This window comes from Musa acuminata, chromosome BXJ3-1, assembly GCF_036884655.1.
Source record: "Musa acuminata AAA Group cultivar baxijiao chromosome BXJ3-1, Cavendish_Baxijiao_AAA, whole genome shotgun sequence".
NCBI classification, from domain to species: Eukaryota; Viridiplantae; Streptophyta; class Magnoliopsida; order Zingiberales; family Musaceae; genus Musa; species Musa acuminata.
The window spans coordinates 43,734,535-43,857,500 of record NC_088349.1 but is presented as its reverse complement, the minus strand read 5'-3'; the positions used below and the strand labels follow the sequence as shown (position 1 = coordinate 43,857,500).

Below are 122,966 nucleotides of genomic sequence, written 5' to 3'. Positions count from 1 at the left end.
AGAAGAAACATGTCAAAAATGAGATATGATCTTTTGACATTCATTTTTGTTGTTTACCTTTGTCATGATTTGGAAATTGATATAAAAGGAAAAGAATTACAACATTGTATTATTCCCTTCTATTTGATAATGACAAAGGGGGAACAAAACTTGCTAGAAAGAAAAATTGATAAGCTTGCACTTCTCAAAAGAGAAGAATGAATGATGCTATCTTGTGAATTTTGCTAAGTTACACATTGCAAGAAAATGCAAAAATGATGCTATCTTGTGAATTTTGCTAAGTTACACATTGCAAGAAAATGCAAAAATGATGCTATCTTGTGCATTTCAAAAATTTGCTAGAAAAGCAAATATGCCAACTTGCATATCTTTAAATTTTTCTAGCTTGTATGTTGTAAACTTGCTATCTTACTACCTTGCATATCTACAACATGATAGCTTGCATGATGTAGCACTTGTTAAATTTGCTAGCTTACAAATTGCATGATGATAAAACTTGATATTATGTTTTTTATGCAATGATTTGAATTTGTATTTCCAAACACTAGAAAGTTATACTTCTTTTTATTGATGATAAAGGGAAAGAAGTATGATCATGTTATGCATGATGACGTGTTGCAAATATTCATGATAAAATTTACAATGACTTGAATTCAGCTTGAATTCAATGTTCTATCAATATGACATATTGATAGGGCGAGTTTGTTTAAACTCCGGGAGTTAAGGTTAACTTCGTCATCAATTGGTTGTCATCATAAAAAAGGGAGAGATTGTTGAATCTCGTATTTTGATGATGAAACCAATTGATAAGTGTTTATGATTTGATCTACGTTTTTAGTGATGCAGGATGCTTCGATCAGGATGAGACAATTAAAGTAGGAAGAATCATGTTGTGCCGGAGGAAAACATATCAGAAGATTGGACGTCTAGCCAGAGGATCGGATGATATATCGATAGAATGCTTCGGGCCATGGATTTGGGCATCGGGCCAAGAAGAGCAAAAATTCTGCCAAGTATATCGGAGTTGCGGAGGTCAATTGGCCGATTAGGCAATAGGTCGCAAGAGAGGACGATGTGCCGAAGAATCGGACGAAGCATCGATGGACCAATGACATGCCGGACAACATGATTCATGCTTAGTAATAATTGTCTAGATCGAAGTGTGTTTTACATGTACAGGATTAACTACGATAGCAAGACATGAAGCAAAATGAAGTCCTGGAGTCAAGGACACGATTTCGTTGGGAGTTCGAGAGTTCGTCAGAAGTCCAGACGTTCGTCGGAAATTCTGCAGGAACTAGCCGAGAAGTCTAGGAGCTTGCCGGAAGAAGCTCGTTGGAACTCACTAAGAAGATCGTCGTGAAGTTTAGGAGCTTGCCGGGAGTCCGTTGGAACATTGCTGAGAGATCATCGGAAGTTCACTAGAAGATCGCCGAAAGCTCGTGGAAGAAACTAGACTTACAGACTTGTTTAGCTTAGGAAATGTCTTAGAATTTGTAGTTAGCATGTAATTGGGATTGGATTTGGGCCAACCCAATTAGGGGCTAGTTGGGCCCATGTAAGGACTATGTTGGGCCCAATGAAAGGCCCAAACAATGACCCAAGAGATGGCACCGTCGTGGCATAGTCTATGAGACTATGTTAGGCGGTGGTACAGCCCAGACACATCATCCGAGAGGCTGCAGGTAGTGGTACCGCTAGTCTAGGCAGTGGTACCGCCCAGCACATCCTCCTAGGTGGTGGTACTACCAGACTGGGCGATGGTACCGCCCAGTGCAGTGTCAGTGTCAAACTGACACTAGCGGTGGTACCGCTTGGACCTAGGAAATCTGGGATGAGATGTTTTTAAGCTTCAAATTTGAATCAACTTGAGGCCTATAAATACCCCTCTCATCCCTTGTTAATATACACAAGCACAGAGAATTTAAAAAGGGAAAAACGCTATTATAATCTCTTGTGAGAATCCTCCTCTTCAAAGTTCTAAGTGTTAGAATAGTTTGAGAGAGGAGTGAGTGCTTGTAAGGGTTGTCTCCTAAACCCGGTAAAAGGAGAAGAGGGGTGTAAGAAGGAGGTTGATCTTTGCCTATTAAAGGAAGACCGATAGTGGATGTCGGTAGCCTCGACGGAAGAGGAATCGGTGAAGTGGATGTAGGTCACGACGATAGAACCACTCTAAAATTTGGTTTGCATTTCTTTGAGCAATTTACTTTAACTGTAAACCTCCTTACTTACTCTTTACATCTACTACTCTCTTACGTACGCTTTCAAAGTTATTACCTTTACGAAATGATTTTTTGTCGGAAACGGATTTTATCGTATGAAAGTTTTTTGAACCGACGTAATCTTTCCGCTACACTAATTCACCCCCCCCCCCCTCTTAGTGCCGACTCTGTTCCTAACACCTACGATCACCATCGCTCTTGTGGGCAGTTCTGCTCGCAGGCTACCAGTAGCAGTCTGTCGCTCGCCGACTGCTTGCACGCAGATGGCGGCCAATGCTGCCATCTGCAAGGGTCCTCCTCTTTGTGGGAGAGGATGAAGGAGGTCAAGCATCCTCCTCTTTAGCGGTGATCCATATGGTAGGGGCTGCAAAGTCACTCCTAAAATTGCTAGTCAAATCTCCACACCTATTGGCTAAAGAGATGGGGAGAGGAGAATATAAGGTGATAACCAAGAAATCTAGCATGTGGCCCTTTAGTTCTCTCTTATTTATAGAGGCTCCTTATCAACTTAACCCTAATGGATCCTACCCTATTAGGTATTGGATTTCCGTCCAACTATCCAAGCCTTTTAGATTAGTGGATCTCTATCTAATAATCTCTCATTGGCTCTTATTGGATCTCATCCATAGGATCCAATAATTCAGGGGCTTATTGGATATCCAATAAGATATGAGCTCTAACGGATATCTCATATCCAAACTTGTACTCGTCAAAACACCTATCATATATGCATGACCCTTAGGCTCAATATCAAGTTGGGCGTGAGTCATACCTGTTAGAACTTCTTCTAGCTCTGTGAATTATTATCTCCATAATAATTCACTTGTCTCATCGACTATGAACGTACTATGCTACTATGCCGTAATCCCCAAATGATATAGGGGAATCTAATCCTTTAGACCTATATATCCTTAGTTATCGTATACTTATAGTCCCTCATCCATCTAATTTTCAAGAGACCGTATACTAGGCATGGTGTTGTCAGGCCCATACGGTTTCACCTCGAGTTTCACTCTAATCGGATTCTCTCGGAGAACTATTTCTCTCAATCCGAATGACCTTAGCCAATGATTTGTTTTAGCAAGAACATATAGGATATTCCTCTCATAATACCGAGAGTGGATGATCCTCTATCGATAGTTAATAGTCCTCGTAAGGTTGGCTGCCACTCCCAATGATCGACTGTATTAGATCTAGAACTTCTATACCTATAAGTTTGATATCAAAGAGTGGAGTACTCACATAGGACATCCTTGGTATCTCAAGTCTAAGGACCAGGTACACCACTAGGATAACGGAATCATTGTTTGACAATGAGGTATTATCAACCATCTAGCATTCCATGAGCACTATAACCTATATGGACGGGTTGATTCGCTATAACACATCAGCGAATCAATCATGCAAGTGTGGGGACAACGAGGTATCATCAACCATCCAGTATTCCGTGAGTGTTATAACTATAGTACAAGTACTCACTGTAGTCCTAGTGTCCCCATACGAGCAGCTATGAGACCAGCCACCTCCATTATATGGAAGGGTATACAACACACCAATTTGTCCAGTTATCTCGATGTCCATCTCAAATAACCTATAACCAGGATTATTTAGGATCTATGTTTAAAGGTAAATCGATCTCATTATCGTGATCTCGTCATGATCCGATTTCTATTGCACAGATCCATGGACATCATAATATATTTATGCATCAAACAATATAAAGTGAGAAATGTCATAATAATAATAAGCAAAAAAACTACGTGTCATGTCACATGTGATTGGCTTTATGACACGAACGAGAACTTTCGAGTGATTAATTTGCTTTAGTTTTTTTTTTTTAGGTGTTTTTAAGTTCATAGCAAGAGTGCATTAATTTTTCATTCTAAGTTATTTTTATTGCAAAATAAGTTTAACTTCTCTGTCTAAAATTTTCATTGGTATGAATCATCGAACCTAAACTCCATATGAATTAATGAAGATAACTTCAGCTTTTCCCTGTTACTGCTACCTGTTGATGTTAATTAGGGCTACTTAGTCCATCTATGATCGTTAATTATGACAAGATAGTGAGAGGAAACTAAGAAGCTAACATGATTCAGGGCATGTTTCATGTAATATTATAGAAACCATTGTGACCTACTTTTCTAGTCTCTAGGGGTTTCTTATCACCACTCTTCATCTAACAATATGTTGAACATATTATATTTTAATTTCTTTTTGGCTCGAAAGATTAAGTTTGAGGTGCTACAAAACTACAATCACTAGCTAATTAAGTTCACCAGGATTTCTGCCAGGAACTAGACGATGCTTAGATAAATTTCAAGCTTGAGAAGGCACTACCTTGGAAGCCGATTTGAACTTAAAAAGCTTCTAAGCACTTTTGAGTGAATCAAGCAAAGCAATTTTTACGTGTAAATCAAATATTTATGCCCATAAGTCACAAGCATGCTTTGAAAACTGAATTAAAAGTGCTGTAGCTTGACAGTGCCCATGACAATTCTGGTAAGTTTGGTCTATGTCGGTTCAGGTGTCAGGAAACTCAAAAGAAATTAAAATTATTGCAGTAGTCAACAATAGCATTTATCATAAAAAATGATTAACTTCTTGTTTGGTACTAAAAGTTCCCATTAATATATTTTGAAATGTCCATAGTCCATAAACAGTGAGAACACCAAACATATTAAGTGCTCATAAGTACTAAGTTGACTCTGGTGTTACAGAGTAATAAGAAACTCAAATTGTGGCAAATTGACATATCATTGCCTAGACAATGCCTTCTCGACAAATAGATTAGGAATCCATTATGGAACAAACAACTCATAACATAATTGCTTTGATAAAAAAAGCAAGGCAATAAGATTCTTTTGAACTTTGGGAACGAAATTATCATCAGGAGATTGTGTGTCAAACATAAAAGATCACAAAATTAGCAGCTTCATCATAGTTTGAACCCATATAAAGTGATTGCAAGTTATCAGTACATAAATACTTGTCATATAGCCATCGAGATATATTTAGAGCATCATCAGAAGCTTTCACTGGAAACAAATTTCTACTGCTTTGCCACTTGTTGGTAAGGCCTATCCAGTCCCTCCTCCAGTCTTCTAATGGGAAACTCTCCCCCTTCACCAAGCTGTCTATCATGTACTTGAAATATATAGATGCTCTTGGCCCATAGTAGTCTAGTAGAAGACCACTCTAGTACTTGTTTCCTGCACAAATGAGATTGTCGCAAGAGTATTACATTAAAACAGATTGATGACACCAAAGTAAAGGGTATAAAGAAAATTGTTTCTGCATTTGTATGTACCATAATCACGAAGCAAACTAGCTTCAGTCTCAGTGTTATCAAACCACATGGTTACTTGAGTCCTTGCATTCCATTCAAACTGCACCATAGAAGCATGACAATGGCAGAATCCTACTTAAATAGGCATACAAGTATTCAAATTTGAGGAGGGCAAACAGGTGACAACAAGAATCTTACCTGTTGCTCCTGTTCTGGGTCTCTTGCAAGGCGTTTGGCACTTTCCAACCAGGGTCCAAGCAGAAATCCATCATGACATGACAAAAGCATGTCCAGCTCTTTCATAAGGTCAAGAAAGTGCTGGCTATATATGGTCACTTGTTTTAAATTACTGAGTTGGTATCCTTCTATAATCTTCAAGAATACTTTGTTTACATACTTTGCTAATGCCTGACGGGTGAGATCCACGAGATCATATATGGAATAATAGGAAACTAAAATTCATATAAGATCCATTATCAAAATATAGTTGCATGTTAAAAGCTCCTAATATTGACATGATTTACAAAAATTTATTATTGATGGGAATAAATATTTGAACTGTATAATATTGTTTGTAGCTGACTTTATGATAATATTGAACTGTATAATATTTTTATGTGGAAGAAAGGGAGAAAAAATGGATAAGGATACAGATAATTTACAATATTTATCATTTTATATAATTATCCGTTAAGTTTATCACATGAGAACAACAAGAATTGATAGAAAGAGTCATACCCATTGAAGCAGCAAAAATTTACATGTATCATAACAAACACAAGCCAATTCTAGTCATGGAGCTGTAGTCTAGACTGCTTTATATGGGTTATAACTTGATAAGCTTTCATTGTCATAAAATAATGTACAACTGGATAAAGAACTTGCAATCATGGACATTGAGAGCAATATGAAGTATGAACTATGAACAATGTAAATTTACATGAGAAAGGAAGTATCTTTAACCATAAAAGAAAATTGGTTATTGGACAATGATTTAGTAAGTGGTTGGGATGATCTAAGCCTCAATGTTGCATATCATGCCAGTTTCACACCTGCTAAGGACCAAAGACCAAATTCACATGCAAAACCTCATTTTCTAGCAACATGTACAAGATCTTGTTTTAGAAACAAAGACATCTTAGTCACCTAGTAATTGGAAAAATAGAACAAATAAGAGATAAAAAGACAAAAAGAGGGGGAATAAGAAGGAAAGGAAAATATACTGACTTCATCCAAAAGTATCACTGAGCAATTGACTCATCATAATTTTGCAGTTACAGAACCACAACCGTCTACCAATGTACATTGCTTAAACCTGTCAAATCAGAACTCTACTTGGATTTTGCCACTACCATCAGTCAAATTTCAGCTGCTTTTGAAACTAATATTAAGATGCAAATATGCTGATTTAGATGGAAGAGATGAATACCAGCAATATGCAAGTCTAACATATAAGCAAATAACTAACACAGTGTGTTTGAATTCCTTGCTCTAGTCATGGCAAGCTTTATGCAAGTCTAGCATATAAATACCAGTAATATGTCAGAGATGTGGATGGAAGAGAGATACCAGCATTATGCAAGTCTAACATATAAGCAGATAACTATCAGAGTGTGTTTCAATTCCTTGCTCTAGTCATGGCAAGCTTTACGCTAAAACAAATGAATCGCAAATCACCTGAAAGTCTGGCTATCTGATACATCATACCCATTTTCTAGGAAAAGAACTAATGCGCGTGTGACATCAGCAGTTGAATACCATAAATGTGGTTGATCATAAGAATTAGCTGTTTCCTTCAGTGGCTCTCTTTCTGATAATTGTCGACTAAAATGCACAAGCTTTCTCTCTTCAAATATCTCTGGTATCAATATGACAGATGGATCAACATCTGGAAATGCAACAATTACATCTCGATTTTTGTCCTGTTGTTGAGCGGTTGAGACATATAGATACATCAAAAAGCATTAGAACTAATAACTGGTAAGTAAATGCACGAAAGCACCAAAAGTGATGCACTTAATTATTGATAATAATCTCAAAGAGGTAAAACTGTAATTTCATGTGGTAATTTAAACCAATTCAAGCAATGGTTTACCCATTAGAATCTGGAAGAAAGCTTAGCTTGAACCACTTCAATTTGGACTATGGTCTAGTTGCGCAATCCAATCACAAGCAAACTTTAAGTTTCTAATGCCCTTGATCATGAAATTCTCTCTCTTTGGTCTTTTAGCTCTCAGCACCTCTTTCTTTGCCTCTGCTTATAAAAGCGGCCAAAGATTTCTAATGCTCTGCTGGGACATTAACCATCATGACCAATAGTAAAGATAAAGGCCGTAACAAAGAAGATAAGGAAGAAAAGTAAAATGATAATAAAGAGAATAAGAAAACAGATGAAAAGATGTAGAAGCAAATGACGTGTTTCACTTAGACTGATACGAAACAGGCAGTATGTACTGGTTCAGATATCAACTGGTATGTGGTATGCAGACCGCCCCTGTTTAGGGCGATTCAGTTCATCCATATATAAGGAAACTACCCTAATTGTTTCTCACGCACAGCGCAACCTTTGCTTCTCAATGTGACCTCCACTTCTCAGGCACACCATGGCCTCACTGCACACCACCACCAAACACCACCTTTGGCCTAATTGCTTCTCATAGGAATGCCCATTTTCCTCTTCCTCTTCCTCCTCTTCACCATCTCCTCTTCTTCTTTCCTCCTACCTCCTTCCTCCTCCCTCCTCTTCCTCTACCACCCCTTCTTCTTCTCCTTTTTCTTCTTCTCCAGAACACCGATACACACAGTACACCAGTACTGATTGATATGTACTAGTCTGAGCAGATTACCAAAATGGGTCCAGTACCCAAAACGGTGATCCTTGAGTAGAAGTAATTCAAAGATTATCAAATGAGACAACTACGATTAGGAAAATAGGATTTTATGTTTCTTTTATTTTGTTCTTCAATAAGAAAATTCTAGAGTCTTAAGTTTTGTACAAATCAAGAAATAATTTCGTAAATGAAAGCTACCATTGGCTCAAAAACTGTATAACCTTCGCATAATTATATAAAACATCCAAAAGCTGATTTTTTTTTTTCATGCCTTTGATATTTGCTTTCCAAATGAAAATAGTTTTTGTTATAATTTGCTCATCAACCTTTATCTAGAAAGTAATTAATCTAAAGCCAGGTTTGTAAGTACCATCATTGATGTATTATCAACATCAATGGTAAAATCTCTTTGATTCCTCGGACTTAAGTTGAAGCACTCTTTCTGTTGTTGTCAGAGAGGAAGAGTGTAGATCTCCATTTTTACTAAAATCCAAGTGTTTCTCTGAATACCAAACCCAATAAGGATAGAAAACATTGAAGTTACCAGTAGTGATGCTGCAACTAAAGCAGCTTAAAACATCATGATCTTTTGAACTAAAAAGTCAATATAGGGCAATATCTAATTGTGCTATTATTGAACCAATTGACAAAGTAATGATTAATTCAAGTGATCAAATATTAAACGATTTTTCTTACTGGTACCTTTATGGTTCTTGATCACTTCAATGTGATCACCACCGATGGTGGCAAGCTTTCATAATATCTTCGTCTTTTGACTTATTTGGTGTTATTGTGTCAACTGTCAAGTTTCTTATTATCAAAAGAAGACAATTGGATTTGCTTTTCCTGATCCTAATTTTAAAGAAAGTAAAAGAAATATGGAGTCCTTATGGACATTTACTTTCTTGGTTGCATGCATACAAATGATCTTTGGCATTCATAGACTGTGACTTCTATTGGCAATTGACAAAATTATGGAAGAAGAATTATTTGTATTTGAACTCTCTTTTTGCAATCCTAGATTGTAACCTCCTGTGAACAATTATATCCCTCCCAAAGCCGTCAACTTTGGTCACGAAGACTTAACTAAACCCTATGTTTGGTATATCCAAGTAGAGCAATGACAAAAAATGACCTCAAGTTTGCTTGATTCAAAAGTGGTACATAATTTTATCAAAAACCATAATTTACAAAAAAAGGAATCATCTTTTGTAGTGAACACTCAGAATGGTTAGTTTTCTAAAGCCACAATGCACCACATTTCAAGCAAGAAGATTCGACTCTGAAAACCTTTAGATGAATATGAAGTTTATATGTGGATAATAAGGATCTACTATGAGTCATAAATTAGCCTACAATAGAGAAAACAAAGATTAAACTCACATAGGCACCACCTGTGCAATTATATAGAGTATGATATAGTATCTGCCAGGCGTCTTGTAGTGCTGGAACAGACCTTCCATATCTCCTTGTTGCATATAAGTCAACCCAGATCTGAAAAGAAAATGATAAAAGAAAAGCCAAAACATTTCTTGATGGGTCTGATCTAAATTTTGAAATAATCAGTCAGTAAATCAAGCTTTCATATGTTTATCACTTAACAATGTATATAATGAATTCTACATCATTAAAATTCCACCAAATTTACTTCTCAACTAAAATTGTTCATTGACAAAGAACAAAAGAGAATGTTAGTTGTAGGAAATTTAGGCAACAATCAAACTAGATGATCTAATTATTTCTACCAAATAAATCTGCTAAAAGTGAAATATGGATCTTTTTTCACATTGTGATTCTTCCTCATTGAGCTTCTAGTTCCATTATTCTTTTTCCACAAGTAAAAATAGGCATGCTTTTAACTATTATCAGATTCTGAAATCCAATTACTAAGCTGTCCTGAATTGATGGAACAAACTATTTTGCTGAGTTTGCATGATGACTAAGAAACTATATCTTGCTACATAATTGGAAGAATGGCAATAAGCGGATTATATATCCTAGAACAGAAAGAAAATGCTACATTTTGTTCTACCAAAAAATGACCACCTAAGCTCCTCAATATTAAAAATGATGCATAAAAACCCAGAAATAGGTCAAGTACCTTGCCAGCTGGACATATTTAAATGTATCCGACCTAACAAAGGTTAAATGAAGGATCAAAAAGAAAGTAGGCAAAGTGAAGAAGTGAAAACCCATAAACAGATACGCAAATCACATTTGTACAATCAAAACACATGCACAAAGAAAAGAAACATGCTCCATCTGAGATCACATTTGGCCAAAATTTTGTTCACAAGGCAAGGTTTAATCTACAGCTAATGCAATTTGACCTACAATAAATAAATCAAAATTAAATTCCTATTTGCCCAATACAACAAAAATGCATTTAACTTGATATTGTCCTTCACAAAGTTCCAAATTTTAATTAAATTTCTTTTCTAGTGATACTATTCTAGTTTATAGATTACTAGACTTAATTTGCCATTGAAGCAGGAACTACTTAACTGCTGAACCGAAAAAAGAATCTTAAATTATATATGTACCTGTTTGGGAAAACTATTTGAACTTATTCTATGTAACTAACCTATAGGATATCTTCAATTTATACATTACACCATATAGGAGGCAAGAAAGGAAAATTATAGCTTAAAACATGTGGGTGGTATTCAATAAGGTTAAGAGATGGGTACACAAAAGTAAATATTACCTTGACATCTACTGGTTTATGATGAAATGCCATTTCAGACATCAGATCATAAACAACAGGATTTTGCTCAATGCCTTCCATAGACATTCCAACGCCAACCTTTAGACCAGCGAAATATTAGACAAACATAAAACATACCAATGATATTCCTCAAGGATATATATGGATTAAGAGATGATATTAATATATAGCTCCTTCTAAATTCCATAACTTATAATAGAAATCACAACAAATTTTGCTACAACTTTTACTTGTTGAAAGAGACAGGGAACATTTTTTTAGCTAAAACAAACTTTACTTTATCCAAGTAGTCAAAGTCATATCCTTTGATGCTCACAAAAAGGCTTCAGCACCGAAAAATATATTTTTTGAATAATAAAGATATGTTTGAGAAAAAGATTGACACTACCAGTTTATAAGAGTTCCTTTAACAGATAGCACAGATTTTGTTCGTGCTTCACCAATCATTTTCATAGTGAAAACATGAGATGTGATTCACTACAGATTTTACAAAATTAAAATTGTGAACACTGTCATAAAATGGTGTTTATATATTCAAACATTTCCCAGTAATTTTCTAGAGATGCAAGAAATAATATAATAAACTATATAAATAAATTATGGCTACCACACCTAGATTAAGGAATAATTTTAACTCACTAGTGAACTAAAATAACAAATTCCAACAATCCTATATCACTGGTCAGAAGCACAACACTAACCACTGTAATGGCATGTTTTAAGCTGTTGAACCTTGATAACATTTGGCATAATCAGCAAATTCACAATGTGGAACTAGCCCAAATAATGGTTAGAAAGGAAAAAAAATGTAGGTAACGGTCGAAATCAACCGTTACCGTGCTATGTCGAGCGGTAACTGTGCTGGGCGATAATGATCGAAATTTCAATTGTTACTATTCGATATGCCCCTGTATCATCCGATACGGGTCGATATTGAGTGTTCCGCCCAATAGCGAGCAGTCCATGTACCGGTATGCTGTCAGACCGGTACGTATCGCTCGTACCAGACAGTATTATTTGAAATTAAAAACCCTGGGACTAGGTACCATGTATCACAAAATAAGCTGCACATAATAAATTATATTTTAAGTACCACAAAAGGGCAACTAACCATGGTTGAATTTTCACTTGTACGAGCTTCAATAGGTCCAAGTGCAATTGCATCGAGAATACCATACATCTCAATATTTCCAGCAAAATTGTGTAGCATGCACCTGCAGAAAATTAATATAAGTTGCTGTTGATCAAGATTATGGAAAAAAGGAATCTTTACATATTGCTACAAGAAAATTAACGAAAACCAACATTTTGAGAAACAGAGAACTTTCCAGATGTATGGAACACCATAAAACTGTTTTGATTTAACCCATATTGGTTTTACTTCAGCGAATAGATCAAGAACTACCATCCGCCCAATTGGAACTGAATGCAAGAGAGCCTAACAATAAAAGAAAAATTAAATTGCAGGTTCTGAACCAAATTGTGGCAACAATTTGTAAGTTTAACATCTTATGATGGTATAAGCCTAACAATGATAACAACTTAGAAGTAACTAGTTCTGATGATAGCATAAGTTTAACATCACTTCTACTGTCAAAACATGGTGTAGATAACTATAAAAAATTGTGCCAATATCGAGAAAAAAAAGTTTTGATGCACCAGAAACAATAGCGTTGATGTAGTTCAAGAAAACTCTATATAGTCAAGTGACAGGAAATGATCGACAAATTCAATCCCAAATAGTTATTCAATATTACATTGTGTGATGCAGTTTTGCAGTTGATAGGACCATATGCTTTCTTTTCTTGTTTGCCTTCAATTAAATCAATCCAGAGATACTTGATAAGCATTCTTCAATGCCGATCTCTCACTTCTTGAGAACATCTTATTTACAATCTCATCCTAGTTATAAACCTATAAATCAGTTCAAAAGATGGCCTACTAAAATTTATACAAATGATCATCATAAAACAAATTCTCAAATCATATGCCATTTTATTCGTTGTCATAGTATATTAAATAAGCACACATGATATTTCTAAATTGATCCCATGATTTTGCCAACCTCCATATACAAGAACATTTGCAACATAATTGCAAATCAAGGAAAACTTTATTATAAGGATTAACATAGGTATCAAACGTATTTGGTATAAAATGGACATGAACACAGAATTTCAAGTAAATAATAAGATAATGACGGAGATAAGTATTAATAAAATCTAAACTAGCAGGTCAACAAAAACACTACCTTCATCTGAGGTGGTTTCCAGAATGGGTCATATGAAAATAACCAACCCTGTAGAAGTTTAGAACCCAAAAAGATTATTTGATGTTACTTTGAAACCAAGAGCATCACGCTTGACCATGAAAGAAGCCTAAAATCTATTAATTCATGGAAAAAAAAATTAAAGGAACTGGCATATTGTATATGTTGGCTAATGCAAAGTAGCATGTATCACCCCAACAAGGTGCCCACACATGATAATGAGGGTATCATGCCTCATAAAATGTTGATATCTGTTTATTATAAAACCACAAGAAACTCAAATAATCACTAGGCATCATCTAACTGAAATAGGAAAAGCTTCCTACTCCAGGATTGTTTAATGCTTAATATTCATTGACAACCAATATGGTACAATAGCATGCATCTTCAGCAATAACCTTGAAATTATTTCTAATGACAAAATATCTATTACATGATACATAAGTTCTTAGTGTTCAAATTGGATCAATAGAAACAGGGATAAAAATTAACAAACTATCTATTTGTTCTGAAACCCAGCTTTAGCTAACATGTATTAAATCTAAAACCAAGTTTCCAAGTTTGCCAAACTAATCAATTGTTAAATTGTAAAAATTGACCACCAATATCTACACTTAAAAAGAACCCTCTTCAAGATGTCAACTCCTCATTCATGTGTTGGAGTAATTAAAGGATGAATAATATCAACCTATGGTGCCTATGAAATAACTAATTTATGATACCTGCATGAGCCATATTGCATCATCATCACCACTTTGCATTCCTTTATATATTGCAGAACCCAAGGAAGATATATACTTTGGATCATCTACAGGTGGAGTGTTCTCATCAAATGTATCACTGTAGAGACTAAAAAGAAACAGAAGGTAATTAAGATCAGAACTTCTTTTGAAGTAAAAAAAAAAAGTATATTGATATCTTTGAAACTAATACATTTTTGCACAATTTATAAATTATCTATCAACAATAAGAGCACATAACTAGGTGTGCATACTTTTTTATTTTTTAATAAATTAGAAGAATTAACAACTTTAATTAGTCTCTCCTAGCAACAATAAGAAAAAGGAGAACACAAATAGAACTTGGCATTCTTGATTGATTATCTTTCTGGGTGGTGTCATGTTTCACAAAATAGTTCAACTCTACTATTAGTCTATCACTCTATTGGATTTTTAGATTTCTTGTTAAGGTATTAAAACTGTCATATTTTGTTCAATGAACCAAAAGAGCTTTCAGTATATCTTTTGCAATTAGGGAAAGAACAAATCTAAAAAACAGAACAATACTATGTCTGACCTTTTTTTTCCCTCTTTTCTGCAACATAATCTGCAAATTGTAGAATTGCAATGCTCTTTGCACATATCTCAAACATCTTCACCAAAGTGCAAAGGTAGACATTATTCAAACCAGGGTTCACCATCCTGGTCCAAACCAGTGTACCAACTGACCAGCAATACGATATGTACTGCCCTATACTAGTGTACCATGTGTCGATACGGTGGGGCATACCAACAACATAGGAAAATGATAAAAAATAGCTTCAAAAATTTCTGAAAAATAAAAAAAATTATATTATGGGTTTTAAGATGGAAAACACTATTCAACGCAAGGATTGAAATTTCGTACCATACCGGAGTTTCGAGATTCGCTTAGTACGATACAATACTGTATACCGAGAGATAGATTTAGATATACCGCTCAAAAAAAAAAAGGGACGAGTGCCTTGTTGCCCTTTTTGGCGCGTGGAGAGAAGACACCTCGATTTCTTCTCCCCATGCGGGTAGAAAACCAAGGCGATGTAACCTCGTTTTATATATGTGTATATATATGTATACATGTATATGTATATGTATATGTATATATATATATATGTATATGTATATATATATACGTATATGTACAAGGTATGCAATTTCGAATAATACCGCCCGGTACGGGCGGTACGTACCGATCCGTCAGTTTTCCGATACACGGACCACCCGTTACCGGACGGAACGAAATATATATATATATATTAATATATATAAATATTTATATATAAATTAATATATAAATATTTTATAAAGGGCGACGTCGCTCTGCCTTTTTTGGCGACGTCACTGAGGCGACGCGATGTCAAATTTTAAGGCAACGTCGCCGAGGCGACATCGCCTTATATATATATATATATATATATATATATATATATATATATATATATATATATATATATATATATATATATATATATATATATATAAACGAGGCGACGTGACGTCACCTTTTATAAAAATATTTTATATACAAATATATATTTATATATATATATGTATATATATATGTATATATATATATGTATATATGTATATATATATATGTATATGTATATATGTATATGTATATATATATATGTATATATATATATGTATATATATATATATATATAAACGAGGCGACATCGCCGAATTATATATATATATATATATACATATATATATATATATATACATATATATATACCGAGCGGTATACCGAATGATATATCGCTCGGTATTCAGTTTCGTACCGTACCGAGCTAATGTCGAAACTCCGGTACGGTACGAAATTACATACCTTGTATATGTATATATATATATATGTATGTATATGTATATATATATATATAAGTTAAAAAAAAAGGGGTGACTGCCTCGTTACCCTTTTTGGCATGTAGGGAGAAGAAACCTCGATTTCTTCTCCCCACTCGGTTTATATATATATATACATATATATATATATAAAAGAAAATCGTTTTCTCTGACGTTGCCTCTTTTCTGCCCGTGCGAAAAAGGTGGGGAGAAGAAACCATTTCCTTCTGCCTCGTCGCCTCATTTCTTCTGCTTGCGTGGGGAGAAGAAACGCCGCCTCGACGCTCGGTTCCTTCACCACGTGACGCCGAGGATTCTTCTCCCCGCGCGGATGAGAAGTCGCCGACGATGCCAAGGCCTCATCACCTCAGACGAGGAGGGAGAGCGACGCCGATCTCCAGGTTCACCTCTTCTTTCTTCTCCCTCGGTTAAATCCACCCGGTAGCGAGCGGTGACGATTAATTTAGGGTGGTAACAGGGCAGAAACAACCCCAATCGATGGTACCGCTCGGTAGCGGGCAGTTCGTGTATCGGTCTATTGGCGGACCAGTACGTATCGCCTGATACGGGCGGTATTATTCAAAATTAAAATCCTTGATTCAACATCTTAATCACAACATTAAAGTTATTAATTACTCCCTAATTAACACTATTTTATCATCATAAAGACCTTAAACAATATATTAGACATTGAGAACAGGCTTAATCAAGGATTTTAATTTTGAATAATATATATATAAATATATACCGAGCGATACACCGATACGTACCGTATGATATACTCGTATCATACCGTACTGAGCTGAGCATGATACTCCGGTACGGTATGAAATTACGAACCTTGGGCTTAATTATCTCATAAATCATAAAAATTGAGGAAAAAATATATAACTTTGATTAGAGAGTTCTTCCTCTAACTTACATATTAATCCTCCTAAATTAGCCTTCCAAACTTAATCCAGACTATAAATCACAGCTTTATAAAGTTTTAAGAGAGTGCAAATGTGAGAATGAGAGAAAAAAGTGAGTGAGAAAGAGATTGAGTAAGTAGGAGAGCTTTAGATAATGAAAAGGGGTGGAAGAGGGGAAAGAATGGGTTTAAAAATCCTTTCAAATGGATTTGACTATTGGAACTGGTTAGATCTGAGTCGTCCATTGGTAACAATCGAAATCCAATTGTTCTCAGTCAATACCGACTAGTACAGGTCAGTAACGGACTATTACCGATTAGAACAGGTCGGTAACAGTTGAAATGTACCAACCGGTACAGGTCAGTAATGGTCTGATTTTGACCGTTCCGATTGAAACAAACCCCAATTGGGTGATACGGGATTATTTAGCATATACCACCTGGTACAGGATGATCTACATATCAGTCCCCTATCGGACCAGTACATACCGCCCATACCGAACGGTACAGTGGCACGACAAACCCTAATGCAAACTCCTAGTATATTAGGACCAAGCATTAAAATATTAATTAACTTGATATAGATTATGTATCCTTCTAATACCTAGAAACACAATGTTTGATAAATATCATTACTCTTCGTACTACTTTTAGATAAATGTGTATAATCATATGTAGTTGCCAACATGTGTCTTCTGAGGCTTGTAAGATGAATGTGTGCCATTATAACATAGCCAAAATTTTGCCTTTTTAAGAATTTTAACAGCAATCAAAGTACCATTGGACCTAAATATGATTCCTTAAGTATACAAAACATTATGAGAATCCTTTAGAATATAACCTGCAAGGACAAACAAAGCTTTGCAAAAGGGATTTCCTTCTCATCCATTCTCTGACCATTATGACGTCTAGGTAAATTTAGCAACAAAAATCATCTTAAATAACTCTTGTAGATGAGTCACTTTTTTAAAACGAATCATGTTCAAGTAACATAGGCCTAATATAAAGCTTTACTTGTTCTGCCTTGATCTTTCAAAGATAACTCTCCCTCACTAGGAGTAGGGCAAAAACCTAGTGCACTCCCCATTGCTCATCAATATATATACTTTAATACGATAACTCAAAATCTCATGATATTCCAGTAAGATGAAAAAACTTATTTTCTATGGTGATTGAATCCATAATAGTTCCCTAGTAGCTTTCTCCGTAGCAAAGTGTTAAGACTTAAAATCCATTCCAAGACCTTCTTGCTCCATACTCTTGCAAGCAAGGGACCTTACAACCAAGCCCTAAGCTCCAAGTGTAATATTCTTTCCATTACAAAAAACAGGGTTTATTGCAAGGTTTACAGTTTCGAATAATACTGCCCAGTACGGACGGTATGTACCGGTCCGACAACATATCGGTACGCGGACCGCCTGCTACCGGGCGGAACGCTTAACATCGCCCTATATCAGACGATACAAGTTTATTTCAGGCAGTAACGGTCGAAATTTCAGCCGTTACCGCCCGGCACAGCTCAGTAATGATCGATTTCGACCGTTATTGCTTGGTAACGATTGAAATCAACCGTTATCGCTCGGGATCGATAACGGTTGAAATCGACTGTTACCACTTGGTAAGAGTGCTCCAACGGTCCCTTTCTCATGGGTTTTTAACTCATCTTCTCCCCTATTTCACTCCATTTCACTCTCATACTCTCTTAAACTATCTCAAACTCTTTTTTTCTCATATTTACATTCTTCTAAACTCTACAAAATAATGATTTGTGAATTGAATCAAGGCTAATTTGAGAAGATTAAGAAGAAGAACTTTCTAATCAAGAGGTATATATTCTCTTTCTTTAATTAGCGAGTAATTAAGATCTTTAATATTATGATTAGTGTGTTTAATATTGATTAATTCGAAATTAGACACTTACTAAGTCAAATATTTATATTTCATGCATATTAAATATTGAAAGATATTTATGATAGTAAAATAAGTTTAATTAGGTTTTATTAAAGTTATTGAATGTTGCGATTAGTCATTATAATGATGATTTAATCGAAATTTGATCGATTTTACGTCAATTCAATGTCTTTAATACCTATTAGGGTGTTTGACATATTTATAGTATTGAAAGAGAAGTAATTAGTGGGTAATCAACTATGTTAATCATATGATTAGTGTATCTAATGATGATTTTATCGTAATTTGAACTATATTGAATCAAAATTACATATTTAATGCTTCTTTTATGTGTTTGACATATTTATGATGGTAAAATAGGTTTAATTAGGTTTTATTAAAGTTATTTAAAGCTATGATTAGTCATTTTAATAATGATTTAATCAAAATTTGATGATTTTGGGTCAATTTAATATCTTTAATACCTATTAGGGTGTTTGACATGTTTATAATGTTGAAAGAGAAGTAATTAGTTAGTAATTAACTATGTTAATGAGGTGATTAATGTATTTAATGATGATTTTATCGTAATTTGACCCATATTGGATCAAAATTATGTATTTAATGCTTTTTTTATGTATTTCACATATTTATGATGGTAAAATAGGATTAGTTAGGTTTTATTAAAATTATTTAATGCTGCAATTAGTCATTTTAATGATGATTTAATCGAAATTTGATCGATTTTAGCTTAATTCATTGTTTTTAATACCTATTAAGGTGTTTAACATATTTATAGTGTTGAAAGAGAAGTAATGAGTGGATCATTAACCATGTTAATTATGTGATTAGTGTATCTAATGATGATTTTATCATAATTTGACCTATATTGGATTAAAATTATGTATTTAATGCTTTTTTTATGTATTTCACATATTTATGATAGCAAAATAAGATTAGTTATGATTTAATAAAATTATTTAATACTGTGTTTAATGGTTTTTGATCGATATTAGGTCAATTCAACATGTTTATACTTTATAGCATATTTGATTTAAATTTGATAGGATCATGGCATCAAAGGAACAACCACATGATGATGTATGGGTTCATGCCCGAAAGATAGATAGGAACCGTCATCATTGGTAGTGTATTTGTTGTGACTACATTGACAAGGGTGAAGCAATAACTCGGGTAAAGATGCATTTGGCCGACGGGTATCCTGATGTTGCAAAATGCAAGAAGGTTCCGACGAAGATCCGTAAATTATTTCAAAACAAGCTACAACAAGAAAAGAAAGATACATTAAAAATAAAGGCAAGAGTTGAGGAAGAATATTATAGGGCTACGCAGAAACCAGTTTATGATCAGTATGAGGGTTGCGACGATGAAGTCGACCTGGATCTCATAGTTGGGATTCGTGCATTATTAGAGCATCAGTATATGGTCGATGAAGCAATGAGACATCGACGACCTGACTCATAATTGGAGCATGACAGTGGTAGTAGAATCCAAAGGTCGGCCAGCATGAGACAGCCAACTGCTCCTCCTCAATTAAGCTGAACTAGTAGCATGAGGTATGGTGGACTTCGTGGTTTTATGAGAGGTCTTGGCAGGAGGTCCACACCAAATATTGTTGATATTGATCTGCAAACCTATCCCCCACAAACAGTGAAACAGTCATGGATTAACGATGTATACATAAAAGAAAAGAAACGGGATATTGGAAAAGCAATTTTAAAATGGTTCAACTTCCACAGGATTCAAGCCAACACAGCCCAAGGTCCATATTATCAGAGCATGATCTCTTCTATTCAAAAGTCTGGCACGAGGATCCAACCACCAACACCAAGGGAGATTCACGACGTACACTTAGAGAAGGAGGTGGTAGAAGTGAAGGATTGGATCAAATCCTTCAAGAGGCAATAGGACGAATATGGGGTTGACACTGATGTGTGATAGTTGGAAAGGACCAACAAGAATGAGTATCATCAACTTTCTTATTTATTGTAACAGAAGGATAGTGTTTCATAAGTCAGTTAATGCTTTTGAAAAGATCCAAGATGCAAACTACACTGAGAGCTTGATGGACACTATAGTAGAGGAGATCGGACCACAGTATGTTGGTCAAATAATAATGACAATGGAGCGAATTTCAAGAAGGTCGGTTTGCAATTGATGAAAAAAGAAAAACATTATTTTAGACCGATATATATATATATGTATATGTATATATATATATGTATATATATATATGTATATATATATATATATAAACGAGGCGACATCGCCGAATTATATATATATATATATATATATATATATATATATATATACCGAGCGGTATACCGAACGATATATCGCTCGGTATTCAGTTTCGTACCGTACCGAGCTAATGTCGAAACTCCGGTACGGTACGAAATTACATACCTTGTATATGTATATATATATATATGTATGTATATGTATATATATATATATGTATGTATATGTATATATATATATATAAGTTAAAAAAAAGGGGTGACTGCCTCGTTACTCTTTTTGGCATGTAGGGAGAAGAAACCTCGATTTCTTCTCCCCACTCGGTTTATATATATATATACATATATATATATATAAAAGAAAATCGTTTTCTCTGACGTTGCCTCTTTTCTGCCCGTGCGAAAAAGGTGGGGAGAAGAAACCATTTCCTTCTGCCTCGTCGCCTCATTTCTTCTGCTTGCGTGGGGAGAAGAAACGCCGCCTCGACGCTCGGTTCCTTCACCACGTGACGCCGAGGATTCTTCTCCCCGCGCGGATGAGAAGTCGCCGACGATGCCAAGGCCTCATCACCTCAGACGAGGAGGGAGAGCGACGCCGATCTCCAGGTTCACCTCTTCTTTCTTCTCCCTCGGTTAAATCCACCCGGTAGCGAGCGGTGACGATTAATTTAGGGTGGTAACAGGGCAGAAACAACCCCAATCGATGGTACCGCTCGGTAGCGGGCAGTTCGTGTATCGGTCTATTGGCGGACCAGTACGTATCGCCTGATACGGGCGGTATTATTCAAAATTAAAATCCTTGATTCAACATCTTAATCACAACATTAAAGTTATTAATTACTCCCTAATTAACACTATTTTATCATCATAAAGACCTTAAACAATATATTAGACATTGAGAACAGGCTTAATCAAGGATTTTAATTTTGAATAATATATATATAAATATATACCGAGCGATACACCGATACGTACCGTATGATATACTCGTATCATACCGTACTGAGCTGAGCTTGATACTCCGGTACGGTATGAAATTACGAACCTTGGGCTTAATTATCTCATAAATCATAAAAATTGAGGAAAAAATATATAACTTTGATTAGAGAGTTCTTCCTCTAACTTACATATTAATCCTCCTAAATTAGCCTTCCAAACTTAATCCAGACTATAAATCACAGCTTTATAAAGTTTTAAGAGAGTGCAAATGTGAGAATGAGAGAAAAAAGTGAGTGAGAAAGAGATTGAGTAAGTAGGAGAGCTTTAGATAATGAAAAGGGGTGGAAGAGGGGAAAGAATGGGTTTAAAAATCCTTTCAAATGGATTTGACTATTGGAACTGGTTAGATCTGAGTCGTCCATTGGTAACAATCGAAATCCAATTGTTCTCAGTCAATACCGACTAGTACAGGTCAGTAACGGACTATTACCGATTAGAACAGGTCGGTAACAGTTGAAATGTACCAACCGGTACAGGTCAGTAATGGTCTGATTTTGACCGTTCCGATTGAAACAAACCCCAATTGGGTGATACGGGATTATTTAGCATATACCACCTGGTACAGGATGATCTACATATCAGTCCCCTATCGGACCAGTACATACCGCCCATACCGAACGGTACAGTGGCACGACAAACCCTAATGCAAACTCCTAGTATATTAGGACCAAGCATTAAAATATTAATTAACTTGATATAGATTATGTATCCTTCTAATACCTAGAAACACAATGTTTGATAAATATCATTACTCTTCGTACTACTTTTAGATAAATGTGTATAATCATATGTAGTTGCCAACATGTGTCTTCTGAGGCTTGTAAGATGAATGTGTGCCATTATAACATAGCCAAAATTTTGCCTTTTTAAGAATTTTAACAGCAATCAAAGTACCATTGGACCTAAATATGATTCCTTAAGTATACAAAACATTATGAGAATCCTTTAGAATATAACCTGCAAGGACAAACAAAGCTTTGCAAAAGGGATTTCCTTCTCATCCATTCTCTGACCATTATGACGTCTAGGTAAATTTAGCAACAAAAATCATCTTAAATAACTCTTGTAGATGAGTCACTTTTTTAAAACGAATCATGTTCAAGTAACATAGGCCTAATATAAAGCTTTACTTGTTCTGCCTTGATCTTTCAAAGATAACTCTCCCTCACTAGGAGTAGGGCAAAAACCTAGTGCACTCCCCATTGCTCATCAATATATGTACTTTAATACGATAACTCAAAATCTCATGATATTCCAGTAAGATGAAAAAACTTATTTTCTATGGTGATTGAATCCATAATAGTTCCCTAGTAGCTTTCTCCGTAGCAAAGTGTTAAGACTTAAAATCCATTCCAAGACCTTCTTGCTCCATACTCTTGCAAGCAAGGGACCTTACAACCAAGCCCTAAGCTCCAAGTGTAATATTCTTTCCATTACAAAAAACAGGGTTTATTGCAAGGTTTACAGTTTCGAATAATACTGCCCAGTACGGACGATATGTACCGGTCCGACAACATATCGGTACGCGGACCGCCTGCTACCGGGCGGAACGCTTAACATCGCCCTATATCAGACGATACAAGTTTATTTCAGGCAGTAACGGTCGAAATTTCAGCCGTTACCGCCCGGCACAGCTCAGTAATGATCGATTTCGACCGTTATTGCTTGGTAACGATTGAAATCAACCGTTATCGCTCGGGATCGATAACGGTTGAAATCGACTGTTACCACTTGGTAAGAGTGCTCCAACGGTCCCTTTCTCATGGGTTTTTAACTCATCTTCTCCCCTATTTCACTCCATTTCACTCTCATACTCTCTTAAACTATCTCAAACTCTTTTTTTCTCATATTTACATTCTTCTAAACTCTACAAAATAATGATTTGTGAATTGAATCAAGGCTAATTTGAGAAGATTAAGAAGAAGAACTTTCTAATCAAGAGGTATATATTCTCTTTCTTTAATTAGCGAGTAATTAAGATCTTTAATATTATGATTAGTGTGTTTAATATTGATTAATTCGAAATTAGACACTTACTAAGTCAAATATTTATATTTCATGCATATTAAATATTGAAAGATATTTATGATAGTAAAATAAGTTTAATTAGGTTTTATTAAAGTTATTGAATGTTGCGATTAGTCATTATAATGATGATTTAATCGAAATTTGATCGATTTTACGTCAATTCAATGTCTTTAATACCTATTAGGGTGTTTGACATATTTATAGTATTGAAAGAGAAGTAATTAGTGGGTAATCAACTATGTTAATCATATGATTAGTGTATCTAATGATGATTTTATCGTAATTTGAACTATATTGAATCAAAATTACATATTTAATGCTTCTTTTATGTGTTTGACATATTTATGATGGTAAAATAGGTTTAATTAGGTTTTATTAAAGTTATTTAAAGCTATGATTAGTCATTTTAATAATGATTTAATCAAAATTTGACGATTTTGGGTCAATTTAATATCTTTAATACCTATTAGGGTGTTTGACATGTTTATAATGTTGAAAGAGAAGTAATTAGTTAGTAATTAACTATGTTAATGAGGTGATTAATGTATTTAATGATGATTTTATCGTAATTTGACCCATATTGGATCAAAATTATGTATTTAATGCTTTTTTTATGTATTTCACATATTTATGATGGTAAAATAGGATTAGTTAGGTTTTATTAAAATTATTTAATGCTGCAATTAGTCATTTTAATGATGATTTAATCAAAATTTGATCGATTTTAGCTTAATTCATTGTTTTTAATACCTATTAAGGTGTTTAACATATTTATAGTGTTGAAAGAGAAGTAATGAGTGGATCATTAACCATGTTAATTATGTGATTAGTGTATCTAATGATGATTTTATCATAATTTGACCTATATTGGATTAAAATTATGTATTTAATGCTTTTTTTATGTATTTCACATATTTATGATAGCAAAATAAGATTAGTTATGATTTAATAAAATTATTTAATACTGTGTTTAATGGTTTTTGATCGATATTAGGTCAATTCAACATGTTTATACTTTATAGCATATTTGATTTAAATTTGATAGGATCATGGCATCAAAGGAACAACCACATGATGATGTATGGGTTCATGCCCGAAAGATAGATAGGAACCGTCATCATTGGTAGTGTATTTGTTGTGACTACATTGACAAGGGTGAAGCAATAACTCGGGTAAAGATGCATTTGGCCGACGGGTATCCTGATGTTGCAAAATGCAAGAAGGTTCCGACGAAGATCCGTAAATTATTTCAAAACAAGCTACAACAAGAAAAGAAAGATACATTAAAAATAAAGGCAAGAGTTGAGGAAGAATATTATAGGGCTACACAGAAACCAGTTTATGATCAGTATGAGGGTTGCGACGATGAAGTCGACCTGGATCTCATAGTTGGGATTCGTGCATTATTAGAGCATCAGTATATGGTCGATGAAGCAATGAGACATCGACGACCTGACTCATAATTGGAGCATGACAGTGGTAGTAGAATCCAAAGGTCGGCCAGCATGAGACAGCCAACTGCTCCTCCTCAATTAAGCTGAACTAGTAGCATGAGGTATGGTGGACTTCGTGGTTTTATGAGAGGTCTTGGCAGGAGGTCCACACCAAATATTGTTGATATTGATCTGCAAACCTATCCCCCACAAACAGTGAAACAGTCATGGATTAACGATGTATACATAAAAGAAAAGAAACGGGATATTGGAAAAGCAATTTTAAAATGGTTCAACTTCCACAGGATTCAAGCCAACACAGCCCAAGGTCCATATTATCAGAGCATGATCTCTTCTATTCAAAAGTCTGGCACGAGGATCCAACCACCAACACCAAGGGAGATTCACGACGTACACTTAGAGAAGGAGGTGGTAGAAGTGAAGGATTGGATCAAATCCTTCAAGAGGCAATAGGACGAATATGGGGTTGACACTGATGTGTGATAGTTGGAAAGGACCAACAAGAATGAGTATCATCAACTTTCTTATTTATTGTAACAGAAGGATAGTGTTTCATAAGTCAGTTAATGCTTTTGAAAAGATCCAAGATGCAAACTACACTGAGAGCTTGATGGACACTATAGTAGAGGAGATCGGACCACAGTATGTTGGTCAAATAATAATGACAATGGAGCGAATTTCAAGAAGGTCGGTTTGCAATTGATGAAAAAAGAAAAACATTATTTTAGACCGATATATATATATATGTATATGTATATATATATATGTATATATATATATGTATATATATATATATATAAACGAGGCGACATCGCCGAATTATATATATATATATATATATATATATATATATATATATATATATATACCGAGCGGTATACCGAACGATATATCGCTCGGTATTCAGTTTCGTACCGTACCGAGCTAATGTCGAAACTCCGGTACGGTACGAAATTACATACCTTGTATATGTATATATATATATATGTATGTATATGTATATATATATATATGTATGTATATGTATATATATATATATAAGTTAAAAAAAAGGGGTGACTGCCTCGTTACTCTTTTTGGCATGTAGGGAGAAGAAACCTCGATTTCTTCTCCCCACTCGGTTTATATATATATATACATATATATATATATAAAAGAAAATCGTTTTCTCTGACGTTGCCTCTTTTCTGCCCGTGCGAAAAAGGTGGGGAGAAGAAACCATTTCCTTCTGCCTCGTCGCCTCATTTCTTCTGCTTGCGTGGGGAGAAGAAACGCCGCCTCGACGCTCGGTTCCTTCACCACGTGACGCCGAGGATTCTTCTCCCCGCGCGGATGAGAAGTCGCCGACGATGCCAAGGCCTCATCACCTCAGACGAGGAGGGAGAGCGACGCCGATCTCCAGGTTCACCTCTTCTTTCTTCTCCCTCGGTTAAATCCACCCGGTAGCGAGCGGTGACGATTAATTTAGGGTGGTAACAGGGCAGAAACAACCCCAATCGATGGTACCGCTCGGTAGCGGGCAGTTCGTGTATCGGTCTATTGGCGGACCAGTACGTATCGCCTGATACGGGCGGTATTATTAAAAATTAAAATCCTTGATTCAACATCTTAATCACAACATTAAAGTTATTAATTACTCCCTAATTAACACTATTTTATCATCATAAAGACCTTAAACAATATATTAGACATTGAGAACAGGCTTAATCAAGGATTTTAATTTTGAATAATATATATATAAATATATACCGAGCGATACACCGATACGTACCGTATGATATACTCGTATCATACCGTACTGAGCTGAGCTTGATACTCCGGTACGGTATGAAATTACGAACCTTGGGCTTAATTATCTCATAAATCATAAAAATTGAGGAAAAAATATATAACTTTGATTAGAGAGTTCTTCCTCTAACTTACATATTAATCCTCCTAAATTAGCCTTCCAAACTTAATCCAGACTATAAATCACAGCTTTATAAAGTTTTAAGAGAGTGCAAATGTGAGAATGAGAGAAAAAAGTGAGTGAGAAAGAGATTGAGTAAGTAGGAGAGCTTTAGATAATGAAAAGGGGTGGAAGAGGGGAAAGAATGGGTTTAAAAATCCTTTCAAATGGATTTGACTATTGGAACTGGTTAGATCTGAGTCGTCCATTGGTAACAATCGAAATCCAATTGTTCTCAGTCAATACCGACTAGTACAGGTCAGTAACGGACTATTACCGATTAGAACAGGTCGGTAACAGTTGAAATGTACCAACCGGTACAGGTCAGTAATGGTCTGATTTTGACCGTTCCGATTGAAACAAACCCCAATTGGGTGATACGGGATTATTTAGCATATACCACCTGGTACAGGATGATCTACATATCAGTCCCCTATCGGACCAGTACATACCGCCCATACCGAACGGTACAGTGGCACGACAAACCCTAATGCAAACTCCTAGTATATTAGGACCAAGCATTAAAATATTAATTAACTTGATATAGATTATGTATCCTTCTAATACCTAGAAACACAATGTTTGATAAATATCATTACTCTTCGTACTACTTTTAGATAAATGTGTATAATCATATGTAGTTGCCAACATGTGTCTTCTGAGGCTTGTAAGATGAATGTGTGCCATTATAACATAGCCAAAATTTTGCCTTTTTAAGAATTTTAACAGCAATCAAAGTACCATTGGACCTAAATATGATTCCTTAAGTATACAAAACATTATGAGAATCCTTTAGAATATAACCTGCAAGGACAAACAAAGCTTTGCAAAAGGGATTTCCTTCTCATCCATTCTCTGACCATTATGACGTCTAGGTAAATTTAGCAACAAATATCATCTTAAATAACTCTTGTAGATGAGTCACTTTTTTAAAACGAATCATGTTCAAGTAACATAGGCCTAATATAAAGCTTTACTTGTTCTGCCTTGATCTTTCAAAGATAACTCTCCCTCACTAGGAGTAGGGCAAAAACCTAGTGCACTCCCCATTGCTCATCAATATATGTACTTTAATACGATAACTCAAAATCTCATGATATTCCAGTAAGATGAAAAAACTTATTTTCTATGGTGATTGAATCCATAATAGTTCCCTAGTAGCTTTCTCCGTAGCAAAGTGTTAAGACTTAAAATCCATTCCAAGACCTTCTTGCTCCATACTCTTGCAAGCAAGGGACCTTACAACCAAGCCCTAAGCTCCAAGTGTAATATTCTTTCCATTACAAAAAACAGGGTTTATTGCAAGGTTTACAGTTTCGAATAATACTGCCCAGTACGGACGGTATGTACCGGTCCGACAACATATCGGTACGCGGACCGCCTGCTACCGGGCGGAACGCTTAACATCGCCCTATATCAGACGATACAAGTTTATTTCAGGCAGTAACGATCGAAATTTCAGCCGTTACCGCCCGGCACAGCTCAGTAATGATCGATTTCGACCGTTATTGCTTGGTAACGATTGAAATCAACCGTTATCGCTCGGGATCGATAACGGTTGAAATCGACTGTTACCACTTGGTAAGAGTGCTCCAACGGTCCCTTTCTCATAGGTTTTTAACTCATCTTCTCCCCTATTTCACTCCATTTCACTCTCATACTCTCTTAAACTATCTCAAACTCTTTTTTTCTCATATTTACATTCTTCTAAACTCTACAAAATAATGATTTGTGAATTGAATCAAGGCTAATTTGAGAAAATTAAGAAGAAGAACTTTCTAATCAAGAGGTATATATTCTCTTTCTTTAATTAGCGAGTAATTAAGATCTTTAATATTATGATTAGTGTGTTTAATATTGATTAATTCGAAATTAGACACTTACTAAGTCAAATATTTATATTTCATGCATATTAAATATTGAAAGATATTTATGATAGTAAAATAAGTTTAATTAGGTTTTATTAAAGTTATTGAATGTTGCGATTAGTCATTATAATGATGATTTAATCGAAATTTGATCGATTTTACGTCAATTCAATGTCTTTAATACCTATTAGGGTGTTTGACATATTTATAGTATTGAAAGAGAAGTAATTAGTGGGTAATCAACTATGTTAATCATATGATTAGTGTATCTAATGATGATTTTATCGTAATTTGAACTATATTGAATCAAAATTACATATTTAATGCTTCTTTTATGTGTTTGACATATTTATGATGGTAAAATAGGTTTAATTAGGTTTTATTAAAGTTATTTAAAGCTATGATTAGTCATTTTAATAATGATTTAATCAAAATTTGACGATTTTGGGTCAATTTAATATCTTTAATACCTATTAGGGTGTTTGACATGTTTATAATGTTGAAAGAGAAGTAATTAGTTAGTAATTAACTATGTTAATGAGGTGATTAATGTATTTAATGATGATTTTATCGTAATTTGACCCATATTGGATCAAAATTATGTATTTAATGCTTTTTTTATGTATTTCACATATTTATGATGGTAAAATAGGATTAGTTAGGTTTTATTAAAATTATTTAATGCTGCAATTAATCATTTTAATGATGATTTAATCGAAATTTGATCGATTTTAGCTTAATTCATTGTTTTTAATACCTATTAAGGTGTTTAACATATTTATAGTGTTGAAAGAGAAGTAATGAGTGGATCATTAACCATGTTAATTATGTGATTAGTGTATCTAATGATGATTTTATCATAATTTGACCTATATTGGATTAAAATTATGTATTTAATGCTTTTTTTATGTATTTCACATATTTATGATAGCAAAATAAGATTAGTTATGATTTAATAAAATTATTTAATACTGTGTTTAATGGTTTTTGATCGATATTAGGTCAATTCAACATGTTTATACTTTATAGCATATTTGATTTAAATTTGATAGGATCATGGCATCAAAGGAACAACCACATGATGATGTATGGGTTCATGCCCGAAAGATAGATAGGAACCGTCATCATTGGTAGTGTATTTGTTGTGACTACATTGACAAGGGTGAAGCAATAACTCGGGTAAAGATGCATTTGGCCGACGGGTATCCTGATGTTGCAAAATGCAAGAAGGTTCCGACGAAGATCCGTAAATTATTTCAAAACAAGCTACAACAAGAAAAGAAAGATACATTAAAAATAAAGGCAAGAGTTGAGGAAGAATATTATAGGGCTACGCAGAAACCAGTTTATGATCAGTATGAGGGTTGCGACGATGAAGTCGACCTGGATCTCATAGTTGGGATTCGTGCATTATTAGAGCATCAGTATATGGTCGATGAAGCAATGAGACATCGACGACCTGACTCATAATTGGAGCATGACAGTGGTAGTAGAATCCAAAGGTCGGCCAGCATGAGACAGCCAACTGCTCCTCCTCAATTAAGCTGAACTAGTAGCATGAGGTATGGTGGACTTCGTGGTTTTATGAGAGGTCTTGGCAGGAGGTCCACACCAAATATTGTTGATATTGATCTGCAAACCTATCCCCCACAAACAGTGAAACAGTCATGGATTAACGATGTATACATAAAAGAAAAGAAACGGGATATTGGAAAAGCAATTTTAAAATGGTTCAACTTCCACAGGATTCAAGCCAACACAGCCCAAGGTCCATATTATCAGAGCATGATCTCTTCTATTCAAAAGTCTGGCACGAGGATCCAACCACCAACACCAAGGGAGATTCACGACGTACACTTAGAGAAGGAGGTGGTAGAAGTGAAGGATTGGATCAAATCCTTCAAGAGGCAATAGGACGAATATGGGGTTGACACTGATGTGTGATAGTTGGAAAGGACCAACAAGAATGAGTATCATCAACTTTCTTATTTATTGTAACAGAAGGATAGTGTTTCATAAGTCAGTTAATGCTTTTGAAAAGATCCAAGATGCAAACTACACTGAGAGCTTGATGGACACTATAGTAGAGGAGATCGGACCACAGTATGTTGGTCAAATAATAATGACAATGGAGCGAATTTCAAGAAGGTCGGTTTGCAATTGATGAAAAAAGAAAAACATTATTTTAGACCGATATATATATATATGTATATGTATATATATATATGTATATATATATATGTATATATATATATATATAAACGAGGCGACATCGCCGAATTATATATATATATATATATATATATATATATATATATATATATATATATATATATATACCGAGCGGTATACCGAACGATATATCGCTCGGTATTCAGTTTCGTACCGTACCGAGCTAATGTCGAAACTCCGGTACGGTACGAAATTACATACCTTGTATATGTATATATATATATATGTATGTATATGTATATATATATATATAAGTTAAAAAAAAGGGGTGACTGCCTCGTTACTCTTTTTGGCATGTAGGGAGAAGAAACCTCGATTTCTTCTCCCCACTCGGTTTATATATATATATACATATATATATATATAAAAGAAAATCGTTTTCTCTGACGTTGCCTCTTTTCTGCCCGTGCGAAAAAGGTGGGGAGAAGAAACCATTTCCTTCTGCCTCGTCGCCTCATTTCTTCTGCTTGCGTGGGGAGAAGAAACGCCGCCTCGACGCTCGGTTCCTTCACCACGTGACGCCGAGGATTCTTCTCCCCGCGCGGATGAGAAGTCGCCGACGATGCCAAGGCCTCATCACCTCAGACGAGGAGGGAGAGCGACGCCGATCTCCAGGTTCACCTCTTCTTTCTTCTCCCTCGGTTAAATCCACCCGGTAGCGAGCGGTGACGATTAATTTAGGGTGGTAACAGGGCAGAAACAACCCCAATCGATGGTACCGCTCGGTAGCGGGCAGTTCGTGTATCGGTCTATTGGCGGACCAGTACGTATCGCCTGATACGGGCGGTATTATTAAAAATTAAAATCCTTGATTCAACATCTTAATCACAACATTAAAGTTATTAATTACTCCCTAATTAACACTATTTTATCATCATAAAGACCTTAAACAATATATTAGACATTGAGAACAGGCTTAATCAAGGATTTTAATTTTGAATAATATATATATAAATATATACCGAGCGATACACCGATACGTACCGTATGATATACTCGTATCATACCGTACTGAGCTGAGCTTGATACTCCGGTACGGTATGAAATTACGAACCTTGGGCTTAATTATCTCATAAATCATAAAAATTGAGGAAAAAATATATAACTTTGATTAGAGAGTTCTTCCTCTAACTTACATATTAATCCTCCTAAATTAGCCTTCCAAACTTAATCCAGACTATAAATCACAGCTTTATAAAGTTTTAAGAGAGTGCAAATGTGAGAATGAGAGAAAAAAGTGAGTGAGAAAGAGATTGAGTAAGTAGGAGAGCTTTAGATAATGAAAAGGGGTGGAAGAGGGGAAAGAATGGGTTTAAAAATCCTTTCAAATGGATTTGACTATTGGAACTGGTTAGATCTGAGTCGTCCATTGGTAACAATCGAAATCCAATTGTTCTCAGTCAATACCGACTAGTACAGGTCAGTAACGGACTATTACCGATTAGAACAGGTCGGTAACAGTTGAAATGTACCAACCGGTACAGGTCAGTAATGGTCTGATTTTGACCGTTCCGATTGAAACAAACCCCAATTGGGTGATACGGGATTATTTAGCATATACCACCTGGTACAGGATGATCTACATATCAGTCCCCTATCGGACCAGTACATACCGCCCATACCGAACGGTACAGTGGCACGACAAACCCTAATGCAAACTCCTAGTATATTAGGACCAAGCATTAAAATATTAATTAACTTGATATAGATTATGTATCCTTCTAATACCTAGAAACACAATGTTTGATAAATATCATTACTCTTCGTACTACTTTTAGATAAATGTGTATAATCATATGTAGTTGCCAACATGTGTCTTCTGAGGCTTGTAAGATGAATGTGTGCCATTATAACATAGCCAAAATTTTGCCTTTTTAAGAATTTTAACAGCAATCAAAGTACCATTGGACCTAAATATGATTCCTTAAGTATACAAAACATTATGAGAATCCTTTAGAATATAACCTGCAAGGACAAACAAAGCTTTGCAAAAGGGATTTCCTTCTCATCCATTCTCTGACCATTATGACGTCTAGGTAAATTTAGCAACAAATATCATCTTAAATAACTCTTGTAGATGAGTCACTTTTTTAAAACGAATCATGTTCAAGTAACATAGGCCTAATATAAAGCTTTACTTGTTCTGCCTTGATCTTTCAAAGATAACTCTCCCTCACTAGGAGTAGGGCAAAAACCTAGTGCACTCCCCATTGCTCATCAATATATGTACTTTAATACGATAACTCAAAATCTCATGATATTCCAGTAAGATGAAAAAACTTATTTTCTATGGTGATTGAATCCATAATAGTTCCCTAGTAGCTTTCTCCGTAGCAAAGTGTTAAGACTTAAAATCCATTCCAAGACCTTCTTGCTCCATACTCTTGCAAGCAAGGGACCTTACAACCAAGCCCTAAGCTCCAAGTGTAATATTCTTTCCATTACAAAAAACAGGGTTTATTGCAAGGTTTACAGTTTCGAATAATACTGCCCAGTACGGACGATATGTACCGGTCCGACAACATATCGGTACGCGGACCGCCTGCTACCGGGCGGAACGCTTAACATCGCCCTATATCAGACGATACAAGTTTATTTCAGGCAGTAACGGTCGAAATTTCAGCCGTTACCGCCCGGCACAGCTCAGTAATGATCGATTTCGACCGTTATTGCTTGGTAACGATTGAAATCAACCGTTATCGCTCGGGATCGATAACGGTTGAAATCGACTGTTACCACTTGGTAAGAGTGCTCCAACGGTCCCTTTCTCATGGGTTTTTAACTCATCTTCTCCCCTATTTCACTCCATTTCACTCTCATACTCTCTTAAACTATCTCAAACTCTTTTTTTCTCATATTTACATTCTTCTAAACTCTACAAAATAATGATTTGTGAATTGAATCAAGGCTAATTTGAGAAGATTAAGAAGAAGAACTTTCTAATCAAGAGGTATATATTCTCTTTCTTTAATTAGCGAGTAATTAAGATCTTTAATATTATGATTAGTGTGTTTAATATTGATTAATTCGAAATTAGACACTTACTAAGTCAAATATTTATATTTCATGCATATTAAATATTGAAAGATATTTATGATAGTAAAATAAGTTTAATTAGGTTTTATTAAAGTTATTGAATGTTGCGATTAGTCATTATAATGATGATTTAATCGAAATTTGATCGATTTTACGTCAATTCAATGTCTTTAATACCTATTAGGGTGTTTGACATATTTATAGTATTGAAAGAGAAGTAATTAGTGGGTAATCAACTATGTTAATCATATGATTAGTGTATCTAATGATGATTTTATCGTAATTTGAACTATATTGAATCAAAATTACATATTTAATGCTTCTTTTATGTGTTTGACATATTTATGATGGTAAAATAGGTTTAATTAGGTTTTATTAAAGTTATTTAAAGCTATGATTAGTCATTTTAATAATGATTTAATCAAAATTTGACGATTTTGGGTCAATTTAATATCTTTAATACCTATTAGGGTGTTTGACATGTTTATAATGTTGAAAGAGAAGTAATTAGTTAGTAATTAACTATGTTAATGAGGTGATTAATGTGTTTCATAAGTCAGTTAATGCTTTTGAAAAGATCCAAGATGCAAACTACACTGAGAGCTTGATGGACACTATAGTAGAGGAGATCGGACCACAGTATGTTGGTCAAATAATAATGATAATGGAGCGAATTTCAAGAAGGTCGGTTTGCAATTGATGAAAAAAGAAAAACATTATTTTAGACTCCATATGTAGCTTATTGCATAGATCTAATGCCGAAGGATATTGATGAGCTGGACATGGTCAAGAATTGTGTAGCTCGAGCACAATCAATTACAAAGTTTATATATAATCATCATTGGGTATACGCTTTAATGCAAAAGTATGTAAACGGTGAGATACTCTAACTTAGAGTCACTTGGTTTACTACCAATTTTATTACATTAAAGTCATTACAGTAAAAAAGGCATGGCTTGAAGGCAATGGTCACCTCACAAGAGTGGTTTGATTCCAGATATTCGAGATTGAGCAATGGAAAAAATATAGAAAAGTCCATTCTTTCCTCTAGATTTTGGGAGACCGTAGTAGAAATTATAAAAGGTATGGAACCACTTTATATTGTTCTCCATAAGGTCAATATGGACAAGCATCCACAGATGTCGTATCAAAAATATATGTTGATTTTAGCAAGAGAGGAGATCAGGAAAGCATTCAAAGATGATTTTAAGGTCGACCAATACATACGGATCATTGATTGTCGGACCGAAGTTCATATGGATCAAGATATCCATAAGGTAAATTCATATTCAAAATAATTTAATTTATTATTTTTTATACAATAAAAAATCATACAAACAAAATAATGTCTTGCAACGTATTATCTAAACCCAACAATTCAATATCGGTATGCTCTCGGAATGCAAAATGATTTACTAACGACACTACGAAATGCTATATATCAGCTCTTACCAAACACTACTGATGCAGCTGATGCTCTTATAGAGGGTCGATTATTTCAAGAAACAGTTGGTTCATTCTTCGACATTGTAGCTGTATGATGTTGTTACACTATGGATCCTAGTGAAAAAAAGTTACACATATTGATTATCAATTATGTTTGATGTTAATTATTTGTTATACTAATAAAATCTTATTTATATCTTTTTGCAATGGAGTGGTGGCTACAATTTAGAGGGGATGCACCACATTTAAGGAAGGTTGTCGTTCGTGTACTTTCACAAATGATAACATCTAGTGGTTATGAATATAATTGGTCAATGTTTGCATTGATTCACACGAAGGTCTACAACAAACTCTCGTATAGATGGTTAGAGAAACTGGTATATATCCATTATAACATGCGGCTAAGGTTTTGATGTGTTGAGTTGGATAAGGAGCTAGAAGAACCAGATATCGATCCCATCGACCTCCAATTCTATGATGAAGATTCAGAGCTGATATTAGATTGGGTTGAAGCAGCAAAGAACCAAGAGGATCCTCTACTTGATGAGGCAATAAAAGAAGAGGAAGCACAACCCCAGCAGTTGGAAAATCCCCCTCGATCACAACGTGGTAGGAGTCAAACAACATCGAGTCAAACTGCTCGAGGAACTACAAACACCAAACGATCACAATCGTCCGCCCAGCGTGCAAAGGCAAAGGGGAAGGAAGTAGCATCACTCACATCATTGGAAAAAATCGAGTTGGGCAACGAGACACCTTCATAATCGCATTCAGCAACTCAGTCGATCTAGAGACATGACAGCAACAGGGATAGTAGTGCCTCGATAGATGATGGCGACGATGTCCGGCAGTCATTGGTCTCGTCTACACAACTTGAGGGTGGTATATGAACCGAGGAGTAATATTTTACACATACCACCCAAGATTCAGACCATGAAACTCGACAAGGCACTGGTCAAGTTTATGCGCGGAAGGGGAAGGGGAAGGCAGTGGATGAATTTGAGCAGATGCAATAAAGCCTACATGATGTAGACACAGAACAAAGCTCATTCTATTCATAGTCGTCGTATTATGGAGAATCATATGGCCAATAGCAGTACGGTGATGGTCATACTTCTCCGAGCAACAGTATGATACAGATCATTAGCGAAAGTAGAAGCTCTGACATTCACCAATATATGCCTCAGGAGCTGCCTTAGACAAATATGATTCATGACGATCAACCTACGATCATCACTATATTATTGCACCAATGGCATACGGTGTATCAATGCATTATGTCATGGGATCAATTTTATAATTGAGTCCAACAAACATATCATATTGATATGCAAATATATAGGATCGAGGACCCCGATCCACCACCCGTAGTGGCCCGTCGTTCGTTTTGATGGTAGAATCAACAATCAAGTATATCTATATATGTGATTATTTAATTCATTTGAATTTTAGAGTTTATGTTGTAAAAAAATAGTCTAATAATTCAAATGATTTTTCTATAGATATTTCAATATTTATAAAAGGACAATAAGTAATGGACTAAAATACGAACCTTGCACAAGGCTATACCTCGAAGTCCGAAAAAGATATGTGATACTGTTTTTACCTAATTTACATTAATTTTGCTAAACTCATACTATTACTATATTTATTTCTAACTTAAAAACTCAATCCAAATTTTTTTTTTTAATTTTCAGGTATTTTCGAAGGATTTTATGTCTAAATTAGGTGTACCGCTCGGTATGCCTTGGCATACCGCTTGCTACACGGTACTGTACCGAGCGAAGCTCGAAACTCCGGTACGATACAAAATCTCAATCTTTGGTTTGTTGTACCACTCGATACGGTACAATAAAGGTGATACAACAGGTGATTAGCATACGGACCACTCTGTACCAAGCGGTTATGAATTGGGTATCTCTTATCGAGTGATACAAGGTCTGTATCGAGCAACACGGTTGAAACTCATATCAATGGATGGTTGAGATTTGATCCATTCCAACAGTCAAATTGACCATTGGCACTAGTTCAAAGGGTTTTTAAACCCTGTCCTCCCCCTTTTATCAACCTCTTTTACTCTCTTTTATTCTTACTTACATCTCTCTCTCATTCTCACATTTTCAATCTCTTAAACTCAAGCAAAGCTGCAACTTATAGATTGGATCAAATTTTGGAGGCTCACTTGAGACGTTTAACACTTAAGTTAGAGAGAAGGATCACTCTAATCAAAAGGTATGTATTCCATTTCTAGATTTTTGTTAAGTTATGAGATGATTAATCCTATTCTATGTAGTTAATGTCTATTATGTTGTTTGACATATTTATGATGGTAGAATATGATTAATTCTGGAGTGATTAAGGTTTTTAATGCTGTGATTAGTATGTTTAATACTGATTTAATCAAAATTAGACACAAATTGGGTTGAAATCTATGTATTTAATGCATATTAAGGTGATTTACATGTTTACGATGATAGAATAAGGTTAATTAGAGAATTTTTTTTAATACTGTAATTAGTGGTTTTAATGATGATTTCATCGAAATTTGACCCATATTGGGTCAATTTAATGTATTTAATCCATAATAGGGTGTTTGACATGTTTTTAGTGGTGAAAGAGGACTAATTAAAGAGTAATTAAGTATGTTAATGGTGTGATTAGTAGATTTAATGATGATTTCATCGTAATTTGATCAATATTGGGTTAATTCTACGTACTTAATGTCTATTAGGAAGTTTGACATGTTAGGTTACAACTATCACTAGCCTTCGGATGGAGCAGGTTCTTCGAAAGACACACCGGATTTTTAGTGCAATTGCAGAACATTAAAAAGGAAATGACTGTGCACATTCCAACTGAAAATATTGATTCATTGCTCAAAGAGTTTGCAGAAGTCTTTGCAGAGCCACATGGACTTCCACCTCATCGACATTATGATCATCGGATTCCGATATTACCTGGGAAAGCACCAACCAACGTCCGGCCCTATAGATATCCACATTTCCAAAAGGCAGAGATAGAGAGGATTGTCACAGAGATGCTCGAAACAAGGGTTATAAGAGCTAGTGTTAGCCCATATTCCTCCCCGGTCTTACTGGTCAGAAAAAAGGATGGCACATGGCGGATGTGTGTGGACTACAGAGCACTTAACAATATTACGGTGAAAGATAAATATCCTATTCCAGTAGTGGATGAACTGTTGGACGAATTGGGAGGACCTCAGGTTTTCACTAAATTGGACCTACGATCGGGCTATCATCAAATCAAAGTACATGAAGGTGATATTCCAAAAACTGCCTTCAGGACACAACGGTCATTATGAGTTTCTAGTAATTCCTTTTGAGTTAACTAATGCACCCTCTACCTTTCAGAGTTTAATGAATGATGTATTTTGGGCTCATCTCCGTAAGTTCGTTCTGGTTTTCTTTGATGATATTTTGATATATAGTCCTTCCCTAGAGAGTTATTTATTACATTTACGAATTGTCTTTAATATTCTTCGTGAGCATGATCTTTTTGTCAAGAAATCCAAGTTCAGTTTTGGGCAACCAGATGTTGAGTATCTTGGCCATATCATCTCTCAAAAGGGTGTTGCAGTTGATCCTTCAAAAATCCAAATGATGAAAGACTAGCCAATTCCAAAGTCAATCAAAGCTTTAAAGGGGTTCTTGGGACTAACTGGCTATTACCAAAAGTTTGTGAAGGATTATGGCAAAATCAATGCCCCCTTGACGTCACTTCTAAAGAAAGATGCATTCAGATGGTCATAAGAGGTAACCCAGGCATTTAATTTCTTGAAAATTACAATGACTACTACACTAGTGCTTGCTCTACCCAATTTTAATAAGTTGTTTATAATTGAATCTGATGCTTCTGGAGCTGGTATAGGGGCTATATTAATGCAGGAAGGCCGGCCTATTGCTTACGCTAGTAAGGCTCTTTCCTCTTCTCATTTGTGTTTATCTATTTATGACAAGGAGATGCTAGCCATTATACATGCAGTCACAAAATGGAGACCCTACCTAATTGGCCGGCGGTTTCAAATATGCACTGATCACAAAAGCCTCAAATATTTTCTGGAGCAAAAGATTTCTTCTTTAGAACAGCAGAAATGGGTCACAAAGCTACTAGGATCCGATTATGAGATCATTTATAAAAAAGGGAGCGAGAATCTAGTTGCAGATGCACTCTCACGCCTACCAGAACAAGTTGAACTTATAGCTATTTCTATTCCTATTTATGAGACTTTGGTAGTTATAAGAAGGGAATGGTCAAATGATCCTGAGATCCAAAATATCATTAAAAAACTAGAAGAAGCTTCAGGTTCTGTCCCAAATTATAGTTGGGATTCGGTGGACTTGCGCTATAAAGGCCAAATAGTTGTAGCACCACATTTTTTTTGCCGGGAGATAATTCTGAAGGAATTCCATTCATCACCAATTGCTAGTCATTCCAGATTTCTCCGCACTTATAAGTGAGTCCGACAACTTTTTTACTGGACAGGTATAAAACATTTTATCAAGAAATTTGTTGCTGAATGTGATGTTTGCCAACGCCACAAAAGTGAGACAATAGCTACCCCATGCTTGCTACAGCCCCTCCCTATTCCTGATGTTACTTGGACCGACATATCTATGGATTTCATTGACGGACTCCTACCATCTCAAGGAAAAAGTACTATATTTGTAGTGATAAGTCGAAGGAATGGATTAAATGGTAAACAGGTGCTTAGAAAATTATCTCAAATGCTTTACCCAGTGATTGCAAAAGGCGCTCAGGCGCTCGCCTAGGCGCTCGGGCGAGGCGAGGCGAGGCCCGAGCGCCTCGCTAATGTCCCAGGCGGCGCACTTCAAACAGGCGCCGCCTGGGCGCTCCCCCGAGCCCAGGCGCTGGGCGCTTCGGGCGAGCGCCTGGGTAAACCAAGGCGACCGAACCAGAATTTTAGGTCTGGTTCGGTCCTGGTTCGGTTGTTAGTTGGTTCAATCGAACCAACTAAACCGATCTAACCCTAACCCTAACCCTAACCCAACACTAACCTGCTGCCGCTGCCGCTCTCGATCCCGATCTCGATCCCGATCGCGATCTCGTCGCTCGCTGCCGCTGCTCCCGCTGCCGCTGCTTGCCGTTGTCGTTGCTTGCGCCTCCCGCGAGCCCTCCCGCGAGCCTTCCCGTTGCTCGCGCCTCCCGCGAGCCCTCTCGCTGCTCGCGCCTCCTGCGAGCCCTCCCGCTGCTCGCGCCTCCCGCGAGCCCTCTCGCCTCCTGCGAGCCCTCCCGCGAGCCTTCCCGGTGCTCGCGCCTCCCTTGAGGCCTCCCGTTGCTCGCGCCTTCCGCTCCCTTTCCCTTTCCCGCTGCCGCTGCCGCCGCTCGCCGCCGCCGCTGCTGCTGCCGCCGCTGCTGCCGCCGCTCGCCGCTGCCACCACCGCTCGCCACTGCTGCCGCCGCCGCTTGCTGCTACTTCCTCGTTTCTCCATCAGGCTCAGTATACTCTTAATATTAAGTTTATTTGAATTTTGAAATGATTAATTTTCTGTTAATAGATTAATAATATATTATTTTGATTTTAATGTTATTAATTTTTATTTATTTGAAATTATTGTTAGGTTTCAACATAAATGGCAAGTGCAGAAAGCAACTCAATAGAGTCTCCAATGGTATCAAAAAAAGATCCTGCATGGAAGTATAATTATTTGAAGGATCCGAAAGATCCTAATGCAGTGACTTGCATATTCTGCGATAAGACTACCAGAGGTGGTATTTTTGGTGCAAAACAACATCTAGTAGGAAATTTCAAGAATGCAGCAGCTTGCAAAAAATGTCCACCTGAGGTAAAAGAAGAGTTGCTGAATTATATGAATGAAAAGAAGACACAAAAGAATGAATCTTATGGGAATTTACCAGAAGACAATGTTGAACATATCAGAAATGAAGAAGAAAATTATTCTACGAGTATTAACCCAAGTGAAAAAAGAGTATACGACAAAAAGGGAAAAGAAGTTATAAGTACTAAGAAAGGTAGAAAAGGACCGATGGATCTATATATGCTTCAAGGATCCCAGAAACAATAAGGACAAGCAGGAGGCTCAAAATTGAGACAAACAAATATAAGTGATGCTTGTGATAAAGAAATAAGAGGAAGAACAATTCAGCACATTGCTCGCTTCTTCTATTAGGCTGGTCTTCCCCTTAGTACAACTCGTTTAGACAGTTTTAAGGATATGATTGAAGCTATTGGAAGATATGGTGCAGGATTAAAACCTCCAAGTTATTATGAGATGCGAGTTCCATTGCTGCAAAAAGAGTTGAATTATACAAATGACTTACTAAAGGGTCATAAAGAATCATGGGCAACACATGGTTGCTCTATTATGTCAGATGTTTGGACTGACAGGAGGCGCAGGAGTATAATTAATTTTATGGTTAATTGTTCTTTAGGGACTATGTTTGTGAAGTAAATAGATGCTTCATCTTTTGTAAAATCTGGAGACAAGATATATGATTTACTTGACAACTTCGTGGAAGAAATTGGAGAACAAAATATCGTTCAAATCATAACCGACAACGGAAGCAACTATGTTTTAGCTGGTAATATTCATCTTTTGATTTTGTTAATTATTTTATCTTCAATTAAGTGTGTTAAACTCTTAAGTCTTATCCTTTTTGTTATCCTTTGTCTCAAGTAAATTGCTTGAATCAAAAAGACAACAATTGTATTGGACTCCATGTGCAGCACATTGTATTGATTTAATGTTGGAAGATATTGGAAAAATCTTAGAAATCAAGAAAACCTTAGAAAGGGCAATTTTTGTTGTTGGATTTCTTTATAATCACATTGGGGCTTTGAATATGATGAGAGAATTTACAGGGAATAAAGAATTAGTGAGACATGGTGTTACCCGATTTGCTACTTCATTCTTGACATTAGAGAGCGTGCATCGTCAAAAACATACTCTGAGAAATATGTTTACCTCTGAGAAATGGGTGACAAGCAAATGGGCAAAAGAAGCAAAAGGCAAGAGGGCTGCTGATATCATTTTAATGCCATCCTTTTGGAATCATATAGTTTATATATTAAAGGTAATGGGCCCTCTTGTTCGAGTCCTTCGGTTGGTGGATAATGAAAATAAGCCTGCAATGGGATATATTTATGAGGCTATGGATAGAGCAAAGGAGACGATTAAAAGATCTTTTAATGAAAATAAAGAAAAATATGAGAAAATTTTTACAATCATTGACGAAAGATGGAATTGTCAACTTCATCGTCCCTTACATGCAGCAGGATATTATTTGAACCCTGAATTCTTTTATAAGATTAAATCTGTTGGATTTGATGCAGAAGTTTTGGGTGGGTTATATCAGTGTGTTGCAAGATTAGTTCCCAGCATTGAGGTTCAAGATAAGATTATTCATGAATTATCTTTATATAAAAATGCTGAAGGTCTTTTTGGAATTTCAATTGTCGTTCGATCCAGGACAACTACCTCTCCAGGTATTAATAATTTGATATAATTAATTTTATATATATTATGTTACTATGTTATTGCTAATAATAACATAAATTTTGCAGCTGAATGGAGTCTATTTGGAAATTCCACCCCGAACTTACAGAAATTTGCTGTCAAAGTACTTAGTTTGACATGTAGTGCTTCGGGTTGTGAGCGAAACTGGAGTGTCTTTGAGCATGTAAGTATTACTAAATATTTTTATTTTAATTAATTTATTTATTTAGATATATGTATTAATATATTTTTAAATTATATGACATGACAGATTCACTCGAAGAGAAGAAATCGGTTAGAACATCAACGATTGCACGATCTTATTTACATAAAGTATAATCAAGCTTTGAAGACTCGTCATGATTTGAAAAATAGATTTGATTCAATCTCATTGCAAGATATTGATGATTCAAATGAGTGGTTAGTAGGAGAAATGTGTGCTAACTTGCAAGATGCTGAAGACGAGCTTGTATTTGAAGATGATATATTGACGTGGGGAGATGTGGCAAGAGCTTCAGGTGCTGGAGAATTACAAACATATACAAGACAGATGTCAAAGAGAAAAATGAGTGCAAAAGCATCAAGCTCGGCTCCTGCTATTGTTGAAGACATAGAGAATGAAACATATCTTGATGAAGAGGAAGGAATCGAAGAACAAGAGGAAGAAGACGAATTCAATGAAGATGATTTGTGTGAAAATGACGATAATATTGATTATGATGAATGACTTTGATGTAAAATTTTAATGTTTTGAATTTTGAAACTTTTTGTTAATGTGACATTGTGATTTTGTATCTTAGATTTTCTTAATTTAATAGCATATTTTTATTTAAAATTTTAAATAATTATATTTATTAATTATATTATATATTTTTATATTTTAGCGCCTCGCTTCGCTCGGGCGAGCGCTTGGGCGAGCGCCTAGCGCCTCGGGCGTTTTTGGACCTTGGCGCCTTTTGGCGCCTAGCGCTTTTTAAATCACTGGCTTTACCAGTGATAAGCCGAAGGAATGGATTAAATGGTTTCCCTGGGCGGAGTGGTGGTATAACACCTCTTACCATTCTTCTATTAAGATGACTCCCTTTGAAGCAATTTATGGTCAAACCCCCACCTACAATTACAAAATATATACCTGGTTCTTCTAAAGTTGATCAAGTGGACAAGGAATTGATGGATAGAGATAAGATTATTCAGCTTTTAAAGGATAACCTCACAGTCGCATAAGCAAGAATGAAACAACAAGCTGACAAACACCGAAGTGAACGAGAATTTACCGTGGGTGATTAGGTTTTCCTTCGTTTTCAACCCTACAAACAAACTTCCATAAAGGTCCGATCTTCTATGAAGCTGTCTCCTCGATTTTTTGGACCTCATAAGGTATTAGAACGTATTGGACCAGTTGCCTACCATCTGGATTTGCCTGCTAGCTCTAAAATACATCTAGTTTTTCATGTTTCATACCTTAAGAGGAAGTTGGGTGAAGATGAGATAATGCAGCACAATTTGCCGGATACCTCTACTACTGGGGAAGTTCAAGCTCAACCACAAGCCATACTTGATCGACGAGTTGTAATGTACCGTAGACATCCTGTGAGTGAAGTGCTGGTGCAATGGGCCAATTTACCAAAGGAAGATGCCACTTGGGAGTCCTACAGAACGCTAAAAGAGAAGTTTCCAGAATTTGATGCTGCTTAGCCTTGAGGACAAGGCTGAATTGAAGGAGGAAATGTTAGGGTCCTTTTATTTTCTGAGCTTTTAAATAATATTTATTGAGTCTTTTAAGTTCAGTTAGAGTCAGAACTCTATAAATAGAGATGTAATTGTTTCTTTTAGAAATCAAGGAAATATTATTTAGTCTTTTGACAAACCCTCGGAGGCCGATCCCCTCGAAGTGATCATCCCTTCTCCCTTTTTTCTTTGACGATAAGACCCTAGGGTCTTATCAAGGAGTTTGTTAGTAGTTGTAAAACACTTAATTTCGAAATTCCCTATGCATGAAGTGTTATTTCATGCGCTAATACTTATTTTGGTATTTAGGGCTTAGAAAGGACTTTAGAAACAAATGATATTTTGGCAAAAGCTCTCTTTGAGTACTCCTTTAAACTCTGTATCTCTTGGATGCATCCTTGAGTGGTGAGTCTTTTGTTTTCAATCCTGTATCCTCATTTATAAATCCTTGGGGTGGTGAACTTTCTGTATCCCTTTGTGATTTTAACTTAGTGGTGAGCTAATTTTCGATCTTATTTAATTTTTATCACGAATTCATGTATTTTCTCTCCAAAACACTCATTCCAGCAAATACAACTATATTGTGACTTTTCTTCGAGAGTTCATTCCTTGTCTACTATGACTTTTCTATCCGAAATACTCATTCCAGCAAATATAGCTCTATTATTGGTTTTTCATCAAAATCTATTCTGCTTTGTCCCCCCATTTTGCATCACCCCCGGTATGAAACTTCGATTTTCCGCAAAGTTTATGACTGTCACGTTTTTTTCCGAAACTATGCTAATAATGACTACCCTAGGGCAAATATGTTGGAAGTGATCAATTTTTTGAATTTTTGAGACGGTGTGCAAAAAACCGATCGAACCTCGACATTGCAAAAACGGTATAACTATCACGTTTTTTTTTCTGAAACTATGCTCATGCGACATCTTATGGATAAATATGTTTGGAATGATCAATTTTTTGAATTTTCATGATGGTGTGTAGAAAACCGATCCAACATCGACTTTATGCAAAATTTATGACTGTAAGTTTATTTCTGAAACCAAGTTTATACCATGGTCTGCCGTACCGAAGTGTACCGCCCGTACCGGGTGGTATGTACCGGTCCGACAGGTACTCGGTACGCGGACCGCCCGGTACCGCTATAGTGCTACAGTAATACACTCTAGCATTGCTACAGTGCTGCAGTAATATACTGTAGCATTGCTACAGTGCTACAGTACTACACTGTAGCACTGCTACAGTATACAAAAAATAATATAAAATTATCGGTACACCAGGGTGTACCGCTCAATACGCCCTGATGTACCGCCCGGTACACCGGTACCGTACCATACCGAGCTCGGGTCGAAACTCCGGTACGGTACAGTATGGCGAACCTTGGTTTATACAACTTTCTTAGGGCTAATATGTTGGGAATGGTAAATATTTTGAATTTTCAAGATGGGGTGCAAAAACTATTCGAACCTCAACTTTGCATAAACTTTATGACCGTTACTTTTTTTATGAAAACTGGCTTATACAACTTCCGTAGGTCTAATATGTTGAGCATGATCAATATTTTGAATTTTTGAGATGTTTAAAAAACCGATCTAACCTTGACTTTGCACAAACTTTATTATCGTCGTGTTTTTTTGTGAAACTAGGCTCATACAACTTTATTGGTTTTTTTGTAAAACCAATTGAACCTTGACTTTGAGCAAACTTTTTGATTGACATATTTTTTTGTAAAACCATGCACAATCGACTTCGCTAGGGAAAATAAGTTGATAATGATCAAATTTTTGAATTTTTATGACTGCGCAAAAAATCGATCAAACCTCGACTTTGCTCAAACTTTATGACGGCCATGTTTTCTTGCGAAACTAAACTTATACAACTTCCCGAAAGCTAATATATGGGGAATGGTCAATATTGCAAATTTTTGAAAGGGTCCATAAGAAAACAATCGAATCTCGGCTTTAGGCAATCTTTATGACCATCATTTTTTTTTACGAAACTAAGCTTTTACAACTTCCCTTGGGCAAATGTGTTGGGAATGGTCAATATTTTAAAATTTTGATATGGTGCACAAAAAAAAATAGAACCTCGACTTTGCAGAAACTTTATACCGTCATATTTTTTACGTGAATCCAAGTTTATACAACTTCCCTAGGGCTAATATCCTAAAGATTGATAATTCTCTACCAGAGAAGAGGAAGGGAGGCGACCCTTGCGATAGGCGGCGAGAAGCGACTGAGGGCAAGGGCACCTAGTGGGCAGCACGTGCTCCTGTGCCCTCAGTGGCAAGTGCGAGGGCGACTTGGGGCAGGGGCGATGGTTGCTTCTCCCTTGGGCTACTTGGCTCATACAAATTTTATTGGGCTAATATATTGGGAATGGTCAATATTTTGACTTTCGAGATTATGTGCAAAAAATCATTCGAAACTTAACTTTGCGCAAACTTTATAACCGTCACATTTTTTTGAAAAACTAAGCTTAAACAACTTCCTTGGAGCTAATATGTTGGGAATGATCAATATTTTGAATTTTCGAGATAGTGCGCAAAAAACCAATTGAACTTCGATTTTTCGCAAAGTTTATGACTGTCACGTCTTTTTCCAAAACTATGCTTATATTGACTACCCCAGGGCAAATATGTTGGGAGAGATCAATTTTTTGAATTTTTGAGATGGTGCGCAAAAAATCGATCAAACCTCGATATTGCAAAAACTTTTAACTATCACGTTTTTTTTCTGAAACTATGCTCGTACGACATCTCATGGACAAATATGTTTGGAATGATCAATTTTTCGCATTTTCAATACGGTATGTCGAAAAACGATCCAACATCGACTTTATGCAAAATTTATGACTATAAGTTTGTTTCTGAAACCAAACTTATACAACTTCCTTAGGGCTAATATGTTTGGAATGGTTAATATTTTGAATTTTCAAGCCGATTCACAAAAACTGTTCGAACCTCGATTTTGCGCAAACTTTATGACAGCTACTTGTTTTTGTGAAAACTGGCATATACAACTTCCATAGGTCAAATATGTTGGGTATGATCGATATTTTGAATTGTTGAGATGGTGCTAAAAAAACTGATCGAACCTGGACTTTGCGCAAACTTTATGATTATCATATTTTTTTGCGAAACCAGGCTCATACAACTTCCATAATGATAATATGTAGGGAATGGTCAATATTTTGAATTTTTGAGATGATGCGCAGAAAAACAAATGTACCTTGACTTTGTGCAAACTTTATGACTTCATAATTTTTTGTGAAACCATGCACAAACGACTTTGCTAGGACAAATAAGTTGATAATGATCAATTTTTTGAATTTTTGAGACTACACAAGAAAACCGATCAAACCCCGACTTTCAACAAACTTTATGACGACCATGTTTTCTTGCGAAACTAAGCTTAAATAACTTCTCGAAAGCTAATAAAAGAGGAATTGTCAAAATTGTAAATTTTTTAGAGGGTCCACAAAAAACAATCGATTCTCAGCTTTGGGCAATTTTTATGACCGTCATTTTTTTTTATGAAACTAAGCTTTACAACTTCCTTTGGGAAAATGTGTTGGGAATTGTCGATATTTTAAATTTTCGAGATGATGCACAAAAAACCAATCGAGCTTCGACATTGCAAAAACTTTATGACCGTAATATATATTTTTTTAATCCAGGCTTTTACAACTTCCCTTGGGCTAATATCGCAATGATTGTTAGTTCTCGGCTAGAGAAGAGGTGGGGAGGCGACCCTTGCGATAGGCGGCGAGAAGCGACTGAGTGCAATGGCACCTCATGGGCAGCATGCGCTCCCGTGCCCTCAATGGCGAGTGCGAGGGGGACTTGTGGCAGGGGCGATGGTTGCTTCTCCCTAGGGCTACCTACTTGGCTCGTACAAATTTTCTTGGTTTAATATGTTATGAATGGTCAATATTTTGACTTTTCGAGATGGTGCAAAAAAAACTTTCGAACCTCCACTTTAAGCAAACTTTATAACCGTCATATTTTTTTTGCGAAACCAGGTTTATACAACTTCCCTAAGGCAAATATGTTGGGAATGGTCAATAAAATTTGTAGACGGTGCATAAAAAACCGATTGAACCATGACTTTGCGCAATCTTTATGACCGTCATGTTTTTCTGTGAAACCATTCTCATAGGACTTCCCTAGGGTAAATATGTTGGGAATGATCAATTTTTTGAATTTTTGAGATGATGCACAAAGAACCTATCAAACCTTGACTTTGCACAAAATTTATGATTGCCACGTTTTCTTACGAAGCCCAGCATATACGACTTCCCGAAGGAAAATATATTGCGAATTGTCAATATTTTAAATTTTTGAGAGGGAGCACAAAAAACCGATCGAACCTGCACTCTTTGCAAACATGAAAACCGTCACGTCTTTTGGCAAAACCCAGCTTAAACAACTTCCCTAGAGCTAATATGTATGGAATTGTCAATATTTCGAATATTCGAGACGGTGCACAAAAAACTGATCGAACCTCGACTCTGCGTAAACTATATAACCGTCAAATTTTGTTGCATAACCAAGCTTAAACAACATCCATGAAGCTAATATGTTGGGAATGGTCAATATTTTGAATTTTCGAGATAATGTGCAAAATACATTCGAACTACGATTTTTCGCAAAGTTTATGACTGTCACATTTTTTTCCCAAACTATGCTTATACTGACTACCCTTGGGAAAATATATTGGGATTGATCAATTTTTTTGAATTTTTGAGACGATGCGCAAAAAATCGATCGAACCTCGACATTGCAAAAACTTTATAACTATCACGTTTTTTTACTCAAACTATGCTCGTACGACATCTCATAGACAAAATATGTTTGGAATGATCAATTTTTTGAATTTTCGAGATAGTGAATAGAAAACAGATCCAACATTGACTTTATTCAAAATTTATGACTATAAGTTTGTTTTTGAAACCAAGCGTTTACAACTTCCGTAGGGCTAATATGTTTGGAATGGTTAATATTTTGAATTTTCAAGCCGATGCGCAAAAACTGTTCGAACCTCGACTTTGTGCAAACTTTATGACCGTTACTTTTTTTTGCGAAAACTGGCTTATACAACTTCCATACTATGCTGGGAATTGTCAATATTTTGAATTTTTGAAATGGAGCGCCGAAAACCAATTGAACCTTGACTTTGCGCAAACTTTATAACTGACACTATTTTTTGTGAAACCATGAACAAACAACTTTGCTAGGGCAAATAAGTTGATAATGATCAATTTTTTGAATTTTCGAGACTGTGCAAAAAACCGATCAAATCCCGACGTTGCACAAACTTTATGACGGCCATGTTTCTTGCGAAACTAAGCTTATACAACTTCTTGTTTTTTGCCAAATGACACACTCGGCATTGCTATACATGTCTCTCAACATCTCTAAACATCTTAGGCCCAATAGAAGTTTGATTGAACAAGAGCAAAACTAAGCTTAAACAACTTCCCGAAAGCTAATAAAAGGGGAATTGTCAATATTGTAAATTTTTTAGAGGGTCCACAAAAAACAATCGATTCTCAGCTTCGGGCAATCTTTATGACCGTCATTTTTTTTTGTGAAATTAAGCTTAACAACTTCCCTTGGGAAAATGTGTTTGGAATAGTCTGTATTTTAAATTTTCGAGATGATGCACAAAAAACCAATCGAGCTTCGACTTTGTAAAAACTTTATAAACGTAATATATATTTTTTTAATCCAGGCTTTTACAATTTTCCCTAAGGCTAATATCCCAATGATTGATAGTTCTCGGCTAGAGAAGAGGTAGGGAGGCGACCCTTGCGATAGGCGGCGAGAAGCGACTCAGTGCAAGGGCAACTCATGGGCATCACGCACTCCCGTGCCCTCAATGGCGAGTGCGAGGGTGACTTGTGGCAGGGGCGATGGTTGCTTCTCCCTAGGGCTACCTACTTGGCTCGTACAAATTTTCTTGGGTTAATATGTTGGGAATGGTCAATATTTTGACTTTTCGAGATAGTGCAAAAAAAATATTCGAACCTCAACTTTGAGCAAACTTTATAACCGTCATATTTTTTTTGCAAAACCAGGCTTATACAACTTCCCTAAGGCAAATATGTTGGGAATGGTCAATAAAATTTGTAGACGGTGCATAAAAACCGATTGAACCTTGACATTGCGCAATCTTTATGACCGTCATGTTTTTCTGTGAAACCATTCTCATAGGACTTCCCTAGGGTAAATATTTTGGGAATAATCAATTTTTTGAATTTTTGAGATGGTGCACAAAGAACCTATCACACCTTGACTTTGCACAAAATTTATGACTGCCATGTTTTCTTACGAAGCCCAGCATATACGACTTCCCGAAGGCAAATATATTGGGAATTGTCAATATTTAAAATTTTTGAGAGGGAGCACAAAAAACCGATCGAACATTCACTCTTTGTAAACTTGATTACCGTCACGTCTTTTGGCAAAACCCAGCTTAAACAACTTCCCTAGAGCTAATATGTTTGGAATGGTCAATATTTCGAATATTCGAGACGGTGCACAAAAAACTGATCGAACCTCGACTCTGCGTAAACTTTATAACCGTCAAATTTTGTTGCATAACCAAAGCTTAAACAACATCCATGGAGCTAATATGTTGGGAATGGTCAATATTTTGAATTTTCGAGACGGTGTGCGAAAAACAATCGAACTTTGATTTTTCGTAAAGTTTATGACTGTCACATTTTTTTCCCAAACTATGCTTATACTGACTACCCTAGGGCAAATATGTTGGGAGTGATCAATTTTTTGAATTTTTGAGACGATGCGCAAAAAATCGATCGAACCTCGACATTGCAAAAACTTTATAACTATCACATTTTTTTTTTAAACTATGCTTGTACGACATCTCATGGACAAAATATGTCTGGAATGATCAATTTTTTGAATTTTCGAGATAGTGAATAGAAAACCGATCCAACATTGACTTTATTCAAAATTTATGACTATAAGTTTGTTTTTGAAAACAAGCTTTTACAATTCCTTAGGGCTAATATGTATGGAATGGTTAATATTTTGAATTTTCAAGACGATCCGCAAAAACTATTTGAACCTCGACTTTGTACAAACTTCATGACCGTTACTTTTTTTTGCGAAAACTGGCTTATACAACTTCCATAATGCTAATATGTAGGGAATTGTCAATATTTTGAATTTTTGAGATGGTGCGCAGAAAACCAATTGAACCTTGACTTTGCGCAAACTTTATGACTGACACTATTTTTTGTGAAACCTTGCACAAACAAATTTGCTAGGGCAAATAAGTTGATAATGATAAATTTTTTGAATTTTCGAGACTGTGCAAAATACCGATCGAATCAAGACGTTGCACAAACTTTATGACGGCCATGTTTCTTGCGAAACTAAGCTTATATAACTCCATGTTTTTGCCAAATGACACACTCGGCATTGCTATACATGTCTCTCCACATCTCTAGACATTGCGAAAACTTTATGACCGTTACTTTATGGTGAATAGAAAACTGTTCGAACCAAGCTTTTTCAGCTCACAAAACCGACCGAACCTGGACTTTGCGCAAACTTTTTTATTAACATGTTTTTTTGCAAAACCAGGCTCAAACAACTTCCATAATGCCAATGATTGATAGTTCTCGGCTAGAGAAGAGGTAGGGAGGCGACCCTTGCGATAGGCGGCGAGAAGCGACTAAGTGCAAGAGCACCTCACGGGAAGCACGCGCTCCCGCGCCATCTTTGGCGAGTGCGAGGGTGACTTGTGGCAGGGGCGATGGTTGCTTCTCCCTAGGGCTACCTACTTGGCTCGTACAAATTTTCTTGGGTTAATATGTTGGGAATAGTCAATATTTTGACTTTTCGAGATGGTGCAAAGAAAATATTCGAACCTCAACTTTGAGCAAACTTTATAACCGTCATATTTTTTTGCGAAACCAGGCTTATACAACTTCCCTAAGGCAAATATGTTGGGAATGGTCAATAAAATTTGTAGACGGTGCATAAAAACCGATTGAACCTTGACATTGCGCAATCTTTATGACCGTCATGTTTTTCTGTGAAACCATTCTCATAGGACTTCCCTAGGGTAAATATTTTGGGAATAATCAATTTTTTGAATTTTTGAGATGGTGCACAAAGAACCTATCACACCTTGACTTTGCACAAAATTTATGACTGCCATGTTTTCTTACGAAGCCCAGCATATACGACTTCCCGAAGGCAAATATATTGGGAATTTTCAATATTTAAAATTTTTGAGAGGGAGCACAAAAAACCGATCGAACATTCACTCTTTGTAAACTTGATTACCGTCACGTCTTTTGGCAAAACCCAGCTTAAACAACTTCTCTAGAGCTAATATGTTTGGAATGGTCAATATTTCGAATATTCGAGACGGTGCACAAAAAACTGAACGAACCTCGACTCTGCGTAAACTTTATAACCGTCAAATTTTGTTGCATAACCAAGCTTAAACAACATCCATGGAGCTAATATGTTGGGAATGGTCAATATTTTGAATTTTCGAGATGGTGTGTGAAAAACAATCGAACATCGATTTTTCGCAAAGTTTATGACTGTAACATTTTTTTCCTAAACTATGCTTATACTGACTACCCTAGGGCAAATATGTTGGGAGTGATCAATTTTTTGAATTTTTGAGACGAAGCGCAAAAAATCGATCGAACCTCGACATTGCAAAAACTTTATAACTATGACGTTTTTTCTCTGAAACTATGCTCGTACGACATCTCATTGACAAAATATGTTTGGAATGATCAATTTTTTGAATTTTCGAGATAATGAATAGAAAACCGATCCAACATTGACTTTATTCAAAATTTATGACTATAAGTTTGTTTTTAAAACCAAGCTTTTACAACTTCCTTAGGGCTAATATGTTTGGAATGGTGAATATTTTGAATTTTCAAGACGATGCGCAAAAACTATTTGAACCTCGACTTTGTACAAACTTTATGACCGTTACTTTTTTTTGCGAAAACTGGCTAATACAACTTCCATAATGCTAATATGCTGGGAATTGTCAATATTTTGAATTTTTGAGATCGTGCACAAAAAACCAATTGAACCATGACTTTGCGCAAACTTTATTACTGACACTATTTTTTGTGAAACCTTGCAAAAACAACTTTGCTAGGGCAAATAAGTTGATAATGATCAATTTTTTGAATTTTCGAGACTGTGCAAAAAACCGATCAAATCCCCACGTTGCACAAACTTTATGACGGCCATGTTTCTTGCGAAACTAAGCTTATAGAACTACTTGTTTTTGCCAAATGACACACTCGCCATTGCTATACATGTCTCTCCACATCTCTAAACATCTTAGGCCCAATAGAAGTTTGATTGAACAAGAGCAAAACTAAGCTTAAACAACTTCCCGAAAGCTAATAAAAGGGGAATTGTCAATATTGTAAATTTTTTAGAGGGTCCACAAAAAACAATCGATTCTCAGCTTCGGGCAATCTTTATGACCGTCATTTTTGTTTGTGAAACTAAGCTTACAACTTTCCTTGGGAAAATGTGTTGGGAATAGTATGTAATTTAAATTTTCGAGATGATGCCCAAAAAACCAATCGAGCTTCGACTTTGCAAAAACTTTATTATCGTAATATATTTTTTTTTAATCCAGGCTTTTACAACTTTCCCTAGGGCTAATATCCCAATGATTGATAGTTCTCGGCTAGAGAAAAGGTAGGGAGGTGACCCTTGCGATAGGTGGCGAGAAGCGATTGAGTGCAAGGGCACCTCACGGGCAGCACGCGCTCCCGCGCCATCTATGGCGGGTGCGAGGGTGACTTGTGGCAGGGGCGATGGTTGCTTCTCCCTAAGGCTACCTACTTGGCTCGTACAAATTTTCTTGGTTTAATATGTTGGGAATGGTCAATATTTTGACTTTTCGAGATTGTGTAAAGAAAATATTCGAACCTCAACTTTGAGCAAACTTTATAACCGTCATATTTTTTCTGCGAAACCAGGCTTATACAACTTGCTTAAGACAGATATGTTGGAAATGGTTAATAAAATTTGTAGACGGTGCATAAAAAACCGATTGAACCTTGACTTTGCGCAATCCTTACGACCGTCATGTTTTTCTGTGAAACCATTCTAATAGGACTTACCTAGGGTAAATATGTTGGGAATGATCAATTTTTCGAATTTTTGAGATGGTGCACAAAGAACCTATCACACCTTGACTTTGCACAAAATTTATAACTGCCACGTTTTCTTACGAAGCCCAGCATATACGACTTCCCGAAGGCAAATATATTGGGAATTGTCAATATTTTATATTTTTTAGAGGGAGCACAAAAAACCGAACGAACCTTCACTCTTTGCAAATTTGATTACCGTCACGTCTTTTGGCAAAACCCAGCTTAAACAACTTCTCTAGAGCTAATATGTTTGGAATGGTCAATATTTCAAATATTCGAGACGGTGCACAAAAAACTGATCGAACTCGACTCTGCGTAAACTTTATAACTGTCAAATTTTGTTGCATAACCAAGCTTAAACAACATCCATGGAGCTAATATGTTGGGAATGTTCAATATTTTGAATTTTCGAGATGGTGTGCGAAAAACAATCGGACATCGATTTTTCGCAAAGTTTATGGCTGTCACATTTTTTTCCCAAACTATGCTTATACTGACTACCCTAGGGCAAATATGTTGGGAGTAATCAATTTTTTGAATTTTTGAGACGATGCGCAAAAAATCGATCGAACCTCGACATTGCAAAAACTTTATAACTATCACGTTTTTTTTCCTGAAACTATGCTCGTAAAACATCTCATTGACAAAATATGTTTGGAATGATCAATTTTTTGAATTTTCGAGATAGTGAATAGAAAACCGATCCAACATTGATTTTATTCAAAATTTATGACTATAAGTTTGTTTTTGAAACCAAGCTTTTACGACTTCCTTAGGGCTAATATGTTTGGAATGGTTAATATTTTGAATTTTCAAGACGATGCGCAAAAACTATTTGAACCTCGACTTTGTACAAACTTTATGACCGTTATTTTTTTTGTGAAAACTGGCTTATACAACTTCCATAATGCTAATATGCTGGGAATTGTCAATATTTTGAATTTTTGAGACGGTGCGCAGAAAACCAATTGAACCTTGACTTTGCGCAAACTTTATGATTGACACTATTTTTTGTGAAACTATGCACAAACAAATTTGCTAGGGCAAATAAGTTGTTAATGATCAATTTTTTGAATTTTCGAGACTGTGCAAAAAACCGATTGAATCCCGATGTTGCACAAACTTTATGACGGCCATGTTTCTTGCGAAACTAAGCTTATACAACTTGTTGTTTTTGCCAAATGAGACCCTCGACATTGCTATACATGTCTCTCCACATCTCTAAACATCTTAGGCCCAATAGAAGTTTGATTGAACAAGAGCAAAACTAAGTTTAAACAACTTCCCGAAAGCTAACAAAATGGGAATTTTCAATATTGTAAATTTTTTAGAGGGTCCACAAAAAACAATCGATTCTCAACTTCGCGCAATCTTTATGACCGTCATTTTTTTTTTGTGAAACTAAGCTTAACAACTTCCCTTGGGAAAATGTGTTGGGAATGGTCTGCATTTTAAATTTTCGAGATGATGCAAAAAAAACCAATCGAGCTTCGACTTTGCAAAAACTTTATCACCGTAATATATTTTTTTTTAATCCAGGCTTTTACAACTTTCCCTAGGGCTAATATTCCAATGATTGATAGTTCTCGGCTAGAGAATTCGTAGGGAGGCGGCACTTGCGATAGGCGGCGAGAAGCGACTGTGTACAAGGACACCTCACGGGCAGCATGCGCTCCCGCGCCATCTATGGCGGGTGCGAGGGTGACTTGTGGCAGGGTCGATGGTTGCTTCTCCCTAGGGCTACCTCCTTGGCTCGTACAAATTTTCTTGGGTTAATATGTTGGGAATGGTTAATATTTTGACTTTTCGAGATGGTGCAAAGAAAATATTCGAACCTCAACTTTGAGCAAACTTTATAACCGTCATATTGTTTTTGCGAAACCAGGCTTATACAACTTCCCTAAGGCAAATATGTTGTGAATGGTCAATAAAATTTGTAGACGGTGCATAAAAAACCGATTGAACCTTGACTTTGATCAATCTTTGTCCGTCACGTTTTTCTGTGAAACCATTCTCATAGGACTTCCCTAGGGTAAATATGTTGGGAATGATCAATTTTTTGAATTTTTGAGAAAGTGCACAAAGAACCTATCAAACCTTGACTTTGCACAAAATTTATGACCGCCACGTTTTCTTACGAAGCCCAGCATATACGACTTCCCGAAGGCAAATATATTGGGAATTGTCAATATTTTAAATTTTCGAGAGGGAGCATAAAAAACCGATCGAACCTTCACTCTTTACAAATTTGATTACCGTCGCGTCATTTGGCAAAACCCAGCTTAAACAACTTCCCTAGAGCTAATATGTTTGGAATGGTCAATATTTCGAATAATCGAGACGGTGCACAAAAAACTGATCGAACCTCGACTCTTAGTAAACTTTATAACCGTCAAATTTTGTTGCATAAACAAGCTTAAACAACATCCATGGAGCTAATATGTTGGGAATGGTCAATATTTTGAATTTTCGAGATGGTGTGCGAAAAACAATCGAACTTCGATTTTTCGCAAAGTTTATGACTGTCACATTTTTTTCCCAAACTATGCTTATACTGACTACCCTAAGGCAAATACGTTGGGAGTGATCAATTTTTTGAATTTTTGAGACGATGCGCAAAAAATCGATCGAACCTCGACATTGCAAAAACTTTATAACTATCACGTTTTTTTTCTGAAACTATGCTCGTACGACATCTCATTGACAAAATATGTTTGGAATGATCAATTTTTGGAATTTTCGAGATAATGAATAGAAAACCGATCCAACATTGACATTATTCAAAATTTATGACAATAAGTTTGTTTTTGAAACCAAGCTTTCACAACTTCCTTCGGGCTAATATGTTTGGAATGGTTAATATTTTGAATTTTCAAGACGATGCTCAAAAACTGTTCGAACCTCGACTTTGTACAAACTTTATGGCCGCTACTTTTTTTTGCAAAAACTAGCTTATACAACTTCCATAATGCAAATATGCTGGGAATTGTCAATATTTTGAATTTTTGAAATGGTGCGCAGAAAACCAATTGAACCTTGACTTTGCGCAAACTTTAAGACTGAAACTATTTTTTGTGAAACCATGCACAAACAAATTTGCTAGGGCAAATAAGTTGATAATGATTAATTTTTTAATTTTCGAGACTGTTCAAAAAACCAATCGAATCCCGACGTCTACAAACTTTATCACGGCCATGTTTCTTGCGAAACAAAGCTTATATAACTTCTTGTTTTTGCCAAATGACACACTCGGCATTGCTATACAAGTCTCTCCACATCTCTAGACATTGCGAAAACTTTATGACCGTTACTTTATGGTTAATAGAAAACTGTTTGAACCAAGCTTTTTCTGCTCACAAAACCGACCGAACCTGGACTATGCACAAACTTTTTTATTAAAATGTTTTTTTGCAAAACCAGGCTCAAACAACTTCCATAATGCTAATATGCTGGGAATTGTCAATATTTTGAATTTTTGAGATGGTGCGCAGAAAACGAATTGAACCATGACTTTGCACAAACTTTATGATTGACACTATTTTTTGTGAAACCATGCACAAACAAATTTGCTACGGCAAATAAGTTGATAATGATCATTTTTTTGACTTTTCGACACTGTGCAAAAAACCGATCGAATCCCGACGTTGCACAAACTTTATGACGGCCATGTTTCTTGCGAAACTAAGCTTATATAACTTCTTGTTTTTGCCAAATGACACACTCGGCATTGCTATACATGTCTCTCCACATCTCTAAACATTACGAAAACTTTATGACCGTTACTTTATGGTGAATAGAAAACTGTTCGAACCAAGCTTTTTCTGCTCACAAAACCAACCGAACCTGGACTATGCGCAAACTTTTTTATAAACATGTTTTTTGGCAAAACCAGGCTCAAACAACTTCCATAATGCTAATATGCTGGGAATTGTCAATATTTTGAATTTTTGAGATGTTGCGCAGAAAACTAATTGAACTATGACTTTGCGCAAACTTTATGACTGACACTATTTTTTGTGAAACCTTGCACAAACAACTTTGCTAGGGCAAATAAATTGATAATGATCAATTTTTTCAATTTTCGAGACTGTGCAAAAAACCGATAAATCCCGACGGTGCACAAACTTTATGACGGCCATGTTTCTTGCGAAACTAAGCTTAAACAACTTATTGTTTTTGCCAACCGTCACACTCGGCATTGCTATACATGTCTCTCCACATCTCTAAACATCTTAGGCCCAATAGAAGTTTGATTGAACAAGAGCAAATCTAAGCTTAAACAACTTTCCGAAAGCTTATAAAAGGGGAATTGTCAATATTGTAAATTTTTTAGAGGGTCCACAAAAAACAATCGATTCTCAGTTTCGGGCAATCTTTATGACCGTCATTTTTTTTTGTGAAAGTAAGCTTAACAACTTCCCTTGGGAAAATGTGTTGGGAATGGTCTGTATTTTAAATTTTCGAGATGATGCACAAAAAACCAATCGAGCTTCGACTTTGCAAAAACTTTATGACCGTAATATATTTTTTTTTAATCCAGGCTTTTACAACTTTCCCTAGGGCAAATATCCCAATGATTGATAGTTCTCAGCTAGTGAAGAGGTAGGGAGGCGACCCTTGCGATAGGCGGCGAATAGCGACTGAGTGCAAGGGCACCTCTCGGGCAGCACGCGCTCCCGTGCCATCAATGGCGGGTTCGAGGGTGACTTGTGGCAAGGGCGATGGTTGCTTCTCCCTTGGGCTACCTACTTGGCTCGTACAAATTTTCTTGGGTTAATATGTTGGGAATGGCCAATATTTTGACTTTTCGAGATGGTGTAAAAAAAATATTCGAACCTCAATTTTGAGCAAACTTTATAACCGTCATATTTTTTTTGCGAAACCAAGCTTATACAACTTCCCTAAAGTAAATATGTTGGGAATGGTCAATAAAATTTGTAGACAGTGCATAAAAAACCGATTGAACCCTGACTTTGCGCAATCTTTATGACCGTCATGTTTTTCTGTGAAACCATTCTCATACAACTTCCCAAGGGTAAGTATTTTGGGAATGATCAATTTTTTTGAATTTTTGAGATGGTCCACAAAGAACCTATCACACCCAGACTTTCCACAAAAATTTATGACTGCCACGTTTTCTTACGAAGCCCAGCATATACGACTTCCCGAAGGCAAATATATTGGGAATTGTCAATATTTTAAATTTTTGAGAGGGAGCAAAAAAAACCGATCGAACCTTCACTCTTTGCAAACTTGATTACCGTCACGTATTTTGGCAAAACCCAGCTTAAACAACTTCCCTAGAGCTAATATGTTTGGAATGGTCAATATTTCGAATATTCGAGACGGTGCACAAAAAACTGATCGAACCTCGACTCTGCGTAAACTTTATAACCGTCAAATTTTGTTACATAACCAAAGCTTAAACAACATCCATGGAGCTAATATGTTGGGAATGGTCAATATTTTGAATTTTCGAGATGGTATGCGAAAAACAATCGAACTTCGATTTTTCGCAAAGTTTATGACTGTCACATTTTTTTCCCAAACTATGCTTATGCTGACTACCCTAGGGCAAATATGTTGGGAGTGATCAATTTTTTGAATTTTTGAGACGATGCGTAAAAAATTGATCGAACCTCGACATTGCAAAATCTTTATAACTATTACGTTTTTTTTTTTAAACTATGCTCGTACGATATCTCATGGACAAAATATGTTTGGAATGATCAATTTTTTGAATTTTCGAGATAATGAATAGAAAACCGATCCAACATTGAATTTATTCAAATTTATGACTATAAGTTTGTTTTTGAAACCAAGCTTTTACAACTTCCTTCGGGCTAATATGTTCGGGTTAATATTGTGAATTTTCAAGACGATGCTCAAAAACTGTTCAAACCTCGACTTTGTACAAACTTTATGGCCGCTACTTTTTTTTGCAAAAACTGGCTTATACAACTTCCATAATGCAAATATGCTGGGAATTGTCAATATTTTGAATTTTTGAGATGGTACGCAGAAAACCAATTGAACCTTGACTTTGCGTAAACTTTAAGACTGACACTATTTTTTGTGAAACCATGCACAAACAAATTTTCTAGGGCTAATAAGTTGATAATGATCAATTTTTTAATTTTCGAGACTGTTCAAAAAACCGATCGAATCCCGACGTCTACAAACTTTATGACGGCCATGTTTCTTACGAAACAAAGCTTATATAATTTCTTGTTTTTGCCAAATGACACACTCGGCATTGCTATACAAGTCTCTCCACATCTCTATACATTGCGAAAACTTTATGACCGTTACTTTATGGTGAATAGAAAACTGTTTGAACCAAGCTTTTTCTGCTCACAAAACCGACCGAACCTGGACTATGCGCAAACTTTTTTATTAAAATGTTTTTTTGCAAAACCAGGCTCAAACAACTTCCATAATGCTAATATGCTGCGAATTGTCAAAATTTTGAATTTTTGAGATAGTGCGCAGAAAACTAATTGAACCATGACTTTGCGCAAACTTTATGATTGACACTATTTTTTGTAAAACCTTGCACAAACAACTTTGCTAGGGCAAATAAATTGATAATGATCAATTTTTTGAATTTTCGAGACTGTGCAATAAACCGATCAAATCACGACGTTGCACAAACTTTATGACGGCCATGTTTTTTGCGAAACTAAGCTTATACAACTTCTAGTTTTTGCCAAATGACACACTCGGCATTGCTAGACATGTCTCTCCACATCTCTAACAATCTTAGGCCCAATAGAAGTTTGATTGAACAAGAGCAAACCTAAGCTTAAACAACTTCCCGAAAGCTAATAAACAACGTCTTTTGAATTTTTGAGATGGTGTACAAAGAACCTATCACACCTTGACTTTGCACAAAATTTATGACTGCCACGTTTTCTTACGAAGCCCAGCATATACGACATCCCGAAGGCAAATATATTGGGAATTGTCACTATTTTATATTTTTGAGAGGAAGCACAAAAAACCGATCGAACCTTCACTCTTTGCAAACTTGATTACCATCACGTGTGTTGGCAAAACCCAGCTTAAACAACTTCCCTAGAGCTAATATGTTTGGAATGGTCGATATTTCGAATATTCGAGACGGTGCACAAAAAACTGATCGAACCTCGACTCTGCGTAAACTTTATAACCGTTATATTTTGTTCATAACCAAACTTTAACAACATCCATGGAGCTAATATGTTGGGAATGGTCAATATTTTGAATTTTCGAGATGGTGTGCGAAAAACAATCGAAATTCGATTTTTCGCAAAGTTTATGACTATCACATTTTTTTCCCAAACTATGCTTATACTGACTACCCTAGGGCAAATATGTTGGGAGTAATTAATTTTTAAAATTTTTGAGATGATGCGCAAAAAATCGATCGAACCTCGACATTGCAAAAACTTTATAACTATCACGTTTTTTTTCTGAATCTATGCTCCTACGACGTCTGATGGACAAAATATGTTTGGAATGATCAATTTTTTGAATTTTCAAGATAGTGAATAGAAAACCGATCTAACATTGACTTTATTCAAAATTTATGACTATAAGTTTGTTTTTGAAACCAAGCTTTTACAACTTCCTTAGGGCTAATCTGTTTGGAATGGTTAATATTTTGAATTTTCAAAACGATGCACAAAAACTGTTCGTACCTCGACTTTGTACAAACTTTATGACCGTTACTTTTTTTTGCGAAAACTGGCTTATACAACTTCCATAATGCTAATATGCTGAGAATTGTCAATATTTTGAATTTTTGAGATGGTGCGCGGAAAACCAATTGAACTATGACTTTGCGCAAACTTTATGACTGACACTATTTTTTTGAAACCATGCACAAACAAATTTGCTACGGCAAATAAGTTGATAATGATCATTTTTTTGACTTTTCGACACTGTGCAAAAAACCGATCGAATCCCGACGTTGCACAAACTTTATGACGGCCATGTTTCTTGCGAAACTAAGCTTATATAACTTCTTGTTTTTGCCAAATGACACACTCGGCATTGCTATACATGTCTCTCCACATCTCTAAACATTACGAAAACTTTATGACCGTTACTTTATGGTGAATAGAAAACTATTCGAACCAAGCTTTTTCTGCTCACAAAACCGACCGAACCTGGACTATGCGCAAACTTTTTTATAAACATGTTTTTTGGCAAAACCAGGCTCAAACAACTTCCATAATGCTAATATGCTGGGAATTGTCAATATTTTGAATTTTTGAGATGTTGCGCAGAAAACTAATTGAACTATGACTTTGCGCAAACTTTATGACTGACACTATTTTTTGTGAAACCTTGCACAAACAACTTTGCTAGGGCAAATAAATTGATAATGATCAATTTTTTCAATTTTCGAGACTGTACAAAAAACCGATCAAATCCCGACGGTGCACAAACTTTATGACGGCCATGTTTCTTGCGAAACTAAGCTTAAACAACTTATTGTTTTTGCCAAACGTCACACTCGGCATTGCTATACATGTCTCTCCACTTCTCTAAACATCTTAGGCCCAATAGAAGTTTGATTGAACAAGAGCAAATCTAAGCTTAAACAACTTTCCGAAAGCTTATAAAAGGGGAATTGTCAATATTGTAAATTTTTTAGAGGGTCCACAAAAAACAATCGATTCTCAGCTTCGGGCAATCTTTATGACCGTCATTTTTTTTTGTGAAAGTAAGCTTAACAACTTCCCTTGGGAAAATGTGTTGGGAATGGTCTGTATTTTAAATTTTCGAGATGATGCACAAAAAACCAATCGAGCTTCGACTTTGCAAAAACATTATGACCGTAATATTTTTTTTTTTAATCCAGGCTTTTACAACTTTCCCTAGGGCAAATATCCCAATGATTGATAGTTCTCGGCTAGTGAAGAGGTAGGGAGGCGACCCTTGCGATAGGCGGCGAATAGCGACTGAGTGCAAGGGCACCTCTCGGGCAGCACGCGCTCCCGTGCCATCAATGGCGGGTTCGAGGGTGACTTGTGGCAAGGGCGATGGTTGCTTCTCCCTTGGGCTACCTACTTGGCTCGTACAAATTTTCTTGGGTTAATATGTTGGGAATGGCCAATATTTTGACTTTTCGAGATGGTGTAAAAAAAATATTCGAACCTCAACTTTGAGCAAACTTTATAACCGTCATATTTTTTTTGCGAAACCAAGCTTATACAACTTCCCTAAAGTAAATATGTTGGGAATGGTCAATAAAATTTGTAGACAGTGCATAAAAAACCGATTGAACCCTGACTTTGCGCAATCTTTATGACCGTCATGTTTTTTTGTGAAACCATTCTCATACGACTTCCCAAGGGTAAGTATTTTGGAAATGATCAATTTTTTTGAATTTTTGAGATGGTCCACAAAGAACCTATCACACCCAGACTTTCCACAAAAATTTATGACTGCCACGTTTTCTTACGAAGCCCAGCAAATACGACTTCCCGAAGGCAAATATATTGGGAATTGTCAATATTTTAAATTTTTGAGAGGGAGCATAAAAAACCGATCGAACCTTCACTCTCTGCAAACTTGATTACCGTCACGTATTTTGGCAAAACCCAGCTTAAACAACTTCCCTAGAGCTAATATGTTTGGAATGGTCAATATTTCGAATATTCGAGACGGTGCACAAAAAACTGATCGAACCTCGACTCTGCGTAAACTTTATAACCGTCAAATTTTGTTACATAACCAAAGCTTAAACAACATCCATGGAGCTAATATGTTGGGAATGGTTAATATTTTGAATTTTCGAGATGGTATGCGAAAAACAATCGAACTTCGATTTTTCGCAAAGTTTATGACTGTCACATTTTTTTCCCAAACTATGCTTATGCTGACTACCCTAGGGCAAATATGTTGGGAGTGATCAATTTTTTGAATTTTTGAGACGATGCGTAAAAAATTGATCGAACCTCGACATTGCAAAATCTTTATAACTATTACGTTTTTTTTTTTAAACTATGCTCGTACGATATCTCATGGACAAAATATGTTTGGAATGATCAATTTTTTGAATTTTCGAGATAATGAATAGAAAACCGATCCAACATTGAATTTATTCAAATTTATGACTATAAGTTTGTTTTTGAAACCAAGCTTTTACAACTTCCTTCGGGCTAATATGTTCGGGTTAATATTGTGAACTTTCAAGACGATGCTCAAAAACTGTTCAAACCTCGACTTTGTACAAACTTTATGGCCGCTACTTTTTTTTGAAAAAACTGGCTTATACAACTTCCATAATGCAAATATGCTGGGAATTGTCAATATTTTGAATTTTTGAGATGGTGCGCAGAAAACCAATTGAACCTTGACTTTGCGCAAACTTTAAGACTGACACTATTTTTTGTTAAACCATGCACAAACAAATTTTCTAGGGCTAATAAGTTGATAATGATCAATTTTTTAATTTTCGAGACTGTTCAAAAAACCGATCGAATCCCGACGTCTACAAACTTTATGACGGCCATGTTTCTTGCGAAACAAAGCTTATATAACTTCTTGTTTTTGCCAAATGACACACTCGGCATTGCTATACAAGTCTCTCCACATCTCTATACATTGCGAAAACTTTATGACCGTTACTTTATGGTGAATAGAAAACTGTTTGAACCAAGCTTTTTCTGCTCACAAAACCGACCGAACCTGGACTATGCGCAAACTTTTTTATTAAAATGTTTTTTTGCAAAACCAGGCTCAAACGACTTCCATAATGCTAATATGCTGGGAATTGTCAATATTTTGAATTTTTGAGATGGTGCGCAGAAAACTAATTGAACCATGACTTTGCGCAAACTTTATGATTGACACTATTTTTTGTAAAACTTTGCACAAACAACTTTGTTAGGGCAAATAAATTGATAATGATCAATTTTTTGAATTTTCGAGACTGTGCAATAAACCGATCAAATCACGACGTTGCACAAACTTTATGACGGCCATGTTTTTTGCGAAACTAAGCTTATACAACTTCTAGTTTTTGCCAAATGACACACTCGGCATTGCTAGACATGTCTCTCCACATCTCTAACAATCTTAGGCCCAATAGAAGTTTGATTGAACAAGAGCAAAACTAAGCTTAAACAACTTCCCGAAAGCTAATAAACAACGTCTTTTGAATTTTTGAGATGGTGTACAAAGAACCTATCACACCTTGACTTTGCACAAAATTTATGACTGCCATGTTTTCTTACGAAGCCCAGCATATACGACATCCCGAAGGCAAATATATTGGGAATTGTCAATATTTTATATTTTTGAGAGGAAGCACAAAAAACCGATCGAACCTTCACTCTTTGCAAACTTGATTACCGCCACGTCTGTTGGCAAAACCCAGCTTAAACAACTTCCCTAGAGCTAATATGTTTGGAATGGTCAATATTTCGAATATTCGAGACGGTGCACAAAAAACTGATCGAACCTCGACTCTGCGTAAACTTTATAACCGTTATATTTTGTTCATAACCAAACTTTAACAACATCCATGGAGCTAATATGTTGGGAATGGTCAATATTTTGAATTTTCGAGATGGTGTGCGAAAAACAATCGAAATTCGATTTTTCGCAAAGTTTATGACTGTCACATTTTTTTCCCAAACTTTGCTTATACACACTACCCTACGGCAAATATGTTGGGAGTAATTAATTTTTAAAATTTTTGAGATGATTCGCAAAAAATCGATCGAACCTCGACATTGCAAAAACTTTATAACTATCACGTTTTTTTTCTGAAACTATGCTCCTACGACGTCTGATGGACAAAACATGTTTTTTTGCAAAACCAGGCTCAAACAACTTCCATAATTCTAATATGCTGGGAATTATGAATATTTTAAATTTTTGAGATGGTGCGCAGAAAACCAATTGAACCATGACTTTGCGCAAACTTTATGGCTGACATTATTTTTTGTGAAACCTTGCACAAACAACTTTGCTAGGGCAAATAAGTTGATAATGATCAATTTTTAAAATTTTCGAGACTGTGCAAAAAACCGATAAAATTCCGACGTTGCACAAACTTAATGACGGCCATGTTTCTTGCGAAACTAAGCTTATACAACTTTTTGTTTTTGCCAAATGACACACTCAGCATTGCTATACATGTCTCTCCACATCTCTAAATTTCTTAGGCCCAATAGAAGTTTGATTGAACAATAGCAAAACTAAGCTTAAACAACTTCCCGAAAGCTAATAAAAGGGGATTTGTCAATATTATAAATTTTTTAGAGGGTCCACAAAAAACAATCGATTCCCAGCTTCTAGCAATCTTTATGACCGTAATTTTTTTTTGTGAAACTAAGCTTAACAACTTCCCTTGGGAAAATGTTTTGGGAATGGTCTGTATTTTAAATTTTCGAGATGATGCACAAAAAACCAATCGAGCTTCGTCTTTGCAAAAACTTTATGACCGTAATATATATATTTTTTAATCCAGGCTTTTACAACTTTCCCTAGGGCTAATATCCCAATGATTGAAAGTTCTTGACTAGAGAAGAGGTAGGGAGGCGACCCTTGCGATAGGCGGCGAGAAGCGACTGAGTGTAAGGGCACCTCACGGGCAGCACGTGCTCCCGTGCCATCAATGGCGGGTGCGAGGGTGACTTGTGGCAGGGGCGATGGTTGCTTCTCCCTAGGGCTACCTACTTGGCTCGTACAAATTTTCTTAGGTTAATATGTTAGGAATGGTCAATATTTTGACTTTTCGAGATGGTGTAAAAAAATATTCGAACCTCAACTTTGAGCAAACTTTATAACCGTCATATTTTTTTTGCGAAACCAGGCTTATACAACTTCCCTATGGCAAATATGTTGGGAATGGTCAATAAAATTTGTAGACGGTGCATAAAAAATCGATTGAACCTTGACTTTGCGCAATCTTTATGACCGTCATGTTTTTCTGTGAAACCATTCTCATAGGACTTCGCAAGGGTAAGTATTTTGGGAATGATCAATTTTTTGAATTTTTGATATGGTCCACAAAGAACCTATCACACCTTGACTTTCCATAAAAATTTATTACTGCCACGTTTTCATACGACGCCCAACATATACGACTTCCCGAAGGCAAATATATTGGGAATTGTCAATATTTTAAATTTTTGAAAGGGAGCACAAAAAACCGATCGAACCTTCACTCTTTGCAAACTTGATTACCGTCACGTCTTTTGGCAAAACCCAGCTTAAACAACTTCCCTAGAGCTAATATGTTTGGAATGGTCAATATTTCGAATATTCGAGACAGTGCACAAAAAAACTGATCGAACCTCGACTCTGCGTAAACTTTATAACCGTCAAATTTTGTTGCATAACCAAGCTTAAACAACATCCATAGAGCTAATATGTTGGGAATGGTTAATATTTTGAATTTTCGAGATAGTGTGCAAAAAGCAATCGAACTTCGATTTTTCGCAAAATTTATGACTGTCACATTTTTTTCCCAAACTATGCTTATACTGACTACCCTAGGGCAAATATGTTGGGAGTGATCAATTTTTTGAATTTTTGAGTCGATGCGCAAAAAATCGATCGAACCTCGACATTGCAAAAACTTTATAACTATCACGTTTTTTTTCTGAAACTATGCTCCTACGACATCTCATGGACAAAATATGTTTGGAATGATCAATTTTTTGAATTTTCGAGATAGTGAATAGAAAACCGATCCAACATTGACTTTATTCAAATTTATGACTATAAGTTTGTTTTTGAAACCAAGCTTTTACAACTTCCTTAGGGCTAATATGTTTGGAATGGTTAATATTTTGAATTTTCAAGATGATGCGCAAAAACTATTCGAACCTCAACTTTGTACAAACTTTATGACCGTTACTTTTTTTTGCGAAAACTGGCTTATACAACTTCCACAATGCTAATATGCAGGGAATTGTCAATATTTTGAATTTTTGAGATGGTGCGCAGAAAACCAATTGAACCTTGACTTTGCGCAAACTTTATGATTGACACTATTTTTTGTGAAACCATGCACAAACAAATTTGCTACGGCAAATAAGTTAATAATGATCATTTTTTTGAATTTTCGACACTGTGCAAAAAACCGATCGAATCCCGACGTTGCACAAACTTTATGACGGCCATGTTTCTTGCGAAACTAAGCTTATATAACTTCTTGTTTTTGCCAAATGACACACTCGGCATTGCTATACATGTCTCTCCACATCGCTAAACATTACGAAAACTTTATGACTGTTACTTTATGGTGAATAGAAAACTGTTTGAACCAAGCTTTTTCTGCTCACAAAACCAACCGAACCTGGACTATGCGCAAACTTTTTTATTAAAATGTTTTTTTGCAAAACCAGGCTCAAACAACTTCCATAATCCTAATATGCTGGGAATTGTCAATATTTTGAATTTTTGAGATGGTGCGCAGAAAACTAATTGAACCATGACTTTGCGCAAACTTTATGATTGACACTATTTTTTGTAAAACCTTGCACAAACAACTTTGCTAGGGCAAATAAATTGATAATGATCAATTTTTTGAATTTTCGAGACTGTGCAATAAACCGATCAAATCACGACGTTGCACAAACTTTATGACGGCCATGTTTTTTGCGAAACTAAGCTTATACAACTTCTAGTTTTTGCCAAATGACACACTCGGCATTTCTAGACATGTCTCTCCACATCTCTAACAATCTTAGGCCCAATAGAAGTTTGATTGAACAAGAGCAAAACTAAGCTTAAACAACTTCCCGAAAGCTAATAAAAGGGGAATTGTCAATATTGTAAATTTTTTAGAGGGTCCACAAAAAACAATCGATTCTCAACTTCGGGCAATCTTTATGACCGTCATTTTTTTTTGTGAAATTAAGCTTAACAACTTCCCTTGGGAAAATGTGTTGGAAATGGTCTGTATTTTAAATTTTCGAGATAATGCACAAAATACCAATCGAGCTTCGACTTTGCAAAAAATTTATGATCGTAAAATATTTTTTTTTAATCCAGGCTTTTACAACTTTCCCTAGGGCTAATATCCCAATGATTGATAGTTCTTGGCTAGAGAAGAGGTAGGGAGGCGACCCTTGCGACAGGCGGCGAGAAGCGACTGAGTGCAAGGGCACCTCACGGGCAGCACGCGCTCCCGCGCCATCTTTGGCGGGTGCGAGGGTGACTTGTGGCAAGGGCGATGGTTGCTTCTCCCTAGGGCTACCTACTTGGCTCGTACAAATTTTCTTGGGTTAATATGTTGGGAATGGTCAATATTTTGACTTTTCGAGATGGTGCAAAGAAAATATTCGAACCTCAACTTTGACCAAACTTTATAACCGTCATATTTTTTTTGCGAAACCAGGCTTATACAACTTCCCTAAGGCAAATATGTTGGGAATGGTCAATAAAATTTGTAGACGGTGCATAGAAAACCTATTGAATCTTGACTTTGTGCAATCTTTGCGATCGTCACGTTTTTCTGTGAAACCATTCTAATAGGACTTCCCTAGGGTAAATATGTTGGGAATGATAAATTTTTTGAATTTTTGAGATGGTGCACAAAGAACCTATCACACCTTGACTTTGCACAAAATTTATGACTGCCACGTTTTCTTACAAAGCCCAGCATATACGACTTCCCAAAGGCAAATATATTGGGAATTGTTAATATTTTATATTTTTGAGAGGGAGCACAAAAAACCGATCGAATCTTCACTCTTTGCAAACTTGATTACCGTCACGTCTTTTGGCAAAACCCAGCTTAAACAACTTCTCTAGAGCTAATATGTTTGGAATGGTCAATATTTCGAATATTCGAGATGGTGCACAAAAAACTGATCGAACCTCGACTCTGCGTAAACTTTATAACCGTCGAATTTTGTTGCATAACCAAGCTTAAACAACATCCATGGAGCTAGTATGTTGGGAATGGTCAATATTTTGAATTTTCGAGATGGTGTGTGAAAAACAATCGAACATCGATTTTTCGCAAAGTTTATGACTGTAACATTTTTTTCCTAAACTATGCATATACTGACAACCCTAGGGCAAATATGTTGGGAGTGATCAATTTGTTGAATTTTTGAGACGATGCGTAAAAAATCGATCGAACCTCGACATTACAAAAACTTTATAACTATGACGTTTTTTTTCTAAAACTATGCTCGTACGACATCTCATTGACAAAATATGTTTGAAATGATCAATTTTTTGTATTTTCGAGGTAATGAATAGAAAACCGATCCAACATTGACTTTATTCAAAATTTATGACTATAAGTTTCTTTTTGAAACCAAGCTTTTACAACTTCCTTAGGGCTAATATGTTTGGAATGGTTAATATTATGAATTTTTAGGACGATGCGCAAAAACTATTTGAACCTCGACATTGTACAAACTTTATGACCGTTATTTTTTTTGCGAAAATTGGCTAATACAACTTCCATAATGCTAATATGCTGGGAATTGTCAATATTTTAAATTTTTGCGATGGTGCGTAGAAAACCAATTGAACCTTGACTTTGCGCAAACATTATGACTGACACTATTTTTGTGAAACCATGCACAAACAAATTTGCTAGGGCAAATATGTTGATAATGATCAATTTTTTGAATTTTCGAGACTGTGCAAAAAATCGATCGAATCTCGACGTTGCACAAACTTTATGACGGCCATGTTTCTTGCGAAACTAAGCTTATATAAGTTCTTGTTTTTGCCTAATGACACACTCGGCATTGCTATACATGTCTCTCCACATCTCTAGACATTGCGTAAACTTTATGACCGTTACTTTATGGTGAATAGAAAACTATTCGAAACAAGCTTTTTCTGCTCACAAAACCGACCGAACCAGGACTACGCGCAAACATTTTGATTAACATGTTTTTTTGCAAAACCAGGCTCAAACAACTTCCATAATTCTAATATGCTGCGAATGGTAAATATTTTGAATTTTTGAGATGGTGCGCAGAAAACCAATTGAACCATGACTTTGCGCAAACTTTATGACTGACACTATTTTTTGTGAAACCTTGCAAAAACAACTTTGCTAGGGCAAATAAGTTGATAATGATCAATTTTTTGAATTTTCGAGACTATGCAAAAAACCAATCAAATCCCCACGTTGCACAAACTTTATGACGGCCATGTTTCTTGCGAAACTAAGCTTATACAACTTCTTGTTTTTGCCAAATGACACACTCGGCATTGCTATAAATGTCTCTCCACATCTCTAAACATCTTAGGCCCAATATTGAACAGGAGCAAAACTAAGCTTAAACAACTTCCCGAAAGCTAATAAAATGGGAATGTCAATATTGTAAATTTTTTAGAGGGTCCACAAAAAACAATCGATTCTCAGCTTCGGGCAATCTTTATGACCGTCATTTTTTTTTGTAAAACTAAGCTTAACAACTTCCCTTGGGAAAATGTGTTGCGAATGGTTTGTATTTTAAATTTTCGAGATAATGCACAAAAAACCAATCGAGCTTCGACTTTGCAAAAACTTTATAACCGTAATATATTTTTTTTAATCCAGGCTTTTACAACTTTCCCTAGGGCTAATATCCCAATGATTGATAGTTCTTGGCTAGAGAAGAGGTAGGGAGGCGACCCTTGCGATAGGCGGCGAGAAGCGACTGAGTGCAAGGGCACCACACGGGCAGCACACGCTCCCGTGCCCTCAAAGGCGAGTGCGAGGGTGACTTGTGGCAGGGGCGATGGTTGCTTCTCCCTAGGGCTACCTACTTGGCTCGTACAAATTTTCTTGGGTTAATATGTTGGGAATGGTCAATATTTTGACTTTACGAGATGGTGCAAAAAAAATATTCGAACCTCAATTTTGAGCAAACTTTATAACCGTCATATTTTTTTTGCGAAACCAAGCTTATACAACTTCCCTAAGGCAAATATGTTAAGAATGGTCAATAAAATTTGTAGACGGTGCATAAAAAACCGATTGAACCTTAACTTTGCGCAATCTTTATATCCGTCATGTTTTTCTGTGAAACCATTCTTATAGGACTTCCCTAGGGTAAATATTTTGGGAATGATCAATTTTTTGAATTTTTGAGATGGTGCACAAAGAACCTATCACACCTTGACTTTGCACAAAATTTATGACTGCCACGTTTTCTTACGAAGCCCAGCATATACGACTTCACGAAGGCAAATATTTTGGGAATTGTCAATATTTTAATTTTTTGAGAGGGAGCACAAAAAACCGATCGAACCTTCACTCTTTGCAAATTTGATTACCGTCACGTCTTTTGGCAAAACCCAGTTTAAACAACTTCCTTAGAGCTAATGTGTTTGGAATAGTCAATATTTCGAATATTCGAGACGGTGCACAAAAAACTGATCGAACCTCGACTTTGCGTAAACTTTGTAACCGTCATATTTTGTTCATAACCAAGCTTAAACAACATCCATGGAGCTAATATGTTGGGAATGGTCAATATTTTGAATTTTCGAGATGGTGTGCGAAAAACAATCGAACTTCGATTTTTCGCAAAGTTTATGACTGTCACATTTTTTTCCCAAACTATGCTTATACTGACTACCCTAGGGCAAATATGTTGGGAGTGACTAATTTTTTGAATTTTTGAGATGATGCGCAAAAAATCGATCGAACCTTGACATTGCAAAAACTTTATAACTATCACGTTTTTTTTCTGAAACTATGCTCCTACGACATCTCATGGACAAAATATATTTGGAATGATCAATTTTTTTAATTTTCGAGATAGTGAATAGAAAACCGATCCAACATTGACTTTATTCAAAATTTATGACTATAAGTTTGTTTTTCACACCAAGCTTTTACAACTTCCTTAGGGCTAATATGTTTGGAATGGTTAATATTTTGAATTTTCAAGACGATGCACAAAAACTGTTCGAACCTCGACTTTGTACAAACTTTATGATCGATATTTTTTTTTGCGAAAACTGGCTTATACAACTTCCATAATGCTCATATGCTGGGAATTGTTAATATTTTGAATTTTTGAGATGGTGCGCAGAAAACCAATTGAACCTTGACTTTGCGCAAACTTTATGACCGACACTATTTTTTATGAAAACCATGCACAAACAAATTTGCTAGGGCAAATAAGTTGATAATGATCAAAATTTTGAATTTTCAAGACTGTGCAAAAAACCGATCAAATCCCGACATTCCACAAACTTTATGACGGCCATGTTTCTTGCGAAACTAAGCTTATATAAGTTCTTGTTTTTGCCAAATGACACACTCGGCATTGCTATACATGTCTCTCCACATCTCCTGACATTGCAAAAACTTGATGACCGTTACTTTATGGTGAATAGAAAACTATTCGGACCAAGTTTCTTCTGCTCACAAAACCGTCCGAACCTGGACTATGCGCAAACTTTTTGATTAACATGTTTTTTTGCAAAACCAGGCTCAAACAAATTCCATAATGCTAATATGTTGGGAATTTTCAATATTTTGAATTTTTGAGATGGTGCGCAGAAAACCAATTGAACCATGACTTTGCGCAAAATTTATGACTGACACTATTTTTTGTGAAACTTTGCAAAAACAACTTTGCTAGGGCAAATAAGTTGATAATGATAAATTTTTTGAATTTTCGAGACTGTGCAAAAAACCGATCAAATCCCAACGTTGCACAAACTTTATGACGGCCATGTTTCTCGCGAAACTAAGCTTATACAACTTCTTGTTTATGCCAAATGACACACTCGGCATTACTATACATGTCTCTCCACATCTCTAAACATCTTAGGCCCAATAGAAGTTTGATTAAACAAGAAAAAAACTAAGCTTAAACAACTTCTCGAAAGCTAATAAAATGGGAATTGTAAATATTGTAAATTTTTTAGAGGGTCCACAAAAAACAATCGATTCTCAGCTTCGGGCAATCTTTATGACCCTCATTTTTTTTTTGTGAAACTAAGCTTAACAACTTCCCATGGGAAAATGTGTTGCGAATGGTCTATATTTTAAATTTTCGAGATGATGCACAAAAAACCAATCGAGCTTCGACTTTGCAAAAACTTTATAATCGTAATATATTTTTTTTTAATCCAGGCTTTTACAACTTTCCCTAGGGCTAATATCCCAATGATTGATAGTTCTCGGCTAGAGAAGAGGTAGGGAGGCGACCCTTGCGATAGGCGGCGAGAAGCGGCTGAGGGCAAGGGCACCTCACGGGCAGCACGCGCTCCCGTGCCCTCAATGGCAAGTGCGAGGGTGACTTGTGGTAGGGGCGATGGTTGCTTCTCCCTAGGGCTACCTACTTGGCTCGTACAAATTTTCTTGGGTTAATATGTTAGGAATGGTCAATATTTTGACTTTTCGAGATGGTGCAAAAAAAATATTCGAACCTCAACTTTGAGCAAACTTTATAACCGTCATATTTTTTTGCGAAACCAGGCTTATACAACTTCCCTAAGGCAAATATGTTGGGAATGGTCAATAAAATTAGTAGACGGTGCATAAAAAACCGATTGAACCTAGACTTTGCGCAATCTTTATGACCGTCATGTTTTTCTGTGAAACCATTCTCATAGGACTTCCCTAGGGTAAATATTTTGGGAGTGATCAATTTTTTGAATTTTTGAGATAGTGCACAAAGAACCTATCACACCTTGACTTTGCACAAAATTTATGACTGCCACGTTTTCTTACGAAGCCCAGCATATACGACTTCCCGAAGGTAAATATATTGGGAATTGTCAATATTTTAAATTTTTGAGAGGGAGCATAAAAAACCGATCGAACCTTCACTTTTTGCAAACTTGATTACCGTCACGTCTTTTGGCAAAACCCAGCTTAAACAACTTCCGTAGAGCTAATATGTTTGGAATGGTCAATATTTCGAATAATCGAGATGGTGCACAAAAAACTGATCGAACCTCGACTCTACGTAAACTTTATAACCGTCAAATTTTGTTGCATAACCAACCTTAAACAACATCCTTGGAGCTAATATGTTTGGAATGGTTAATATTTTGAATTTTCGAGATGGTGTGCGAAAAACAATCGAACTTCGATTTTTCGCAATGTTTATGACTGTCACATTTTTTTCCCAAACTATGCTTATACTGACTACCCTAGGGCAAATATGTTGGGAGTGATCAATTTTTTGAATTTTTGAGACGATGCGCAAAAAATCGATCGAACCTCGACATTGCAAAAATTTTATAACTATGACATTTTTTTTCTGAAACTATGCTCCTACGACATCTCATGGACAAAATATGTTTGGAATGATCAATTTTTTGAATTTTTGAAATAGTGAATAGGAAACGGATCCAACATTGACTTTATTCAAAATTTAGGACTATTTTTGAATTTTGAATTTTTGAAACCAAGCTTTTACAACTTCTTTAGGGCTAATATGTTTGGAATGGTTAATATTTTGAATTTTTAAGACGATGCGCAAAAACTATTGGAACCTCGACTTTGTACAAACTTTATGACCGCTACTTTTATTTGCGAAAACCGGCTTATACAACTTCCATAATGCTAATATGCTGGGAATTGTCAATATTTTGAATTTTTGAGATGGTGCGCAGAAAACCAATTGAACCATGACTTTGCGCAAACTTTATGACTAACACTATTTTTTGTGAAACCATGCACAAACAAATTTGCTAGGGCAAATAAGTTGATAATGATCAATTTTTTGAATTTTAGAGACTGTGCAAAAAACCGATCGAATCCCGACGTTGCACAAACTTTATGACGGCCGTGTTTCTTACGAATCTATACTTATATAACTTCTTGTTTTTGCCAAATGACACACTCGGCATTGCTATACATGTCCCTCCACATCTCAAGACATTGCGAAAACTTTATGACCGTTACTTTATTGTGAATAGAATACTGTTCGAACCAAGCTTTTTCGGCTCACAAAACCGACCGAACCTGGACTATGCGCAAACATTTTGATTAACATGTTTTTTTGCAAAACCAGGCTAAAACAACTTCCATAATGCTAATATGCTGGGAATTGTCAATATTTTGAATTTTTTAGATGGTGCGCAGAAAACCAATTGAACCATGACTTTACACAAACTTTATGACTGACACTATTTTTTGTGAAACCTTGCACAAACAACTTTGCTAGGGCAAATAAGTTGATAATGATCAATTTTTTTAATTTTCGAGACTGTGCAAAAAACCGATCAAATCCCGACGTTGCACAAACTTTATGACAGCCATGTTTCTTGCGAAACTAAGCTTATACAACTTCTTGTTTTTGCCAAATGACACACTCGACATTGCTATACATGTCTCTCCACATCTCTAAACATCTTAGGCCCAATAGAAGTTTGATTGAACAAGAGCAAAACTAAGCTTAAACAACTTCCCGAAAGCTAATAAAAGGGGAATTGTCAATATTGTAAATTTTTTAGAGGGTCCACAAAAGACAATCGATTCTCAGCTTCGGGCAATCTTTATGACCGTCATTATTTTTCGTGAAACTAAGCTTAACAACTTCCCTTGGGAAAATGTGTTGGGAATGGTCTGTATTTTAAATTTTCGAGATGATGCACAAAAAACTAATCAAACTTCGACTTTGCAAAAACTTTATGACCGTAATATATTTTTTTTTAATCCAGACTTTTACAACTTTCCCTAGGGCTAATATCCCAATGATTGATAGTTCTCGGCTAGAGAAGAGGTAGGGAAGCGACCCTTGCGATAGGCGACAAGAAGCGACTGAGTGTAAGGGCACCTCACGGGCAGCACGCACTCCCGTGCCCTCAATGGCGAGTGCGAGGGTGACTTGTGGCAGGGGCGATGGTTGCTTCTCCCTAGGGCTACCTACTTGGCTCGTACAAATTTTCATGGGTTAATATGTCGGGAATGGTCAATATTTTGACTTTTCGAGATGGTGCAAAAAAAAAATTCGAACCTCAACTTTAAGCAAACTTTATAACCGTCATATTTTTTTTGCAAAACCAGGCTTATACAACTTCCCTAAGGCAAATATGTTGGGAATGGTCAATAAAATTTGTAAACGGTGCATAAAAAACCGATTGAACCTTGACTTTGCGCAATCTTTATGACCGTCATGTTTTTCTGTGAAACCATTCTCATAGGACTTCCCTAGGGTAAATATTTTGGGAATGATCAATTTTTTGAATTTTTGAGATGGTGCACAAAGAACCTATCACACCTTGACTTTGCACAAAATTTATGACTGCCACGTTTTCTTACGAAGCCCAGCATATACGACTTCCCGAAGACAAATATATTGGGAATTGTCAATATTTTAAATTTTTGAGAGGGAGCACAAAAAACCGATCGAACCTTCACTCTTTGCAAACTTGATTACCGTCACGTCTTTTGGCAAAACCCAGCTTAAACAACTTCCCTAGAGCTAATATGTTTGGAATGGTCAATATTTCAAATATTCGAGACGGTGCACAAAAAACTGATCGAACCTCGACTCTGCGTAAACTTTATAACCGCTACGTATTCTTCCCAACTTGCTTATCCTCGTGATGCCTCTTGCGCGAAGGGTTGGTCATTCCTCTGAATGCCAATCTCAGATGCCCGCTCCTCTTAGCGACTCCTTTTTCCTACATCTCCATGCCCGCTTTCCCCTAAACGGTCGCGCGTGCGGGCTGCCCTCAATGCAGTCCCGCTAAGTCCCCCACGTTTGCATGTCAAGTGTTTCTATGAGTGCTTGTCCAGCTCTGATACCATCTGTCATGGATTTAGCTGGTTTTGCCTAAGTCGTGCGGCACCGTTGCGTGTCCATCCGCAAAGGTCAGTCTCTCCGAAACATCTAATGGTCCCTTAAGACCTACAAAAGAGAAAACGGGTTAGAGAAAGCGCCTCACTCGGGATCCACAAGCAAACATTTCGAAAAACACTTGCATAGCCAATGCAAATTACAAACAGACTTTACAAGCTCTGAACGGTCGCACAACAAAGGATCCAAAATGGTCCACTATAGACCAAATATCTCTCACAAGTGTCCACATGACACAACCTTTATTTACAAGCCTAAAACGGCCACCAAACTCAACTAAAATGGGGTTGTTAAGCCTTCGACTGTCCCTCTACATGTTGTGCAACGCATGAACAAACCAAAATACACGGACATACATAAGCATTACATTAAAAGCCATGTTTACAGTTTTGCCCATGACAGACTGGTACCGAGGCGTACTGACCAATACCGCCCCAGATTTCGACCATTGCTGAGGCATGGTAAGTGTAGGTATTTTTAAGTTTTTGGATGTACCATCGGTATACCCTGGCATACCAACGGTACGTGCTGTACCGAGCGGAGCTCAATACGTCGGTACGAACCGGTATTTAAAACCTTGCTCCAGGGTATTGACATTAGATTGACGGCCAGTATCAAATACTGTCAAATCACCAAAGGAACCTCCTCATTGTGAGTTGTACTCTATAGTTGACCTATTGTTAGTAGCAAGGTTCGCAATACCGTACCGTACCGGAGTTTCGACCTGGGCTCGGTACCGGTACGGTACGGTATACCGAGCGGTACACCCAGGTGTACCGAGCGGTATATTCAGGCGTGCCGAGCTACAGTACTGCTACAGTGTCGGACCGGTAAGATGCGGTCCGCGTACCGAAAGCATGTCGGACCGGTACGTACCGCCCGTACCGGGCGGTATAGTTCGGTACGGCAAACCATGGTTAGTAGAGTCTTGAATGGTCAATGGACTGATGAGAGAGCTAAAAATTATGGTACAGGGATGAGAAGCAAAATATTGTCTTGTACAAAAAAGCAGCATGCAAAGTTACATCCGTAAGGAACTAACATCTCAAACTATATAAAAAGGATTGTCATCTAGTGCATACTGGATGCATATTATTCCCTAGCCAGACCTGGACCGATCGGTACCAGTACACTGGTATGTATGAGTGAAGATGAAGGAGAAGGCGAAGGCACAGTAAAGGAAGGAAGAAAAGGAGGCAGTGGAGGAAGAGGAGAAGAGGTGTATGCGCTAGGTGGCTGTGCGCAGAGATGGTGAGTGGCGACATCACATGATGTATCCTGTGTGATTGAGATGCGATTAGGGCAAAGGTGGTGCAGAGCAACAATGTACAAGGTCATGACGTGCACGATTAGGGCAAAGGTGTAAACATATTTTTTACATTTTATATGGGCAGGTTGAACTGTCCAAAACGGGGGCAGTCCACATACTGGTTCACACACCAGGACTGTTATGTACATACCAGTCCAGGCAAAACATCATTTGTTGCTCTATGTTTGATAAAAAAGTTACATATATTGAGGTATTATACCTTGACAAACTAATAGCAAAGGACACTGATAGAAGAAAAAGAAAAGTATTGTACCTCAAAAACTTTCTGCCAAATGGCTTCTTGCCCATTGAAAGCAAGTGGTAAGTTGACCCCTTGGAGAACCATCCAATCAATTTCCTTCTCCCATCTTTCCCAACTCCACCATGCATATGAATCTTAACACAATAAAAAACAAAGTTCACAACATGGAAGAAACAAATATAAATAGCATACAACTGGGGTGTCATCCCCTAGAATGCCACCCGAGGCAGTTCCAAGGGCTGGCATTTCACATCATAAACTATGCATCAATATCTTAGCCAATTTATCCAAACACCGTAAAGGTTCTAGCAAAATCAAGGGTCGCAAGTACAAGCAACACAAACTCACACTAGAATGTTACCATCATGGACAAATATTAGCACGAGGGCATGCCAACATTATGTAAAACGAGTACAAGGGCAGCGCAAAGTAGTAAAAAGCTCACGCAATGTGTCAGTTAAAATGCACCATGCACACACATTCAATGCACCATGGAAGTGCTGGAGAAGTGAAAGCATTTACAAAATATAACCATAAACTAATTGAACTTGTTGTTATATGACAGAATTCAGTGTTTAAAGTAAATTGAACCATTTGCATTAAAAAAAGTTAACTGACAATTTAAATGGATTGACAACACTGATCTAACAACGTGTTGATGGCCGAACAGTTATGGATAGTTATTTGTTGATGACCGACAACTTGGTAGGTAGTTGCTGGAGGGGTCAATAACCAGGTAGTCAGCAGTCAAGAGGTCACCAGCAATGGAACTAAATGGCAACAAACATATGTCATGGTAACTGACTATATATTTTAGATGAGTTTAAGCATACAACAGATGATGACTCTCCATGGTCCAAAGACACTGAAATGACTATAAATCAAATGGCTCAAACTTGCCATTCTTGGAAAATGTCGCTTCCTGCTGCCCAACTAATAGTGGAGAGAAATCTATTCATGAAATTAATGATTTATTAAACATATCCTCATTTCTTTTGCGAAACAATTTTTTACTAGATGCATAATGAAGAAACATTCTAGAGAATGTAATCACTAAAAATAGCTAATTGACCTAGATGGACTTAAGGACTATGACATTCTAACAGATTTACTATCTCTTAGCACATGTTTCAGTAGGTTTAACTTCTATGATTGTAAAATGTTAGTTAGAACTTGGAGGCAACCACCATGATTGTACATGTAACATCTGCACCTATGTAGGTGCTGAATCCACATCTAGTACAAACATTTTCTGGCCCATCCAAATTTCAGTTAGAAACATATAGAAAGCACAAATATCATGAGGCTAGATTATAACAAATTATGGAGTCTGATATGCTTATAGATGGTGACAAGCAACCATGTATAAAGCCGAAAGTGGAGCAAATTAGCACTCAGTTCAGCAAATTTAATCCAAAAAAATCAAACAAAAAAATATATTTCATTTTTAAATGTGAACCTCCATTATATGCTCTGAAGTGAATGGTATAAAGAATGGAACTTCATGGAGGTTATAATCACGTTAATTTTACCTCTTTGTTCCAGCTTTCGTATTTTATTTTAACTAATAGCTATGTTGTTCAAAAACAGTGAAACTATCCATTTATTTCTCTTCTTTTGAGGATAAATAATGTACCGAAGTACATAAGATGCTCAAATAATTTGTAGTAGTATTCACTAAAATTTACGAAACTAAAAGAAAAAATGTCCTTATGCTAGCTCTCATACATACACATGCCAAAAGTTGGTTTCTTGGATTTTCAGACTAGATTAAACTCGTTTCAACTTTATGTGTAGCTTTTAAGTAATATAAAAACTAGAAAGTGAATTTCAAATAATAGCTATCAAGATGAAATTAGATACTTCTGTCTCACATTAATAGACTTCTAGACCAAACTAAGGGGGCTATTGAGCGCCAAATCAACTTAAAAAATAAATAATAAAGTAACTTACAACTGGATGTAACAGCATTCTGGTAGTAACTCAACGGAACAGGTCTTTGTACCAAAATACCAGCCGAAGGAACATGCGGAAGGGAGCCCACTTTTGGTAGAGATGACAACTGTAGACCACCGGTCTTCTCCCAAGATATGTGTATCAGACACCAGTGTTTTAAGTACCAATGGAGACCAGCAGAAAGTTCCACACCACTTGTCCCTTGGATTCTGTTAAAACATTGACAGAGTATTTCAATATTGGAACACAAACCAGGAGGCACAATTACAGGATAAGCATCTGAAGTATTTTTTAAATACTTTCATATTTCACTAATTAAAAAAAAATGAAAAACCATATACAAAAACTTATAGTAGCATAATTCTGTACCAAAATTCCGATATCCATAAATCTTGATGGAAAGGAGTTCCATAAATTAGAAACAAATTTATTGGCCAAGACATCCAGATGTTGTCCCACACAATATCTTGATGGACACAGTCTAACAAACAGAACCATTAGAAGGAAGAAAGAAAGCCAACTAGATGGATTTTCAGCATCGACCAAGGAAAGCAGTAAGTAAAACCAATCAGATATAGAAGAATCAAGCTCCCTTCCATCTTTACCCAATGAATAAAAAATGTCAACAAAGTACAAAAGAATGCCTCTGCATACTGTATCCAACACAACCAAGCTACATTTAAGTAATTTGACTCCCAACTTATTCACCCTGGTTGATGACTTGGTGCCAAATTAGCATTCAACAAGAATAAGAAGGTCACCCTCCCACATCTTATGAGGAAAAACAAAATAATAATGTAGTAAAAATTAGCATCCATCAAAAATAAGGAGGTTGCCATCATACATCTTATGAGGAAGACCAAAACAATAATGTAGTAACCAATTAACAATATTACCAATCTAGCCTTGTTTTACTAATCTTATACTTTAGCAATTTCATTGAGGACCATACTCTTCATGGATTTTTCTATATTTTGTCAGTGAAGTTCAATCTGATAAAAGAACAAAGCAAATAAGCATTTTAATCTTCAATTTACAAAATCACCAACCTATACCATCAATGAACAAAAGAATGAATCAATATAAATATGAAAAACAATTAATGGTACTTACAGTATTTCTGGGAATCCTTTTGTACTTAATGATGGATGGTTGCTAATAATGAAGCATGCTACTCCACCACATGTTTCCTTAAAAATAAGTCCAGTGAAGTGTTATCCACTTAGCAGAGAATACAGTGATGAAAAAATTGAACATTTAAATGATCTGGATGTTGACAATTACTACAATCATATAGATACAAAAGATATCTTGATTAATATAGAACTTTGAAAGAGGATTGACACAATACTCCAATCAACAAATAGATGCAACTAAACGATCTAAAATTTCAAGTATTCATCTGCCACGTATCTCTATTGGATATTATATTCGCCTTCATCTAGCAAAAGTTTTTATACTTGTTTGAACCTATTACTGAATAGAATATATTAAACATGAATTAACTACTTGAACTTGTTACACATGTTAAGTTCCCTTACCCATGTCCCAATTTTCTTTCTAAAGATAAATGAGTTTGCAGAACACTTAAAAGGAATAATCATTGAGTATTAGCAAGATTCAATTGTCCATGACACATCAGAAAATGTTAGATCTTTTAATATAGTCTAATCACGAAGGAGTTAGTAAAATACACTAATGAAGAGTGCAGATCCAATTTAATTATCAGCCAAAAGCCAGTCCTTTGTATCTTGCTGAAAAACCTCCTATAAATCAATTCCCTTATGGATATTGAACAATTTTCTTTTTTGCTTTTCTCCACAAAATATTTACTAACTTGTAGACTCCTTTAATTAAGTTAACAGTAGCACTTTAACATCAACAAAATTGTTTTTCGATATGACCATTTGCTACTAATTTTCCATTTCTTCCAATTGCATCAACGAGGTCATGATAGCTACATCCACTTGAAATAACAAAGTTCCTCATCAATTACTAAAAGAATATTTGAGGACCTAAGCACCAAAATAACCCAACCATATACAACAGTTACTTAAATCTCTATCCTTCTAATTTTTGTCTTTATGACCTTGATGCTAGAGTCGATTTAACCTTCGAACTGAGTCCTGAATTTTTCAGGTTATCTGCACATTATCTGTCCTAGATTTTGCATTCTCAGATGTTTCGATGAGACAATGGCTTGTTTTGTTCTTCATGCATCTATACCATTTGCTGCTTCATTGATCAGTCTATCTTGTCGCTAGTCCAAATTTTCAATTTAACACAATATAGTGTTGGTCGATTTTAGATGTATTACTTAGTTCATCATAAGAACGACTCTGCACTTACCAAAAATGGTTCCTGAGAGTTCTTGGAAATAATCCAGCAGCTTCAGTTATGTTCTTTGCAATTATTTTCTGTTAATTGCAATTAGTTCTTGGAAAATGTTAATGCATCCTAATGTTAATCACGAAAACTAAAATGATCAACAGTCATCAGGTTCTAAACTGATGCATAGAATTTTCCTTGTAGACACAAACAATTGTGCTACATGACCTACATCATTCTTGCTTCCAAGTAATCTAACTATTAACTGAATCCACTGTAATATTCAGAAGTGTCACTGTTAGATACTATGTAGCCACTAGTTACTATTATTACACAGGAGATCAACAGTTGATACAAATTCCTGCCTGTAATCCACCCTTAACAAGAAGTGGCAAATAAGCAAGGTGGTCAAACATTTGTAATAATTTTCTGTACATGTTTGAATGTGGAAGATGTTGCCAAAGTGCATGGAAATGCAAGAATTTCTTGAATAACATACCATGATCCTCTATACAATGATGCCAATACTTCCACTTGTCAATTTTTTCCTCCTTTGAAGATTCAGGTAATTCAACTCTCCTAAAGTAATCCAAGAACCAACGGTCTAGCACACTAGAGCACATCAAGAATCAAATCCATAAAAGCCCAATTCAGCAGAAACCTTTCAAGAAATGCAGAACCGCGTAGTCCTATAACAAGTTTGGGCAATAAATTCTACAGAATCATATTATTTGATCGTCTGTCTAAGGTAAGAGAAATTAGCAATAAAGACGTCGGCGACCTTGGAAACCATCTCAAACTCGAAGTTGGAAACGTGAAAAAGGAGGAGGCGGGCGAGGAGGCCAGGGGCGGCGGCCACCTGGATGACGGCGGCGAGGGCCTCCGTTCTTGGATGTCGACAAGACTCTATATAGATTGGAGGACTCCAGCGGAGAAGAGCCATTCGTCCATGCGACGAGGCCTAGGAGAAAGACAAGAGAGAGAGGAAGGAACCCAAGACTCGGGGAAATGGACGAAGAAGGAAACCAATTCAGCAGAAACCAGATAATTTAACCCTCCTAAAGAAATCCAAGAACCAACGATCTAGCACATCAAGAATCAAACCCATAAAGCCTCGATTCAACACAAACCTTTCAAGAAATGTAGAAACGCGTAGTCCTGCAACAAGTTTAGGAAATAAATTCTACGTATTCATATTTTTTGATCGTCTGTCTTAGTAAGAGACATTATCAAGAACTTGCCGACCTTGGAAACGATCTCGAATTCGAAGCTGGAAACGTGGAATGGGAGGAGGCGGGAGAGAAGGCCACGGGCGGCGGCCACCTGGACGGCGGGCGGTAAGCGCTCCCGTTCTTGGATGTGCAGGACTCGATAAAGGTGGGATGACTCCAGCGGAGAAGAGCCGGCCGCCCATGGGAGGAGGAAAACGAGAAAGAGAAGAGAGAGGAAGAGAGCGAAGAGGGGACGGATTCCGGGTAGCGGGCGAGGAGAAGCCATGGGAATGGCCGGCCGGTCGGAGCATTTTTAAGTGGGTGAGTGGGGAAGGGGTGTGTCACCTGTGTCCCGTCCCATTCACCACGCACGAGAGAATGCGCTACCAGAAAGGTCCTCATAACTCTCTTTGTTGGACCCACACAAAACAACCAATCGGAAGGTGTCCTTTGGTATCCCGGCTCACACTAGATACGGATGTAGGATGACGCGGTGCTTACATAAGCCAGGAGAAGAGAACAGCGCAGGCCGGCAAGGGTTTTCGGGATTTTTGTATCATCCTCTACATTTAAGTATAATTTAATATCCATAATTCTTATTTATTCTTGTTAACATAAACGTCAGAAAATGAGATTTGATCTATCAAGACTTTATCCAATCTATCCATATACTGATCTATCAAGACTTTATCCAATCTAATCAATACATTTCAAAAATTACACTAATATCCATCATGTTAGCCCAAATTGTTTCCTATATTCGATCAAACCCTAAAATTATAGAATTCACTCATCCGTAAACATATACATTATATTAAAATTTTATAGGAGCAAATATTTCATTACGAAACTTTGAATATGTATAATGGATTTGTCAGAATACTATTGATATCAAGTTTTTTACCCTTAATTGATTATAGCAAGTTAATTTTTACAATAGAATAATTTGATATTCAAGTATAATTAGATTATTACATTATCATCGATAGGATATGTACAACAAGGATTATAAAAGAGACAACATTGCACATATTAGGATAAAAATTCTTGACGATAATGAATACTAAATGCATGGCATGTAAATACATTCGAAGGAGATGAGGTATTAAAATTCTGACATACCTTGTGTGACTCAAGGAAGCTCAGGATGTTTGCAATGCTCAACAACAGCCATGAGGAGTCCATAAGTCCTCACGAAGACAATGTAAACAATTTCTTGTTGCAATTATTTTTTTTGAAAAAGTAAATATTTATTTATTAATTTAACTAATTACATCATAAACAAGGGAGAATAAAAATCTGATTTCTAAAAGAAAAAACTCAGGTGAACTCTCCCGAGGCCAATTAGCTTGTGGGAACAAGTGTTAAGGGTTCTACTTATATAAGAAAATATATTGATAATGATTTAATGTACAATATGTAGCCCACAATTAATTTGCTGCTTAATCTCTTATAGTTACTTTTAGTTATGATATTTTTTACTTTATATTATATAATAAATATATTATGATATTTATGAAACTATGCAATGAGAATTAGATTACGAAGAGATCATAATAATTAATTAGACCAATTTATCTTTAAACATAAATTTTAAATATTTATGGTCATAGATTACGGACATCTAATCGGATAAACTGATATATTATATACTTATCAATATGATGGAGATAATTGGTCTCATAGTTGTTTGTGTGAGAACACTAGGAGTATAGTGCAAGTGCTTAGTTTACTAAATGATTCGCTTACAGAATGTTGAATGGTTAATAATACCTTATCGTCAAATAATGATTCCGTAGTCTAAATTATGTATCTAGTCCTTAGACTTGAGGCACCAAGGATATCTTGTTTAAGTACTTCATTCTTTGATACCAGACTTATAGGTTTAGAAGTTTCAGATCTAGTATAAATCGTTATTGGGAATAGTAGCCAACCTTATAAGGCAATTGGGTATCAATAAAGGATCATCCACTCTTAGTATCATTAGAGAAATATCTCATATGTTCTCAATCAAGCAAATCCCTAGCTAGGGTCACTTCAGATTGAGAGAGAATGAGTTCTCTGAGAGAATTCAATAAGAGACTAGGATGGATCCCATATGGGCCTGACAACACCATGCCCAATATACAATCTCTAGGATATTAGATGGATTGAAGACTTTAAATACATAGTAAATGAGGACAGATAGGTCCAATGGATTAGATTCTCTTGTACCTGTTGGGAAATCATAAGGGGGCGACATCATATGCGCAGCGGAAGAACAAGAAAACAAAAATCCCCGATTCCCAAAAAGATGTTCATCGTCGTGCGAAGATTGGTGCGCAAAATCCGCAAAAACACAAAACTGCGTATAGAGATTGTGTTACCTAGGGAGATCGTATATCCCTGTTTCCTTGCAGATCCTTAGGAGAGGGTGAAGGAGGTCAAGCGTCCTCCTCTCTAGCGGTGATCCACACAGCAGGGTTGCGACGACGCTCCTCAAAACTCCAGGCCTACTCTGAGGTGGAGAGGGAGAGGAGAATAGGAAGGGCAAGCAAAGACTCTAGCCTATGAGGCTGTGAATCCCTCCTATTTATAGAGATCCCGTGTCAAAACCCTAATGGGTCCTTTCCCTAGTGGGTATTGGATCTGCATCCAATAAGACAAGGGCTCCGTCGGATATCTCATATCCGAACCTCTACTCATCGCAATGCCTACCATATGTGTGTGACCCTCTAGGCCCAATATCGAGCTGGCCGTGAGTCATACCTGTCAGAACTCCTTCTAACTCAGTGAATTATTATCTCTGTAATAATTCACTCGACTCATCGACTACGGAAGTACTAGGCCACTACGCCGTAGTCCCCAGACGATACAGGGGAATCCAATCCATTGGACCTGTCTGTCCTCAGTTACCATGTACCTATAGTCCCTCATCCATCTAATATCCCAGAGACCGTATATCGAGCATGGTGCTGTCAGACCCATACGGTTTCTACTCGAGTCTCGCTCTAATCGGATTCTCCCGGAGAACTCTTTCTCTCTCAACCCGAATGACCCTGGCCAGGGATTTGTCTGAGCAAGAACACATGGGATATTCCTCTCATGATACCAAGAGTGGATGATCCTCTATCGACACTCAATAGCCCTCGTAAGGTCGACTACCACTCCCAATGACCAGCTGTACTAGATCTGGGAACAGCCAAACCTATAAGTCTGGTATCAAAGAGTGGAGCACTCATACAGGACATCCTTGGTGTCTCAAGTCTAAGAACCAGATACACCACTAGGACTACGGAATCGTTGTCTGACAATAAGGCATCATCAACCATCCAGCATTCCGTAAGCGGATCAATCAGTGAACTCATTCTCCAATGAGCACCTGTACTGTATCCCTAGTGTCCCTACACGAGCAGCTATGAGACCAGCTGCATCCATCATATGGACGGGTATACAGCACACCAGTCTATCCGGTTATCACGATGTCCCTCTCGAGTAACCTATGACCGGGATTATTTAGGATATGTGTTTAAAGGTGAATCGATCTCATTATCGTGATCTCATCACGATCCGATTCCCATTGCACAAATCCAAGGACATCACAATATATATGCATTTATGCAATAGTTATAAAGTGATATATGCCAAAATATAATAAGCAAAAAGATTCTGTATCAAGTCACACGTGCCATCACTCACGTGATTGGCTTGCTGGGCACTTATGACTAGCAATCTCCCACTTGACCTAAAGCCAATCACCTATGTGTCTGATCCCCATCAGACCCCTGTGACGCTCAAAGACAATCTGAGACAATGGCTTTGTTAGTGGATCTGCAATGTTATCTTCGGATGGAACTCTTTCCACTGCTACATCTCCTCGGGTCACGATCTCTCTGATAAGGTGGAACCTCCTCAGAACATGCTTAGATTTCTGATGAGACCTAGGTTCCTTCGCTTGAGCAATTGCCCCGTTGTTGTCGCAATATAGGGAAATCGGCTCCTCACTATCCGGCACGACTCCCAAATCTGTGATGAACTTCTTCAACCAGACTCCCTCCTTTGCTGCATCTGATGCAACAATGTACTCCGCCTCTGTGGTCGAGTCAGCAGTGGTATCTTGCTTGGAACTCTTCCAGCACACTGCTCCTCCATTCAAGGTGTACACATACCCTGAATTCGACTTGCTATCATCGACATCAGACTGAAAACTTGAGTCAGTGTAGCCTTCAACCTTAAGGCTATTACCTCCATATACTAGTAAAAGATCCTTAGTCCTTCTCAAGTACTTAAGGATACACCTTACTGCTTTCCAGTGCTCCAAGCCTGGATCCGCCTGATACTTGCTCGTGACACTCAGAGCATGCGCTATATCAGGCCTAGTACATAGCATGGCATACATGATAGACCCTATTGCTGAGGCATAAGGTATCATATCCATGTTCGCCCTTTCTTCTGGAGTCTTTGGGGACATACTCGTAGAAAGCGATATCCCATGTCTCATCGGTATGAGACCTCTTTTGGAATTTTCCATGCCAAACCTTTTGACAATAGTTTCTATGTACCTGGACTGGGACAAGCCAAGCATCCTTTTGGATCTATCTCTATAGATTCTAATCCCCAAGATATAAGATGCTTCTCCTAAGTCCTTCATGGAGAAGTGTCTAGATAACCAAGCCTTTATTGTGGATAGCATTCCTATGTCATTCCCAATGATGAGGATGTCATCCACATATAACACCAAAAAGCTAATAGCGCTCCCACTTACCTTTCTGTATACGCAAGGCTCATCTTCGTTCTTAACGAAGTCATAAGATCTGATTGCCTCATCAAATCTTATGTTCCAACTTCGGGAAGCTTGCTTTAGTCCATAAATGGATCTAAGCAACCTACACACCTTATCTGGGCAGTTCTTGGACACGAATCCCTCAGGTTGCATCATATACACCTCCTCCTCCAGGTTCCCGTTGAGGAATGCGGTTTTCACATCCATCTGCCAGATCTCATAATCATAGTGTGCTGCAATAGCCAATAGAATTCTGATGGATTTTAGCATTGCTACGGGTGAGAAAGTTTCGTCGTAGTCAACACCTTGCCTTTGACGATACCCCTTAGCCACTAGCCTTGCTTTATAGGTCTCTACCTTTCCATCTACTCCGATCTTTTTCTTAAAGATCCACTTGCAACCGATGGGTACAATACCTTCGGGTGCATCAACTAGGTTCCAAACCTTATTGGAGTACATAGAATCCATCTCAGAATTCATGGCTTCTTTCCACTTCCCGGAGTCTATACTCATAATAGCCTCCTCGTAGGTCTGAGGATCAATATCCTCTACATCCTCTGCTCTAATATGTCCCACATATCTCTCAGGAGGATGGGATACTCTATCAGACCTGCGTAAAGTTGAAACTTGTGTATTAGATACCTGAACAGACTCGGGCTGTAGAGTGGTGCTTGAGCTTGGTTCTCCAACCTCGCTCAATTCTATCATTCTCCCACTGTCTCCATCAAGAATGTGTTCCTTCTCAAGGAACACTGCTCTCTTAGCTACAAAGACCTTTTGGTCCTCGAGATGATAGAAGTAATACCCACAAGTTTCCTTGGGGTATCCCACAAATTTACATCGCCCTGTCCTTGATTCTAACTTATCGGGGTTGTGTCTTTTAACATGGGCAGAGCAGCCCCAAATCTTAACTACTTTAAGATCAGGCTTCTTCCCTTTCCATATCTCATATGGTGTAGACACCACCGACTTAGTTGGAACTCTGTTCAGAAGGTAAGCTGCGGTTTCTAGGGCATATCCCCAGAATGAGATGGGTAGGTCAGCGAAACTCATCATGGACCGTACCATATCTAATAATGTACGATTTCTCCTTTCAGAGACACCATTGAGCTGAGGTGTATAAGGAGGTGTCCATTGGGATAATATCTCATGGTCCTTGAGGAAGTGAGTAAACTCTGTACTTAAGTACTCACCTCCTCGATCTGATCGAAGAGTTTTGATACTCTTTCCAGTCTAGTTCTCCACCTCATTCTTATACTCTCTAAATTTCTCAAAGGACTCGGACTTGTACTTCATTAAGTACACATATCCATACCTTGAGAAATCATCAGTAAATGTAATGAAGTAGGAGTAACCTCCAATGGCATGAGTTGACATGGGTCCACATACATCACTATGTATGAGTTCCAACAACTCAGTGGCTCTCTCTCCAGTTCCACTAAATGGAGAGTTGGTCAGTTTTCCACGAATGCAAGGCTCACAAGTTGCATATGACACATAGTCGAATGGATCTAGATATCCATCATTTAGCAACTTTTGAATCCTTCTTTCATGGTTGTGACCTAGCCTACAATGTCACAGGTATGCACTGTTCAACTCATCTCGTTTCCTTTTGGACACATTTATATTCATGATATGTGGAGTGGTGTCTAACATAAATAAACCATTATGCAATGTTCCTTTCGTGATGATCTTATCATCTAATAATATCGAACAACCATTGTTCTCAAAAACAAATTTATATCCACTAACTGTTAAACATGAAATGGAGATAATGTTTTTGATAATAGAAGGAACAAAATAACATGCATCTAATGCAATAAAAGCTCCACTAGGCAGATGTAGGGCGACCTCGCCAACAGCTAATACAGCAACTTTTGCTCCATTACCCATCTTGAGGTCCATCTCGCCTCTCTCTAGTCTCCTAGGCCTTGCCAGAACCTGCAACGAATTACATATATGATAAGCACTACCGGTATCTAATACCCATGTGTTATCATAAGAGTCTGACAAATGGAGACTGATCATGAATGTACCTGAAGCTTCATCAAGCTTTTGTTTCGCCCTTTCTGCAAGGTACTCTTTACAGTTTCTCTTCCAGTGCCCATCTTTACCACAGTGGAAGCACTGGCCTTTGTCCTTTGTTGGGTCTTTCTTAGCAACCTTTGCTTTACCTTGTTTGCCCTTGCCCTTTCCCTTCTTAAGGGACCTTTCTGCTTTCCTTTTCTTTCTGGTCTCACCAGTGTAGAGAACTGGCTTCTCTTTCTTAATAGTACTCTCTGCCTCCCTCAACATATTGAGGAGCTCTGGGAGAGTCACCTCAAGCTTGTTCATATTAAAGTTCATTATGAACTGTGAAAAGGAATCTGGTAGGGACTGAAGCACAATGTCCACACACAAGTTATCCTCTAGGACCATTCCTAGACCTGTGAGTTTCTCTATCCACTCAATCATCTTTAGGACATGGTTCTGAACCGGTGTCCCCTCAGTCATCCTAGCGCGGAAAAGGCTCTTGGATATCTCATATCGTTGAGTCCTTCCCTGTTCCTCAAACAATTTACGGATATGTAGGAGAATGGATCTGACATCCATCTTTTCATGTTGTCTCTGTAACTCTGGAGTCATAGAGCCCAACATATAGCACTGAGCAAGAGTGGAGTCATCAATGTACTTCACGTAGCGAGTGATCTCATCCTCGCTTGCCCCTTCTTCGGGCGTAGGCATCACTATATCAAGGACGTACACGATTTTCTCCGCTGTGAGAACAATTCTCAAGTTACGGAGCCAATCCGTATAATTTGGACTAGTGAGGCGGTTGACATCAAGTATGCCACGTAAGGGATTTGAAAGCGACATTTTCTGAAAATAAAGATGTAGCAAAAATGAATAACATGCAGATTTTGCAAGAAATAAACTATCAAGATATGGACTTCTATCTTAATATGCTCCCACTATTTTACTAACGAGTCACGCGACACCCTCAGCACGTGAAACGGAAGTCTCCGGCAGACTTCTAGTGGGGATCAGGATCCAATCAGCGTCTTAGTGTAACCTCGAGGGACTCGACCAATCACACTAAGCCTAAAAGGTAGACAACTCTTGCCGATCACAACTCCTTGTGATTCCCGTCCTGTTCGGCCTCCGAATCACCATGGCCTCGAGGGACTCGACCAACCATGATGCTCGGTTAAGTCAACACCTTCGTTACAAGATGAGTCTGATTTGATGATATACCCTCGAGGGACTCGACCAAGCATATCATGCCCTCAGGTCACCGGTGACATCTCTATGTCGTAAGCAAGATAGCGAATCGTGATATAGGTGAGTCTCGAGGGACTCGACCAACTCAACCTACACCGGGATTCGGTTCCTACTCATAACGATGGAAGGCCACGTGGGTCAATCTAATTGCCTCACGTTTATCGACTTAATATTATCGAGAGATGTTTCTATGATTTGGTCTCCTAATATGACATGTCACACATATACATATTTAATATATATCTACATCGCATGCAAATATATATACATATCTAGTATGTGTATAAGCAATCACACCAGATGATCATGGACCACAACCTAATATGATTAGGCCCGAGCCAGTAGGCCTAATCACTCACATCAAGATCTATGTGTGCAACGGTGCATCTCCATGCCTTGTGATCGTCCATCTCGTCCTCGTCGGTTCCGTCGACATCTTGATGCATCTCCATGCATCACGATCGTCCGTCTCGTGGGTCCCGCTATGGCTTCCACGCTCCCGCTGCGCCTCCTCATGTGATTACAACTTAATCATAGGCACGCAGGCCCGACAATAAACGAGAAATATAATGGAGGTTCGCAGACCTCAATAATAATAATCACAAGTACACACATCACACGGTCCATGATCATCCGTCCACTCATCATACATCACATGTATAAATATTCATCATCATGTAGGACTACTAGATAATAATAAAAATAATAATCAACTAAACCTTTTAATTAATTAATATTTTCTGAAATCAGGGATATATAGGGAATTTCTCAATTCCTAAGGGTATTTTCGTAATTTGGATAAAAGACAGAAACTGGAATTTCTCAAATTTCGAGGGGCAAAACTGTCTTTTGCGCAGAAAACCCTAATACCCTTTCCCCTTTTCGCTGCTGCGCCGCCGCCGCCGCCACCCTGCTGGCGGCGGCCTGTGCAGCGAGGGCGAGGGCACTGCCCTCGCCTGCAGGTGGCACGCCCGCTGGGGTCGCTGCCGCTGCAGGTGGGCGCCCCCGCGGGCGCCGCCGCCTTCGCGGGCGGTTCTGCCCGCGAGTCAGCGCCCGCAGGTGGTGCTGTCTCGCTGGCGGCCGCTCCTGCGGGGTTTTTGCCCGTGGGAGCAGCGGCCACAGGCGCCGCTGCCCTGCGGTGCCTCAGCCCGCGCTGCTGCCCCGCGGCGCCTCTGCCCGCGGGCTCAGTGGCCGCAGGCGCTTCTACCGAGCGGGCTCCCAGCCCCGCCGGCCGCAAGCCTGCTGCAAGCAGACCGCCGGCCGGTTGCTGCAGGCACAGCGCTTGCGCATGCGCCGGCGCTGTGCTGCCTGGCTGCGGCTGGCTGCAGGCATGCAGATCGAGGGCAGCAACTGTTGCTGCCCTTCCTTGCTTTTGCGTCAACGATTTTGACGTCAATATTCTTCCTAAACACAACACACGCAGTTCAAAAACCAATCATTCGCACGAACAACCTGGCTCTGATACCACTGTTGGGAAATCATAAGGGGGCGACATCATATGCGCAGCGGAAGAACAAGAAAACAAAAATCCCCGATTCCCAAAAAGATGTTCATCGTCGTGCGAAGATTGGTGCGCAAAATCCGCAAAAACACAAAACTGCGTATAGAGATTATGTTACCTAGGGAGATCGTATATCCCTGTTTCCTTGCAGATCCTTAGGAGAGGGTGAAGGAGGTCAAGCGTCCTCCTCTCTAGCGGTGATCCACACAGCAGGGTTGCGACGACGCTCCTCAAAACTCCAGGCCTACTCTGAGGTGGAGAGGGAGAGGAGAATAGGAAGGGCAAGCAAAGACTCTAGCCTATGAGGCTGTGAATCCCTCCTATTTATAGAGATCCCGTGTCAAAACCCTAATGGGTCCTTTCCCTAGTGGGTATTGGATCTGCATCCAATAAGACAAGGGCTCCGTCGGATATCTCATATCCGAACCTCTACTCATCGCAATGCCTACCATATGTGTGTGACCCTCTAGGCCCAATATCGAGCTGGCCGTGAGTCATACCTGTCAGAACTCCTTCTAACTCAGTGAATTATTATCTCTGTAATAATTCACTCGACTCATCGACTACGGAAGTACTAGGCCACTACGCCGTAGTCCCCAGACGATACAGGGGAATCCAATCCATTGGACCTGTCTGTCCTCAGTTACCATGTACCTATAGTCCCTCATCCATCTAATATCCCAGAGACCGTATATCGAGCATGGTGCTGTCAGACCCATACGGTTTCTACTCGAGTCTCGCTCTAATCGGATTCTCCCGGAGAACTCTTTCTCTCTCAACCCGAATGACCCTGGCCAGGGATTTGTCTGAGCAAGAACACATGGGATATTCCTCTCATGATACCGAGAGTGGATGATCCTCTATCGACACTCAATAGCCCTCGTAAGGTCGACTACCACTCCCAATGACCAGCTGTACTAGATCTGGGAACAGCCAAACCTATAAGTCTGGTATCAAAGAGTGGAGCACTCATACAGGACATCCTTGGTGTCTCAAGTCTAAAAACCAGATACACCACTAGGACTACGGAATCGTTGTCTGACAATAAGGCATCATCAACCATCCAGCATTCCGTAAGCGGATCAATCAGTGAACTCATTCTCCAATGAGCACCTGTACTGTATCCCTAGTGTCCCTACACGAGCAGCTATGAGACCAGCTGCATCCATCATATGGACGGGTATACAGCACACCAGTCTATCCGGTTATCACGATGTCCCTCTCGAGTAACCTATGACCGGGATTATTTAGGATATGTGTTTAAAGGTGAATCGATCTCATTATCGTGATCTCATCACGATCCGATTCCCATTGCACAAATCCAAGGACATCACAATATATATGCATTTATGCAATAGTTATAAAGTGATATATGCCAAAATATAATAAGCAAAAAGATTCTGTATCAAGTCACACGTGCCATCACTCACGTGATTGGCTTGCTGGGCACTTATGACTAGCAATACCGTCTATAGATTATACCATAGTTGCTTAGTATATCCATAGTCGATGAGTTGAGTGAATTATTATGAGGATAATAATTCACTTAGTTAGAAGAAGTTCTAAGTCAGAAGGGATTCTAACAAGTTCAACTTATGGCCAGCTTGGTATTAGGCCTAGAGAGTCACATATGTTGAATCTCGGATTTTGATGATGAAACTAATTGATATGTGTTTATGATTTAATCTGTGCTTTGATTGACGTATGATGCTTCGATCAGGATGAGATAATTAAAACAGGAAGAATCATGTTGGGCCGGGGGAAAACATGTTAGAAGATTGGACGTCGGGCCGGAGGAACGGTCGACGTATCAACAGAAGGCTTCGGGTCGTGGATTCAGGCATCGAGCCAAGAAGAGCGGATATTGCGCCAAGAATATCGGAGTTGCGGAGTCAACTGGCCGATTGGGCAATAGGCCGCAAGAGAGGACGATGCGCCGAAGAATCGGACGAAGCATCGAGGGACCAATGACATGCCGGACAACATGATTATTGCTTAGTATTAATTATCTAGATCGAAGTGTGTTTTACATATGCAGGATTAACTACGATAGCAAGGCATGAAGCAAAATGAAGTCTCGGAGTCAAGGACGCGACTTAGTTGGTGTTAGTTTGGCAAGTCCCATATAGTCCCACATCAGGAAAATTAAGTTTGGTATCTCCTGTTTAAACTATAAATAAGGGCCTGGGCTTTGAAGTCAATGTACCACAAGAAACATATAATTGTTTGCTTTGGGTTTTCTTATTTAGTAGTTTCAGGTGTTTTATGGCCTAGGAACATCTTCCTAAGGCATTTGTAATAGTCTTATTTTATAGTAGTGATTTGCTCCTCCTTCGTCCATAGATGTGGGTCAATTGACGAACCACGTAAATCTAGTATTCTTATCTCTTTTATTTTTCTGCTTTATTATCTTTTTTTGGGTTGCCAAAGTACCCTTTGTTAAATTTCCTAGGGCTAGCTCTAACAAACTGGTATCAGAGCCTGGTTTCGGGATCTTTTGACAACGATAACAATAACAAAGATCGTTGTCGAGAAAATCGATAAAAATATCAACTTCGGTATGTGGCAACTCAAGATGGAGGCCATTCTGGTTCAAGACGAAGTTGATTTGACACTACAGGGACCTGAGAACATTCCAGATGATATGTTAAAAGAAGAGCTTGCGGGTATGGATAAGAAGGCCCGATCAAGTATTATTCTAAATCTCTCTAATGAGGTTTTACGGGAGGTAGCTACGGAGACTATGGCTAAGAGCATGTGGGACAAGCTTAAAGCCTTGTATATAAAGAGGACAATGGAGAATCGTCTCTACTTGAAGCAGAGTTTGTATATGCTTCAGATGACTGAAGGTATATCTATACTCTCACATCTTGATAAATTTGATTCCTTAGTTATGGATTTGGAGAATATAGATGCGAAAATTGATGACGAGGATAAGGCCCTATTACTTTTGTGTTCTCTTCCCCAATCCTTTAAGTAGTTCGTGATACTATGATTTATGGAAAAGAAACAATTTCGTATCAGGAAATTATTAAATCTGCACTAAAATTTAAGGAGCAGATAGACAGGGATATCACTAGGAAAAGTAGAGGGAATCAGGTTGAGGGTCTGGTTGTTAGGGGTAGAATGGATAAAAGAGAATTTGATAGTAGTAGATCTAAATCCAGACATAGAAATTTGGAGTGCAAATATTGTCATAAAATGGGGCACATTAAGGCTGATTGCTTTAAATTGAAAAATAAATTAAAGCAAAAGGGAAAACTTGTTGAGAAAACTACTGAGTCCGCTGAAGCTAGTGTAGCAGCTGATGAGAATTTTGGAAACATTTTCTTTGCTACTGATGACAGGACGAGGTCTAAAAATGAATTGATTTTAAATTCGAGTTGTTTTTTATCACGTGTCCCAATAGAGATTTGTTTTCCACATATGAATCTTGTAATGGTGGAATTGTTTTGATGGGCAATAATGTTGCGTATGATGTTGTTGGTAGAGGCACAATCTGAATTAAAATGCACGATGGTATTGTGAGGATGCTCACTAATGTTAGACATATTCCTGATTTAAAAATAAATCTCATCTATTTAGGCACCCTAGAGGCTCTTGGGTGTAAATACGCAACTGAAGGTGGAGTTATGAAAGTTTCTAGAAGTGCCCTTGTTGTTATGAAAGCTTGTAGGTCTGGTAGCTTAAATATTTTGCAGGGAACTACTGTCATAGGCTCGGTTGCAGTCTCCTCATCATCATTGTCTGATTCTGACATCACCAAATTATGGCATATGTGTTTGGGTCATATGAGCGAAAAATGTTTGAGCATATTAAGCAAAAGGGGTCTTCTTTGCGGACAGAGTACTGGACTACTGGATTTCTATGAACACTGCATTTTTGGAAAGCAGAAAAGAGTCAGCTTCAATTCTTCGGTAGTTCACAAAATGAAAGGTACTCTTGACTATATTCATTCAGACCTTTAGGGTCTAGCTCGTGTTCAGTCTAAGAGTGGTGCCAAGTATATGTTGACTTTCATTGACGATTCTTCCAGGAAAGTTTGGGTTTATTTTCTGAAGCATAAAAATGATGTTTTTCTAACCTTTAAACAATGAAAGGCTTTGATTGAGAAGCAAACAGGTAAACAGATTAAGCGGCTTCGAACAGATAATGGCATGGAATTTTGTGAAGGTGACTTTGATGAATTTTGTAAAAACGAAGGAATTGTTCGGTATCGCACTATTATGATGATGCCTCAGCAAAATGGTGTGGCCGAACGTATGAATAGAACACTCTCGGAGAGAGCAAGGTGTATGATCTCAAATGCAGGGTTGACAAAGGACTTTTGGGTAGAGGCGATTAATATGGCCTGTTACGTTGTTAACCGCGCTCCTTCTACAGCACTTGACTTTAAAACTCCGGAGAAAGTTTAGTCAGGTACTCCTGCTAATTACTCTAATTTAAAATTTTTTGGGTGTCCAACATACATGCATGTAAATAAAGGAAAATTAGAGCCTCGAGCTAAAAGTGTATTTTCCTTGGGTATGCTTCTAGGGTGAAAGGATACAGATTATGGTGTTCTGATCCTAAATCCCCAAAATTTATAATCAGTAGAGATGTTACTTTTAATGAATTGTCTATGTTATCTTCCAAAGAGGAATCTACTAGTTGTACAAATGATAGTGCGCAGAAGTAGGTGAAGCTTGAGATTGGTAGTTTTTATTCTTTTCAATCAAACTCTTTGACTCAAAGAATACTAGTAGATGATCCCAAGTCTACTAACGAAGATGATCTAGAGGAAGAGCAATATTCCATAGCCAAGGATAGACTATGGAGAGATATTTGACCACCACAAAGATATACAAATTTAGTTGCATATGCTTTGTCTGCAGAAGAAACAAGTGAAGTTGGTGAACCTACTACCTACTCAGATGTAGTTTCTTATGATAATTCCGCTAAGTGGTTGATTGCGATGAATGAAGAAATTGAATCTCTCCATCAGAATAGAACTTGGGATCTTGTGAAGCCACCTTCGGGTAAGAAAATTATTGGATGCAAATGGGTCTTCAAAAGGAAGGAAGGTATTCCAGGGGTTGAAGATGCAAGGTACAAAGCACGATTGGTTGCAAAGGGCTATAGTCAGGTACATGGTGTTGATTTTCATGACGTATTTTCACCTGTTGTTAAACATAGCTCTATTCGTGTTTTGTTTGCTTTAGTTGCCATGTATGATTTGGAATTGGAGTAACTTGATGTCAAGACAGCTTTCTTACATTGTAAACTTGAAGAACAAATTTATATGGAACAACCTTATGGATTTAAAGTTGATGATAAGGAAGACCATGTTTGCTTGTTAAAGAAATTCTTGTACGGATTGAAGCAGTCTCCAAGACAGTGGTATAAGAGGTTTGATTCTTTTATGTTGAGTTATGGTTACACGAGGAGCATGTATTATAGCGGTGTCTACTTCCGGAAGTTTACTGATGACTCTTTTGTGTATTTGTTGCTTTATGTTGATGGCATGCTTATTGCAGCTAAAAATTTGTCAGAAATTCACACTTTGAAAATGCAGCTGAGTAGTGAATTTGAAATCAAAGATTTAGGAGCAGCTAAGAAAATTCTTGGCATGGAGATCAAAAGAGAATGAGGAGTTGGAAAATTATTTCTGACTCAGAAAAATTACCTCGAGAAAGTCTTGGAGAGGTTTGGCATGAAAAACGCTAAGCCAGTGAGTACTTCTCTTGCTAGCCATTTTCAGCTATCTGTTGCTCAGTCACCATAGTTAGTTGAAGAGGAAGAATATATGGTGCAAGTTCCATATTCCAATGTCATCAGCAGTATTATGTATGCAATGGTTTGTACTCGTCCAAATATTTCATAAGCAGTTAGTGTGGTTAGCAGATATATGTCTCTCCCAGGTAAAACATATTGGCAGGCTGTGAAGTGGATTCTCAGATACTTGGAAGGGACTTCAGATGCTTATTTGGAGTTTGGAAACAATCGTGACACTTTGGTTGGTTTCGTCGACTCTAATTATGCTCCGGATCTTGATAAACGAAGATCTTTGATAGGGTATGTTTTTTGCGTTGGCGATTGTGCAGTTAGTTGGAAAGCTTCCTTACAACCTATCGTGGCTTTATATACTAAGAGGCAAAATATATGGCAGTGACAGAGGCGATCAAAGAAGTTTTATGGTTAAGAGGTTTGTTCGACGAATTATGTTTGCATCAAGGTATTACTATAATTTACTGTAATAGTCAAAGTGCTATTCATTTGACTAAAGACCAGATGTATCATGAGAGGACGAAACACATTGATGTGAGGTTTCATTTTATTCGGGATACCATTGCTGAGGGAAAGGTCCTTGTTCAGAAAATTCATACGAAGGACAATCCAGCTGATATGCTTACGAAGCCTCTTCCGGTTTACAAGTTCAAGCAGTGCTTGGACTTGGTTGGTGTTCATTGTTGGTGATTGCCCATTAGGGCTTTTATGAAGAAGGTAGAGTAAGTTTTGTTAATTGTTAATGTTGGGACATGCTAAGGTGGAGATTTATTAGTTTGGCAAGTCCCACATCAGGAAAATCAAGTTTGGTATCTCCTGTTTAAACTATAAATAAGGACCTGGGCTTTGAAGTCAGATGCATCACAAGAAGCACCACAAGAAACACATAATTGTTTGCTTTTGGTTTTCTTGTTTAGTAGTTTCAGGTGTTTTATAGCCTAGGAACATCTTCCTAAGACATTTGTAATAGTCCTCTTTTATAGTAGTGATTTGCTCCTCCTTCGTTCGTGGTTGTAGGTCAATTGACCGAACCACGTAAATCTGGTGTTCTTGTCTCTTTTATTTTTCTGCTTTATTATCTTTTTTTGGGTTGCCAAATTACCTTTTGGTAAATTTCCTGGGGCTAGCTCTAATAGTTGGGAGTTTGAGAGTTCGTCGGAAGTCCGAACGTTCGTCGGACGTTCTGACGGAACCAGCCGAGAAGTCTCGGAGCTTGCTAGATAAGCTCATCGGAACTCGCCAAGAAGATCATTGTGAAGTCCAGGAGCTTGCCGGAGAGTCCGCCGGAACATTGCCGAGAGATCGTCGGAAGTTCACCGGAAGTTCGCTGGAAGCTCGACGGAAGAACCAAGACTTACGGACTTTATTTAGCTTAGAATATGTCTTAGGAATTGTAGTTAGCACTTAATTGGGTTTGGATCTAGGCCAACCCAATTAGGGACCAGCTATGCCCATGTAAGAATTGTGTTGGGCCCAATGAGAGGCCTAAACAGTGCTCCAAGAAGTCTCACCGTCATGGCACAGTCTTCGAGACTGTGTTAGGCGGTGGTACCGCCAGTCTAGGTGGTTGTACCATCCCTGGCAGGGTGCCAGGCGGTGGTATCGCCAGTTTGGGTGGTGGTACCGCCCAGCACTACCCCCTAGGCGGTGGTACCACCAGACCTGGGTGGTGGTACTGCCCAGGGCAATGTCAATGTCAGATTGACACTGGGCGATGGTATCGCCCATGCTCAGGGAACCCGGGATGGGAAAGTTTTAGGCTCCAAGTTTGAATCAACTTGAAGCTTATAAATACCTCTCTCATCCCTGGTTAAAATACACAAGCACAAGAGTCTAAAAGTAAAGAAACGCTGCTGCAATCTCTTTAGAAAATTCTCTCCTCCAAGTCTAAGTGTTAGAATTCTGTTTAGAGAGGAGAGTGAGTGCTTGTAAGGGTTATCTCCTAAACCTGGTAAAAGGAGAAGAGGAGTATAAAAGGTGATTGGCCTTCGCCTATTAAAGGAAGGCCTCTAATGGATGCCAATGACCTCGTCGAAGGAGGAAGCCGAAAGTGGATGTAGGTCACGTTGACCGAACCACTCTAAAATTGCCGTGTTCTCTGGTTTGCATTTTATTCTTGCTATTACCTTACTGCAAACCTCTTTAAGTGCTTACTGCCTTCAATTTATTTACGAATGTGTTTCAAGTTAAGATATTTTCGAGATCGATTTTCAACGTAAATAGTTTTATCGCAACGAGACTATTGAAGACGTAATTTTTACCGCTGCACTAATTCACCCCCCCTCTTAGTGCCGACTCTTAATCCTAACAACATACATATGGTAGATGACTCGACGAATAGAGGATTAGATATGGGATATCCAATAAGTCTCTTTTACCCTTGTTTTAATGGATCCATTGGGTGAGACCTAATAGAGCATGGAGTTTAAAGGGGTTATTGGATGGGGATTCAATACCCATTAAGCCAGTAGTTATTGGATGAGGATCCAATACCCATTAAGAAATATCTATTAGGGTTTTCATGAAGGAGCTCTCGAGTGGTGCTCAAAGGATCATAGGCTAGACCCCTAAAGCCGTCGGCCTCCTCGTCTCTTCCTCCCATCTCTCTCATGCTGTGAGCCCCCTCCCTAGTGTGAGAGGACAATAAGAGGGCTGACCCCTTCTTGCTTATTGTTGCTGCATGGTGGTATATTGTCATGAGGAGAGAACGCACAGCGAGGAAGAGGTGCATTGCCATTGTCGTCCACTATGTAGATCACCGCCAGAGAGGAGTTTGACAGAATTTCTTCATTTGTTGGACTAGGATTGGTATTTTATAGGATATATGAGCTCCCCTAGGTGAGAACATCTCACCCTCTTAGTGTGGTTTTGTAATTTCGAGTTTTATGCTCACAATCATCACCCAATGATCTAATACTCCTTGTTAGGAAAATCATTTTATTTTATTTTTTTTCACTATGCATGTGATGCACCTTCGATGGTTTCCCAACAATGGTATCAGAGCCAGGTTATTTGCATGATGATCGTTTTTTAATTGCATGCTATGTAGGATTGATTTTTGTTATAATGGGGGGTGGGGGGGGGGGGGGGGGGGGGTTGGTAAATTAGTGCTATAAAAAGTTTAAATCAATTTCAAAAAGTTCAATCGATAAATCAAGATACAACAATAAATTAATGCAAGAGAAGAAATATAAACCGATTTATAGTAGTTTGGTCGTCCCAACCTATGTCCACTCTCAATTCCTATTTTCTCGAGGCCACCAGCTTTTACTATTGATCTTCTTTCCAATGGGTGAAGATCAACTACCATTGTTATAACACTTCTCATTTTAACAAGCTCAAGAGAGAACCTCTACACTCATTCTTTTATAAAAGACCTCACACCTCCGACATTTTGAGAATCACTTTTAGACTCAAGGAGGAGGAAGAGACTCAACCATTGTTCAAAGAGAGTGATAACCCTTACAAACTTCACAACTTATTTCTTGCTCCAACCAAGCCTTGGTCGGGGGTATTTATAGCCCAAATGGCTTCAAGATGGAGCAAAAAAATTCAAATCATAAAAAATTTTGGGATTTGGATGATCCTGCAGTCATACCACCACCATCCTGGGCAGTACCACCACCAATAGTATTAATATGCACAAAACAATGTCTGTCTAGGTGGTACCACTGCCCAAGCTTGCTCAAGCCCATTGATTTGGCATTATAATAGGTCCCATTTGGCTCTGGTCCAAGCCCATTAGCTTTCTTGACAAGTTGGCATGATTTTAGCCTAATACCAACTCAATTTGACTCCAAAAGACATCGATCAAGACTTAAACACTCCAACCACATATCTGTTGGGAAATCTGGGGGTGGCATCATATGCATAATGGAAGAACATAAACAAAAACCCCAGATTTCTATAAAAATTAGTCTCTTTTCATCGTGCAAAAATTGGTGTGTAAAAACCCGTGAAACAAAAAATTATGCATGTAAGAAAATGTTACCTAGGGAGATCTTGTATCCCTGAATTTCTGTAGATCTATGAAAGAGGATGAAGAAGGTCAACTGTCCTCCTCTCTAGCATTGATCCACACAGCAGGGGCTGTGAAGATGCTCCTTAAATCGCTACTTAAATCTCCTCGCTACGTGCACCACGCAATCTAGAAGGGGCCAACCCTTCTTGTTGTCCATATGTCCCAAAATAGGGGCTGCAGGTTGAGGAGGAGAGGAAGAGAGGAGAATATGAGGTGACAGCCAAAAGGGATCTATCCTATGGCTATTTAGTTTCCTCCTATTTATAGAGGTCTCATATCAATTTAACCATAATGGATCCTATCCTATTGGGTACTGGATCTCCATCCAACTACCCAAGCCTCTTAGATTAGTGGATCTCTACACAATAATCTCTTATTGGCTCTTATTATATCTGATCCATATGATCCAATAATTCATGGGCTTATTGGATATCCAATAAGATAAGGGCTCTAGCAGATATCTCATATCCAAACTTCTACCCATCAAAACACCTATTATATTTATGTGACCCTCTACGCATAATATCGAGCTTGTCATGAGGCATACATATCAAAACTCCTAGCTCAGTGAATTATTATATTCATAATAATTCACTCAACTCATCAACTCTAAGCCACTACACGATTGGTTTTGAACTATGTAAGTCACCACATGAGCAATTATGAGACTAACTGCCTCCATCATATATATGGTTATATCAACCAGCACAGCATAAACAATAGAGAAAATCTTCAATCACACAGTGAGACCAAATCTTTTAACGTGGAAAACCCAATGTGAGAAAAACCACGGGACCGTAGTCCACCTCAAACTTCCACTATCAATAATAATGATAACAGGTTTACAGTAAATCTTTTAAGAACAACTAGAGGATCATAATACAATCAAGAACATAATCTTGGCTTTAGCATAGCATATCATAAGAAGGATCTTCTAAAAAAGGGAATTCTAGGTCTCACAAAGTGGGTATAGTAGGAAAGTACCTCAGAGAGGATAAATTGTAGATCAACACCGTTAGGATTGTAGAGTTTGCTGCAAGGATTCTTCACATAAAATTTGGGCCAAAACTGACAACGTTTGGCCACCGATCGTCAAGCAGAAAACTCAGAAACCTTACTTTCTCTCTCTATTATATATATATATATATATATATATATATATATATATATATATATATATATATATATATATATATATATATATATATATATATATATGTGTGTGTGTGTGTGTATTGGACGTCTAGCTAGAGGATCGGATGATGCATCGACTGAATGCTTCGGGCCAAGGATTCGGGCATCGGGCTAAGAATAGTGGAAATTCTACCAAGTATATCGGAGTTGCGGAGGTCAACTAGCCGATTGGGCAATAAGCTACAAGATACGATGATGCGTCAATGGACCAATGACATGTCGGATATCATGATTCATGCTTAGTGGAAATTGTGCAGATTGAAGTGTGTTTTACATGTGCAGGATTAACTATGATAGCAAGTTATGAAGCAAAATGAAGTCTCGGAGTCAAGGACCCGATTTCGTTGGGAGTTCGAGAGTTCGTTAGAAGTCCAGACGTTCATCGAAAGTTCTGCAGGAACTAGCCGAGAAGTCTAGGAGCTTGTCGGAAGAAGCTCGTCGGAACTCGCTAAGAAGATTACCGTGAAATCCAAGAGCTTGCCGGGAGTCCGCTGGAACATTGCCGAGAGATCGTCGAAAGTTCGCCGGAAGATCGCCGAAAGCTCTTTGGAAGAAACTAGACTTACAGACTTATTTAGCTTAGGAAATGTCTTAGAATTCATAGTTAGCATGTAATTGGGATTGGATTTGGGCCAACCCAACTAGGGGCTAGTTGGGCCCATGTAAGGACTGTGTTGGGCCCAATGAAAGGCCCAAACAGTGACCCTAGAGGTGGCACCGTCGTGGCACAATCTTCGAGATTGTGTCTGGCGGTGGTACCACCCAGACACAGCCTCCGTGAGGCTACAGGTGGTGGTACCACTAGTCTGGGCGATGGTACCGCCCAACACGTCCTCCCAGGCGGTAGTACCGCCCAGTGCAGTGTTAGTGTCAAATTGACACTAGCGGTGGTACCGCCTAATCCCAGGAAACTTGAGATGAGATATTTTTAGGCTCCAAGTTTAAATCAACTTGAGGCATATAAATACCCCTCTCATCCCTGGTTAATATACACAAGCACAGAGAATTTTAAAAGGGAAAAACGCTGTTGTAATCTCTTGTGAGATTCCTCCTCTTCAAAGTTCTAAGTGTTAGAATAGTTTGAGAGAGGAGTGAGTGCTTGTAAGAGTTGTCTCCTAAACCCGGTAAAAGGAGAAGAGGGGGTGTAAGAAGGAGTTTGATCTTCGCCTTTAAAGGAAGATCGATAGTGGATGCCGGTGGCCTCGACGGAAGAGGAATCGGCAAAGTGGATGTAGGTCACGACGACCGAACCACTCTAAAATCTGGTTTGAATTTTTTTTGAGTAATTCACTTTAACTGTAAACCTCCTTACTTACTCTTTACATTCACTACTTTCAAAGTTATTACCTTTACGAAATGGTTTTTCGTCAAAAATAGATTTTATCGTACGAAGGTTTCTTATGTGCGAAACGACTTTTGACATATAGCGCATTCTCGAAATCACACATGAAGGCACTAGCAAAGTTAAAGATTCAAAAATTAACTTTTTAATGCATGATTTTAAACTTTTTCGAATGAAGCCGAGAGAAACCATTATTGACATGTACACCCGTTTTATGGATGTCGTCAATGATTTAAAAGCTCTTGTTAAAAGTTTTTCGAATCTTGAACTTATGAATAAAGTTTTAAGCTCACTCTCTAAAACTTGGGATTCAAAAGTAACGGCTATTCAAGAATAAAAAAACTTGAACTATTTCCCTCTCCAAGAATTTATAGGGTCTTTGATGACCTATGAAATGATGTGCAATGCATGTGAAGAATTCAAGAACAACCTTCCAAAGAACACAAATGATTTGGCACTTAGAACACATGAAGACCACTCGAGCATAAGCTCAAGTGATGATGAACTTGAACTACTTATGAAATTTAAAAAGTTAATGAAACAAAAATTAAAGAATAAAAAGAACACAACTACTTGCTATACGCAAGAAGAATAAAGTAATGTTGGACGAATCAAGCTCATCCGAAGATGAGGAGAAAATCAACAAAGGCAAGGTGGCATACTACGCCTTAATGGCTTTCGACGATGAGGTAATCAAAATGTCTTTAATTTATTTCAAAATTACATGATGCTTTTCATGAGTTACTTTTAATTTAGTTTAGAATAATTATTTTTCTTAAAAATTACATGTTGAATAATATAATGAAAATGCAAAAAATAAGGATCATGCTTACCTTTCTAGTGATTTTAAAAATAATCATGAAAATTATATTTCTTATGATAAATAAACAAAATGATTTTGATTAAAAATGACTTATGAAATCATGCTTAATGTTTTAAATGCACTAGAATGTTAGGTATAAATCTAATGCTTGTACACTAACAAGATGAATCATATTGTTTCTCAATTTTGATTGAAGATGCTCTATGATTAATGAAATCATGTTTGATTTGAAGTAATGATTTGATATCATGCTTAATAAGTTTATGTTTCAAATTTATGTATGATGATTCTTGAGATTTATGGATTATCGATTTTTACCGTAATGAAAGTTATTTTTTTGATTTTAAAAATAATGCATGTTTTGATTTGGCATAAAAGAAAAGAACATACATGTATGAAATCAATGAATAAGTTGAAACAAAAGGAGGAAAGCATTTTTTTTGAAAATTTTTTTTTCTCTATCTTATCGATTTTTCACTGAGAGATCAATAAAATTATTTATGCCATTTTGAATTTATTAAAAAAAATGTTGAGATTTTGATTATTTTGACAATTTGAATTTGAATGAGCTTTATCTTGATTTTTTTTTTTAGATTTATAACTAAAGATTTCTTAAGCATCAATCAAGATATTATATCATTTTTTCTCCTATGGTTCTTTTTGCCAATTGCTCAAGAGAAAATAAATGATCAAAATGTTGATTTATTGATGAATATTTGGTACCAACAATCATGAAGAGATAAATGGTTAAAAATATTGATTTAATGTTTGGTATCATGAATGCTTTATTATCATGCATGGGAGTAATGATGAAGGTTTTGAACACAAATGTTTGTATCATGTTTGATGATTTTACATTTTGAAATTATACATGATGAGTTGAAGTGATGTTGGTTTAAATGTATAAATCAACAATCTTTTTATCAAATGAATCATGATTTTTGTTAATTCATGAATTATAACTTGAGTTTTCTTTTTGAATCAAGATCGTTTCTTATCATGCTTTCTATTTACAAAAAAGAAGAAACTTATCAAAAATGAGATATGATCTTTTGACATTCATTTTTGTTGTTTACCTTTGTCATGATTTGGAAATTGATATAAAAGGAAAAGAATTACAATATTGTATTCTTCCCTTCTATTTGACAATGACAAAGGGGGAGCAAAACTTGCTAGAAAGCAAAATTGATAAGCTTGCACTTCTCAAAAGAGAAGAATGAATGATGCTATATTGTGAATTTTGCTAAGTTTCACATTGCAAGAAAATGCAAAAATGATGCTATCTTGTACATTTCAAAAACTTGCTAGAAAAGCAAATATGTCAACTTACATATCTTTAAATTTTGCTAGCTTGTATATTGTAAACTTACTATCTTACTACCTTGCATATCTACAATATGATAGCTTGCATGATGTAGCACTTGTTAAATTTTCTAGCTTACAAATTGCATGATGATAAAACTTGATATTATATTTTTTATACAATGATTTGAATTTGTATTTCCAAACACTAGAAAGTTATACTTCTTTTTATTGATGATAAAGGGGAAGAAGTATGATCATGTTATGCATGATGACCTGTTGTAAATATTCATGATAAAATTTACAATGACTTAAATTCAGCTTAAATTCAATGTTCTATCAATATGGCATATTGATAGGGTGAGTTTGTTTAAACTCCGGGAGTTAAGGTAAACTTCATCATCAATTGATTATCATCATCAAAAAAGGGGAGATTGTTGAATCTCGTATTTTGATAATGAAACCAATTGATAAGTGTTTATGATTTGATCTGTGTTTTTAGTGACGCAGGATGCTTCGATCAGGATGTGACAATTAAAGTAGGAAGAATCATGTTGTGCCAGAGGAAAACATATCAGAAGATTAGACGTCTAGCCAAAGGATCGGATGATGTATCGATAGAATGCTTCGGGCCATGGATTCGGGCATCGGGCCAAGAAGAGCAAAAATTTTGCCAAGTATATCGGAGTTGCAGAGGTCAACTGGTCAATTAGGCAATAGGCTGCAAGAGAGGACGATGCGCCGAAGAATCGGACGAAACGTCGATGGACCAATGACATATCGGACAACATGATTCATGCTTAGTAATAATTGTTTAGATCGTAGTGTGTTTTACATGTGCAGGATTAACTACGATAGCAAGGCATGAAGCAAAATGAAGTTCTGGAGTCAAGGACACGATTTTGTTGGGAGTTCGAGAGTTTGTCAGAAGTCTAGACATTCTGTCACGAACGGTCGTCGCACACCCGCAATAACTCCGTTCAACGAACCGCTCGTCACTCACACCTACATGTACAGCTGCTTGGTAGCCTATTTTGTCTTAGTTTTGGGTCATTTTTCTTGTAAAAATGTAAGTTCGAACAAACTGCAGCGTTACAAAGCGACCGCTCACCGAACCGAGCAAAACAGCCCCAAAACAGCCCAAAACAGCTCCGTTTTCGCGTGCCGCGGGCTGATTTCTGGAATCTACCTCCGCTCACCAAAACGTCAGCCATCTCAGCCCCTTTGAACCCCCCGGGTGGCACAGGGCTGGATGGGGCTTCTGATATATACCGGGCGTTGAACACTCTTTCGCAAGTTCGCACGTTGCCTTGACGGGAACTTGTTGTCACGCCCGGGACCAGGTGAGCGGTTGTTTGTGGGCTTGCAGCTATTCATTCAACCTTCTAAAGCCCTTATTTTCCCCCTCTCCCTCTTTTCTCTTATGCACGCAAGGTGCTCGCTGAATTGCTTGTAAAGCTTCCCCTTTTCGTGAGACGTCGGGACTTGTCCGTCGCTCGTTCTTTCGAACTAATCAACTTTCTCTTTTTACAGGTCCTTCGGGACTTATGAGAGGTTACAAGTGGGCTGATCCTTGCAAAGCAATATCGCAAGGGCGAAGCGCAACTTAGGCAATGCAAGCTAAGTTCGCATCTTTGCCGCAAGGGTGACTCGCGACTTAGGCAACGCAAGCTAAGTTCGCGTCTTTGGCCGCAAGGGTGCCTCACGCCTTAGGCAATTCTAGCTAAGGCCGTGACATTGTGGTATCAGAGCGGGCAAGCACTTCGAGCGAGCAGCGAAGGGACTTCGCAACTTCGCCATGGAAAATAATCGTGGCGAATCAAGCAAGACGGGGCAAGCCGGACCCTTGCCCCAAGCAGCCGCAGGTGGGCTGCATGTGCACACTCGCTCTCATGTTGTTGGAGCCGCTCAAGAGGAGTGCATCAACGAACATGATGAGCGAGAAGTTGGCTACTCTCCGCGAGCGGAGGAGGCGCAATCTGGAGCGCTAACTGGGAAAAAGAGTGATGAATAATTTCAAACTGCAGCGCAATCTGGAGCGCTAACTGGGAAAAAGAGTCCGCTGGTATTTTAACAAAATATCAAATTTGTCTTCATAAATTTTGATTATGTTTAACTTTTTAGTTCACATATTTATACAATTGATTATTAAAATTCATCTTTGTTATTTAGCATGAGGGAAACAAATTAACACAAAATGAAAGACTTTTTTACAAATATTTCTAACTTTGCCATGCTCGTTTAAAATCATGATAACATCATATTATGACTCAAATTATCATGATAATCTTGATGTTTATTGAAATAGTTTGCTCTTTTGATATAAAATAATGAACAAACATCTTGAATATGTCAAATTGACAATAATTTCATCCACATTTTGATATTTTTAAATTTTATGAAAAATATCATCGACTAGGTTCATTAATAAAGGTGAACTAGATATTATTCAAATCATTATTTCTAAGAGTGAGAATTTTTGCTTTTTATATTTTCAAAAATTACAAGAAAATTGATCGTCAAAAAAATTAAGTTAGTTTTATTTTTAAAAAAGATTTCTATGTGTGGAGTTTAGGACCATGCCTCATGTAATTGATCACAAAAAGAGCATAAAGTATTGGATGACTAAAGGATTACTAGCCAATTTACAAAAGAGATGCTTATTCCTCTCTCAATTATATTTATGCACTTGAAGGATATGGAATATATTTTTTTCAACTTACCATACAATAATCTTAGATTTTTACATAAAGTATATGCATTATGTTAAAAGATGACATTATTTCTATAAAATATTTATTAATAAATATAACAAGCATAGTGTATAAAGTCACAATTCTTTATTTAATTTATATACATTTCCCTTGTACCATGAGATATGTTATTGCATGCAAAGAAAGTTACAATATACAATGAAGATTTCAGTTTCTAGACGACCATGGTCAGTTTCAAAAAACTAAAACCTCATGCATAACGTTTAATTAATCCTAATCTTTAAAGCAACTCACTCTTGCGATAAATAATTCATCCATCAAGATATATTACTTCAGTATTGTAATTTCATTTACAAATATTCAAGTGTTGGCCCATCATGTTTCTAAAACAACTTCTCATCAGCCTGATGGTCTTCCTCCTCTTAACGACAATGCAATTTTTCTCAGTAGCGTCTGATAAGCTTGCTCCAACATCATCTTCAGCATTAGAAGAGTTGGCAAAAATCTTAGGTCAGTAGTAATTATTATTTATTTATTTATAGTATTTGAAATAGCGTATGATCCAGCATTATTGTAGTTTTGATATTAAAACAATGATAAATAACACCAAGTTCTTCTAAATGCGGACCATATAGGAAATATGTTAAGTGAAGAGCTATCTTCAATTCTTTTGATGCAAATCTAAAAGCTTGTTTCTTTTACTAATTTTGCTATATTCGATAATAGTTTTTATTGCTTCGTATGCTTGTTAAAATTTAGATCTTGATTCAAAATATTTTACTAATTGAATTACTTTTGCTCTTTAGCCATTGCTATCAAAGAGGCTATAGCTGGAGATGACATCAAATCATTCGATATAAAACCTTTTATCATTCCTCCTCTACATAATCCTATAGTCCCCGCTGTACACGATTAGGTTCATTGTCTTAATATCATAAACAATAAACTGTAATGCATTATGCGTTGTCATTATTTTACTTCGAAATGAAATAAAAATTATTAAAATACATGTCTCTCAAATTTTATCGATAAAATTGAAATAGTTAAATGTGAGCTTATAGAAAAGATAACCCAAATGAAATTTTAAATATTAACTTTCATCCGTGAAAAGCATTATTATAACTATCGGTTCTATGTTTTCTTGAAAAGAAGGTTGGATATAACTATTACCACATAAAATATAGTTATGTCATTATATTACATAATTGTTCCAATATAATATATTGTTTTTCAATATTATTTAATTATATAGTCTATTGCCATAAATTGATAATTCGTGAGAGCGAGTTAGAGTTCCAATTTCCACTACAAAAGTAGACCAACACACAATATCCTCACTCCATTATATTATAACAATATTCTAAGCTCTTATATTTTAATGATAAATAACTTACATGATAGTTAAATGAAAAAAATTTAATTTCAAGTCACTAGTTGGTAATGAGTTGAAACATTGCTATAAAAAGAAAGTATAAATGCCTTATTAGTTGCCCAAGATAAACTAGCATTGGACCATAAAAATACACTCATCCTAAACTTTAAGTGGTTATAATCTTAGAGTAGGCAAAACTAAAGTTTTCTAAAATTTTTATATAATTGTAACATTTTAGATTTTTAATATGTTTGACTTTTTATTCACTCCTTTTAACAATACATTATTAAAATTTATCTTTTTTAGGATTTGAGTAAAAGAATTAACATAAAAGCAAAGATAAATAATTACAAATATTTTTAGGTTTATTATCGATAAATACAATATTGATAACATCATATCTCGATTTAAATTATCATGAGATAATAGATATTTATTATAAAATATTATACTTCTGATATAAAATAATTAACAAATGACTCGAACAAGTCAAGTTGACAATCAATACATCCGTATTTTAATATTTTTAACTTGTACGAAGAGGATCATCAACTATATTCCTGAATAAGGTGAACAAGAAATTATTCAAATATAAAATTGTACTAGTGAGAATTTTCAATCCACATTTAGATTTTTTCATATTACAAGAATACTAAATTGACAACATAAAAAATTAAATTGGGCCTCTTTTTAAATAATAATTCTAAGCGTGGAGAGTTTTACACCATGCTTTATATACTTCATCTCAAAAAGAGCATAACATACTAAACTACTGATGTATTAATTAGTAATTCATAAAGTAAACTTTAAATCCTCTCTTAGTAGCTTTTATGCACTTGAAAGATATGAAATAATTTTTTAAAATTTAAATCTTAATAGTGTTATATAAACTATAAGTATCTTGTCAAAAGATGATAAAATTCTTATAAAATATTTACCTTATGGATATAACAAGCATAGTTTATAAATTGTATGATGTCATGATTTTTTATTCAACTTTTATACATTTCAATTCTTCCATTTTATACATTATTAGATACTACGGAAGTTGCTATATACAATGAAGATTTCAGTTACATAAAAAGTATTAAAATAATATAACATTGTGCATAAAATTTAATTGACCCTAATCTTTATATTACCTCACTCTTGTGATTAATAATTCAACCATCTACACATTACTTCAATAATGCAAAACTTATTTTTTTTACGTATAATGTAATTTTAGTCTATCACGTTTCGAAGACAACTTCTTATTGGCCTAACGATCTTCCTTCTTTAAACGACAATGTAATTTTTTACACTATCATATAAAGAGATTGCTCCACCATCATCTTGAGAATTAGAATAGTTGGCTAAAATATTATTTTAGTAATAATATAGTTTCACTTGCTTAAGATATTCGGAATAATATACGATGACGCATTATGCATGTTTCGATTTTAAAACTTATGATTAATAACACCAAGTTCACCGCAATATGGACCGTAAAAATAAGTAGTTTGTGAAAATTTGTGTAGTTTTTTTAATGCCATCAAGATTGCTTTTTTTTTTTTAACTAATTATGCTATATTATTCAACATTTTAGATAATATCATATAATTATTAAAATTTAGATCTTCTTTCAAAATATTTTACTAACATGAATTACTTTTATTTTTTAGCCATTGCTATAAAAGAGGCGATAGTTGGGGATGAGATCAGATCAATTGATATTAATCCTATAATCATTCCTCCCCTTTAAAATCTAGTACACCTTACATCTCCTTGAGCTAATTTTTTCTAATATCATAAAAAATAAATTTTAACACATTATGTATTATCATTATCATAATATGTGATGAATAAAAAATGATAAAATAAAAGTCTTTAATACTATCGATAAAATTGATATGGTTAGATGTCAACTTGAGGAAAAAATGACCCAAACGAAATTATAAATATCAATTTTGAATATTTATAGATTGCCAACAATCATGACAAGTATTATTATATCAAAGAATGCTCTCTTTCTATTTCTAGAAATAGAAACATCCAAGTTTATAAGAAAAGAAGTTTTGACATGACTATTACCACAAGAAATCAAGTTATATCATTATTTTACAGAAATTTTCCAGTAAGATGAATAATTTTTTTCGATATTATTTAATTATATAGTTTATTATTTTAAATGTGCAATTCTTGTAATAGGGGTAGATTTTCAATTTCCTCTGCAAATGCAAATCAATGTCCATAAAACTAACTTTATTAAAGTATAATTATATTATTAGCTACTAGGTTTTGATAATGAATAACGTAGTCGATAGTTAAATGAACAAATTCTCAATTCAGGTCACTAGCATTTACTAAGTCAAAATATTTCTATAAAAAGAAACTCTCATTATAAGTTACCTATAATAAAATAATCTAAGAGCATTAGAATTTGCTCATCTTGAAATTTAAGTGGTTGCAAAGTCAATGTTGGCAAAACAAATATTTAAGGTATTTTAACATAATATCAAATTTGTCTTCATAAATTTTGATTATGTTTAACTTTTTAGTTCCCAAATTTATACAATTGATTATTGAAATTCATCTTTGTTATTTAGCATGAGGGAAACAAATTAACACAAAATGAAAGACTTTTTTACAAATATTTCTAACTTTGCCATGCTCGTTTAAAATCATGGTATCATCATATTATGACTCAAATTATCATGATAATCTTGATGTTTATTGAAATATTTTGCTCTTTTGATATAAAATAACGAACAAACATCTTGAATATGTCAAATTGACAATAATTTCATCCACGTTTTGATATTTTTAAATTTTATGAAAAAGATCATCGACAAGGTTCATTAAGAAAGGTGAACTAGATATTATTCAAATCATTATTTCTAAGAGTGAGAATTTTTGCTTTTTATATTTTCAAAAATTACAAGAAAATTGATCGTCAAAAAAATTAAGTTAGTTTTATTTTTAAAAAAGATTTCTATGTGTGGAGTTTAGGACCATGCCTCATGTAATTAATCACAAAAAGAGCATAAAGTATTGGATGACTAAAGGATTACTAGCCAATTTACAAAAGAGATGCTTATTCCACTCTCAATTATATTTATGCGCTTGAAGGATATGAAATATATTTTTTTCAACTTACCATACAATAATCTTAGATTTTTACATAAAGTATATGCATTATGTTAAAAGATGACATTATTTCTATAAAATATTTATTAATAAATATAATAAGCATAGTGTATAAAGTCACAATTCTTTATTTAATTTATATACATTTCCCTTGTACCATGAGATATGTTATTGCATGCAAAGAAAGTTACAATATACAATGTAGATTTCAGTTTCTAGACGGCCATGGTCAGTTTCAAAAACTAAAACCTCATGCATAACGTTTAATTAATCCTAATCTTTAAAGCAACTCACTCTTGCGATAAACAATTCATCCATCAAGATATATTACTTCAGTATTGTAATTTCATTTACAAATATTCAAGTGTTGGCCCATCATGTTTCTAAGACAACTTCTCATCAGCCTGATGGTCTTCCTCCTCTTAACGACAATGCAATTTTTCCCGGTAGCGTCTGATAAGCTTGCTCCAACATCATCTTCAGCATTAGAAGAGTTGGCAAAAATCTTAGGTCAGTAGTAATTATTATTTATTTATTTATAGTATTTGAAATAACGTATGATCCAGCATTATTCTAGTTTTGATATTAAAACATTTTAAATAACACCAAGTTCTTCTAAATGCGGACCATATAGGAAATATATTAAGTGAAGAGTTATCTTCAATTCTTTTGATGCAAATCTAAAAGCTTGTTTCTTTTACTAATTTTGCTATATTCGATAATAGTTTTTATTGCTTCGTATGCTTGTTAAAATTTAGATCTTGTTTCAAAATATTTTACTAATTGAATTACTTTTGTTCTTTAGCCATTGCTATCAAAGAGGCTATAGCTGGAGATGACATCAAATCATTCGATATAAAACCATTTATCATTCCTCCTCTACATAATCCTATAGTCCCCGCTGTACATGATTAGGTTTATTGTCTTAATATCATAAACAATAAACTGTAATGCAATATGCGTTGTTATTATTTTAATTCGAAATGAACTAAAAATTATTAAAATACATGTCTGTCAAATTTTATCGATAAAATTGAAATAGTTAAATGTGAGCTGGTAGAAAAGATAACCCAAATGAAATTTTAAATATTAACTTTCATCCGTGAAAAGCATTATTATAACTATCGGTTCTATGTTTTCTTGAAAAGAAGGTTGGATATAACTATTACCACATAAAATATAGTTACGTCATTATATTACATAATTGTTCCAATATAATAAATTTTTTCTCGATATTATTTAATTATATAGTCTATTGCAATAAATTGATAATTCGTGAGAGCGAGTTAGAGTTCCAATTTCCACTACAAAAGTAGACCAACACACAATATCCTCACTCCATTATATTATAACAATAGTCTAAGCTCTTATATTTTAATGATAAATAACTTACATGATAGTTAAATGAAAAAATTTTAATTTCAAGTCACTTGTTGGTAATGAGTTGAAACATTGCTATAAAAAGAAAGTATAGATGCATTATTAGTTGCCCAAGATAAACTAGCATTGGACCATTAAAATACACTCATCCTGAACTTTAAGTGGTTATAATCTTAGAGTAGGCAAAACTAAAGTTTTCTAAAATTTTTATATAATTGTGACATTTTAGATTTTTAATATGTTTGACTTTTTGTTCACATGTTTTAACAATACATTATTAAAATTTATCTTTTTTAGGATTTGAGTAAAAGAATTAACATAAAAGCAAAGATAAATAATTACAAATATTTTTAGGTTTATTATCGACAAATACAATATTGATAACATCATATCTCGATTTAAATTATCATGAGATAATAGATATTTATTATAAAATATTATACTTCTGATATAAAATAATTAACAAATGACTCGAACAAGTCAAGTTGATAATCAATACATTCGTATTTTAATATTTTTAACTTGTACGAAGAGGATCATCAACTATATTCCTGAATAAAGTGAACAAGAAATTATTCAAATATAAAATTGTACTAGTGAGAATTTTCAATCCACATTTAGATTTTTTCATATTACAAGAATACTAAATTGACAACATAAAAAATTAAATTGGGCCTCTTTTTAAATAAGAATTCTATGCGTGGAGAGTTTTACACCATGCTTTATATACTTCATCTCAAAAAAAGCATAACATACTAAACTACTGAGGTATTAATTAGTAATTCACAAAGTAAACTTTAAATCCTCTCTTAGTAGCTTTTATGCACTTGAAAGATATGAAATAATTTTTTTAAAATTTAAATCTTAATAGTGTTATATAAACTATAAGTATCTTGTCAAAAGATGATAATATTCTTATAAAATATTTACCTTATGGATATAACAAGCATAGTTTATAAATTGTATGATGTCATGATTTTTTATTCAACTTTTATACATTTCAATTCTTCCATTTTATACATTATTAGATACTACGGAAGTTGCTATATACAATGAAGATTTCAGTTACATAAAAAGTATTAAAATAATATAACATTATGCATAAAATTTAATTGACCATAATCTTTATATTACCTCACTCTTGTGATTAATAATTCAACCATCTACACATTGCTTCAATAATGCAAAATTTATTTTTTTTACGTATAATGTAATGTTAGTCTATCACGTTTCGAATACAACATCTTATTGGCCTAACGATCTTCCTTCTTTAAATGATAATTTAATTTTTTGCACTATCATATAAAGAGATTGCTTCACCATCATATTGAGAATTAGAATAGTTGGCTAAAATATTATTTTAGTAATAGTATAGTTTCACTTGCTTAAGATATTCGGAATAATATACGATGACGCATTATGCATGTTTCGATATTAAAACTTATGATTAATAACTCCAAGTTCACCACAATATGGACCGTAAAAATAAGTAGTTTGTGAAAATTTGTGTAGTTTTTTTAATGCCATCAAGATTGCTTTTTTTTAAAACTAATTATGCTATATTATTCAACATTTTAGATTATATCATATAATTATTAAAATTTAGATCTTCTTTCAAAATATTTTACTAATATGAATTACTTTTATTTTTTAGCCATTGCTATAAAAGAGGCGATAGTTGGGGATGAGATCAGATCAATTGATATTAATCCTATAATCATACCTCCCCTTTAAAATCTAGTACACCTTACATCTCCTCGAGCTAATTTTTTCTAATATCATAAAAAATAAATTTTAATGCATTATGTATTATCATTATTATAATATGTGATGAATAAAAAATGATAAAATAAAAGTCTTTAATACTATCGATAAAATTGATATGGTTAGATGTCAACTTGAGGAAAAAATGACCCAAACGAAATTATAAATATCAATTTTGAACATTTATAGATTGCCAATAATCATGACAAGTATTATTATATCAAAGAATACTCTCTTTCTATTTCTAGAAATAGAAACATCTAAGTTTATAAGAAAAGAAGTTTTGACATGACTATTACCACATGAAATCAAGTTATATCATTATTTTGCAGAAATTTTCCAGTAAGATGAATAATTTTTTTCGATATTATTTAATTTTATAGTTTATTATTTTAAATGTGCAATTCTTGTAATAGGGGTAGATTTTCAATTTCCTCTGCAAATGCAAATCAATGTCCATAAAACTAACTTTATTAAAGTACAATTATATTATTAGCTACTAGATTTTGATAATGAATAACGTTGTCGATAGTTAAATGAACAAATTCTCAATTCAGGTCACTAGCATTTACTAAGTCAAAATATTTCTATAAAAAGAAACTCTCATTATAAGTTACCTATAATAAAATAATCTTAGAGCATTAGAATTTGCTCATCTTGAAATTTAAGTGATTGCAAAATCAATGTTGGCAAAACAAATATTTAAGGTATTTTAACAAAATATCAAATTTGTCTTCATAAATTTTGATTATGGTTAACTTTTTAGTTCACATATTTATACAATTGATTATTAAAATTCATCTTTGTTATTTAGCATGAGGGAAACAAATTAACACAAAATGACAGACTTTTTTACAAATATTTCTAACTTTACCATGCTCGTTTAAAATAATGATAACATCATATTATGACTCAAATTATCATGATAATCTTGATGTTTATTGAAATAGTTTGCTCTTTTGATATAAAATAGTGAACAAACATCTTAAATATGTCAAATTAACAATAATTTCATCCACATTTTGATATTTTTAAATTTTATGAAAAAGATCATCGACTAGGTTCATTAATAAAGGTGAACTAGATATTATTCAAATCATTATTTCTAAGAGTGAGAATTTTTGCTTTTAGTATTTTCAAAAATTACAAGAAAATAGATCGTCAAAAAAATTAAGTTAGTTTTATTTTTAAAAAAGATTTCTTTGTGTGGAGTTTAGGACCATGCCTCATTAAATTGATCACAAAAAGAGCATAAAGTATTGGATGACTAAAGGATTACAAGCCAATTTACAAAAGAGATGCTTATTCCTCTCACAATTATATTTATGCACTTGAAGGATATGGAATATATTTTTTTCAACTTACCATACAATAATCTTAGATTTTTACATAAAGTATATGCATTATGTAAAAAGATGACATTATTTCTATAAAATATTTATTAATAAATATAACAAGCATAGTGTATAAAGTCACAATTCTTTATTTAATTTATATACATCTACCTTGTACCATGAGATATGTTATTGCATGTAAAGAAAGTTACAATATACAATGAAGATTTCAGTTTCTAGACGACCATGGTCAGTTTCAAAAAACTAAAACCTCATTTATAACGTTTAATTAATCCTAATCTTTAAAGCAACTCACTCTTGCGATAAACAATTCATCCATCAAGATATATTACTTCAGTATTGTAATTTCATTTACAAATATTCAAGTGTTGGCCCATCATGTTTCTAAGATAACTTCTCATTAGCCTGATGGTCTTCCTCCTCTTAACGACAATGCAATTTTTCCCGGTAGCGTCTGATAAGTTTGCTCCAACATCATCTTCAGCATTAGAAGAGTTGGCAAAAATCTTAGGTCAGTAGTAATTATTATTTATTTATTTATAGTATGTGAAATAGCGTATGATCCATCATTATTGTAGTTTTGATATTAAAACATTTTAAATAACACCAAGTTCTTCTAAATGCGGACCATATAGGAAATATGTTAAGTGAAGAGTTATCTTCAATTCTTTTGATGCAAATCTAAAAGCTTGTTTCTTTTACTAATTTTGCTATATTCGATAATAGTTTTTATTGCATCGTATGCTTGTTAAAATTTAGATCTTGTTTCAAAATATTTTACTAATTGAATTACTTTTGTTCTTTAGCCATTGCTATCAAAGAGGCTATAGCTGGAGATGACATCAAATCATTCGATATAAAACCTTTTATCATTCCTCCTCTACATAATCCTATAGTCCCCGCTGTACACGATTAGGTTCATTGTCTTAATATCATAAACAATAAACTGTAATGCATTATGCGTTGTCATTATTTTATTTCGAAATGAACTAAAAATTATTAAAATACATGTCTCTCAAATTTTATCGATAA

General features: G+C 36.2%; 1 protein-coding gene across 13 annotated transcripts; it reads right to left on the bottom strand.

The window, feature by feature from the left end:
• Positions 1–5,037: 5,037 nt before the first annotated feature.
• LOC135629625 (alpha-N-acetylglucosaminidase-like) lies at positions 5,038–86,601 on the bottom strand. Of its 13 annotated transcripts, none has more exons than XM_065137278.1 (16): positions 86,283–86,601; positions 86,168–86,195; positions 85,537–85,726; positions 83,823–83,899; positions 82,707–82,918; positions 80,766–80,887; positions 14,062–14,188; positions 13,322–13,369; positions 12,400–12,508; positions 12,182–12,285; positions 11,050–11,148; positions 9,726–9,836; positions 7,189–7,433; positions 5,710–5,963; positions 5,533–5,611; positions 5,038–5,434 (listed from the first exon to the last, which is right to left on the bottom strand). In XM_065137278.1, the coding sequence occupies exons 5-14, from the start codon at positions 82,722–82,724 to the stop codon at positions 5,942–5,944; spliced, it is 1,005 nt and encodes a 334-aa protein (XP_064993350.1). In that variant the 5' UTR covers positions 82,725–82,918; positions 83,823–83,899; positions 85,537–85,726; positions 86,168–86,195; positions 86,283–86,601; the 3' UTR covers positions 5,038–5,434; positions 5,533–5,611; positions 5,710–5,941. The 13 variants fall into 13 exon arrangements, with proteins under 13 accessions (XP_064993350.1, XP_064993353.1, XP_064993354.1 ...); XM_065137281.1 differs by having other exon boundaries at positions 85,537–85,649; XM_065137282.1 differs by lacking the exon at positions 85,537–85,726.
• Between the last annotated feature and the right edge of the window lie 36,365 nt (positions 86,602–122,966).

What these genes read in the sequence shown, in the direction of transcription:
- LOC135629625 (XM_065137278.1), bottom strand. An exon ending in ATTGCACAGGTGGTGCCTAT is followed by an intron (nt 7,434 to 9,725) that starts GTGAGTTTAATC and finishes GCTCAACAACAG; the next exon opens with GACAAAAATCGAGATGTAAT. An exon ending in TCAGATAGCCAGACTTTCAG is followed by an intron (nt 5,964 to 7,188) that starts GTGATTTGCGAT and finishes TATGAATTTTAG; the next exon opens with TTTCCTATTATTCCATATAT.